At 54.3% G+C, this 124,921-nt stretch overlaps 2 protein-coding genes across 3 annotated transcripts in view; both read right to left on the bottom strand.

Annotated features, from left to right (window-relative positions):
- Positions 1-14,924: 14,924 nt before the first annotated feature.
- Positions 14,925-88,691, bottom strand: IPO9 (importin 9). 2 transcript variants are annotated; one of them, XM_078874068.1, is made up of 24 exons: positions 88,491-88,691; positions 85,921-85,982; positions 82,000-82,086; positions 81,221-81,422; positions 80,346-80,434; positions 79,807-79,893; positions 78,887-79,006; positions 71,505-71,605; positions 66,096-66,154; positions 65,091-65,242; positions 56,383-56,481; positions 54,865-54,971; positions 50,658-50,797; positions 48,938-49,097; positions 48,543-48,769; positions 47,718-47,866; positions 47,075-47,203; positions 46,472-46,747; positions 45,912-46,078; positions 44,642-44,775; positions 43,116-43,223; positions 35,677-35,820; positions 18,063-18,139; positions 14,925-15,786 (listed from the first exon to the last, which is right to left on the bottom strand). In XM_078874068.1, the coding sequence occupies exons 1-24, from the start codon at positions 88,621-88,623 to the stop codon at positions 15,670-15,672; spliced, it is 3,126 nt and encodes a 1,041-aa protein (XP_078730194.1). In that variant the 5' UTR covers positions 88,624-88,691; the 3' UTR covers positions 14,925-15,669. The 2 variants fall into 2 exon arrangements, with proteins under 2 accessions (XP_078730194.1, XP_078730195.1); XM_078874069.1 differs by having other exon boundaries at positions 35,677-35,817.
- A 12,618-nt stretch (positions 88,692-101,309) lies between these two features.
- The window catches only part of LOC144945682 (sodium- and chloride-dependent GABA transporter 3-like), a 45,807-nt gene continuing 22,195 nt past the window's right edge, over positions 101,310-124,921 (bottom strand). Inside the window, exons 3-10 of the mRNA XM_078874250.1 lie at positions 123,761-123,864; positions 122,573-122,697; positions 120,274-120,386; positions 119,623-119,760; positions 116,666-116,768; positions 114,593-114,693; positions 111,884-112,054; positions 101,310-110,018 (exon numbers count right to left, since the gene is read on the bottom strand). Of these exons, the coding sequence (XP_078730376.1) occupies positions 109,749-110,018; positions 111,884-112,054; positions 114,593-114,693; positions 116,666-116,768; positions 119,623-119,760; positions 120,274-120,386; positions 122,573-122,697; positions 123,761-123,864 (1,125 nt within the window). The 3' untranslated portion in view covers positions 101,310-109,748. The remainder of the gene's footprint in view (positions 110,019-111,883; positions 112,055-114,592; positions 114,694-116,665; positions 116,769-119,622; positions 119,761-120,273; positions 120,387-122,572; positions 122,698-123,760; positions 123,865-124,921) is intronic.

The raw sequence follows: 124,921 nt of genomic DNA, 5'->3' as shown, positions 1-124,921 counted from the left end.
TTTTTGTTTGCATTCCGACCGCGGGTATTGTGGTCAATGCAAACATGACTCCTCGTAAAAAAGATGTCAGTTTTGTCGCCAGATAAAAGGGTAAAAATCCAATTATCAAGTAAAAAGAAGTTAAGACGTTTAAAAATAACTAAAAGAGAAAGCCATTTAAGAACGGATGCGTTTTCAGTCGAGATTAGAATTGTTGTAAGTGTCCCGGAAGTCCCCTTGACCCCGAAAAGGGAGCAAGGCGTTCCAGAGTTTCGGTGCCGCAAACTGCAAAGGCGCCGTCACCACAACCTCCTCCAAGTTGTGACTGCGAGGGTCGCGAAGTGGGATCGTGGCAAACACGCCGCTGTCTCCATGGGCGGCAAACCGACGGGCAGCTCAGCTGCTCGGAGCACAACTCCCGTCCGTGTGGTTCTGCAATCCGTCTCCTTTTTAAATGCTTTATATTAAGTTCGCTTGCTTGCGCGCTTACGACCGTGCAAATCTTTCGGTCGTTTTTTAACCCACTTCCCGTGATCCAATCGAGCTCACATTTTGCACACAGACTCGTTGTCCGTGTAGCAACGCTCACGACTCGTTCACACCGGATAGTTGGAGGCACACTGGTTTATTAACACCATACGTTATGACATACACACTTGAGGGGGTATCGGCCCCCTCACCCGTCTATCTGAGGACACACCTCCTAGCTAACCCTAGCCTGCCTCAGAGTCCTCCTCTCGTGGACTAGGGGAGGATATCTTGGCCCGACACTGGTCAGTCGGGCCCGGTACTCAGAGTCCAGACCAGCACTGGCTCTGGCTCTGGTACCACGCCACTGGCTCGAGCCTGCGCGGTCCTGACAAGGACGGCGTACCAGGGGGAGACCAGGGCTCTATCTAGGACGTCTTCCGTCTTCTCTTCTTAGCTCACACATCACTCCCGAGCCCCCCGATACATTCCCCTTTTATACACCCCCCTCCCTGAGGGGTGGGGCCCCGGGGGATCGTAACGTCCGAAGCGCGGACGTCGTAGAGGCCACCTGCCCGTGCACTGACGTAGCCCCGCCCACTGTGCTTGTTTACCATAGGCTGCCATGCATAACGGGCTCTCTGTAACACCCCTACATCACTCCCCCCCACATAGCATGCAGCCGTCCCGGCTGCCAACATACAAAAATTTGACAATAAAGGTGCCTTCACCCCCTGACCGCGCGTGTGCCTCACTATTTTTGAACCATAACAGGAAACAGAACAAGACGCAACAACAAGATGAGAAACAATCCGTCGCACCCCCCCCCCGAATAAATACGAATTCCGTAAAAAAACAGCCTATATACAATCAGCAGGGAACCCACCACGCACACACAACAACGGTGAACCCAACATATGTACATCCGAGGAGCGGGAAACACACCATCCACACAACACCCAATAAACACAACAGCTATGTACACATTTTCCGGCCTCACAACAGTTTGCGCATTTTAGCGCGCGTCCTTGCAGCGGGCCCCTCACACGGGGTAACCGCGCGTGGCGGACCATCAGGTAGGGACTGTCCGTCTTGAGGTGAGCATTCATCTGACTCCGCGTGACCCTCGGTATCCGCAGGAGGGGTGATCGGGCGTGAGCCCGTCACTCCTGATGCTCCTGAAGGTGGCACAGCCGGCAAGGCATTAGGTGAGAGCGACGGAGACGGACCCAGCAAGTCGGCCGACCCCCCACATGTTTGGCCACGCGCGTGTGAAGTGGGGTTGTGTACCGCAGCGAAGGGTTTTAATCTGGAGGGGTGCACGAACCATCGCCGCTTCCCCCACTTGATGCGCACGCACTGCGGACGTAACACCTCCACCACTTCCACAGGGCCCCGCCACGGCCGCACCAGTTTAGAGGAGGTTGCCAGTGGCACCTGGGGGCAGTGCAACCATGCCTTGTCCCCCGGCTTCCACTGCAACATGTGCGCTCGACTCAATCTAAGGCGCTCATTCGCCTTCTGACGGAGGTCAGGGTTTTGCATTGCAGCATCCCGTGCCTCGGTCAATTTGTCCAGATTAAATTTAACGTGGTCAGCCAGATTAGTTTTTCCCTGCGGCACGGGGATCCGCAACTGGGCACGAACAGGCGGGTCTGGTTCTCGGCCGTACATGAGGTAAAAGGGAGAAAACCCCGTAGCCGCATGGGGTGCCATCCGGTACGCCGCCAAGACCCCCTGAATTTGTAGGTCCCAATCCGTTTGCGAGTCCGAAACTTGTTGTGATAACATGGACGAGATGGTGCGATGCAAACGTTCGACCATCCCGTCAGTTTGTGGGTGATATGGGGAGGTCCGAATTTTCTTTGTGCCCAGGAGATCACAGACTTGTCTGAGTAGTTTACCGGAAAAATTTCTGCCCTGGTCGGTCAGCAGCCTCTCCGGAGCACCTTTGTCCAGGACATAACCCTGAACAAAGGCCTCCACGATGGCTGCTGCCGACTGGTTGGCCAGAGGCCAGGCCATAGGCCAGCGTGTAAAATACTCGACACCCGTCAACAAATATCTATTTCCTCTGGGGGTGGCGGGGAATGGTCCCAAAATGTCGAGAGCGACCAGCTCGTTTATCCTGGACACTTTAATCGATTGCAAGGGCGGGTTAGACTCCCGTGCCGGCGGTTTGCGTTGTGCACATTGAGGGCATGATCCCAACAAATCCCCAACATCCCTCGTCATGCCGGGCCAGTAAAAATCAAGTTGCAGCAAGGCGAGAGTCTTTTGGGTCCCCTGGTGTAGGAGGCGCTCATGAGCGGCCCATACCACCCTACCCCGCAACCCAGTAGGGACCACCAGCCGATGTCGACGTGACTTCCCGTCCCAATGCATTAGCAGACCTTGGCACATTTCCCATGCGTCGGAACCACCTCTTTTTCCCCCCGCCGCACCGCCAACGCGACGTCGCCACCCGAGGAGGGAGACATCCTCCATCTGGAGGCGCCCCCATTCAATGACGGGCAACCCCAACAGGGAATCTTTGCCCTGTTGTTCGATCGAATTAGGAACCACTGCATCGTCGTCGTTGGCGGCCGCCAAGACAGGTACCGATGTGTCCCCTGGAGGCCGGCAATGTCCAGACCCCAGGAGGCATGCACACTCGGAGGTGGTTGGCAAGCGTGACAGAGCGTCCGCGTTGGTGTGGCGAACGCCCTTACGGTATGTGGTTTGGAAATCGTAATCCTGGAGGACCTCCAACCATCGGGACAATTGTCCCGATGGCTGTTGAACCCTCAGGGCGTACTGCAGTGCCGCATGATCTGTGCGGACGGTGAAATGCCGACCGTACAGATATGGGCGATACTGTTGGACGAAATGGACAATTGCCAACAGTTCCCTACGGGTGACACAATATCGTTGCTCCGCTGGAGACAACACCCGACTGCCGTACGCAACCACACGTTCCACGCCGTCAACCACCTGGGAGAGCACGCCCCCAATACCCGTGTTGCTCGCATCGGTGTCGAGCAAGAATGGTTTAGAAAAATCAGGGTAAATCAGGGGAGGAGCGTTTACCAAAGCGTCCCGAAGGGAGCAAAAAGCAGCTTCCTCCTCCTGACCCCAGCAGAACCGAACCCCTTTAGATGTTAAAGCATGTAGGGGTTTGGCGATAGTCGCAAAATTAGCGACGAAGCGTCTATAATACGACGCAAACCCAATAAAACTCCTAACCTCTCCCACTGAGGTGGGAGTCGGCCAGGAGCTGACACACTGCGTTTTGGCGGGATCGGTAGAAATACCTGAGCGCCCCACGATGTGCCCCAAATAACGCACCGACTGCGTAACAAATGGCATTTTTGGGGCTTAAATTTCAAATTAGCAGCCCGCATCTTTAGGAAAACCGCCCGCAACCTCTGGAGATGTTCATCAAAAGTTTTGCCAAAGACAATGACGTCATCCAAATAAATCAGGCACGGCTCCCATTGCAAACCAGCCAAAACCAATTCCATCAACCGCTGGAAAGTTGCCGGCGCTGAGTGTAAGCCCATCGGCAACCGGTTGAATTGAAACAGGCCGTGCGGAGTACGGAAAGCAGTTTTAGGCTTTGAATCATCGTCCAGAGGAAGCTGCCAGAATCCCGAAAGTAAGTCCAATGTGGAGAAGAATCGCGCTCCCGCCAAGGCGTCAAGCGATTCGTCCATCCGTGGGAGCGGGTATGCGTCGGCAACCGTAATTTTATTAAGGCGCCGAAAGTCAACGCAAAACCGCAACGAACCGTCCTGCTTCTTAACCAGGACGATCGGCGCTCCCCAAGGGCTGTTGGAGGGAGAAATGATGTCGGCGGCTAGCATGTCATCAACAGCCGATTTGACATGGTCCTTTTCAGCGGGACTCAACCGAAAAGGATTCTGGCGTATTGGCGCGCTGTCACCCGTATCAATGTGGTGACGCAGCAGATGAGTGCAGCCCAAATCGTATTTATCCCGACTGAAAACGTCGGAAAATTCCCGCAGTAGTGTCTTAAGACGTTGGCGCTCTAAATTTGAGAGGTCCGTCGATCCCGCGCAAAGCGCCTCGAGCCACCCTTCATCGCTGTCCGAATGTGGCCGCGGTGCAGGGACAGCGCCGACATGACTCGCGACGGGTTCCTCACAGGGCACCGGCGTTGCGTGAGCAAGCACGGTCCCCTGTGGGACCACCACCGTCTGCGAGCCCACATTGAGGACCGCGATGAAGGGTTCTCCTTCCCCTCTCACTATGGTCTGGGCCGGGAGTAAATTAGGTCCACTGACCCCGGCCCTAGACGGTCCCAACAGAACCCCTTGAGCCCCAATGCCCTTAGCGAAGGGCCGCCGAAGTTTCAAGGGGATCAACATTTGCGCCCCCGGAGGAACGCGCACCGTTCTATCTACGAACGCCGGCACCGTCGCGAACGCCGTCCGGCTCGTAGCGGGGGATGGCAGAAACGCCATGCGTCGGCCCGATGGGAGCTCAATGCATCCCTGGTCGATTAATATTCTAATCGGCATTTTGGCCAGGAAGTCCGTCCCCAGCAGGCACGGAACCGCCAGCGAGGAGGAAACAAAAATCGGCCCAGATAATTTAATATCCCCGACACAAATCTGGGCTCGAATTTGTCCGATGATGCCAAGTGAACCCCCGTTAGCAGCAAAGAATGGTACATTAACAGGCATCAAAGGACGGCTCTGGGCAGGGAGAATGTTATAAATCAACTCCGAAATAATGGTCGCCGATGCCCCTGTATCGACCAGGATGCGCACCTCGACCCCATCGATGTGACCCACAACGGCCGACGACCCCGACGACGCGGCTACAACCCGATGGGCCAACACGGACCACTGGCTGGGTTCAATGTGAGTACCCAGAGCGGTGCGTGTTGGTGCCATGGTACGCGGTGTTTGAGTGTGTGACGGGCGTGTGCGTGGGCCAAACATGAGGGGTGCCGCGACTCGCCGGATTATGATGGTGGAGCTTGTGACGAGGGCCGGCGTCCCGTTGAGGTGTCGTCCCGCGCTGCCGAGGAGAGCGGCACCCCGAGGCGACGTGGCCCCGGATGCCGCAGTTATAACAGCGTGGAAGCGCTGGTGGCGACGATGGATGTTGTAGACGGCTTGAACCGGCCCGGTCCTCCCGCACTCCCGCTCCGTGCTGCCGTCGATGGTCGATGGAGCAAACCGCTTCCACCGGGAGGGTGGCTGCAGTGACGGCACGCCCGCTCGCTGCCTTGCTGGCCTTCCGTCGTTGAGAGGACAGGTTTGCGTGGAGAAGACGGGCCGCTTGGAGGGAGCACATCTCTGCATCGTCCTGTGCGACAATGACGATGTCTAAGTCGTCCGCCAGCAAAAGTATCTTCTCTGTCACCATGGCGTCGACACCCTCGTCATCCATTCGTGGGAAGGCCTCCTTCGCCAGTGCCAGGAGGCTTGTGCGGTACGCCAGGGGCGACTCCTTCGTCCCCCGCTGGCGATCGTAAAAGAGTTGGCGACAGTCCGATGGTGGACCATATACTGCAGATAGCACCTGCATCGCCTTCCGCAGCGTCGAGCGCCTCTCCTTCGGAGCCGACGTTAGAGTGGCGAGGGCGTCGCTGTCGAGGAGTGCTGGCAGCGCGCGGAGAGCCTCGGCGTCTGTCCACTGTGCCATCTCCTGGTGAGCGAGGAAGCGCCGCTGGAAGCCGCCCCAGTCGCCATCCTCGCCCACAAATTCCTTGAGCGGGGGCAGACGCTGATGTAAGGCAGCGGCTGCAGAGGACGATCGCGCTCCCTCGTCACCCTCACTTGACTCAGCGTCGGCCCGAAGCAGCGATGGCATCGCCGGTCGCACCCGTGAAGACGTTCCGCCCGTGGGTGGTGACGCGGCAGATACTGTACTCTCGCCGTTGGACGCGATGCTTAGAGCGGCCACGCCCTCAACAGCAGCTGCGGCGATGGCGGGAGTTTCAAAATGTTGCCCCGTTGAAATGGCGGGAAGGCGCTGTGGTCGTTGGCTGCTGTCGCCCCGTGGCGGTTCCGCAGCCCCCAGCCGCGTGATGTTGTCGAGCATGGCGGCTGCGGCGTACAGGAGCTCGGCCAGCTTCGCGTGCGCCTGCCTCAGCCCCTCCGTCGACGGCTCCCCTTCCTCCAGCTGCTGTGGCGCGGACGCGCCCAACCCCGGCTGGTCGATGGCATCTTCAGCCGTGTCGGGCCCTCCGACTGCAGAGGTGTCTTCTGCCTCTGGTACCCCGACTCGAGTCGTCCGGCGTGTATCCATGTTCGTACTTTGTTTCACTTCTGACGCCAGATGTAGCAACGCTCACGACTCGTTCACACCGGATAGTTGGAGGCACACTGGTTTATTAACACCATACGTTATGACATACACACTTGAGGGGGTATCGGCCCCCTCACCCGTCTATCTGAGGACACACCTCCTAGCTAACCCTAGCCTGCCTCAGAGTCCTCCTCTCGTGGACTAGGGGAGGCTATCTTGGCCCGACACTGGTCAGTCGGGCCCGGTACTCAGAGTCCAGACCAGCACTGGCTCTGGTACCACGCCACTGGCTCGAGCCTGCGCGGTCCTGACAAGGACGGCGTACCAGGGGGAGACCAGGGCTCTATCTAGGACGTCTTCCGTCTTCTCTTCTTAGCTCACACATCACTCCCGAGCCCCCCGATACATTCCCCTTTTATACACCCCCCTCCCTGAGGGGTGGGGCCCCGGGGGATCGTAACGTCCGAAGCGCGGACGTCGTAGAGGCCACCTGCCCGTGCACTGACGTAGCCCCGCCCACTGTGCTTGTTTACCATAGGCTGCCATGTATAACGGGCTCTCTGTAACACCCCTACATGCGTGACAATAAATTTTCGTGAAAAATTTTTTTCCCAAATTTTTACACTTTTTAGGAAAAAAAAAATTCTATTTAATTACCAATTGCTTAATGATGGCAGGCAATCATCTGACCCATATGTGGCAGCCATCTCAAGCCAGAGGACGAGAGGACTCTAGCCGCTACGCATATAAAGGATTTATAGTGAAAAACTTTGTTTTTACGGGTAAATTTTTTGTTTGTTTCCCCCACTTTGGGTTGACGTCTTAAATTCTGACCACCCCCCCCCACTACCCCCACCTCCACCCCTCTGATCGACGTGACCGCAATGTCTCAGCCGGGCGAGTGCCCCAGCAGCAGCAGCAGCACGACTCCAAACGTGAATTCCATTCAAATCTGAACGTCCTTTACGGGGCGTTATCCGTTGCCCCCTCCCCCCCGTCACTGACCCAATTCATTAATGATGTCATTGTGGCCTGGAAGGCGTTAACACAAACTGGGGGGGGGTCCGGGGGGGGGGCTGAGCGTGGGTATGGGGGGGGGTGAACACGAGGTGCCTTTTGGAAAGCTCTCTTCTCTCCTCTCTCTCGGGAGCCGATTTGATTTTTGTTCGGCCGTAATTTTGGATTCCCGATAACAAATCTGGTCCGGCAGAGGCAGGAGGCGGCTGATAAGGACCCCGCGTGTCCTCAAGATAACGGGGGGGGGGGGACGCAGCCCCTGCACCGCCCCCCACCATCACGTTTCCTAATCCCCCCACCCCCATCTCTCCCTCCTCTCTCTACACCTCCCCCATCTCTCTTCCTCCCCTCCATCTTCCTCTTCTCCTCTCTTTTTCCTCTTCCTCCCACCACCTCATCTGCGAACGACCCTCGTCGACACAGTCGTCCTTCCCCCGCGCCTCCGACGAGCACGGCCGGCTACGTACGGCGCAAAAGAAGTTCGCCGTACATGCTGCATTCTCGTCCCTTGGCAGCAGCGAAGATTGCACGGAAATCCACGTGGCGGTCATCCCCAGACCAGCCACGGACAGCGCCGTCTGGTCAATTCCAACTCTGGCTAGAACGTCTCCCTTATGCCACGCAGATTGTCCGGCGGCTATTTGGACCATACTTCACCACGGTTGGTCAACGCAGATTGAGGACCAGGGAGCACGTCGCAAATCCCACTCGCCCGTGCAATTGCACCGCCTGCACACTCGATAGCCAAGTCACCGATCGATGCCCGGAGCCTTGACACTGGCTCACACCACTACAAACCTTCACCAAACCACACAACCACACCAGCCGGCGGCCACCTCATCACACCCAACACCGTTACAAAGACACAGATCCCCCGTATAGACTGTAGGGGGGCAAGTGCTGTTAGCGAGCACCTATGAAGGCCGGAACGGTACACAAGGGGGTGGGTTGCCAGCACCACACCCGACCGTCTTTGTCTCCCCAGTGGCCAGTGGCGATGTTTACTACACACCGCACCGGGTACTCATTTTAGGGGAGGCCCAGGACCGGTTCACAATCGTCACTGGTATTGGCCGTGAGCGGGAGTCGAACCCCAGTCGCCGGGTTCACAGCGCAGGGCGCTAACCGCTACACCACCGCTCCCCACATCACACCCAACACCGTTACAAACCCTCTGCGCAAGACGCACCACACACCAACAGGCAGGCAGCCACACCACCCAACTACCCCTACACAACAACCTCCCCCCTTCAGGACCAAACCACCTCGGGACACCAACGCACAGAGAACCACACCTGACACCACCTCCACCAACCACGCCATCGCACCACCCACCATTCCCTCGCGAATTTCTGCCCAGCAGTCCACGGACACCACGCGGCGATTTACAAAAGCACGACTTTATTTTGTTTATTCATGGATCACGTTCATTCGCAGGGCACCCACACCCCCTTCCCTGGGGGTGGAGGGGGGGCGCGGGAGTTCGCAAACGCTCGCAAAAGGGACGTACAAAAATACGCGTAAACTTACGTAGGGGGGGGGGGGTGCTCGCCGGTCGATCTCCCTTTGCATCCGTGCGTCGGCCACACCACCGCGGGGGGCCTTCCCCCCCCCCCCATCATCCGCCGAGAAGGCGACTTGGCACTCGGCGCCAGCCGCGAGTGACTTTGCCCGACCGACCAAACGCACCCCCCGTCCACCCCCCCAACGCTCCGGGCTCGCACCCCTGGCCGCGGGGGGGGGGGGTGAACTGGCGGTGGAGTCCCGGGAAGGGGGGGGGGGCTTGCACCCACGCCGGGGTTTGGCGCGGGTGGTTGGGACGAGGAGGAGCCGGCGAGAGGGTCCCGCCGGCGATCTCCCGAGATGCAGCAGAGAGGCTTCGCCTTCCCACTCGAGTCGTTCGCTCCCACGCTCTCGGATCCGTACGCTCGCTCGCACAGGTGTGTGAAGTCAGCTCACTCACACAGGTGTGTGAAGTCAGCTCACTCACACAGGTGTGTGAAGTCAGCTCACTCACACAGGTGTGTGAAGTCAGCTCACTCACACAGGTGAATGAAGTCAGCTCACTCGCACAGGTGTGTGAAGTCAGCTCACTCACACAGGTGTGTGAAGTCAGCTCACTCACACAGGTGTGTGAAGTCAGCTCACTCACACAGGTGAGTGAAGTTAGCTCACTCGCACAGGTGAGTGAAGTCAGCTCACTCGCACAGGTGCGTGAAGTCAGCTCACTCACACAGGTGTGTGAAGTCAGCTCACTCACACAGGTGAGTGAAGTCAGCTCACTCACACAGGTGTGTGAAGTCAGCTCACTCGCACAGGTGAGTGAAGTCAGCTCACTCACACAGGTGAGTGAAGTTAGCTCACTCACACAGGTGAGTGAAGTCAGCTCACTCGCACAGGTGCGTGAAGTCAGCTCACTCACACAGGTGTGTGAAGTCAGCTGACTTACACAGGTGAGTGAAGTCAGCACACTCACACAGGTGAGTGAAGTCAGCTCACTCACACAGGTGAGTGAATTTAGCTCACTCACACAGGTGAGTGAAGTCAGCTCACTCACACAGGTGTGTGAAGTCAGCTCACTCACACAGGTGAGTGAAGTCAGCTCACTCACACAGGTGAAGTCAGATCACTCACACAGGTGAGTGAAGTCAGCTCACTCACACAGGTGAGTGAAGTCAGCTAACTCACACAGGTGAGTGAAGTCAGCTCACTCACACAGGTGAGTGAAGTCAACTGACTCACACAGGTGAGTGAAGTCAGCTGACTCACACAGGTGAGTGAAGTCAGCTCACTCACACAGGTGAGTGAAGTCGGCTCACTCACACAGGTGAGTGAAGTCAGCTCGCTCACACAGGTGAGTGAAGTCAGCTCGCTCACACAGGTGTGAAGTCAGCTCGCTCACACAGGTGTGTGAAGTCAGCTCACTCACACAGGTGAGTGAAGTCAGCTCGCTCACACAGGTGTGTGAAGTCAGATCGCTCACACAGGTGAGTGAAGTCAGCTCACTCACACAGGTGAGTGAAGTCAGATCACTCACACAGGTGAGTGAAGTCAGCGCGCTCACACAGGTGTGTGAAGTCAGCTCGCTCACACAGGTGTGTGAAGTCAGCTCACTCACACAGGTGAGTGAAGTCAGCTCGCTCACACAGGTGTGTGAAGTCAGATCGCTCACACAGGTGAGTGAAGTCAGCTCACTCACACAGGTGAGTGAAGTCAGATCACTCACACAGGTGAGTGAAGTCAGCTCGCTCACACAGGTGTGTGAAGTCAGCTCGCTCACACAGGTGTGTGAAGTCAGCTCACTCACACAGGTGAGTGAAGTCAGCTCGCTCACACACGTGTGTGAAGTCAGATCGCTCACACAGGTGAGTGAAGTCAGCTCACTCACACAGGTGAGTGAAGTCAGATCACTCACACAGGTGAGTGAAGTCAGCTCGCTCACACAGGTGTGTGAAGTCAGCTCGCTCACACAGGTGAGTGAAGTCAGCTCACTCACACAGGTGAGTGAAGTCAGCTCACTCACACAGGTGAGTAAAGTCAGCTCACTCACACAGGTGAGTGAAGTGAGCTCACTCACACAGGTGAGTGAAGTCAGCTCACTCACACAGGTGAGTGAAGTCAGCTCACTCACACAGGTGAGTGAAGTGAGCTCACTCACACAGGTGAGTGAAGTCAGCTCACTCACACAGGTGAGTGAAGTCAGCTCACTCACACAGGTGAGTGAAGTCAGCTCACACACACAGGTGAGTGAAGTCAGCTCACTCACACAGGTGAGTGAAGTCAGCTCACTCACACAGGTGAGTGAAGTCAGCTCACTCACACAGGTGAGTGAAGTCAGCTCACTCACACAGGTGAGTGAAGTGAGCTGACTCACACAGGTGAGTGAAGTCAGCTCACACACACAGGTGAGTGAAGTCAGCTCACCTCACACAGGTGTGTGAAGTCAGCTCACTCACACAGGTGAGTGAAGTCAGCTCACTCACACAGGTGTGTGAAGTCAGCTCACTCACACAGGTGAGTGAAGTCAGCTCACTCACACAGGTGTGTGAAGTCAGCTCACTCACACAGGTGAGTGGAGTCAGCTCACTCACACAGGTGAGTGAAGTCAGCTCACTCACACAGGTGAGTGAAGTCAGCTCACACACACAGGTGAGTGAAGTCAGCTGACTCACACAGGTGAGGGAAGTCAGCTGACTCACACAGGTGAAGTCAGCTGACTCACACAGGTGAGTGAAGTCAGCCCACACACACAGGTGAGTGAAGTGATCTCACTCACACAGGTGAGTGAAGTCAGCTCACTCACACAGGTGAGTGAAGTCACCTCACTCACACAGGTGAGTGAAGTCAGCTCACTCACACAGGTGAGTGAAGTCAGCTCACTCACACAGGTGAGTGAAGTCAGCTCACTCACACAGGTGAGTGAAGTCAGCTCACTCACACAGGTGAGTGAAGTCAGCTCACTCACACAGGTGAGTGAAGTCAGCTCACCTCACACAGGTGTGTGAAGTCAGCTCACTCACACAGGTGAGTGAAGTCAGCTCACTCACACAGGTGTGTGAAGTCAGCTCACTCACACAGGTGAGTGAAGTCAGCTCACTCACACAGGTGTGTGAAGTCAGCTCACTCACACAGGTGAGTGAAGTCAGTTCACTCACACAGGTGAAGTCAGATCACTCACACAGGTGAGTGAAGTCAGCTCACTCGCACAGGTGAGTGAAGTCAGCTCACTCGCACAGGTGAGTGAAGTCAACTCACTCGCACAGGTGTGTGAAGTCAGCTCACTCACACAGGTGAGTGAAGTCAGCTCACTCACACAGGTGAGTGAAGTCAGCTCACTCACACAGGTGAGTGAAGTCAGCTGACTCACACAAGTGAGTGAAGTGAGCTCACTCACACAGGTGAGTGAAGTCAGCTCACTCACACAGGTGAGTGAAGTCAGCTCACTCACACAGGTGAGTGAAGTCAGCTCACACACACAGGTGAGTGAAGTCAGCTCACTCACACAGGTGAGTGAAGTCAGCTCACTCACACAGGTGAGTGAAGTGAGCTGACTCACACAGGTGAGTGAAGTCAGCTCACACACACAGGTGAGTGAAGTCAGCTCACCTCACACAGGTGTGTGAAGTCAGCTCACTCACACAGGTGAGTGAAGTCAGCTCACTCACACAGGTGTGTGAAGTCAGCTCACTCACACAGGTGAGTGAAGTCAGCTCACTCACACAGGTGTGTGAAGTCAGCTCACTCACACAGGTGAGTGAAGTCAGCTCACTCACACAGGTGAGTGAAGTCAGTTCACTCACACAGGTGAAGTCAGATCACTCACACAGGTGAGTGAAGTCAGCTCACTCGCACAGGTGAGTGAAGTCAGCTCACTCGCACAGGTGAGTGAAGTCAGCTCACTCACACAGGTGAGTGAAGTCAACTCACTCACACAGGTGTGTGAAGTCAGCTCACTCACACAGGTGAGTGAAGTCAGCTCACTCACACAGGTGTGTGAAGTCAGCTCACTCACACAGGTGAGTGAAGTCAGCTCACTCACACAGGTGAGTGAAGTCAGCTCACTCACACAGGTGAGTGAAGTCAGCTCACACACACAGGTGAGTGAAGTCAGCTGACTCACACAGGTGAGTGAAGTCAGCTGACTCACACAGGTGAAGTCAGCTGACTCACACAGGTGAGTGAAGTCAGCCCACACACACAGGTGAGTGAAGTGATCTCACTCACACAGGTGAGTGAAGTCAGCTCACTCACACAGGTGAGTGAAGTCAGCTCACTCACACAGGTGAGTGAAGTCAGCTCACTCACACAGGTGAGTGAAGTCAGCTCACTCACACAGGTGAGTGAAGTCAGCTCACTCACACAGGTGAGTGAAGTCAGCTCACTCACACAGGTGAGTGAAGTCAGCTCACTCACACAGGTGAGTGAAGTCAGCTCACTCACACAGGTGAGTGAAGTCAGCTCACCTCACACAGGTGTGTGAAGTCAGCTCACTCACACAGGTGAGTGAAGTCAGCTCACTCACACAGGTGAGTGAAGTCAGCTCACTCACACAGGTGTGTGAAGTCAGCTCACTCACACAGGTGAGTGAAGTCAGTTCACTCACACAGGTGAAGTCAGATCACTCACACAGGTGAGTGAAGTCAGCTCACTCGCACAGGTGAGTGAAGTCAGCTCACTCGCACAGGTGAGTGAAGTCAACTCACTCGCACAGGTGTGTGAAGTCAGCTCACTCACACAGGTGAGTGAAGTCAGCTCACTCACACAGGTGTGTGAAGTCAGCTCACTCACACAGGTGAGTGGAGTCAGCTCACTCACACAGGTGAGTGAAGTCAGCTCACTCACACAGGTGTGTGAAGTCAGCTCACTCACACAGGTGAGTAAAGTCAGCTCACTCACACAGGTGAGTAAAGTCAGCTCACTCACACAGGTGAGTGAAGTCAGCTGACTCACACAGGTGAGTGAAGTCAGCTCACACACACAGGTGAGTGAAGTCAGCTGACTCACACAGGTGAGTGAAGTCAGCTGACTCACACAGGTGAAGTCAGCTGACTCACACAGGTGAGTGAAGTCAGCTCACACACACAGGTGAGTGAAGTGATCTCACTCACACAGGTGAGTGAAGTCAGCTCACTCACACAGGTGAGTGAAGTCAGCTCACTCACACAGGTGAGTGAAGTCAGCTCACTCACACAGGTGAGTGAAGTCAGCTCACTCACACAGGTGAGTGAAGTCAGCTCACTCACACAGGTGAGTGAAGTCAGCTCACTCACACAGGTGAGTGAAGTCAGCTCACTCACACAGGTGAGTGAAGTCAGCTCACTCACACAGGTGAGTGAAGTCAGCTCACTCACACAGGTGAGTGAAGTCAGCTGACTCACACAGGTGCGTGAAGTCAGCTCACTCACACAGGTGAGTGAAGTCAGCTGACTCACACAGGTGCGTGAAGTCAGCTCACTCACACAGGTGAGTGAAGTCAGCTCACACACACAGGTGTGTGAAGTCAGCTCACTCACACAGGTGAGTGAAGTCAGCTCACACACACAGGTGAGTGAAGTCAGCTCACTCACACAGGTGAGTGAAGTCAGCTGACTCACACAGGTGCGTGAAGTCAGCTCACTCACACAGGTGAGTGAAGTCAGCTCACTCACACAGGTGTGTGAAGTCAGCTCACTCACACAGGTGAGTGAAGTCAGCTCACTCACACAGGTGTGTGAAGTCAGCTCACTCACACAGGTGAGTGAAGTCAGTTCACTCACACAGGTGAAGTCAGATCACTTACACAGGTGAGTGAAGTCAGCTCACTCGCACAGGTGCGTGAAGTCAGCTCACTCACACAGGTGAGTGAAGTCAGCTGACTCACACAGGTGAGTGAAGTCAGCTCACTCACACAGGTGTGTGAAGTCAGCTGACTCACACAGGTGAGTGAAGTTAGCTCACTCACACAGGTGTGTGAAGTCAGCTCACTCACACAGGTGAGTGAAGTTAGCTCACACAGGTGTGTCAGCCAAGTTATACAGGTGTTTCAGTCAGCCCACTCACAGAGGTGTGTCCAGTCAGCTCACAGACACACACACACACAGGGGGGGGGGGGGGGGAGGGCAGGCCCCATTCACTCGGTCGCCAGTCGTTCTCTACGACTTGCGACCGAGTGGTCTGACAGAGCACCGGTGCGGTTCAACGCAAACCGGTCCAAACCAGTCCAAACCGGGCCCAACACAGGCCAAGCCGGTGAGCGTACGACTTGACCGGGGGAAGCCAGCCTGGAATTTTGACGAGCTCAGCCCAACCCAATGTGGGATGACCTGAGCTGACCCGACCCGTCCCGACCCGACCCGTTCTGGACCAGCGTGGCCCAGCGACAGGCCCCGGCGGTGGGGGGGGGGGGTGGGGCCCGGTGGTGGAGGGAGGTGGGGGGGGGGCGGCCCGGCGAGGTTGTGGCCGTCACATTGCAATGCCGGACGACTGGAGGACGCGTCTCTCCACCTCGCTCAGGTGATCGCGGAACACAGGGAAGCACGGCTGCTGCGAGAAGTGCTGCAGGAACTCGGTGAGGTAGGCCTGTGTGGGACCGACAGCAGCAGCACAGTTCCGATAACAACGTTAGATCGATGCCAAGATCGAGGTCAAGTTGCCATCGTGGCGGCGATGCTGTCTCCGCCGCATCGCAGCTGCTGCACGGGAGACGCGCGGCGACCTCCAAGATTCTGAGCTGGCAGTCTCATCCCACCGTCTGTTCTTAGACTCACACAGAGACCCGTACACGAACGCAGAGACCTATAGACTCATACAGAGACCCATAGACTCACAGAGACCTATAGACTCACAGAGACCCATACACTAACGCAGAGACCCATAGACTCACACAGAGACCCACAGACTAACATAGAGACTCAGACTCACACCCACACCCGCACAAAGACCCACAGACTCACACAGAGGCCCATAGACTCAGTCTCCCGCCATCTGCTCTTGGGTTTTCTCTGAATTAAATCGGTGACGAAAATATTCGTGAAGGAGATTATTTCTCACTCCTCCGGGATCGGCCGGCGTCAGATGGCCGGTGGCGCGGCTGGAGCTACGTGCCCAGCAGTACGGCCGGCGCTTGACTGGTGCTGGTGGTTGCGCCTTTAGCACAACGACTCGGCATGCGGCAAGCGGACGGCCAGGTCGGCCCCCCACCCCCGCTCGCTAGCCGGCAGAACGTGCGCGCACGAAGCCGGCGCGGCATCTGCGAGGCCCCGCGTGGGGTTTGAAAGGCGGCTGCAGTTGGGCCCGCGCGGGGACAAAGCCGCGGTCGTGCGGTTGAGCGGCGCACCCTGGCACCGGCACACGGCACCCACGCAGGCCAGCGGCAGACACGCGGTTCGACGTGAACCATGCACCGCGCACACCAAGCACAAAGGTCACCAGCGTAGCCTTTAACAGGCTGTTGGGGCAAGCGCTGTTAGCGAGTGGCATCTATTAGGGGCCCGCATGGCGCACGAGGGGTGGCTGGCCAATGCCACACCTGGCTGCCTTTGTCTGCCCAGTGCTGATGTTTACACACTGCACTCGGTACTCATTTAAGGCTCAGTTAATCTAGGCGAGGTCCAGGACCGGTTTCAATAATCACCACTGCAATTGGTTGTGAGTGGGAACTGGGTTCGTAGCGCGGTGTGCTAACCACTGCGCCACTGCTCACCACGAACGTGTAAACAAGCACGCACACACACACGAGTATACACGTACCCACACGCACACATGTATACACACGTGCGCACACAAATGTATATACGCACGCAAGACACGTGTATACACGCACGTATACACGCACGCACACACACCGTACACACACACACGTGTACATACACACGTGTATACAAACGCGTATACACGCACACACGTGTATACACGCTTGCACACACACACACGTGTATACACGCTTGCACACACACACACGTGTATACACGCTTGCACACACACACACGTGTATACACGCTTGGACACACACACACACGTGTATACACGCTTGCACACACACACACGTGTATACACGCTTGCACACACACACACACACAGGAGGCGATGTGGTGACATAGCGGGAGCTGGAGGCTGTGTTGCAGAGTGCGGGCGGCGCAGTGGGAAGCGGCGCCGTTTGTAAAATTAGTCGAGAGCCCCCCCCCCCACTCCCCCCCCACACCCTTCTCCTGGATGCCGTCTCCCCCCCATCAACGCAACACGCTCTTTACCCCCCCCCACCACTACCCACCCACCCCCCCCCAAGCCACCCTACGCCCCCCCCCCCCCCGCAAACGCCCCGGGATGCAATCAGCGCTAACGGCCGTCGAGGCCGTTCACGAGCGAAGCGCACATTACGGGCGCCTGACACCGCCATCATCGCCATCATCATCGCCGCCATCATCACCATCAGCGCCATCGTCGCTCTCACTCCCTCCCCGCCCTATCTCACTGCTCGCACATTTGCATATTCTGAAATGCAGCCCAAAGTGTCTCACACCCCCCCCCGCCCGGCGAATCAGAGGCATGAACAGATCTACTCCCTGTCTATCCCTGCACCAACATCCACTCCCTGCCCCTACCTGCACCAACATCCACTCCCTGCATCAGGACATCCACTTCCTCCCCCCACCTGCCCCACCCTCCCTCCCTGCACTCCCTGCCACCTTGTCTCCCTGGTGCCCTCCCTCCCTCTCTCAACAAGATCCGCTCTCCCCATCTCACTCCCTGCACAATGAGCTCCTCTTTCGTTGCCTCCTGTCCCCTATGTCTCCTTGGTCCTCCTCACTCACCCCCCCCGCCCACTTCCTCCCTCCCCCCCTTCCCGTGCATCTCACCTGCAGGTCCACCTGGTAGAGTGGATCCATCACCGCGTCCGGGTCCTCCTCCTCGTCGTCTTCGTAGAAATCGTCGTCTGTTGAGAGGGGGGAGGAGGTGGGTTGAGAGGTTAATGGGTGGATGACGATGATGACGACGGCGATGACGATGATGACGATGACCTTGGTGACCTCCCTCGCTCGGCATTAGCAGCCTCCGCGATTGGGGCGTCACGATTCGATTAATTAATGAAACCAACCAATCACCTGCATACTGCTTGGCTCATCTGTATATGCCTGATTGTTTGTGTTGCTGTGTATATTTGTGTGTATGTGTATGCTTGTGTGTATATGTATATGCGTGTGTGTATATGTGTATGCTTGTTTGTGTGTGTGTATATATGTTTGTGTTCGTGCTTGTTTGTATCTAGCATGGAGCAAGCGCGCTGTGGTTACATCACCGCCACTTACTGGCGAACGATGGCGGTTGTATATCTCTGCATGTTTGTTTGTGCGTGTGTGTGTTTGTTTATGTGTGTTTGTTTATGATGGGAGCGGTCACGCAGTGGTTAGCGCACCGCACTACGAATCCGGTAAATACGAGTTCGATTCCCGCTCGTGGCCACTAACGCCAGTGACGATTATCTGAACCGGTCCTGGGCCTCTCCTAAGGTCGACTCAGCCATAAATGAGTACCTGGTGCGGTGTGTAAACATCGCCACTGGGGAGACAAAGGCGGCCAGGCGTGGTGCTGGCCACCCACCCCCTCGTGTGCCGTTCCGGTCTTCATAGGTGCTCGCTAACAGCACTTGCTCCTCCAGTCTGTTAAGGCTATATGGAGGATCTTTGTGTGTGATGAGTGTAGTGTGTGCGGTGAGTGGTGTGTGTGGCGAGTGTAGTATTGAGTCTTGGTGAGTGTAGTGTGAGTGTCGTACTGGCTCTGTGAGTGGTGAGTGTAGTGGGAGTGGTGAGGGTAGTGTTGAGCCTGTTACAGGCTATACGGGGGATCTTTATATTTGTATATAGCATGGTGCAAGCGCAGTGGTGACGTCACCGCCACTTAGTGGAAAACGCGATTGAATGTCTTTGTATGTGTTTGTGCATGTGTGTGTGTGTTTGTGCATGTGTGTGTGTGTTTGTGCATGTGTGTGTGTGTTTGTGCATGTGTGTGTGTGTTTGTGCATGTGTGTGTGTGTTTGTGCATGTGTGTGTGTGTTTGTGCATGTGTGTGTGTGTGCATGCGTGACTTTGTTTACGTCTTGTGTGTATATCTGTTCGCTCCACTAATCTCAGCGAACGCGGCTTCATTTGAGAGCTTGTGATACGCAGTTTGTGTGCACACGTAGACCAACATCTCCCAAACAATTGACCTTTCACCACCCGATGATTCTGCCGACTGCCCCCAGCCACAGCTTATCCGCTTCACCATTTACAGTTCACCTCACAACACAAAGCTAGCACCGTTTCAAAATCGTACAACGGACAGACGTGCACCGTTCGGGGCAGGAGGAAGGGAGGGCTGCGAGCTTCCCACTGCATCGTGACAGGTGAGTGACAGGTGAGCGGTGAATGTCAGATAGGGAGCAGATGTCACGTCACCCCGTGCGTCCCGTAGGACACTCCCAATGCAGTGCCCCCCTAACCACTGACCCACCCACCCTCCCCCCCTGCCCGTGACAATGGTTTTCAGGAAGGACCTAAAAAGAACAAAGCTATGCACCGAAACAGAATCCACCATCCATCCGCGTCCGCTCCACGTTTCGGCGAAACGTTGCGCGGTTCGACGCCAATTTATATTTCGAGCGGCGTGCGGTGAAATGAGCCGAGGCGGGGAGGGGGGGAGCGGTGTGGTGTGGGACGGGACACCTGCAGAATACGATCGGCGCGCACGGGACACTGAGAAACGGCGGAACAAAAGAACAGCAGAGCTAGCCGGAGCGCGCTCTCCATGGCAACGGGGCGGCACTCGGCCCGCCCGCCCGCCCTCACCGCACCGCCCCCGGCACGGCACCGTTGGCCCCGCTCTCAGCCACCGCCATTATCGGGCAACGCGAGCCCAGGCTCGGAGAGACGGCGGCTGTGGAGAGGGAGGGAGGAAGGAGTGGGGGGGGGGGCGCGCGAGTGATTGAGCGGGGAATTGTGACCCACTAGCACACCACCACCACACAGAGTGCGCGCGCACCACACGCACGCGTACGCACGTTGAACTTCTTTCGTACCTTACGTGGCCAACCGTGCTAATCGGAGGTGCGGGTGAAGGACAACAAACTGAACACGAAAAGCGGTTCTACAGAAATGAGTTTGTCAATCTGGATGATTTAAAATCGCAAAGCTCCAGTGGCTTCTTGATATCGGAAGGGAGAGCCGCGTTCCAGACGGCCGCAGAAGCGCATCCAAAAGCGCGCGATGCGGTGACAACCGTCTCTGTTCCATGTGTGTGCGTGTGTGCACGTACGCGCCGTGCACACACACACACACTACGTACATACGCCCCGCGTACACACGTGCGCACGCACACCCCATGACCCCACACACCCTCGGCTCTCACTCCACATCGACCTCTCCCAATCGCCCCGGGCCGACGCGGCTTTAATCTGACAAATAAATAGGCAGTGCAGAGATGGCTGGGGGTGCTGGGGTGGGGGAGCAGCCGTCACAGCCAGAGAGGGGAGGGGGGGGGAGAGGGAATATTGCGAGGAGGGATCAGGATAATTGATCGAGCCCAAGATGATTGGTTTCTGCTCGCCGGGCAGAGGTGTCCGACGGCGACAGGGAGGGCCGGAGATGGAGAGGAAGATAGAGGGAGGGAGGGAGAGGGAAGCTCATACAGGGACACAGATACAGGGAGATGGAGAGAGCTAGAGGGAGGGAGGGAAGTAGTTAAGAGTGAGAGGAAGGAAGGTGAGAGAAGCAGATACAGGGAGACGCAGGGAGAGGGAGACACAGGGAGACACGGGGAGAGGGAGACAGGGAGACACGGGGAGAGGGAGACAAGGGGAGAGGGAGACACGGGGAGAGGGAGTTGCTGGAGAGGGAGACGCGGGGAGAGGGAGACACAGGGAGACACGGGGAGAGGGAGACAGGGAGACACGGGGAGAGGGAGACACGGGGAGAGGGAGACACGGGGAGAGGGAGACACGGGGAGAGGGAGTTGCTGGAGAGGGAGCGCAGCATGTGCGCGACTGTAACTTTAAAGAGTAAATTTTTCCAATTAACCAAGTTACAAACTCGTGCCCGTCACCGCAGGTCGCCCACCCGCACACGTGCCAGAATGAGAGGGGAGGGTGGGCGGGCGACATCCCCCGCCGCGATCCCAACAAGGGAACCCATCGCGCTCGACTTTTAACAATAAATACAGTGGTGAATGTGGCGGCCTCTGGTGGCTGGAGGAGGCCACGTGATCCCGTGACCCGCGTCGGAAACGAACGTGAAATGAAGAGGCAAGCGCGCGCTCCCACACGACCGGGGACGCCGCTCCCACCTCATCAGAATATTTCTCCTGGAGGAATCCGATGAGCTATCAAGCTCTTTTTCACAAGATGAGCGGCGGCGGTGTGGATCCAAGGGAGCGGGGCCGGTGGGTGATGGAGGCAATTGGCTCTCCCGCTTCCCTTCCCGTGAGACCCAGAATAGTCTTTTTTTATTGATATTTACCAGAGAGAATACATTGCAATGTGTTTTTCGTTGCTATTAATTTAGGGTCCTATTTAAAAACCGTTACCCATCTTCTTGGTTCTTTCGGTAAAGTCACGTAGAAGGGAAGTAATAAAATAATAAAAAGAAAACATAATAAAATCGTGAGAATTATTTTATTATGTTTTCTTTTTATTATTTTATTACTTCCCTACTTTTGGGGCCAGTACTGTTAGCGAGCACCTATAACAACCGGCACGGCACACGAGGGGGCGTGTGGCCAGGCTGAGTCGACCTAGGGGGAGCCCAGGACCGGTTCAGATATTCGTAAATATAGTTGGCCGTGAGCGGGATTCGAACTCGGGTCGCCGATTTCGAATCCCGCTACCGCTCCCCACACGCAGAGTGCGCACACAAACGTGAACAGGCACCACACACACACCACACACACGTACGCACCACGCAGACACGTATACACGTACACACACCGCACGTACACACGTGAGCAGCGCATGCGGTGTACGGGAGTATAGCAAGGCGGGTCGCAGACCTCTCTGTCTGCATTGATGATCATTCATCAACGTCGCCGTCGTTTCCGACGGAGACTTCGGACCGCGACCACCCAGCCCAACTCCACAGCCCCCACAGGGGTGGAGGGCCACTAAGGGAACGGGGCTCGGCAGGATCGCCGAGCGACAAGATGCCTCGTCAACTACACCGGACACTGTCCTCGACGCCTGCCGCAAGAGCCCACAGCCACGAGCGGTGATGAAGCGAAGGAGGGTTTAGCCGAGAGGAAGACGACAATCAGCAGCAGCAGCAGCCAAGGTCAATCCACTGCTGGACGAAGGCTTCCCTTCCAAACCGCCGCAGCCACTTTCAATGTAAACGATCCACCCAGATCTTGCGCGCAGACCGAGAGCAGAGCGTCATCAGCGCTCCATCTGTGGGCGGCGATGATGATGGTGGTGATGAAGCTTGCGGCCATACAGGCCTCTCAAAGCACCCAAGGGGGCCTCAGGACAGTGCCAAACGTCTCCACGCGTAGGGTGGGGAACCGGGCGGGGAGCGGGCTGGGACCGGGAGGGAACCAGACCATGACCAGGTGGGGTCCGGGCAGGGACCAGGCCGGGCCCAGGCGGGGAGCAGGCCGGGAACCCGAGAGAAGACGGAGAGCCCCGAGGGCTCAGCAAAGGCCTTACCCGGATAGATAAATAAATAACTCACGGTAAATGACAGCGCCATTAACTCTACCGCCGCCACCTGCGACGCGGGGAATTTACTAAATCCATTACGAACGCGTTATAATTTGAGCACCCCCCCGGTTTCATTAGGGCACCTTTCATAAATCAATTGCAATCTGCCAAGCCACTGCAATAATCGAGCCGCCGTTCCTGTCAAAGAGTTCCATGCGGAAAAAAAGCGACGAGTGCAATCGAAAGCACGGAGGGCGGCCGCCTGGATCGGAGACGTTTAGAGCCAGCGCCGCGAGAGCGAGAGCCAGGGGAGCGAGAGCCAGCGCCGCGACAGCCGGCACCGCGGGAGCGAGCGCTGCTGATATCCTGGGTTCCAGTCCCCGGACTTAAAGCCACCCAACCCGCTGTGTTGGCTAAGCCGGGTTCTCAAGCGTATCGGCCAAGTAACCACTGACTTACATAGCGACCCATCGACGACTCACACAGACCCACAGACATACGTAGAGACCCCATAGACTCCCACAGACAGCCACGGACTGACGTCGTCACCCATGTATTGAGTTGTGATGTAGTCGGCTGACAACCTCAAGACGGACTAACGGACACAGGGACGAATGAACACTCGTGGACGGATGCAGTGACACGTGGATGGACAGATTGGCCAGAATGACGACAGGCACACGTATGGACAGGCGGATGGACACGTAGACGGACAAATGGACAGACGGACACACAGATGGGCATGCGGCCAGACACATGGACACACAGAAGGACATACGGACAGAAGGATGGACGGAGCAGTAAGTCATCATACGGCTCCCTAAACACCGCGATGGTTGGCCAGTGACACAATAGACCAAAGACAAAGATCCCCCCCCCGTAGAGCCTCAACAGACTATTGGAGCAAGTGCTGTTAGCGAGCACTTATAAAGGTCAGCACGGCATTTGAGGGGGTGGGTGGCCAGCACCACGCCCGGCCGAATATGTCCCCCCAATAGTGATGCTTAAACTCTGCAGCAGGTACTCATGTGAGGCTGAGTCGACCTAGAGGAGGCCCATGACCGGTTCAGATAATCGTCGCCGTTGTTGGCCGTGAGCGGGAATCGAACTCGGTCCGCCAGGTTCGTAGCGCATCGCGTTAACTCGCTACACTACCGCTCCCCACACACGTATACACGCGCGCACGCGCGCACGCACGCACGCACTGGCAGTGCATCAGTGGGCGCCCGCTTGGCCATGTTTCACCCGCGACAGACGTGACCAATTATAAGTCTGCCTTAAAAAAAACGTCGTTTACACTGAGCCTTAACTGCCTCAATTAGCCCGAGTGACACAGGGCGACGTTTAAACCCGGCCACCTCCTGAAACGATCGCTACGACGGAGGTCGGCGGAGGGATGCGACGTGACGGGGGGGGGGGGTCAACTCGCCCTGCCCTGTGCTGCCCCCCTGCCCTGCCACCCCCACGCCCGCCCACACCCATGCCCCCCCCCCCACCCCGCCCATCAAAGGGAGACGTTCGTGAATTTAGTGTCGCGCCGAAGCGGGCGACGATTTGAATGCAGCCGGGAAAACGGCTTTTATCGCCATAATCGCCGTCATCAATCACTCGCCTGCCAGTGGCAATTTTGTCCTGGGTTGGGATGCGGGTGTGGGGGGTCTCTGGAGGGGGGTGGTGGGTGGGGCATTGTCACCCACGTTCTGCTCCACACTACACGGCGACTGCTAACTCACAGCAGGAGAGAGAGAGTGGCGGTGGACAGCACCACCATCAAAGACAAAGGTTCCCCCCGTATAGCCTTAACAAACAGCCCGGGCAAGTGCTGTTAGCGAGAACCTCTGAACACCAACAATTGCGCACGAGGGGGTGGGTGGCCACCACCACGCCCGGCCGCCGTTGTCTCCCCAGTAGTGATGTTTATACATCGCACCAGGTACTCATTTGAGGCTGAGTCGACCTAGGGGAGGCCCAGGACCAGTTCAGATAATCGTCACCGGTGTTGGCCGTGACTGGGAATCGAACTCGGGTCGCCAGGTGTGTCGCGCAGCCAGCGCGCTAACTGCTACACCACCGCTCTCCACCAGCATCACCACCAGCACCACCACCAGCACCACCACCAGCACCACCACCAGCACCACCACCACCACCACCCACCCGCCCCCTGGCAAAAAGCAAAAAAAAAACTAAATGAAATCTGCCCTAAAAATAAAATGTAGCTATAAAATTCCGCCGCAGGCTCCAGACCCCCAGCGAGTCGGCGTGGCAGATGGGGCGGAATGAAGCGGCACTGTGGGGGTAGCGCGTGGAGGAGGCGGGGGGGAGAGAGGGGCTGTCGAGTGAGGAGATTGTGTAGTCGTAGTAGTGAGGGGGGGTGCGGGCGGTGTGCGGGGCGGTGTGCGGGAGTCAAGGGGGGAGAAGAGGCGGCGCTGTGGGCGACAGTGCCGCCAGGTTCCCCGGTAGCGCCTTTCACGGCCCGCCCAGGGTCTTTGCCGTTTATCTTGGACCGCCTGTGCTCCTTTCTCACCGCTTGCGCGCGAGGCGCCCTGGTTATGTTTTTTTTCACCACCACCGTAATCATTTTTCGCTTCTCCCCACGCGGCCACGGCTTCTGTCTCACGAGGCGATGGGAGAGTGGCGAGGGTGGGGGGTTTGGGGGCGGGGGGGGGGCGGCCGCCCGGAGACGCAGGATCGCTCGGGGCCTCGCGTCCCCGTTGTGTCCACGCGTTGGGGGTCGTGCCGCGCTGTTAACCCTGCGGAAACGCTCGCCCGCCGGGAAACGCCCTCTCGGCAGCTCCTATACAAGTTCCGCCGTCTAGCAGCGGACAAAGAACGCCGCCCGCATCGACTACGGAAGTGGCCGTGTGGCATCATCATCACCAGCATCATCATCATCGTCGTCGTCTCCCGAAGCCATTCATTATCCAAAGCAAGGTGGGGTGCCCCCTGGCTCGTTGCAAGGCTGTCCAAACGGCAATTTATTCAACCTCGCAAACAACAAACACTGAAGCCCTCCGGTCACTACTGGACCGTCATCTGGAGAGATCCACAAAAAAAACCACAACGGTGACGCGGCTTGCGAATCGTCGCCGGCGCTCGCTCTCACCGTCGCTTCACCAACGCCGCTTTACCAACCGAGCGGCGCCACGGTGGCCCGGGCCCAGTCGTGGCTCGGTCGCCGTTTCGGTTGCACAGAGAAGTTCGCGGTACGGATTGCCGTGGCCACCCCCCCCCCGCCCTCCGGTTAATACCGCCGGCGCATTTCGTCATAAACACGCGTCGGAAGTCCCGTGACGCGATTCGAAGACGAGCAGGGCCTTTGCGTGCCTGGGCGTCACGGCACAACTTTGCCAGATTTGGAAAAATAACCGGCAAGCGAGCCGATTTGGTCCGATGGCAGAGCAAGTCGCCCCAACTGTGAAACGACCGCAGTTCTGCAGAGCACTCGCCTGTGAAACGGTGAGCCCACGCGGATGTCCCCTGCGCGATGAGAATGGCGCGAACACCAAATTAACCAATCAAGCATTGTTTACGGTGCAATAACCTGCACTCCAAACACTCCTCCACTGCCAATAAAGCACACCAATCCAATACCCATACCCGCCATTTGCCACAAAGTGACCTGGACAGGCCAGGTGCACTTTGAGGCCACGTGACGTATCGAAGGCTCGCTGACAGGTCACGGGACAGACCCGGGTGCCATGGGTTGGCTGACTGAGATGACTGGTAGATGCACACCAGCTGTACCCCCCCTAATATGCTAACTTGCTGAATTTTAGCCGCCCGGCGCTCCGCTCGTTGTTGTGAGCGTCGCTCCTCTGCCCTCCCTTGTTTTTGGAGGGCGACTGCCTCCAACTGTCCAGGAGCAGCGTCCCTCATGTGCCTCCTCCACGCACACACGAACCGCGCGCGTAAATTGCTCATTCATTTACGCAACGGGTACACCAATATCGCACGCCAATTATTATTATTCTAACAATTGACCATGGCTGATGATGATGACGATCAGTCGAGCAATCGATTAGTTCCTCGGATGACGGTCGCGGCTCTCGACGCGGCCGCTTGCCACGTTCGCTCCGGAGTCGTGCGGAGGAAAGTTTCGAGCGCTTCGGGGTGGGGGGGGGGTGGAAGGGAAGTCAACGAAAGGACGAGAAACGTCACGTGCTAATTAGGCCGCTCGTGCATCGCACGCCGGCTCGGTCGGGCAGCGCATCGGCGATGTCACACCGCCCACGCGGACCACAGCCAGGGGCAGCACGGGGGTACGATAGCTGCCCTCCACGCAGTTGATTCGAACGCCTTCGTCGCCCCGTGCATCTTTGCAAGCTTTGCCGACGTTGAACTGGACGACATATGAGGTCCGTCCGCTTGAACGCGCGACTCAACCTTCAGGAATCGGGACATCTAGACAGAGAACACTGACTCGAGCCGAACCCAAACGCCCTCATGCTACAAGGGACAACAAAAATCCATTCGAAACAACTTGCGACGCTGTCGCCGCTGCTGCTGCTGCTGCTCGTGAGAAACAGACCAATCTCCAGTGTTCAATTGTGCTCACTCTACAGATCCTTCATCGCGCACTGCCAAACAGATCGGCTTAACCGCTGAGACAAGGATGTCTGTCTAGAGGTTTAACCGCTGAGACAGGGCTGTCTGTCGAAGAGCTCTCTTTGGACAGGGCGTCACAGGCCGTTAAAAGTTTCTTTGGACGGAGGAACGCGGCACCGATCCAGCGGACAAGAGCGTCCGCATCAGCTGGTGGGAATCTGCGGGAGGGAGAGACGTAGGGGGCTCTGGCCAAACCGAGGGGGCCCCCCCACACCCCCCAACCCGCACCCCCCCCCACCCCTGTCCACTCACACTAATTGGCACTACCACCACGTCCTTGCGCCACGCTTGCAGAGCGACTGCCCCCCCCGCCCCCGCCGTGCGCTCGCGCGATGGCATTTGTTTACTTGGCCGGGCACAGCGCACGGCTCCACGCGGTGGCGGCGGCAACTGCGGCAGCAGTAGCACCAATAGCAGCAGGAGCAGTAGCAGCAGATGTAGCACCAGCAGCAGATGTAGAAGCAGTAGTAGCAGCAGTAGCATCAATAGCACCAGCAGTAGCAGCAGATGTAGCACCAACGCAGATGTAGCAACAGCAATAGTACCAGCAGCAATAGCAGCAGTAGCATCAATAGTAGCAGCAGTAGCAGCAGACGCAGATGTAGCAGCAGTTGTAGCAACAGCAGCAATAGCAGCAGCAGAAGCATCAAAAAGCAGTAGCACCAGCAGCAGTTGTAGCAACAGCAGCAGCGGCGGTTGCAGCAGTAGTAGCAAGCAGCAATAGCTGCAGCAGAAGTAGCAGCAACACCAGTACCAGCTGTTGCAATAACAACAGTTGTAACAACCGTAGCAGCAGCAGCAGGAGCAGCACGGATGTCACATTCACACAGGCCGGGACTCGCCTCGGGGGAGAAGAAAACCGGGATGACATGCACACGCGCGAACGTGCACACATGCATGCACACACAAGCAAGCACACAAGCAAGCACACAAGCAAGCACACAAGCAAGCACATGTATATATGTGAAATACACACACCCGCTTGTACATGCAGGCATAGACATCCCGATACCCACAAGCGCAGGCACGCAGACACATGCATACGTGCAAACACATGCATACGCACACACATGCAAGCATGCACACACGAACATGCAACACGGGGGTATACATATACACGCATGCAAACACGTGCACACATGCAAACACGTACACAATGCAAAGACAAAGATCCCATACAGCCTTTACCAGACTGTTGAGGCAAGTGGTGTTAACGAGCACCTATGAAGGTTGGCCCGGCAAACAAGGGGGTGGGTGGCCAGCACCACACCCGACCGCCTTTGTTTCCCCAGTGCCGATGTTCACACACTGCACCAAGTACTAATTTTAAGGCTGAGTCGACCTAATAGAGGCCCAGGACCGGTTCAGATCTTTTTTTATCCAAATCAGAATCCTTATTTAGACTGCAAGAATCCATGCCCCACTCGGATGCACATGCACGCAAGGGCACACGCGCACATAATCAACCGTGCACACACACACTCACGCGAGTACACACACGCACTCACGTGGCCACAAACCAGAACCAGCAGCAGCATAAACAGGCAAATGAACACAGGGCACGCACGCATACAACACACGAAACAAAGACAAAGATCACCCGTATAGCCTTAACAGACTGTTGGGGCAAGTGCTGTTTACAAGCACCTATGAAGGCCGGAACGACACACGCGGGGGTGGGTGGCCAGCACCACACCCGGCAGATTTTGTCTCCCCAGTGGTGATGTTTACACACTGCACCAGGTATTCATTGAAGGCTGAGTCGACCTAGGGGAGGCCCGGGACCAGTTCAGATAATCGTCACCGGTGTTGGCCGTGAGCGGGAATCTAACTCGGGTTTGCGGGTTCGTAGCACAGCGCGCTAACCGCTGCACCACCGCTCGCCACGGACACGAAACACGGACACGTGCGCGCGGTGCACTCCTTATAGAAATTATTATTTGTTGACGTTACTCCTAATGCCACCGACTCGCTCATTAGAAACCGCTTGCGTTTTTATTGTCCGGCTCAGCGTCGCGTTTATTGTTGTCATTACCAGCCTGTGGTTATTATGTCACAGCGAGCGATGGGAGGAAGGTGGGGGGGGGGGGAGAGTGGGGGGCAGGAGGCGGGGGGCACGGGAGCGGAAAGGGGGTGGGGGGGCGATGGCACCGACCGACTCCGTTCTGCCGTGCCGCCCCGGTGGTACCGGACCCAGGACGTGTCCATCACTCCGCCGGAATTTTGATAACAAAGGGGAATTTATATTTACTCTTTCGCTGCATTCGGCCGAGGGAGGGAGTGAAGGGGCAGTGGCAGTGGAGAGAGGGGGGGGGGTGTGGAGGTTGGGGGGGGGGCGAGCGGCAGCTTCTGAAAATAAAATTTATCTCGCTCTCTCGTGCTGGAGCCGAGGCCAGGAGGCTCTGACATGTCCGATTTGGGGGGTCTGTGCAGATGTGTGAAGCCGAGAACGGCAAAATGACTGCTCCTGTTTGTGTCATCCTCCTCCTCATCCTCGAATCCACAGCCCTGCGGCGCATGGGACACTTCGTCATGTTCAGCTCTCCGCACCCCAACGAGGCATTGTTAGGATGCGGTGGCGAGATGTTAACTGCTTCGCCTGGTATACAAGAGGTTCGTGGGTTCGATCCCGACCCTGATGCCTGCAGTGTATGTGGAGTTAGCGTGCCTCTCTCCCCGTGGCCGCGTGGATTTTTCTCCGGGTACTGTGGTCTTTCCCTCCACATTCAACATCACGCGTTTAGAGCATCTGGCTGCTATACATTTCCACGCGATAAGCCACTTCGTTGAGCTATCGTTTGCGGCCAGGTCGCTTCTGAAAGAGCTACATAGCTCTGTGGGCCTTACCTGGTAAAATAAAAAAAAGTGTTTAGTTTAGTTTTTTTTATATGTTGGGTATGGGGGGCTGCTCGCTAAGGCCAGCGCAGTCAACGTCCCCGTCCCCCACCGCCAGTCTGTTGCCTGCGCAGTAGGATTCGAACATGAGCTTCCTCTCTCTTTCTGCGCTCGCTCCCTCTTTGCTTGGCTCGAGGGCTCACTTGCGAGGCGGCCGTATGGTCGGCAGCGATCGGAGCGTGCGAGCTCATTAAAATACCACCCCCCCCCCTCTGTGCCCGCGCCCCCCTCATCCCCCGCCCCTCGAAACGGGACGAGCGGAGCGGGAGGAGGGACGGCTGCAAACCGTGTCCGCGGGCACCGCTGTGCATTGTCCGCATCTTCATCGTCAACGTTCCGACCGCCGCCACCACCGCCATGTGCATCGTCGCGTGAATCGTCGTCGTCGTCATCATCGTCATTATCTGCGCCATCACTATCCGCATCGCCTCCACCATGCTAATCGCACCTCCAATTAGCACGGTTGGCTACGTACGGTTCAGAAGAAGTTCAACGTACATACGTACATTCCCATCATCATCATCACCTGCAGTACCATCATCACACTCATTATCATTTTGACCACCAACAACCACACTGCCTTGCATGCATTAGCCTCAGTAGTTATCATTATTAACACCATCGTTTCTGCGTAACTATGACTATCACGTCATCATTATCTGCAGTATCATTATCTGTATTATCACCATCATCATCACCACTTGAATCACTATCAACATTACTACCAGCAGCACCATCTGAATCGTCATCTGTACCATGGCGACTTGTTTATGCCGGTAAAAAAGCACACGCGCGCACCAACACACACGCGCTCCTCACACACCAACACACACGCGCGTGCACAAAGACAAAAGCACGGCACACGAGGGGGTGCGTGCCCAACACTACGGCCGACCGCTTTGTCTCCCCAGTGGCGATGTTACACAATGCACTGGGTACTCATTTGAGGCCGAGTCGACCTAGAGGAGGCCCAGGACCAGTTCAGATAATGGTCATTGGCATTGGCTGTAAGCGGGAATCCAACTCAGGTCGCCCGGTTCGCAGCGCAGCACGCTAACCGCTACACTACACGCGCACTCACACATGCGCACTCACACACGCGCACTCACACACGTGCACGAGAATTGCGTAACGGCATGTGCACGTGCCCACACACATGCAAAACAACAGCCTCGCCTACAGCCTTCAATAGGCTGGTGAGGACAAGTGTTGTTAGTGAGCAGGAGTGGGGGGTTGGCCAGGACTACACCCCCAGGACCACCTTTATCTCCGCCCCCCCCCCCCACCTCGTGCCGAATGTCTATACAGCGCCACACCGGGTGCTCGGCGAGGGCGCAGCGCCGGTTCAGATATTCGTCAAGGATGTTAGCCGTGGCCCGGTATCAAACTCGCGTCGACGGGTTCGTGGCCACCACCGTTGCTACACCGCTGCGGCCGAATCGATTTAGCTGGAAAGCACGAACGTACACACGCGCACGCGCCCACGCATGCCCTTCCATCTCTCCGGTTCAAGGTTACGCTTCCAGGAGACACCTACCCCGACTGGCGGCAAGGGGGGGCCAGTGAGATCCCCATCTCTATCTGCTCGGGCTGTGCAAGATCCTTTTGTCAGGCTCCGCCAAGGGAAAACCTATACGGACTGCCGCTCCCTCCCTCCCTCCCTCTCTCGCTCTCCTCCCCCACCCACCACCTCCTCTAACCCCCCCCCCTCTCTCTCCTCCAATCCTCACCCCCACACCCTCCCCGACAACGGCCACGCTAAATTGAAGCCTCAAGCAACAGGGTCTGAAATTGCATTCGGAGGAGGAGGAGGCGGGCGGGCGATGCTCGGTTGCCACATTGCCGAGACGTAACGCGGGCGACGTGGAGGTCTCGCTAAACGCCCATTTGCCTTCCGCAGGTTAATTTTTTTGTGTTTGTGTTTTTTTCGTTCTTCTCTTTCAGCGAATGGCTCCGAGCGATCCAATTAAACAAATTCTCTACACGGCTTAAATGTCTTCGGCGAGGTTTCCATTTCCCCCCCCCCCCCATCTGTCGCCCGGTGACGATCGGCCTCCCGAATAAATGTGTACACACGGCTAAAACAAAGACCCCCCCCCTCCCCCCCGCTACTCACCGTATAGCCTTAACGGACTGCTGGGGCACGTGCTGTGAGCGAGCGCCTACAAAGGCCGGCAAGGCAGCACATGAGGGGGTGGTGTGGTTACGACACCACGCCCTCGGACGTCTTTGTCTCCCCGCTGCTGATGTCTACACAGTGCGCTCGTTTTTAAGGTTGAGTCGACCTAGGGGAGGCTCAGGAACCGACTGGAATATTCGCCGAACGTTGTCGATCATGCGCAGGACTCGAACTCGAGTCGCAGAGTTCGTAGCGCAGTGAGCAAACCCGCTGCACTACCGCTCCCGCCCGACACACACACAACAATTATACACGCACCTACACACAAAACAAAGATCCCCGTATAGTATTCACAAACTGTTGGGGCAAGTGCTGTTAATAACCAACACCATGTCCGGCCGCCTTTGTCTCCCCAGTAGCGATGTTTACACACCGTACCAGGTACTCATTTGAGGCTGAGTCAATCTAGCGGAAGCCCAGGACCGGTTCAGATAATCGTCACCAGTGTTGGCCGTGAGCGGGATTTGAACTCGAGTCGCCGGGTTCATAGCGCAGCGGAGCGCTAACCGCTGCGCCACCGCTCCTGCCTGCCACACACACGCACACAACTATACACCCACACACACACACACAACTATACACACACACACACACAACTATACACACACACACACACAACTATACACCCACCCACACACAAAACAACGAGATACACGCACGTACAGTTACACACAGACACATCAGCTGCCTCCCCCTCCCCACACCAATCACAAACTGGGCAACAACCTCTGCACGCAACCACGAGCCACGATCGCTTGCAGTCTTTCATGTCTCGTGTGAGACCTGACGCAAATGCATGCGGGGCTCAGCCGTCAACCGCACTCATACAAGCCATGGCAGCAGCAAATGAAACTATTAAAATAAATAATAGAGTACGACGTTTCGATTGCAACACAAGCAACCGTCATCAGGTGTGAATGCAAGCTCGGAGATAGACACACATAGAGAGAGAGAGACAAACACAGACACGGAGAGAAACACATACACAGAGAGAGACACAGAGAGAGAGACACACAGAGAGAGACACACAGAGAGAGAGACACACACAGAGAGACAGACACGCAGAGAAAGTGTGTGTGCTGTTTGCCTTTTGGCGTCCTCTGGTCTAACACCGTTTTGAGACTAGGCTTAAAAGAAAGCTGTCTCTGGCATGGACCGATCAGTTTCAAATACAATGCATTTACTATCAGAGTATGTTTTTGTTTGCATTCTGACCACAAGCATTGTGGTTTAATGCAGATATGACTGCTTGTAAAAGGTTTCAGTTTGGTGTTTTAACATCTTAACACCTGTTTTGTTGCCAAAAAAAAGGGGAAAACCTATTCTCATAAACGATGATTATTTTGCCAGGCAAGGCCCACTGAGCTGTATATCTCATTTTCAGAAGAGACATGGCCACAAATGAGTGCTCAACGAAGTGGCTTATCACCACCTGGAAATTTATAGCAGCCAAATACTCTAAACGCGTGATGTTTATTCTAAAATTTGGATGGGAAAACCGGGAGGACCCGGAGAAAAAAATGCACGCGACCACGGGGAGAGAGGCACGCAAACTCCAAATATACAAGCGTCAGGGTCGGGATCGAACCCACGACTTCCTGCATACCAGGCGAGCTAGTTAACATCTCGCCACCGCACCCTAACGATGTCTCGCCACCATGACGCAGACGATTGCGCGTACTTGCTGACGCACAAATGAAAATCTAAAAAATCTATCTGGCAGCGTGCAAAGATTGTGATCACTGCCCAGAAGAGAACCAAGGCCCACGTACAGACCCCTTGCCCGCTTCACACACACAAAGGAGCAATCATCAGAGCGATACTCCACTCCGCAACTCCTGACGCAATCTGGCTCAACCACTCCCGATGTAAAATTGCAGTTGTTGCTTTACATCAACGTCAGCCACTGGACGCTCGCTCCGCAAGACCCGTCCTCGATCTAACACGGCCTCCGCTACGGTGCAACGCGTGCCGACTCACAGAGTACCGGGCGCCACGCTGGCTCGGAGATGTTAACTACCTCGCCTGGTACACAGGAGGTCGTCGATTCGATCCCGGCCCTGACGCCTGCTGTATATGTGGAGTTTGCGTGTCTCTCTCTCTTATCATCACCACGGTGGCTATGAGATATTAACGACCTCGCCTGGTACACAGGAGGTCGTCGATTCGATCCCAACCCTGACGCCTGCTGTATATGTGGAGTTTGCGTGTCTCTCTCTCTTATCATCACCACGGTGGCTATGAGATGTTAACTACCTCGCCTGGTATACAGGAGGTCGTGGGTTCGATCCCGACCCTGACGCCGCTGTATATGTGGAGTTTGCGTGTCTCTCTCTCTTATCATCACCACGGTGGCTATGAGATGTTAACTACCTCGCCTGGTATACAGGAGGTCGTCGATTCGATCCCGACCCTGACGCCTGCTGTATATGTGGAGTTTGCGGGTCTCTCTTTCTCCCCGCGGTCGCGTGGATTTTTCTCCGATCCTCAGGTTTTTCCTTCCACATTTAGAATCAACGTGCATTTCGAGCATTTGGCCGCTACACATTCCCACGTGCTAAGCCACTTCCGTTGAGCTATCATTTGTGGCCAGGTCGCTTCTGAAAAAGAGCTGCATTGCTCAGTGGAGCCTTACCTGCTTAAAAAAAAAATTTGTTTAGTTTAGTTTGACTGGTGGCGTATGGTGGAGCCGGGGTGGTGGGAGCGGTATGGTGGGACCAGCGTGGTGGGACTAACGTGGTGGGAGTGGCGTGGTGGGAGTGGCGTGGTGGGAGCGGCGTGGTAGGAGTGGTGTAGTGGGACCGACGTGGTGGGACCGGCGTGGTGGGAGTGGCGTGGTGGGACCGGCGTGGTGGGACTAATGTGGTGGGAGCGGCGTGGTGGCACCGGCGTGGTGGGACCGACATGGTGGCACCGGCGTGGTGGGACTAACGTGGTGGGACCGGCGTGGTGGGATCGGCGTGGTTGGAGCGGCGTGGTGGGACCGGCGTGGTGGGACCGGCTTGGTGGGAGTGGTGTAGTGGGACTGGCGTGGTGGGACTGGCGTGGTGGGACCGGCGTGGTGGCACCGGCGTGGTGGGACCGGCAGGATGCGACCGGCGTGGTGGGACCGGTGTCATCGTCTTACCGTATCGGGCGCCGGCGCCCATCCCCAGCAGCTCCGACAGCGTTTGGCCTCCCGCGTCCTCATCCTCGTCATCGTCGTCCACGTTATTCTCATCATCGTCGTCGTCCAACTCGTCCCACGTGTCGTCCAGCTCCTCCCCGCCTGCTGCCAGTGACCACACGCACGGAGACATTCAAACGGCCGTGGTCCGTGCCCTCGTCACGCTCGCCATCTTCGTCAACGTCATCATCGTCATCATCATCTTCATCACTGGCATCACCATTGTCGTCATCGTCGCCTGGATTACCACCAGCTGAATCATCATCATTATAACCTGGATTGTCATCATGTACATTGTCATAACCCAAATCATCATCATAACCTGCACCACCATCGTCATCATAATTACCACCAATACCGATACCCGCCATTCGTCACGAAGTGACGGTGATGTCACCACGGCGCCTGTGCCAGGCCAGGTGCACTTTAAGGCCACGTGAAGTGTCGAAGGCTCGCTGACAGGTCACGGGACAGACCCAGGTGCCATGGGTTGGCTGACTGAAATGACTGGTAGATGCACCAGCTGTACCCTCCACTGTGCTTACCACCAACCACACCACCACACACAAATTATCATTAGAATTATCACCAATTCAATCATTATTCTTTTCTGGACCATCATAACCTGCATCATTATCGTCACCATGTGCAGCATCACCTGAATAATCATCATGGACTTCATCCACCACATTTACCAGTTGCAAACAGGACCCTGCGGGGTGGGCTGGTAGGAATAATACTAATACCGGTACAGGGATATCGACCGGGTATAGAGGAGTTAAAAAGAAAATGATTTGTGCATGGGGGGTGAGCGATGACGTCCACACCCCCCTCCCCACTGACTCGCGCGCCCACAGAGCAAGGATTGCAACAGGCGATGTCATTGGCTGCGCCGGATGCGACGGCCATCTTGTTTAGTTCATTTAGTTCACGGATCGCAGGGGGAGCGGGCGGCCATCTTGTCGGACAGACGGACAGTCGGTCGGACGGACGGACACATGAATCTATTGGTGGTCTGGTCCACTTCGTTCCTACCAGTATAATTGACCCTTATCTGCAGCATCACGCAGCATGTTACGAAGCACCGATTTACATCTATTGTACGCTAACAATACAAATGCATTAATTGTTGGCGTGAAGATAACTTGTGTTTGTACGTGTGTTACGTTTTGTGTGATTGGACTACGTGCCTCCTGCAGCCACTAGAGGTGTTATATTCCAAGTAGTTTGCAAACAAAATGTTTAAAATCAAATCACAACCCTGAATTGTAACAATGTATTGAATGATGAGGAACGAAAATTGTAATAATCATCATCATTATAGTCGCCTCTAGTCATCATCAATATCTTCACGATAATTAACTGCAACAGCAATACATTATCTAAATCACCTACAACATCCTCCTCATTATCATCATCGTGACGACCAACACCTTCACAATCAGAACCACAACTTACCGCCATCACCACCAATACCACCACCACAATCTCCCCCATCATCACCTCCATCAACATAATCACTATCATCATCATCAACAACAACCACCATTCGTCACAGCACTTGTGCCAGGAAAGATGCGTGTTGAGGCCACGTGAAGTGAGGAAGGGTCACTGATGGCAGGAGGTCACGGGACAGACCCACGTGTTATGGGTTAACCAATAACACCATCACCACCACCAAAGATCCAACGTGTAGTCTTTAACAGACTGTTGGGGCAAGTGCTATGAAGGCTGGCACAGCACACGAGGGGGTGGGTGGCCAGCATCACGCTCGACCGCCTTTGTCTCCCAAGTGGCGATGTTTCCAGAACACAACGGGTACTCATTTGAGGCTGAGTCGACCCAGGGGAGGCCCAGAAGCCGAATCAGATAATCGTTACTGGTGTTGGCCGTGAGCGGGAATCAACTTGCGTCCAATGGGTTCGTAGCGCAGCGCGTACCACTACCCTACCGCTCCCCACATCACAACCACAATCACCATCGCCACGAACTACATTGTCGTCAACACCACCCGCATCATCACCACCGTCGCCGACGTATCCACCACGACGCTCACACGCCACACAGCCGCGTCTCACAACTGCCAGCGCACGGCGACAAGAGCACGGAGGCATCACGGCTAAACCAAATAAATTAGCCACCACAAACTGCTTCTCCCTCCCACCTCCCGCCGACCTCCCCCCCCCCACTATCCTCTATTTCGTAATCAGACCCGAGACATGACCTAAAACTAGCAACGGAACACTTTTATACATGGATTACTTTTATTTACAGGCCCTCCGGTTTTTCCCTCCACATTATTTAGAAACAAGCGTTTAGATTTCTTTCGATTAAGCGGCTGCTATACATTGCCACATGATAAGCCACTTCGTTGAGCTATCATTGTGGCTGAGTCGCTTCTGAAAAATAAGCTTACATCTTAAACGAGGGCTTTGCCTGGTAAAATAAAATAGTTTAGCTTTATTTGTATATATTTTTTTCAGTCATTTGCTTACCTTTACTATACTTAGCAACTGCTATCGTGATTTAAAGCTTTAGTGACTGCAGGGATTCCTATTCTTGCTTCTTTCGGTAAAGTCACGTAGAAGGGAAATAATAAAATAATATGAATATAAAACAATACAAATTCTCACGTTTCGACTGCAACACAAGCAATCATCATCAGGTGTGAAATCCACAGCAAGAAAATTTGAAAAAATAATTCTTGGTGATGATTGCTTGTGTTGCAGTCGAAACGTTGTGATAATTTTTAATTTATATTTATATTATTTTATTATTTCCCTTCTATGTGACTTTACTGAAAGAACCAAGAATAAAACTGCTATGTGTTTTTGCAATGTTTGTTGTTGTAACATTCTGACCCCGTGCCCCAACTGCAAATCTGTGAGAGAGCAAAAAAGAGATTTATAGCTCAATCAGATTCCTCCTGTATAAATTACATCCTGATATTTTTTATTATTCGTAAAATTCTCCTCCTGCAGGAAACCCGCGAGGTGGCGGGGGGAGGGAGCGACAAGCACGGCGGAGAGGACGACGCAGCGGCGAGTCTCCCGAAGTCGCGATCTCGGCGAGGGAGAAGGGCGGTGGTGGGCCAGTCGTACGGTGGCGGGGGTGCTGATTGATGAGCCCTGACAGGGCACGGACTCCCCCCTCCTCTTGCCCCTTTGCTCAGTCACGGCTCTAACGTGCCTGTCGCTCGGCTCGCCTGTCCAATCACCCGCTCATTAGGGCAGATTAATCCTCGTCACGCGGGCGGCCGTTACGTCACCGGCGCCGATAGTCGTCCGAAAGCGAGGACGCGCATTAATACCATGCAGTCGTCGTCGTAGTCATCGTCAGCCACCGTCTGTCAATTCATATGATGAAGGCGTCCCGCAAGCCGTCGCCACCTCTCACGGTTCTGCGGTGCATTCGCGCTCAGCTAGTGGCCGCTCGCGAGTTGATTTCACCGCTCCATCTCACTGGCGGACGTCCCCTCCACTGGCCACCGGCTCCGTCGTTATTCTCGCAGGCCGGACATCGTCCCCTTCCGTCCCCGTGTCCTGCCCAAGCCCGCTCGCTCGCTCGTCTTAGCAGCCAACGTGATGTCCGCAACCTGTGCGTGTTCTCTAACCCCAGTGTGCGAACATCTCGCCGCGGTGGCGAGATGATAACTACCTCGCCTGGTACACAGGAGTTCGTGGGTTCGATCCCGACCCTCACGACGCCTGCTGTATATTTGGAGTTTGCGTGTCTCTCATCGTTATCATCATCAGTGGCTAGGAGATGTTAACTACCTCGCCTGGTATAGAGGAGGTTATAGGATCGATCCCAACCCTGACGCCTGCTGTGTATTTGGAGTTTGCGCCTTTCTCCCCGTGGTCGTGTGGATTTTTTCTCCGGGTCCTCCGGTTTTTCCGTCCACATTGAGAATCATGCGTTTCGAGTATTTGGCTGCTATAACTTTCCGCATGATAAGCATTGGGGCTATGATTTGTGATAGCTTCTGAAAGAGAGCCATGTAGCTCAGTGGGGCCTCATATAATAAAATAAAATAGTGTTCCCTCTTTCCGTCTCCCCACGCAATTGCAAGCAACGTCGTGAAGCCGCCGTCCATGCACAGAATTAAGTCTTAAAGATGTAAAATGATAAGAGCTTTTAATGAAGAAATACAATTATCTAATTCAAATCATAATACAATTCAAAGATGTTTCATTTTAAAACTTCAAAACGGAGCATCGGGTGCTTGCGTGAATGCGTCGTTCGTGTGCGATTTTTTTGGCGAATTTCCTGGCCGAAGGCCGTAAAAGGATTATAATAATCAACTCAAGGTCCCAAGCTCTTTCCCCAAAACATTAAAAAATCATTTGTTTCACCCCCGGTGCACGTTTACCGCCCGCGAAACTTCTCTCTCTCTCCCTCTCCCTTCCTCTTCATCCTTTCCTCCCCCCTTTCACTTCTCACACTTTTCCATTTCGTAGGTAACAGCCAGGGGATCTCCTCTACGGCTCCCGTTCGTCGTGATGCCCGTGGTTACTCCAGCCCTGCGCTTCACCAGGATACGTCGTCATCCTTGTTGAGAAGAGATATATATATAGTTCTAATTAAGGTTTTGGGTTTAGATCGCGTAAGTGTCAATCAGTAAGGGATTTGTCGCGTAAACAAAACGTCAATTAGTGACTACTTCAGCCCACTGGTGCGTTGGAGAGTAAATTAACGATATTTACAAATTTGAGTAGTACGACGTTTCGCTGGTAAATACATCCAGCATCTTAATTGCGTTTTGATTACGTGACAATTCCCTTACTAATTGGCTGTGTCGGGTGGTGGAGGGTTACGACACAACATTTATACTTACGCGATCTAACCCAAAAACCTTGATTATGAATATTGGTTGCGAAATCCTACGTGTTAAACTGATATATATAGTTCTTTAAAGATGATTCCCGTTTATCGGTTTTCTCTGTCTGACGCCTTGCAAGGCTGCGATAAGGGGAGCAAAATGGGTGAAGTATGGGTTGTGTGCGGGACAGAGTCTGTTTGAAAATTATCCACAAAACGACGGAGTTAGACGGAACGCCAGCCGCTCGTTGCTCCCTTCATCTCTCTCGCGGGCCGGAGCCGCTAATCGGGAACGGGTCGAAGGAAACGGGAGTTTTTTTCCTTCTTTCTAACGCATCTAACGCGCTGTGGGTTTCAGGACGATGTAGAATAACGATAACAATAAAAACGCAAGAAGAAAGACTGCACGGCGACGGGAGGATGCGGAGCGCAGAAGGCGCGTGCGTGCGCATACTCACACGCACAAAGACAACACAGACAAAGATCCCCCGTATAGCCTTAACAGACTGTCGGGGCAAGTGATGTTAGCGAGCACCTACGAAAACCAGAACAGCATGAGGGGGTAGGTGGCCAGCACCACGCCTGGCCGCCTTTGTCTCCCGAGTGACGATGTTTTTACGCACAGCACCAGGTACTCAATTGAGGCTGAGTCGACCTAGGGGAGGCCCAGGACCTGTTCAGATAATCATCACTGATATTGTCCGTGAGCGGGAATAGAACTCGGGTCGCCGGGTTCGTAGCGCAGCGCTCTAGCCGCTGCGCTAACCGATCCCCACACACGTGCACACACATGCACCCCACAGCTTGTGCGAGCTCATACGCAGAAATACAAATCTTGCCGAAGATCCCCCCCGTGTGGCGTTTATAGGCTGTTTGGGGCAAGTGCTTTTAATGAGCAGCTATTAAGGACGGCACGGCGCACGAGGGGGCCGTGCGGCACGCTTAATGCCCGACTGATAACCTCCTGTCGCCACGGCGCCGAGGTGTTATAACGCCGCACCAAAAACGTACGGACGAGTTGACGTAGGAGAGGTCCAGGGCTGGTTGAAATATCCCCCGCCACTTATGTACGAGCCGTGGCCAGGAATCGAACTGAGGTCCGTCGGGTTGATGGTGTCGTACGCTAAACACTGCCCCACCACTCCTCATACAACGACAAAGATTTTCCCACCATCACCCGTATAGCCTTTAAGCAATCTGTTGGGGCAAGTGCTGTTCGCTCGTAGAGCCTACGAAGGCCGACACGACACACGAGGGGGTGGGTGGCCAGCAGCAACCGCGGCCGGCGGCGCTCGTATATACACACAGACACACACGCAGCACACACGTGTGCACGCGCACACACGATTGTTCACACGCGTGCAAAAAAAAGGCACGCGACGGCGTCTTTGAGTTATCAGCGCCGCACAGCCGCTCGCCCCCCCCCGCCCCCCCGAGACCCAGGCTCCATCAAAGCCGCGGCCGCAGCATCATCCGCTAAGCCGCGCGTTAACCCCTTCCCTGCGAGATCTCCCTCCCCCAAAGCCGCCGCGGAGACGGGAGGTGCGAAAACTCCGGCATTCCGCGACATACCACAGGGGGAGCAGCCTGGCCGCGTCTGCCGGTCTTGCCCGTTGTTTAAAAGATTACGATTGTAGCCGTGACATGCCGTGCGAGCCTGATGATTGGTCCACGCGTCGCACAGGATACGGGCACACACACACACACACGCGCATACACACACACACGTGTGCAAGAGATCTCCATCTGAATTTGATGAGTGTTTTTTTGAGGGTGTACTATAAAACCTGTGTTGCGAATTTCTTCAATTTATGATAACGATAATGATGTTGTTGATAATGCACTTAAGGACGATGATGATGATCATGCAGGAAATGATGACAACGGTTATGATAACACTGATGATGACATTGGTCATGATGATAATGATGATGACACTGGTCATGATGATTCTGAAAGTAATGATGATGAAGTTAGTAATAATTATGATGATCATTTAACCCTGGTTAACACCGCGGATTGTATGCACCACAACAATACTACACGCTGTCTGCTTCACTCACGGCGGACGTTCAAGATACCGTGACGTCATTCGCAAGAGAGGAGGAGGCCATCGTGTGCAAGTGCAGTGGCGGCCCTAAAGAGGCACAGCGTGCGGTGTAACGACATCGCGGACACCACGATGGTGTGGGTGTAGTATCGGACCTCGCTCGCTCACACCTCTCACTCACCCCATAGGCATTAGCTCGTTCATTCTTCCACTTGGTTACTCACTCACTTGCTCACACACTCACTCGGCCACCAATTCACCCACACACTCACCCAAACACCCGCTCACTCACCCACACACTTGCTCACTCACCCAAACACTCACTCACTAATTCCACTCATTCAGCCACTGACTTGGCCACCCACTCACTCACAAATTCGTTCACCAAAACATTCGCTCAGCCACTCACCCACCCACTTCACTTGTTCGCTCAATCACACAATCAATCTCGCTCGTTCGCGAGTGATGATAAATTCCTGCCGTCGATCGCGCGTCGCAACATCGGCGAAGCAGTGAGGGCGTGCATTACCGGCTGACGCCTGTCGCGAAGCATTGCTCTCCATGATGACCGACAGGTCGTTGATAATTAGCTTGTAAATCTTGACGAGCAGGGGGATCACCGTCCATCGCTCCGGCGCTGCACCACACACGCGCACAAAGACAGAGGGTCACCGTACACTGTTGGGGAGAAATGGTGTGAGCGGTGAACAGCTAAGGCCGGCAGGGTGAATGAACAGGTGGCGTGGCTAACACCACACCCAGCTGCCTTTGTCTCACCAGGAACTAATTTAAAGCCGAGTCAACCTAGGGGAAGCCCAGCACCGGTTCGGTTTGGAAAACCACTCGCCGCTGGTGTTAGCCATGCTTGTGAATCAAACTCGGGGCGCCGGGTTCGCAGCAGAAGTATAATGCTAACCAACGGTGCCGCGGCATTTGTGCCAAGTTAGGTGCACGAAAGCTTGGTGGTTGGCAGGAGGTTATGGACAGGCCCAAGAATTATGTGTTGACGGATGTGCCAGGCTTGCTGGCAGATGACGAGACAGACCCAGTTGTTACAAGTTGACTGGTATAGATGACTGGCAGATGGCCCCACCTGTGCTCCCCACTATGCCATACACGGCACACCACGAACACGCGCGCAGACGCACGTCACACACGCACGCACGCACAAATAACACAACCAAACTCCGAACCCGGCCTGGAACCCCCCCAACACTTTGGCTCATCAGCACGCCCGAGAGCCCGTCGCTTATTCCAAGGGCAAACAAAGACACATTTGTTAGCCTCTTTTTTTTGACACTGCATTTTCCATATTGATTTTTATATTTGAAAGTCATAAATAAAATCAATTTAACAATATATATGATAATTAAATGGAGGGGGGGGGATATTTAGGGAAGAGAAATATCGTCCGTAAATGGCCACAATCGTGACCACTAGATCGGTCCCTCCCATGATGCCTTGCACGTCACGTGGACATCATCATCATACTTCGTGTAAGCCGCACCGCACACACAAACACGCTTACACCGACATCATCACTTCTAGCCACCACGGTGACCTTGCTATCACAGACACTTCTCCAGCTAAAATACTCTGAGAAAATCACCGTTAGCGTCTGCCATCCCGGGTGGTACCAGATGACACATTTATGGAGGAAACGGCTACTTATTTTAGAAACTAAAGAAGAAACTAAAACAATTTTGATGTTTCCATGTAGGGCCCCCACTGAGCTGCATAGATTTTTTTCAGAAGCGACCTGGCGATCACAAATGATAGATCAACGAAGTGGCTTATCTTGTGGAAATGTATAGCAGCCAAATACTCTAAACGCATCAATCTATATTGTGGAGGGAAAAACCGGTGGACCCGGAGAAAAATCCACGCGACCACTGGGAGAGAGAGAGAGGGAGACACGCAAACTCCAAATATACAACAGGTGTCAGGGTCGGGATCGAACCCACGACGTCCTGTATACGACCAGGTGAGGTAGTTAACATCTCTGAGCCACCGTGGCGCCCAGAGAGCCCGAACGGTGGCCGCCGTCATGCCTACTCTGGGCGGTCTTGCTGCGAGTCTGCACGGCGTTGGATGTCGAGAAGATCTGCTCTCCGCGCACCGTCAGGTCCTGCAGCCGCGTGTCGTGCGTTGCCACGCCGTGCTGCAGCAGCTTGCAGAGCGCCATCGCGCTGTCGGGGGGGGGGCCAGTGGGCGAAGGTGAGCGGCGAACGAGCGGGGGGACACGGGCGCGCACGACGACGCGTACACACCGATGTGGTAACACCAGAGGTCGCAAACGGGTTTTGATTCCTTACCCGTACCCGGCCGCACCAGGGTCGCAAATGGGTACCTGTACCCGTACCTAGCCGGGTACGGGTACCCGTTCCCTACCCGTACCCTACCCGAAATGAGTGACAAACGGTTACTCACCAGTGACTCAGGGCCTACCCGTACCCATACCCGGCCGCACCAGGGTCGCAAACGGCTACCCGTACCCGTACCCGGCCGGGTATGGGTAGCCGGGTATCGGGTAGGGTACGGGTATCGGGTACCCGGTTGTGACCTCTGGGTAACACCGACGCTAACAATGACACCGAGCCTAACTTAACCTACTAACTCTGGTACACTCATATGGGTGTGAACACAATGATGCAGACCCATTGACACTGAGCCTAACTTACTAACACTGGTACACACAGATGCTAACAAGATTGGTACACACTCATATGGACATGAACACAATGACTTAACAAAACGTACCAACCCTGCTACACACTCACACGGATGTGAACACAATTACAATTAACTTACTCACATGGGTACACACTCACATGGATGCTACCACAATCACAATGACATTACAGATGTGCTGGTACGGCACATCTGTAATGGCGTGCGTGACCGTCACAGCACCTGGCTGTCTCCCCAATGCTGATGTTTACAGGGGAGGCCCAGGACTGGTTGAAATATCCGTCACTGATGTTGGCTGTGAGACAGAGTCGAACTGAGGTCGCCGGGTGGGGAGCGCAGCGCGCCAACCACCGCGCGCCAGTGCTCCCCACCACCACAACTAACCAATGTACTAACACTGATACGCACTCACACTGACGCTAACTCAGTGACACTTCCACGCTTAAACTCTCGTCACGGCGCACACCGGTGCACAAACACAATGACACAATGGCACACTAACACCTGACACACTGTCTACGGGTCTCTGTGAATATTTTCCAGGCCACTGACAAACCGGCGTATGTGGCACGCGGCTAGACGTGGCCACGGCCACGGGGGAGTGAAGTCTACTGGACGTGGTGTGCCGGCGCACCTGACTTTGCCCTCGTACTGGCCGTAGAAGAGGTGCTGGCGGCTGGTCCACTCGCTCATGACAAACTCGAGCGCGGGTTTCCCCGTGGGGCCCGGCAGGCTGGAGAGGAACTCGAGCAGCGCGTCCAACTGCGAGTGCACCAGGTGCGCAAACACCATGATGAGAGACTGCGGGGGGGGAGGGGCGGTGATGGAGAGAGGGGGGGGGCACGCAGACATATGACACAGTGAGCGAGCGGGTGGGTGATCGAGGGACTGGTCGGCCGAGCGAGTGGTTCATCGTGTGAGTTGGCGATCGAGCAGGCGATTGGTCAAGACAGTAAGTATTATATGATTATAAGTGAGTGGTCCATCGAACAGGTGGGTGTTCAAGCGAACGAGTGGTCGAGCGAGTGGTCGAGCGAGTGGTCTAGTGAGTGGTCGAGCGAGTGGCCGAGCGAGTGGCCGAGCAAGTGGTCGAGCGAGTGGTCGAGCGAGTGGTCGAGCGAGTGAGTGAGCGAACCATCCACTGGGCAAATGGTCGTTCGAGCGAGTGATCTGACGATCGAGCGGGCGACCCACCTGCATGACACTGAGCGTCTCAGCCTGCTGCATCTTGCTCAGCACAGCGCGCAGCATGAGGTCGAGGCTGTCGCCCAGCTGCGTGCCGAGGCGCCCCACCAGGGTGGACACGAGGCGCCCCACGAAGGTGGCGGTGAATTCGGAGGAGCGCGGGTCGAGCAGGCGCGTCACGGCCTGCAGCACGTACCACAGGCCCGAGCGGCCCGCGTCGTCACGCCAGCCGCCCACTTGCTCCAGCGCCACGCTCACGTAGGCCCGCAGGCACTCGCCGCCGCTCTGCGACGGTGACAGGGAGGGGGGCGGCGCACGGGGTCAGGGTCCCCGCAGGATGACGGTTTCGCGGGACGGGTCGCGTGGCCGGCTCGCTCTTGCGGCTTCGCTGCGGGGTTTTGAATGCAAGAAATCTGTGCAGGAGCACCCGGGGAGTGCTCGCTCGCGTCTGGCTCCACGGGCCAACGTAAAGGAACACGGCAGCCAACGTGGGGGAGAAACAACCGGCTCGTTGCATGTGGAATGATAGTGCACGTTGGGTTGGGTGTTGCGGTCATAGGATGTAGTTGCGGTTGTGGGTTGTGATTGTGGTTGGTCGGGGGGGGGCGGCACCTGCATGACGGCGTTGTCCTCGGTGCGCAGGGTGCACTGTGCCACGGCCGGGAACGCCTGGCACATGAGCAGATCGGAGAGCGGCGGCTTGGTGTTGCGCACCACCCCGCTCAGGATGTCCAGCGCCACCTGGGCCCAAGCGACGCCGCGACGCGTGGAAACGCAATGAGAGACACCGGCGCGGAACTCGACGCGAAACAAACCGCACGGAACTCCACGCTATGAACTCACCGCCAGCGCAACCTGGGGTCGCGCGGCGCCACACGGGGAAGCTGAATGCGAACGACTGGGCGAGTGCGAATGTGCACGTGTGCGCGTGTGACAGAGTTATCGAGACAAGCGTAAAAATGAGCATTTGGAGGTGTGTCTTTGACAACGAGTGCGTCGACTAACCCATAACACCTGGGTCTGTGCCACAAGCATTTTACACTTCACATGCCCTCAAAGTGCACCGATCCTGGCACAAGCGATGCCGCCGACCTGCTATCAGCACCACGCTCACGTAGGCCCGCAGGCAGCGAATGAAAGTCGCTACTGCGGCTGCTGTTTCTGCTGCACAGGCTGCACAAAGGCTGCACAAGGGCATCTTAGGCTTCGTATGTGTGCGTGCGTGTGCTCGTGCATGCATAAGTGTGTTTCGTACGGAGCATAGCCCTTGGGGAACTTTGTCAGGTGGCGCTTGCATGATGCTGACGAGCGTGGGGATGAGGCGCATCTGCAGCGGGGCCTGGCACGCCTCGATACGAGACAGCCCCTTGAACATGTCCTCTGCCAGCGACGCCACTACGGGGTCTACGGGGAAAACACCGCCGCTGCCATCACATTCCTCATCCACGCGTACCCACAAACACCATGATCCCCCGTGCAGCCTTTACCAGGCTGTTGGGGAAAGTGCCGTTAACGAGCATCTATGAAGGCCGGCACCGGCGCACGAGAGTGTGGTATGCCCAGGACCACGCCCGGCCGCCTATGCCTCCTGGTGGCTGATATGTATATACCCTATCAGATATTCATTTGAGGCTGAGTCGACTTAGGGGACGCCCTGAGCAGGAATCAAACTCGGGTAATGGAGCGTCCTAACCACTGCACTACGGCTCCCCACTCGTTCTTTCACACTCTCCCACACACTATCATGCACTCCGATTGATCACACGAACACATTCGTCCACTCTCAAAGACAAAGATCCCAATGTAGCTTTAATAGACTATTGGGACAAGTGCAGTTAGCGAGCACCTATGAAGTCTGGCACAGCACACGAGGGGGTGGGTGACCAGCACCGCCAATGTCTACCCATTGGCGATGTTCACACCATCACCAGATAATCGTCACTGGTGTTGGCCGTAAGCGACAATGAAACTCGGGTAGCCGGGTTCGTAGCCCGGCGCACGCTAACCGCTACTACACCACCGCTCCTCGCTCTCTGCACACACGCACTCACCCTCTCCCACATGTCACGCACGCACGCACCATTGCTGTACTTGAGGAAGAGCGCGATGGTGAGCGGGCAGACCTTGGCCTCCACGCTGCTCGTGAAGTCGGCGTCGACGGAGCACACCACGCACAGCGTCTCCATCACCAGCGTGAGCACGTCCGACGTGAAGTGCGTCGCCAGCTGCACCAGCGCCTCCACCACCGCCGGCAGGAACGGGCGAAGCACCTGCACGCTGCCCGCCTGCTTCAGCTGGTCGCAGTAGCTGCAGCAGTAGCAGCAGCGGGAAGTGGTGGCAGCAGGGAACGGGGCGAAAGGTTTCCCATGAGTAAGGAATTCTCACGGGGGGGGGGGGGGGGCGGGGGTCTACAATCTATGGGGTCAAGACACGGCGCCGCATTGGTGGCGCGCGTCCCTGCAGCGCAAGTCTCACCCCCAGACGGCGCGCACGGCCGAGATGCGCACGGAGGGCGGCTGCGCGTCGTGCAGGCCGCTCACGGTCGCCTGGAGGAAGCGCTGCACCAGCTCCGGCGTCATGAGGCTGGCGAAGCGCGACGCCGACCAGAGCGCTCGGCCCAGCAGGAACGGGGAGGCTGCGGCGGTACCCGGGTGGTGGTGGTGGTGGTAGTTGAGGTGGTCGTGGTATAATGGTGAAGGTATTATAGCAGTGGTGAATATTAGTAATGATTGGAATCGTGAGAGGAGTTATAGTGATGGTGGAGATAGTGAGGGCAGTCATTGTGGTGGTGGTGGTGTTGGTAGGTCGGTGGCAGTACAGTGGTGGTGGCGGAGGTGGCGGTGCGTGGAGGGGGTGGGAGACAGACGCGCACAGAGGGACGTTACAGACAAACGTCGCCATTGCCGTTTAACAACGTTGCGCGCAGGGCCGGCACGTCTGTGACCGGAGACACGTTGACTCAATACAGACCTTGTTGGTCACCCCGTGCCCTTATAAATGTCAACGTTCATCCTACAAAGTCCCACACCGTATGGATCTAAAAACTAAATTTCCCAGTATAAGAATACGGGTAAACCTTATGGGTTGACAGGTATGCTAACTACACGTGTCAATCACATCCTCACACTAGCTCCACCCCTAATCCTGACTAGACGAGCCAATCGTATCCTCACACTAGCTATACCCCTAACCCTAACTACACTAGCGAATCACATCCTCACGTGAGGTCTACCCCTAACCCTAACTACACTAACGAATCACATCCTCACGTGAGGTCTACCCCTAACCCTGACTACACTAGCCAATCACATCCTCACACGAGGTCTACCCCTAACCCAACTACATGAGCCAATCACACCCTGACACTGGGAACTCAAAAGTCCTGGCAAGGGGCCCCTACACGATAAGCCACTTCGTTGCTGTATATTTGGAGGGGTCTCGTGGATTTTTCTCAGGGTCCTCTGGTTTTCCCTCCACATTTAGAATCAACAAAAACGTGTTTAGAGCATTTGGCTGCTATAATTTTCGACGTGATGATAAGCTACTTCGTTAGGCTATCATTTGTGGCAAGGTTGCTTCTGAAAACGAGATGTATAAGCACAGCGGGCCTTACCTGCTAAAAAATGTGTTAATAGTTTAAAATAGTTTTAGTTTGTCATTTGTGCGTATCGACTCGTTCGCTGCCTGCAAGGTTAGCGGCACGGCTCGGGTTGTGCGGTGGAAAAACAACCCGGCGCCTCCCGTGCCATGCAGGCCAGGCCGGGCCGGGCCACCTCGGTTGGCAGTGGAGTGAAAGTGAAAAGAAACAAGAAATAAATATAACCCGTAAAAACAAAGTTTTTCACTATAAATCCTTTATATGCGTGGCGGCTAGAGTCCTCTCGTCCTCTGGCTTGAGATGGCTGCCACCTATGGGTCAGATGATTGCATTGTACCATTAAGCAATTGGTAATTAAATATAATATTTTTGTCCTAAAAAATGTAAAATTTTGGAAAAAAATTTTCACGAACATTAATTGTCACGCACAACGAGTCTGTGTGGAAAATGTCAGCTCGATTGGATCACGGGAAGTGAGTTAAAAAACGACCGAAAATTTGCACGGTCCTAAGCAAGCAAGCGAACTTAATATAAAGGATTTAAAAAAGAGAGAGAAGTGCCACAGCAATCGACACCACCGGAGGGACGGCTGCTCACCGGACGAGCTGAGGTCGGCGAGCACCACGTTGGTGAGGAAGCCGTCCATGTCGAACTGCACCTTGCCGCTGCGGACCGCGTCGATCACGGCGTCCTTCACGGAGCCCAGGGCCAACATGCACGCCTCGTGCAGCTTCCACCTGCGCACACGACCACCCGCTCACGTCGCATCGCCTACAGCGCGTGTCCACCAGCACGTGTCCACCAACACAGGCGATCGCCTACAGCGCAACATCCACCAGGACATGTCCACCAGCACAGGTCGTCATCGCCTACAGCGCAACATCCACCAGGACATGTCCACCAGCACAGGTCGTCATCGCCTACAGCGTGTATCCACCAGCATGTGTCCACCAACACAGGCGATCGCCTACACCACAACATCCACCAGGACATGTCCACCAGTACATTTATTCCAAATTAAGTGAAAATACACAAATGTAACTTGACGAGTCTGATGCTTTTTGCGCAGCCACCCACTCTTCAAGGGTGAGGGGGGGGCAGGTGGCGGTGGTGGTGACTGAAAGCGCGAGGGGGAAGAGGCATTCACGGCACGACATTAGGAGCTTGCAAGCGACAGATTTTCGCTGGCGATGAGACGGATTTCGGATCTGGCCGGCCAGCCAGGGGAGGGAGAACCACAAGGCGAGCGAGGGACAACAAAAGCCAAGCTGTGGGGGGTAAGGGGAGGGGTGGTTCGGAGACGGCGGCGATCTGAAGGCATGGCCACGCAATGCCGGCCTCGGCACTAAATAATCAAAACGAGCCACCCGACCGTGCACAATAGCGGCCGAGAGGCGAACGCATCCAGCCAATGATTTCACATTCTGCGTTTGTTACAGAACGTGAAAAAAAAGTATATATTTATAAATACGTGCTTTATATATATAGTTGGAATGAGCAAGTTGGGTCAGAACAAGGCATGTCTCTTGTTCGAGAAATCCAGAGTGACAGGTCCAGTGACGGGTCGTCCGAGCAGGGCTGTCAGCTCGACTCGACAGTGTACACACTCACGCACACACTCATTTGCTCACTCACACACACACGCGTAAAAGACAAAGATCCACCGTAAGGAGTTAGTGCTGTTCACGAGCAGCGATGAAGGCCGGCACGACACACAAGGGGGTGGGTGGCCAGCACCACACCCGGCCGCCTTCGTCTCCCCAGTGGCGATGTTTACACACCACACACCAGGTACTTATTTGAGGCCGAGTCGACCTAGGGGAGGCCCGGGACCAGTTCAGATAATCGTCACTGGTGTTGGCCGTGAGCGGGAATCGAACTCGGGTCACGGGGGTTCATAGCGCAGCGTGCTAACCGCGACACTATCGCTCCTCACACTGGCACACACACACACACACGCACTCAGAAAAGGCATGCACGCACACTCGCTCACTCACTCACCCACAAAGGCATGCACTCACACACTCGCGTCTTGGTACGCACACAGATACACATGCAAACGAACACTCTCAGATGCACATGTCCTCACCCCAGGCCACATACTAGCAGACGTACGTTCAAGCACGCCTACTCAGACTATGCGCACACACACACTGGGTTCACACGCTCCACATTACCGCACACCCCCACAAACAATGACAAAATATTTCCAATACAGCCATTTTCAGGCTGATAGGGCGAGTGCCATTAGCGAGCCCATATGAAGGCCAGCACGGCACACAAGGGGGTGGTTGGGTTGGCCAGCACCACGCTCAACCGTTTTTGTTTCCCGAGTGGCGATTTTTACACTCCGCACAAGGTACTCATTTGAGGCTGAGTCGACCTAAGGGAGATACAAAACCGCTTCAGATAATCCTCACTGGTGTTGGCCGTGAGCAGGAATCGAACTAGGGTCGCCAGGTTCGTAGCGCAGCGCACACATACACACACGCGTGTGAGTGTGTGTGCGTGAGCAAGCAAAACTCCAAGCGCGTAGCCACGTCTCAAGGGGTCAGACTCAACGGGGGTGACAGCGAGGAGGCGCCTGCGGCTCGCTCGTTCGCTCGCGGCCCACGACCCCCAGCGATCGGCGGCGCGAGTTCAGCAGCGTACCCGTGAGCCCACGTGCGTGCGTCAACACAAAGACCCCCGTATTGCCTTAACAGATTGCTGGGGAAAGTGCTGTTTTAACGAGTAGCACCTAAGCGGGAAATGAACTCGGGTCGTCGGGTTCGTAGTGGGAGTTTTGATTGTAGTGTGCTGATCTTTAAAGGTGAATTGAAAAATGTTGATACTGCTACTGATACTCCTGCTGTTATGGAGTGACTCATGCAGCTAGCTATGGCTGCAAAGTTTGGTCGTACATGTCATGTATATCGTTCATTGTTCAAATTTAATCACAGTTCCTATGATCACTGTTACATTGTTTTTATAGCTTTATTTTGGTGATTTTGAAAACGTTTTGGTTTAGCCATGTTTGTTTGTTGCAGTACAGAGTTAGCCTGATAACTTTAATCTAAATTGTCTCATGGTTGTTATTGTTTGACTTGCATCCCACTGGGAATTTTGCACACAGCGTTGAAATGCGGTGTTCTTTCTGGAAGACTTTGCTGTTTTTCCCTGGATTTTTCTGTTGCGTGTAGTCACTTTAAGATGTTTCTTGTTCATGTTTTTGTTTGTTGCGGTTGCACCCGAGTCAAAAGCCGCACGGCTCACAGGGTTATACCTAATAAATGAAACTGAAAACTGAAATGAAAAATGAAATGAAGGGCTGGCACAACACACGAGGGGGTGGAGTCGACCTAAGGGAGGTCCAGGACCGGTTCAGATAATCGTCACCGGTGGTGGTGGCCGTAAGCGGGAAACGAACTCGGGTCGACGGGTTCGTAGCGTGACACGCTAACCGCTACACTCTCACGCACTCACATGCGTTCAAGCATGCCGACGAACAACTGCACACGCGTCGCCCGCGCAATCAATACACGCGTGAACACACACTCTCAAACAAAATCACGCAATAACACGCGCGTGTGCGGTGCGTGCATGTATTCCCTTGCATAACCACAAGCCAAACGGAATCTCACACAGACAAAATAAGGCAAAGACCTCCGATGAAGCCTTTCATAGACTGTGAGGGCAAGCGCTGTTAGCGAGCAGCAGCGGCACCAATGAAAGCGGCACGGCACACGAGAGGGCATCGTGGCCAACACCACTACCCAGCCGCCCTTGTCTCCCCACCGCTGATGTTTCCACACCGCACCATGAATTTATTTAAGGTTGAGCCGAACTAGGGGAGGCTCAGGACCAGTTCAGATATTCGCCGCTGTTATTGCTCGGGAGTGGGAATCCAACGAGGTGGGGCCTTTAAGAAAGAGGTGGGGCCTTTATGTGTCTCTTAAAATAAAATAAATCACGATGTTTCAGGTGCAACACAAGCGTCCATCACCAGGTGGGAAAGCATGGTCTGCTGCTGAGGCAGACTGTTTAAAAAGGTTTGAAATGGGTGTAACCTTTTAAAACAGTCTGCCTCAGCAGCAGACCATGCTTTCCCACCTGATGACGAACGCTTGCGTTGCGCCCGAAACGTCGTGATTTATTTTATTTTATCCCTACGTGACTTTACCGAAAAAAACAAAGAGTATAGATTCCTGCAGTCACGAAAGCCTCAAATCAAGATTGTCTCTTAAAAGGTGTAGATTCAAAGCTGCTGCTGCGAATGCGCAATAGGGGTGACATTCCCGATGGCCTGGTAATGACGGTCTTGGTATAGAGAGGAAGAGGAGGTTGTGAAACGCGCTGCTGCTTAGGAGAGTTCTACCGTGAGCTGTACGTAATCATGCGGAACTTCTTTCGCACCGTACGTAGCCAACCGCGACAATCGGAGGTGCGGGGGAAGGACAACAAAACAAACACCAAAAGCAGTTCTAAAGAAATTCGTTTTCAATCTAGGAGTGCACGGTGGAGCGAAGAGCGTTACGGTGGGTGGGGCCGCAAAGATGAAACGACAGCCCTGGTCCTTGGTATAGAGAGCAGGAGGTTGCGAGTCACTACTACAGCGGGGAGTTTCTACCGCGAGCTGTAGTTCAGGCTGACAGCAGCGAAGAGGTAACGGGGAAATGATGCCTGACAGTCACGGGCCCTTGTTCGTCGTACAGAGGGGGAAGGTTGCGAATCACGCTGCTTGCTGCTGCTGCTGCGGAGAGTTGCTACCGTGCACTGTGGCTAAAGTAACAGAGCTCCCGCCACCGAACGGACGCGATCGTACCAGTAGGAGCTGCCGGCGTTCCGCGCCTGCTCCGCCTCCTGCAGGTGCCGCGTGGCCGCTGCCGCCAGCGCCGCTGCGCTGTCCCCCTGAAACTCCGCCATGATCGCCTGAAGCACAGGCAGGCAACACACGCACGCACGCACAAACGCAAGCACAAACACGCACCAACAACAGCCGCCATTCGCCATGGTGGAGAGATGTTAACTACCTCACCTGGTAGACAGGAGGTCGTGAGTTGGATCCCAACCCTGATGCCTGCTGTATATTTCGAGTGGTCTCGTGGATTTTTCTCAAGGTCCTCTGGTTTTCCCTCCACATTTAGAATCAATAACAACGTGTTTAGAGCATTTGGCTGCTATAAATTTCGACGTGATGATAATCTACTTCGTTGGGCTACCATTTGTGGCCAGATTGTTTCTGAAAAAGAGCTACATAGCTCAGTGGGTCTTACCTGGTAAAATATGCTAAATTCCTCTTGATATGCAAATTGTTGTCAAGGCACCCTTCCCCCCTTCCAACCCAGCTTAAATATACGCTCCAATTGTGGTGGTGTTTCATTCAGACGCTGTCTCCCCGACAGACCTGGACTTCACCTGAGGACGGGTGCTTGCGTTGTGGCCGAAACGTCGTGAGAATTATTTTATTATGTTTTATTTTTATTATTTTATTACTTCCCTTCTACGTGACTTTACCGAAAGAACCAAGAAGAAAAATAAAGGTAGTTCCGTTGTTCTTAAAGTGACGTACGTCACTACAACGCTTGGGCCAGGCTAGGTGCGCTTTGAAGTCGTCTCGTGAAGTGCGGAAGGCTCTCGCTGCTGGCTGGAGGTCACGGGACAGACTCAGGTGCTGTGAGTTGGACTTACTGAGGTGACTGACAGATGCACCACCTGTGCTCCTAACTGCGCCAACTCACAACGGCATACACAAATAAAACATTTGTGCACATTCGTACACGCACATACGGACATGCACACAAATAAACACGGACGTACGCATGCACGCACACATGCATGCATACTCAAAAGACACACGCACACACAAAGATCCCCTGAATTGCCTTGAACAGACTGTTGGGGCGATGCTGTTAATGGCACCTATGAAGGCCGGCACAGCACACAAATGGGTGGGTGACCAACACCACGCCCGGCCGCCTTTGTCTTCCCAGTGCTGATGCTTTATATGCCGCACCAGGTGCTCACTGAAGGCCGAGTCGACCTAGGGGATGTCCACGACCAGTTAAAGTATTCGCCGCTGGAATTGGTCTTGAGCGTGAATCAAATCGGGGTCATAGCAAAGTGCACCAACCACTGCACCCCACTCCCTACGCAGGCACGCGCGGACAGCCATGCGCACACAAACCCACACACACATGCATACAGAGAGTCACATGACGCACAAGCGTCTTCTCCGTGTCCTTATCACCCCCGAAACACCGACTGCCGTAACCCTTTCCATTAGCCCCACCAGGGCCACCGGCTTGCCTCACCCCCCCACGCCCACCACTGCCCCCCTCACCAGCAGCATGTCCTGAGCAGAGATGCGCACGGAGTAGGAGAGCGTGTCGTCGTCCTCGTCCTCCACAAACTGCTCCGGGTTCGCCGTCCACACCTTCACCTGCACCGCACGGCAGGCGTCACGGAACGGTGGGCGTCACGGAACGGTGAGCGTCACGGAACGGCGAGCGTCATGGTGAGTGGCACGGTGAGCGTCACGGAACGGCGAGCGCCACAGAACGGCGGGCGTCACGGTGAGCGTCACGGTGAGCGCCAAGGCCCGGCGAGCATCACGGCACAGCGAGCATCACGGCACGGCGAGCGTCCTGGCATGGCGAGGGTAACGGCGAGCGCCACAGAACGGCGGGCGTCACGGTGAGCGGCACGGTGAGCATCACGGCACAGTGAGCATCACGGCACGGCGAGCGTCCTGGCATGGCGAGGGTAACGGCGAGCGTCACGACACGCTCAGGGGGCTCGCTGAGCTTGCCAGACGGTCCCTCACCGAGGCTCCTGCGGAGTGCTACGAACACTCCCGCGGAGTCGATCGCTCCCCGTCTGTGGGACAGCTCGGCCTCCACTAGGAATGAGTCGCCCTCCCTCTGCATCACAGTACCACCTCACCCACCCACAGTCACAGTACCACCTCACTCACTCACAGTCACAGTACCACCTCACTCACTCACAGTACCACCTCACCCACAGTCACAGTACCACCTCACTCACTCACTCACAGTACCACCTCACTCACTCACTCACAGTACCACCTCACTCACTCACAGTACCACCTCACTCACAGTCACAGTACCACCTCACTCACAGTCACAGTACCACCTCACTCACAGTCACAGTACCACCTCACCCACAGTCACAGTACCACCTCACTCACTCACAGTACCACCTCACCCACAGTCACAGTACCACCTCACTCACTCACAGTCACAGTACCACCTCACTCACTCACAGTACCACCTCACTCACAGTCACAGTACCACCTCACCCACAGTCACAGTACCACCTCACCCACAGTCACAGTACCACCTCACCCACAGTCACAATCACAGTACCACCTCACCCACAGTCACAGTACCACCTCACCCACAGTCACAGTACCACCTCACCCACCGTCCCAAAACGTGACCCCGACACCCCCCACGAACCCGTTCACGCGGATAGAAGCAAAAAATCAGCCGACCACCGCACGTCTCCTCGTTCCATCTCCCTTCTCCCCGTAGCATCGCGTCGATCCTTCGCGAGAGGGCTTACAGGCAGCCGCATCCGTCTCGAAAATATTACGGACAAAGTCAAACCCCCCCCCATTCCCACCAAAGCAGAAGTTGAACTCGAAACCTGCCGACTGTGATCCGGTCGCTCTACAGCTGAGCCACCTGGCCAGCGTACGTACACACGATACACAAGACACAGACTGCCCAGATAGCCTTCACGGACTCTTGGGGCAAGTGCTGTTAGCGAGCGCCTCTGAAGGCCGGCAGCGGCGCACAAGAGGGTGAGTGGCCAACACCAAGCCCGGCCGCCATTGTCTCCCTAGTGGCGATGTTTACGCATCGCACCAGATACTCATTTGAGGCCGAGTCAACCTCGGGGAGGCCTAGAACTCATTCAGATAATCGTCACTGGTGTTGGCGATGAGCGGGAATAGAACTCGGGTCACCGGGTTTGTAGCGCAGCGCGCCAACCGCTACACTACCGCTGCCCATACGACACGATAGACACACGCGTGCGTACGTGCGCACGGTACACACGCACACACGTGCGCACGCTCGCGCTCAACTCCGCCAGCGAGGCGTTCGCTCCGTGGGGAGAGCTGGAGACACGCGCTGGTCACCACACGGGTTACACGTTGCGGGAGAGACCGCCCAGGGGAGTGCACATTACTCCCATTAATCATTCATCGGAGCCCCAGGTGCAGACGCGAGCGAACGTGTGCGCCTCTGATATCGCACGACGGACGCCGGCGTTCGGCTTTGCGTTTGAATCCATGGATCCTACAGCTGCGGGAATAACAAGACCTCACGCAGTCCTAAAGATGACAATGATTTGGTTTTGGACGAGCATGGCTGGGGCAGAGGGTGGGTGGGGGGGAGGGCGAGGAGTGACATCAGCACGACTCACGAACCCGGCGCAACGCTGTGGGGATGCGGGTGACGTTACCACTGAGCACTTGCCTGCCCGCGTGCCAGCCGTCCAGCGAGCGAAACTTTTTTTAGAAAACAGTATGTTAGATCCGCCCACGTATACGCCGGGACATCTCACAGTGCTTCGCGTCGCGTTTCATCTCAACACATTTTGAAAGGGGACCCACGGAACACGAGTGTTAGCATCAGCCAGGTCTGCCTGCGACAGAAAACCGGACAACATTGCCGCACGCGACAGACCAGGAGAAACCTCTCGCTGTAACCGTGGCTTCTAGTCACCTACTTCTGTCTACCAGGGTGCCAGAAAATATTTGTACATAAAGACAAAGATCCCCCCTCATGGCCTGAACAGATTTTTGGGGGCAAGTGCTGTTCGCGAGCACCTATGAAGGCTGGCACGGCACATAAGGAGGAGGTGGGTGGCCAATAACATGCCCGGCTGCCTTTACCTCCCCAAATTGCTGGTGTTTACACACTGCACAAGGAACTCGTTTAAGGCTGAGTTGACCTAGGGGAGGCCCAGAACCGGTGCATTTATTTATTTCATTTATTTGGTTTTACCCTGTGAGCCATTCAGCTCTTGATTTGGGTGCAACCGCAACAAACGATAAAATTACAAAATACGTTTAAAATTTACTGCACGCAAATTTAAACATCCTCTATAAAAACAATTAAATCTTCCAGAAAAAGCACCATACGTTTATGCTGCGTACAAAAAATTTGCAAAAATCCCAGTTTGATGTTAGATCACAATAACAATACAATCTATATTAAAATTTTAAGAATAACTCTAAACTGCAACATATATTCACCACTGTTATTGGACCGTGAGAACGGGAATTCAACTTGGGTCGCCGGGTTCAAAGCGCAGGGCACTAAATTCTGCACTACCTACCGTTCCCCACGTATATACAAAACAAGTTCAACATACGTACCCACACATTCAACAAAAAAACACCGTATTCCGTATTATTATCGAGAGGCACCCCAATCTTGTGCCCAGCGCCAACGCGGTTACATAAACCTTGTCTTACACAGGCACACATCACCCCTTCGACTCACGCATTAAAGCGCAGGGAAATCAAACCGTTTCATGGCAGCGTAAACTACTTACATTCATACGGAGTAGTACATTCTAAAGATTCACACCAATACGGATTCTACCAATTCACTGCACTCTGATATCCGATTAGATTTAAACCGCTTCGGATTCTACAGGATTACACCGCTGTAGATACATGTATATCATGCAACAATCGCTGTAGCAAACAAAAATTAAATAAACAATCCGCCCGCGGGTTGAATTGTGACCCCTGGAATTGAGGCAATTCATCAAATGTGGCGACACGGGTGGCATCGTTACAACTTCTATTTTCTGCGTTTATTTTGTTATTTCATTTCATTCTTGGGGGGGGGGGGCAGAACAAGACCGCCTCGTATCTGCCGGAAAGAGGCCATCCTGCCCACTCTTGTGTTCTGCTCTCGCAGGTCGATATATCCGAATCACTCGACCGCCTGATTGCCACATCATCGAGTTCAATCAGCCCGTTCGTCCGAGCCCGTAGCCACCGCCCTCAAGGTGAACGGGTGAACGGGTGGGTGAGTGGGTGAGTGCATGAGATAACTCGTGGGTGAGCTGCTGAGTGGACGAGCGAGTGATTAGGTGGGTGAGCGAGTGACTAAACGAGTAGGTGAATATTCTTAGCTAAGAATATGATTCCTTGCAGTCACGAAAGCTTCAAATCTAGAATGAAGGAGTAGGTGAATCTAAATTGAGTGACCTCTCGTGTTTGCTAACACCTCCGATTAGCACGGTTGACTATGTATGTTGCGAAAGAAGTACAACATACATAATGATGTAGAGGTGTAATTGTGTAGATGTATGGGTACGGATGGGAAACAAACACAAGGGGCGGGGTTAGGGCTGTACACGAAGGAGGTGCTCGCACCGACGTCCGCACCTACATCCCCCACGGGCCCCTCCCGGGGGCCGAGTGCTATAAAAGGTGGTGAGCCGGAGGGCTCGAGGTCGAGTATTAGCTTTAACCAGCGAAGAGCGAAGACCAGCTAGAATAGGCCCCGGAGCTCCCCTGGCTCGCTGTCCTTGTCAGGGCCGACCAGGGTAAGCCGGTGGCGTGGCCCCGAGAGCCCAGACTGACGTTCTTATAAGAGCCGGTCTGGAGACTCAGGGTGCCGGGATCCCAGCTTGACCAGGGCTGGGATAGGTAGCCTCCCCTAGCTCCGTAGTGGAGGACTCGGGCGTAGGTTAGTGGGGTTAGATGTTGCGTCTCACTGTTAGACGAGTGAAGGGGACGATACCCCTCTAAGTGCTGTGTGTACCGTTACTGTGCACAAGTTGGTGTTAATAAATAAGTGTCCCTCCGACTCCGTCGTCAAAGCCTCCTGAATACTTACTACCATACACAGATCAGCATCCATATCAGTAATCCCATCGAGTTCAATCAAGCTCCTCGCTCCATGTTCGAGCCACCACCGTGTGAGGGGCAGTTCTCAACGATGTGCACGGCCGTTTGCTGGGTGGCTCCAAGCACACGCAGTGGGGAGTGGCGCACAAACCCAAACTGTGAAGAGCTGCCACAATGAGACCTAGAAACGGAAGTTGATTAAAAAGTGTAATTGACTACATTTCCTGTGGTGGATTACTCGGCCGCTCTGATATGAGCCCGCACTTTGCCGTACCGCGTTCTCCTGTCGAGCCAGCGTACGGCAACCTCCTCGACGCCCACGGTAACGCGAGTTTCGCAACATTCGTGCAGTGATCCACCAGCCCTCGCTGCTGGCAGCGCAGCACTGAGTCAGCCACGTGCCGCCACCACCGCCGCCGCCGCCGCCACCCGGCTGTTTAAAGCGAGCGGCGATCGCGGCAAGCGCAACGGCACGGGCCGCATCCCCGTCACCTCCCGACGGCGCAGGAACCACGCGGCGGCGCTCGGAGCTCACGCCGTGGTCGGTCGGCGGGCGGGGCCGAGCGTCGCGACTTAACGAGGCGTGCGCAATTACCGCGCTGGCGCCGACGTGAATTTATTAAGGCGCGGCCGCCATCGCGCAACACGGCACGGGAGTTCGGGGCGGGTGGTGGGGGTGTTGGAGGGACACACGCTGGGGGAGGGGGAGAGGGAGGCGATGATCAATTGGGGGGAGGGAGGACAAGATAGCTCTGGCCGTATGATGCAATGCACAGACTTCAAATCTGCATAATAAGCAGCTGCTCTGTACGTGTGTGTGGGGGGAGGGGTCGCTGTAGCGCAGGCCAAAGGGCCCAGAACACCAAAGTGGCCAGCAACACACAGGGACCACCTCTCCGGCCTCCTCTGTGTGTGCTGTGAAAAAGGGCCATGGCCTGAAACGTCGCCTAATTAAGCTCAACATTTTCTCTTCAAGGGCACTGCAGCATTATTGCCGAAAGCGTTTAATTTTGCTGTTATTGTTAAAGTTGCAGGAGGCAAGAGTGTGTAACCAATTTCCTGAATTTATTACAAGAGCTTGAAGCGTACGGGAACAGACGATGGCAGGCAATTCCCAAGTGGAGTAGCGTAGGGAAGAAGCAGAAAGAGAAGAGTTGTATGCGACCTGCGGTGCGGTAATCGAGCGGGCGAGTGTGTAGGTGGGTGGGCGAGTAGGCGGGTGAATGAGTCCACCAACATCGCTCGTTCGCTCAATTCTCAGACAAGTATCACTTGGGAATTGCCTGCCATCGTTGTATCTCTATTTTGTTTTGTTATTTTCGTGTGCGGTGGAAAAGTTTGGCTACGGTGAGCATCAGTGTGGCAAGTTGTACAGGAGTCGTTCCTGGCCGGGCCTGCCAACTTCACCGACCTCTGCTTCGCAACAAATCACCGTCAGCTGCGTCCTCTCCCTGTTCGCAGCAACGGGGCCCGAGGCTCCATCCCCTCCATCCATCGCTGACATAAATTCTTATTCCGCTCGCGTTAGAGCGGGGGAGCAAGCATCAGAGTGAGCGAGAAAGAGAGAGAGAAGCGAGTGTCAGAGTGAGCGTTGAGTGAGCAAGAGAGCGAGCGTTTAGAGACGAGCGACAGCGCGAGCGAGCGACAGGGCGAGCGAGCGAACGAGCGACAGGGCGAACGAGACAGCGGGAGAGCGAGCGCTAGAGAGAGCGAGAGAGAGGAAAGCGAGAAAGAGAGCGTGACCATTGTTGACTGAGAGGCAAGAGAGAGAGACATTCGCTGGAAGGGTTAAAGCAGCCAAAGGAACATTTCCCCGGGAGCGAAGGCACGGGGCGGACCCCCCGCGCGGCGCACACTCGGTATGCAAAGCGGCAGCCGCAGACTTCATTAGCACACTTAATGGCGCGCCGAGCGTGAGCTGAATTGCCAACGGCATGCGGGGACCGCCAAAGCCACAAATTAACATTTAGATAAAAGCATGGGGAGTGAGGGGGGGGGGTGGAGGGGGGGGGGCGCACGCACGCAGAATGTAAAAATCATAAGCGAGCGTGAGGAGCTCGCTCGCAAACTCAAGTCCTCCCAATCCTCGTTTGCTCACCGCCTTATCAGCCCCCACCGTCAAATCGCTCCCCAATTTCCTCCCCAGACCGTCGCGGCTTCGGAATTTGCCTGCGTGCGATCTCGCGATCGTTAGCCCCCGCCGGCGGGCGGCGCCTCAAGCCGGGCGTGTAACGGCGCATCGACTCCCCGATCAGCGCCGACGACGCGAGCGCTCGCGACGTGCACGTGCGCATCAATCCACGGCCGGAAGAGGTGCCGCACCCCCACCCTTTCTCCCCCTCCCCCCCCAACAACGCCCATTCAGGTCGCGAGGGGTTATGTGACCGTTACTTCACCAGTTCGGAGAAGGCGGGGGAGGGAGCTTTGATGCTGGCATCATGGATAGTACAGCACAACAACGGACTTGTTGCACTGCAACCACTCCCTGCAGACACCTTGGCCATAATGATGTGGGCAAGTGGCTGCAGATGCCCTTAAAGCATTCAGCAGTGCCCTGACAAAAAGCTGCAGAGTGCACTTTGCTCCTTGTCCTGAGAGGTACCCTTCACTCTTAGCCCCTAGGGCAGCCCCACCACACAGCGCCCATGGATCCCAGGGCCTGCCCACACCACGCTAGCCCTCACGGCAGCAACTGCTCCTCCGTGATTTGTGTCGAAAATGAGGTAGACCCCAAGGTTGGCCCACACCTCACGGATATTCGCTCGCACATAGCTCCCCAGGGGCTAGTCCACAAAGATAAAGATCCCCCATATAGCCTTAACAGACTGTAGGGGCAAGTGCTGTTAACGAGCACCTATGAAGGCCAGAACGATACACGAGGGGGTGGGTGGCCAGCACCACGCCCGACCGCCTTTGTCTCCCTAGTGGCGATGTTTACACACTGCACCAGGTACTCATTTGAGGCTGAGTCGACCTAGGGGAGGCCCGGGACCGGTTCAGATAATCGTCACCGGTGTTGGCCGTGAGCGGGAATCGAACCCGTGTTACCGGGTTCATAGCGCAGCGCGCTAAACGCTACACTATCGCTCCACACACACACGCACACACACACATGGCAAAACCCTCTGGGCTGCTCACACATAGCCCCCAGAGCTAGTCCTCACTGCTGTAGCCTGCAGGGCTAGCCGCACACACACGTAGCCCCGCAGGGCTAACCACACACACAGGCTCCTCAGGGCAGCCACACACGAACACACATAGCCCATTAATATAAAAATATATATTAATTTACTTACTCTTTGGTTCGTTCGGTAAAGTCACGTAGGTAGAAAAATAATAGATCAGCAGGATAACTGCTGTATCTGTTGCACCTGATGACAGTCGCTTGTGTTGCGATCGAAACGTCGTGATCTATTATTATTTTTCTACCTACGTGACTTTACCGAAAGAACCCGAGTATGGATTCCTGCAGTCACGAAAGCTTCAAATCTAGATTAATTGACTTATTTATCCAGGAGAGACACACTTATGTCCTCGGACTCATTTTAAGCAGGGTCCTGCATTGGTTGTTTTTATGCGGGAGAAAATCGGAGCGCCCGGAGGAAACCCACGCCTTGTGTGAGGCAGCAACACAGATGGAAAAAGATGGCAATTAGTGCATTTGCTGTACTGCCTTCTCCTGGCGAGTCAGGGCATAGCACCTTCACGACAACCCACCAACCCTCGCCTCCAGAGTGGTGGATTACAGGCGTGCATAGCCACCGCTGCCCATCTAACACCCAGAGATGCCCCCCGTGTTGGGGCACGTGCTATTCGCGAGCACCTATGAAGACCGGCATGACACACGAGAGGGTGGGTGTCCAACACCACGCACGGCCGCCTTTGTCTTCCTAGCGCCGATGTTTGCTCACCACACCAGGCACTAATTCGTGGCTGAGTCGACCTAGGGGGGGGGGCCCAAGACCGATTCAGATAATCATCACTGGTGTTGGCCATGAGCGAAAATTGAACTCGGTTCACCGTGCACGCACGCACGCACGCACACAAACCCTACCGCAGCTCTGTACACAATCATAGCAGCCAGGATCCCCCCACGAACAAAGCCGCTGGAGGAGCCCCCTTATACACAAATAGCCCCCCGTGCTCACCTGCTCCTCGGTGATCTGAGCGTAGAGAATGAGGTAGTAGATGAGGTCGGGCAGGGCCTTGCGCAGGGTCCCGCGGAACCGCGGCGCCTCCAGCAGAGCGTGCACAAACTCAAAGATGCTGAACACCAGGTTCTCAAAGCCCAGCACCTCGCCTGCGTGGCCAGAGAGCGGGGGGGGGGGGGGCGCGAAGGGTCAGGGTCAGGCCAGAGATGTCACACTTCACCGAGTCACAGGCGGCGTGGTAGTGGGATGTTAACGCCCTCGCTTGGTACGCGGGAGGTCGTGGGTTCGATCCCGACCCCCCCCCCCCCCGACACTTTTATATCTAGAGTTTGTGTGTCTATCTCCCCGTGGTTTTTCTTAAACATGCATTTAAGAGTATTTGGCTGCTATAAATTTCCACGTGATGAGCCACTTTGTTGAGCTATCATTTGTGGCCAGGTCGCTTCTAAATAAGAGCAATGTAGTTCAGTGGACCTTGCCTGGTAAAATAAAAATATTTTATAGTTGTTTAGTTTACTGGGAAGGCCACAGATCACTGAGAAGGTCAAAGGTCATCCAGAAAGCAACAGGTGACAAGGAAAGTGACAGGTAACTGTGAAAGTCATTCGGATGCATCGTGTGAGCAATAACACATTTTCTTCTACAGCCCTTTGCCAATCCACTGCTTGGTGATAAAATTCCGAGTTAAAATGGAAACAAGTCTAGCGAATTGCAAACACAAGTGAGAGGCGTAGATGGCCTATCCACGTCGTGTAGCTCGTGAGGGTCGTTTGACCATCCTCCACCTTGCTGAACTTGAACTTCCTTCGCACCATACGTAGACAACCGTGATAATTGGAGGTAGGAGAGGGGTAGCGGCGGCGGTAATGGTTCAGATATCACTGATGCTAGCCATCGCTGGGAGTTTAACTCGGATTATCGGGTTCGCGGTGTTAACCACTGCACCACCACTCCCCCTTCTCCCCCCCCCCACTGCCCGTGAGTAGAGTTGAGGACACGCACCGTCTGAATCGACGGGGTCGGACGCCTCCTCCATGAAGTTCACCTCCGTGCGGACGTATGTACAGCGTGGTCAAGGGGGGAAACCTCACCGTGGCGGCGTCAACAACTCAACAACGACACGCACGCACGTACACACACACACGCACACACGCGCACGCAACCATCGAGCTCGGGGCCGCCAATCGAACGTTTGTTACGTTTCCATTGCCGATCAACCGCGCCTGTGCCGGCCGTTAGCTTCAATCGGCGTCGCCAGCCGGCGAAGCCAGCGACGTCACCTTCGTTACCATAATCGCGGCGGTCAGCGTCATACTTGGCGGCCGCCATTGCCGATCCCGTGCCGCGTTTCGGCGAAAGCCGCGAGGATGAAGCCACGCTGGGGATCAGAACGAGGGTGGTGGTGTGGGGGGGGTGACGTGGCAGCTTTAACCCTCGCGGAGAGCGAGTGGGTGCGGACGTCATGCGTTCAAAGCGTGCAGTGCACACGCAGGCACCGAGCCTAGCAGGGAAAAAAATATATAAAACTATAAACACTTTTTTCGTTTACCAGGTAAAGGCCCCACTGAGCTATGTAGCTCTTTTTCAAAAGAGATTTGGCCACAAATGATCGCCCACTGAAGTAGCTTATCATCACGTGGAAACGTATAGCAGCACAAATACTCTACTCGCTTGATGTTGATTATAAATGGGGAAATCCGGAGGAGAAAAATACACACGACCACAGGGATACACACGCAAACTCCAAAAATACAGCAGGCATGAGGATCGGGATCAAACCCACGATATCCTGTATACCAGGCGAAGGAATCAACATCTCGCCACCATGGTGCCTATATATATAAATCCTTGCAGTCACGAAAGCTTCAAATCTAGAATATATAAAAGCCTTGGGGGGCTGTGACGACAGAGGACAAGGGCAGCCCGCTGGAAACATGTTGTCTAAATCACGGCGGGCGAGCGAACGCACGAGGGCGCCGACCCAGGCGGTCGTGCGGGCGCTATTAGCAGGTGACGTGGAGGTGCGCGCCGAATTTCCCCTCGAGAATGGAGAGGCGAGCGCCGGGGAGGGGGGCGGGGGAAACGAGCGCGACGCGGAGCGCGAGCGGGGAATGTGGCGGCATGCGCGCATGCATACACGCGGGAGTGATCGCGCGCGCACACACGCGCGCACGTAAGCATATGCTTGCACACTTACACACCAGCACAAAGATCCCCCCTCCCCGTAGCTGGTGGGGCGAGTGTTGTTCACGAGCGACTTTGACGGACGTCAAGGCGCACGAGGAGGTGGGTGGCCAGTACCACGCCCGGCCGCCTTTGTCTCCCCAGTGGCGATGGTTTACACATCGCACCAGATACTAATCTGAGTCTACGTCGACCTAGGGGAGGCCCAGTACCGGTTCAGATGAACGTCACTGGCGCTAGCAGTGAGCGGAAATGGAACTCGGGTGTCCAGGTTCATAACACTAACCACTGCACTACCACTCCCCACACACACACACACACGCGCAATCGCACACACGCCTAAACATACGCACGCACGCGTGCTCACGCAAGCGACCAGATTGCACCTGAAATTTCAATAATTAGCTGTCAAATTTTCTGTTCTATTTTCGGTGGCGAGGCATCGATTCTGCACGCAGAGACCAACAGCAAGCAAAAAAAAACAGCCATCTAAATTCACCCCCCCCCCCCATCGCAGTGGCAAAAACCATCGAAAGCTTTTAGCGGAATCGGTGCTCGCCGCTCGCACGTCTGACATCTCTCAGCCATGGCCGACACAAGTGCTCGCCCGCCCGCCTGCCCGCCCGCCCGCCCGCTCGCACCCTGTGATTTCCGCGGACCTGTTGTGCGCCCCATGACAAGATTACTATCATCGGCGCTCTTCCCACGGCGCACGATTCACTCAGCGGGAGAGAGAGCGGCCTGGGGAGAATCGGGGCTTCGAGCGACGCCGCCGTCAGGCGGGCCGGCGCCCACCGCTCGACGGGCAGCTGTCCCCCGCGGAGCCGGGAAAATGACATCGGGCAACCAGAAAGGAGCGAACCCTGCCCCCCACCAGGGGTGTCCGCGGCGGTAGTGCAGCGCAACCACGACCGCCACCAACGTCGCCATCGCCCCCCGTCCTATCCCCCCCCTAGGTATTCCCTTCGTATGCTCGTTATCTTCCCCCCCCCCTCTTCCACCACCACCACCCAAATCTTCACTCTTCCCCCTACACGGTGTCCCAACTTGGTTAGGGCAGCAGGCATTATTTCACCTCTTCTAAAACCGTCCTCGACGCGCCGCTCAAAAATTCCCGTGGTTTTCTTTCGCCCCTCGCCGACTGGGCAGCGACGCATTGTACCGGGCCCGCAATTGTTGTTGCAATAAAAAGATAAAAAAAACATCCGCCGCCACCACCTCCTCCACTATCACGATCACCGCCACCAACACTATCATTTCCACCATCGCCGCCACCACCATCGCTCGCTTCCATCACCAGTTTCATCACGGGTGGCTAAAACCCGGACTGGAACCCAGGCTCGCAGCGGCTCAACGTCTCCAGAGCCTCTGATCAACCTCACACAGTCTCGCCCCTCTCTTATGTTCCGTCTCATCTGTTCCGTCTCGTTTGTTCCGTCTCATTCGCTCCATTACCCTACGTGCAGTAATTCCATTTCATTAACATGCACCGTGCGTAAATCATATCCTGCTCTCCCACACACACACACAAATTCCACGTGTGTGTCCCGACCGCAACGATCAATTTTCATCGCCGATCCGTTACGCGCATAATTCCGATTTGCTCATTGCACGTGGGCAGAGAGCTCTTGGATTCCGAGGTGGGTTGCAGCCGCCGGTGACGTAACTGAGTTCTCAAACACAGAAAAGAGTTCCATGTGTGTCAACGTGCCGAATCGTTCACCTTCTGGTTAACGTCGAGGAAACTGCTAAACACAAAAGACGCTACGGTCTGTTCTCCTCCAATTCCGTGTGTTGTTTTCATAAAGCGAATTTGATATGACGCGATGAAGAATGTAGTAGGGAACATTTTTTATCACGCGGACGCGAATTGGATGTAACGCGCTCGAGTGACCGAAACTACGTTACAGCCCGAGCAGGAATAAGCAGCCGTACGGCTGCCTCGGCGTAGCAGCGTCGCACAAGGCGGGATGTTGCTGGATGCTTCTAGATGCTACCCAAGCGCCTCGGTCTTTCTTCGGCCTGCGTGCGCATCTCACGTGTTATCACGGACTGTGCTTTACTCTATATTACATTTGATTTATTATGACGCAATTTTTCCATAACGCGCAGTTCTTCAGGAACGCAGCAACTACGACCGTGTTACAGGAGGAAAGACTGTACTTCTTATGACTGCACAATAAAAAAATCAAAAAAATCATCCATCACGTAAAATCTGCTTAAAAAATTTGTGGGATTGCCGAACAATCTGTGAGCTTTCCAAGCGGATTCATCATCTCCTTGACAGTGCGCCGATCGCACGTTTGCAATAAATCATTTATGGAGGAATGAAAGCGACCGATTATATACATCTATACAGTACACCCTAATATATATAAACCTATCGGGGGGTTAAACGATGTTGAATTTAGGACCACCCAATGTTCTGGAGTGGCGTTGTAAACGGCGGCCCCCTGAGATGCAACGCCACCAAGGAAGGTGACCCGCAATTCCATTTTCCTTTTCTCTCACCCTTCTGCTTCGCAAAGGAATAACAACAAAAAAACCCAACCCACTTTGTGGAATAACGACCTCAATTAAGCGAGCCCCGTTTCCCACGGCGACGCACAAACATCAAAGGTTTGGTAGAGATGCGGTGTGGGGAGGGGTGGTGATTGGTGGTAGAGGAGGAGGGGGAGGAGGGGAAGGAGGAGCGGGAGGAGTATACTCAGCCGCATCTCACAGCAGCCGCATCTCACACCCTCATCTCACAAAAGACAAAGATCCTCCATATAGCCTGCACAGACTGTTGGGGCAAGCGCTGTTAACGAGCACTTATGAAGGCCGGCACCGACACACGAGGGGGCGAGTGGCCAATGCCACACCCGGCAGCCTTGGTCTCCCCAGTGGCGATGTTTACACATCACAACCAGGTACTCACTTGAGGCTGAGTCGACCTAGGGGAGGCCCAGGACCGGTTCAGATAATCGTCACCGGTGTTGACCGTGAGCGGGAATCGAACCCGGGTCGCCAGGTTCGTAGCGCAGCGTAGCGCTAACCGCTTACCCTACCGCTCCCCCCTCATCTCACGCCTACGCGAGCACAAACACCCGCGTCTCACACCCTCGTCGCGTGCGTGTCAATATTGTCATCACACACCAACACCTCATCAAAATGCGCAACTCACACCAACACCATGACCACAGACCAGAGAGCCACAACACACCAGTGGCCCCACATCTCACACCTCCGCTCCCCAGGTGTGAATCATTTCCGCACAAACTCGTGCAGGGACTCAAAAATGTAAATATATATATTTTTTAAGACTTAAAACGTGATGAGCGAGCGTTGCGTGCGCGCAAAATAATTTAATAACCGTGCAAATTACAGGAGCGGAGGGGGGGGTGGTGTAGGGGTGGCGCTCCTGGCTGTCGTGACCCAAAAAGGCAACAATTATTATCATTTACGCTTTCACTAAAAGCGGTGGTTAACCATCCTGACTGCACGATGGCAAATTACTTTAATTGCACGACAAAAGCCACGAAAACCGGGGAGGAATCGCTCGACTCGAGGTTCGTGCCGGGGGTTTTTTTTGGTTTTTAAAGACTATCGTACGCTCGCGGCTTGCGGCAACGGAACGCACCGATCACAAGCGGCGACCGCGTTTGCTCCGCTGGGGTGGGGGGGGCAGGCGAGCACGGCGGGCGGAGAGGGCTAGGGGCGGTGATGGTGCGACGCAAATCACGCAAGGCGCATCGGTCCGCACATCCCATCAAGCGAGCCGCTTTGTTGCTGCTGCTGCTGCCGCTGATAGAGAGACAATGGGTTGAGGCGGGAGGGGGCCGGCCTGGCAAAACGTGAAATATTTTTTTTTTGCTTTTCTGGAATAAAATCCATACTCGCACGCACGGGTGCACACGCACAAGAGGGGCGGCGGTGGCAGCGGAGGGTGCCCTGTCATCAACGCAAAAATCCATACCGATACCGGCGACACGGCCGCAATATCGCAATATTATTACCGCGTCGAGCCGTCGAACAGGGGCGACAGCAGTGGCGGGCGTCACATGACCGTCACGGGCAGAGAGATGGGGGTCGCGACCTCACAGGCAATGAGGTTACAACCAAACCCCTGCCCCCCAGTTCTATACAAACCGCTGCCCCAATCCCTTTGCGTATCACCCAGCGCACGCGGATGCGGAGGACGGAGGAGGAGGCACACGGAGGCGATGCTGGCGCCATGAAGGATATATGGTGGCGCTTTGGGTGAGCGTGTTCCACACGATGGGCAGGATTTGCTGCATGGAGGGAGACATCTGCTTGGGGAAGCTCTTGACCAGCGCTGTGACGGCCTGCGTGTGGACACAAGGACACGCGGACAGATCATGGGTACACGCTGGGACAAACGGGTACACACGGAGGCAAGGATGGACACGTGCACATGGATACAGACACGTGCAGGTATAAAGGCACAGGCGCACATGGTCATGCACAGACGCATAGAGGTATGGATGGATAGACAGTCATACATGGACAAGCAGAGGACACACAGTCACACATGAACAAAGCAAGATACACATGGACAAACACAGACTCACATGGACACAGATATATTTAGCCACTGATGGGCATAGCCATTAGACTCTGGGGCAAGTGCTGTTAGCGAGCACCTATTAAAGCCGGCACAGTACACAGGGGGGTGGGTGGCCAGCACAATGCACAACCGCCTTTGTCTCCCCAGTGGCGATGTTTACATACACCACACAAGTACTCGTTTGAGGCTGAGTTTAACAAACGGGAGGCCCAGGACCGGTTCATAAAATCGTCACTGGTGTTGGTCGTGAGCGGGAATCGAACTTGAGTCTCCGGGTTCGTTCCGCAGCGCGCTAACTGCTGCGCCACCGCTGCCCAGTGATGGCCACACACATACACACGAGGTTATCATTAAGGACGGCTGAGGATGGAGAAATGCAAATAAGTTTACAAAGTTGCGCATCCTGTAGAGGAGTGTGCTGTAAAAAGATGGGAACCCACACGAAAATGGTTTCAACTAATTATTTGGTGATATGACTGTGTTGGCAGTGGTGCACAAGTACAATTAACCACAACAGAGTTGTTTTGGGGTTAGATCGCGTAAATATAAATGTGCCGTTAAACCTGTCGAGGCTGGTTGTAATTACTGGCGAAACGTCACTGCACTCAAATAATAAATGTTGTGGGTTTACTCTCCAACACACGACCGGTGTGCTGTTCTAGTAACTAATTGGCATGTTTTATTTACGTCACAAACCTTACTAATTGGCTGTGTCGGGTGTTGGCGGGTTTAACGACGCATTTATATTTACGCGATCTAACCCAACAAACCTCGACAATGGATAATATTGGTCGCAAATGCCTCCTGCTACGTGTTATTCACCAAAATCTCAACACATTCGTCAATAGACTGTAGAGCCATAAAAGAAAAAAATATACATGTAAGGGACGACGTTTCGGGCAACGGTACTTCTTCGTAGGACATGTGATTTAAAGGTATCACGCACGAGCTCTACTGGAACACTTTACACTTCACTCCTGAATGTTTTTTTTGCTTGCATCACCTCCCGACGAATGACTGCAAAAAAACTAAGGTAATAATTCACGAACATCTTCTTGTGGCCGAAACGTCGTGAGAATAATTTTATTATGTTTTATTTTTATTATTTTATTACTTCCCTTCTACGTGACTTTACCGAAAGAACCAAGAAGATGAATCCCTGCAGTCACGAAAGCTTTAAATCGAAATTCACGAACACTCATTCCGTCCACTTAATCCACCGACTCTCAACACAAAGCTATTTTCGTAACGATGGGCGACTGCGGATTCGCCAGCCACGTTCTTTTGGGTGCGGGACACGCCTCGGAATCTCGCGAATGACGTCTCGCCATTGCACACGCTAGCGGAGGAGTTCGTGGGAGCCGGGAATCGATGTAGGCCCGACACAGCACGCTGCGGGGAATATTCTGGAAGTTTTTTGACGCGGCCGGGTGGCTCGGAGGTCAGAACGCCGAGCCAGCACCGTCAGGAACCTCGGTTCAAACTGGGGCGGCCACCAGTGATTTGATTCTTTTTCTGCGCTTGCTGTACACAAGAACGAAGGCCCGCAGCAGAACGCTGGGTGACAAAAAAACAGCACGCCGGCATCCGCCAGACCCATGTACCTGACGGGGGGGGGGGGGGGGGGGAGCTACCAGTAATTTCAACCAGGTTCCCAAGCGTAGTGAGTCGATGGCCGGTCACTAATGTGCCAAAAAAAAACATTCTATTATTTTGGTTTTATCACTTAATTTGTCCCAAAATCTCCAAATCTGAGATAATGTTTTTTATGTTCGGTTCGATCGACATGTCATGAAACATCTCGACCAGATCACCCGCTGTGGCGAGATGTTATCTCCCTTGCCTGGTATACAGGAGGTCGTAAGTTCGATCCCGACCCTGACGCCTGCTCTATATTTAGAGTTTGCATGTTTTCCCTGTGGTCGCGTGGATTTTTATGTGGGTTCTCTGTTACTTAACTCCACATTTAGAATCGACGTGCGTTTAGAGTATTTGGTTGCTATACATTTCCACATGATGATAAGCCACTTCGTTGAGCTATCATTTGTGAGAGCCAGGTCGCTTCTGAAAAAAGAGCAACATAAGCTCAGTGGGCCTTACCTGATAAAAATGTTAATAATTTATAGTTATTAAGTTTACTCGAAAGGCCACAGATCACTGCAGGGCACGTGTGAAAGATAAGACGTCACTTTGAAGGGAACTAAGAAGCAGTTCTGTGACATCTCCTTCAGCGGGACGCAGATTTCTCACGTAAGGATCTACGTACGTACGTACGTACGATGTTGAACTCCTTTCGCACTGCACGTAGCCGACCGTGCTAATCGGAGGTGCGGGGGGGGGAAAGAGGGCGGGAAGGCAAAGTGCCCTTCCAGATTTCCAGCAAGACGAACAACTCCGTTTCGTAACGCGACGCCCTCGGCAACCATCGCTGTGCGTTTCCGGAACGTGGCGACGCGCACTCCCACGTATATTTGTATTTCACAATAAACAAATATATATATATAACCCAATAAAAATAGCCCTGCTTAAAGGGCAGCGACTCGGGTCCCTCCGGCCGCATCACAGCGGGTTGTGGCATTGGGGCCACAAACGAGAGGGGGGAGCGGGCGGTAGGGGCCAGCGCACTCACGGCTACCTGCGGCAGCGCCAATCCACCGCGAAATGTAAAGCTAAATCTGGCGCAGTGAGCGGTCGTGCCGGCCCCGCGGGGCTTCCGTGTTCCCGCGCGGCACCCGAGGCCACGGCAACGTTTAGATGGCGCGCCCCTGTGCCGAGCGCGAGCGGGGAGTGAGGGCACCCACCCCCCACCTCAATCCACCTCCAACCACAGCCCCCCCCCCCCGTCCCCCCACCTCCCCCCACCACAACACGCACCCTCCCACCTTCCCCCACCACAGCCTCCTCACTACCACAGCCCCCCCACAACCTCCCCCGAGCGCAACACGCCCCCCCCCCCACCTCTCCCCACCACAGCCCCCCCCACCTCCCCCCCATCACAACGTGGCCCCCACCCACAACTCCCCCCACCACCGGGCGGCAGGGGCTCAATACAAATAATAAAATGTTCCGAAATTCACGACCCCCCCCCCCCCCCTTTGTCAATATCCACCATGGCTGGCGGGATCGGGGGTCGGCGGTGTGAAGGCCTCCACATTGCCGTGCGAGTCGTGGGGGGTGGGGGTAGCTTGACCATGCTTCACCATCGCTGGCCAGTGCTCGTGGGTAACTACGGCCAGCAGAGACGACGGGACCTCATGAGTACAGCACAACACATTTTGCTGTGCCGCCCTCTGCTACCCGCCATGCATCTCCACAGCAGCCTCTAGAACCTGTTGTATGCACGGTGGTCACCCATCCAAGCACTATCAAGGCTCGAGCATGCTTAGCGTCCGAGGTCTGTAAAAATAATAAAAATAATAATCTGTATTTTTATAAAAGGCGCCTTTTATCATTGAAGTACGTAAAAAATTTAAACTGCACTCACAATAATAGATTAAATCTAAGCGTCGTAGAAAGCTGATAATAACGATGTCAATGACTACCCCAGAAATTCCAATAAAATTAATAATTATTACAGAGTAATCTTAAGGTAAGAAAAAAGCCTGTACAAATAGGCGAGTCCGAAGGTGTGATTTAAAAAGTTAAATAGACTCAGAATCCCCCATGGACCAAGGAAGGGGATTCCAAATTCGCGGCCTGAAGAGATTCGCTGCATCCTCTGGGATATGGTCATTGCTGATGACTTCGATTTTTTTTAATGTGGTAAATAGTTCAATACATGCACAGTATGGTCGACTTGTTCCTGCACTAAGCCACATTTTCTGAATATTAATGATATTACCTTCAAAATAACACCCCGTACGTATTATCGTAATTTTGTTTTACTGTGCAGTGAACGGATTAACGCAGCGTGCGATATGACGCACGCACAGGTCGCACGCAGGCCTGATAGGAATTGATTTTGATCGACGTGTCGTCAGACACCTAGGCTGGCGCAAACACACACACACATGTACAACATACGCGAGCACAGGGCCGCGTATACGACCAGCCTGGCGCAATTTCGGAGGCATCATCGGCCAAGCTCACACGGCACAGCGCCAGCCAGTCAAGCCAGTCCGCCAGCCGGCCGGCCAACCAGCCAATCGGCCGGCCGGCCAGCCAGCCAGCCAGCCAGTAAGTCATCCACCCAGCCGGTCAGCTGGCCAGCAAGCCAGCCAGTCAATCATCCAGCCAGCTGGTCAGCCAGGCAGCAAGGCAGCCAGTCAGCCAGTCAGCCAATCATTCAGCCAGTCAGCCAGTCATCCAGCCAGCAAGCCAATCAGACGACAACCCCACCAGGCAGTAAGTACGATAGCCCGCTAGCGCCGCCCGCCAAATCCAACCACGCCGCCATTTGCACGACGTTATCTCCGTCGCCTCCCGTGAGAGGCGAGCCCCTCCGTGCCGCCAAACAATTACGGTTTCAATTTCATGACCATTTAACGCAAATTTAGCGCCGTCTTTTTTTTCTCCCCCCACACTCGCTCTCTCTCTCTTCTCCACCGCCACCCCCGTACCGTGCGCAGGCAGGAATTCACGACACAAGAGTGGCCCCACGGTCACCACCCCCCCCCCCACCCCCCAAGGGGGACGCGAGTGGCAATCGCGAAAAACACAGAAGGGAAAACCGGAGCAGCTAGCGCCGCCAAGCCCAACGGCCCCCAGCAGCGGGAGAGCGCGGCGTTTTCCCATGGAGCATTGCGGCAGCATTCACCAAAAGAATACAGTAGACTCTCGATTATCCGCGTGCAGTTTATCAGATTTGCGGATTAACCGCGCACCTGAGATTTTGGATTTTCCCTTAAGCCCAAATGAATAATCTAAAAACAGTTACACATTGTTATTCTTGGAAATGTTTATTACAAGTCACATGCTTAAACCGAACAAATATGTTGCTCCGGTTAATCCGAAATCCACGTGATCGCCGCGACAGTAATGGGCGGAGTTTGATTGACGTTGATTGGCGTGGCTCTGCTGCTTAATCGGCCGAGTCTCCTGCTGCGCGGGAGCAGGAAAGTGTCATCATTGAGCACGCGCATCGATCCGTCGATTCGTTACTATACATTTTTGTTTTCTTCATTAACAAACAAATTTTTCTTAATTTAAACTTAATTTATACCTACAGTGTTTTTTTTGGCATAGAGATCCGCAGAAAATGAAATTTTTGGATTATCCGCGATTTTGAATAATGGGCGGCCATCCTTTCCGTCATTAGCGTGGATAATCGAGAGTCGACTGTATAAGTAAAAACGGTAAACGGCGATGATTCCCGGTTTTTACTCCCAATTTCGCGCGATGAAGAAGTTGCCGTGGAACAATTGAGAGAGTTGACCGTATTTGTGACGCGGAGTTTAGACTCGCTGCGACTGTGACCACGAGTCCCAGACCACGGAGCGTATCGCATCAACCCACCCGCTAAGATCTGCTGCGGGAGGCGCTACATTTCCCCAATTAGCATCTCAGGAAGCCACCGAGCGGATCGCCAAATGAGACGTCCCATTACAAGCTTCTACCATCGTATGAAAGAAGACGTGAGACACACTGAACTTCAATTGAAAAGCAATGTAACCATCTGCCTATAGAAGAGAAGGTATTACTGGTAGGAACCACCTAGTGTAACCACAGGGGATTATTGTGTCCGTCCGTTGTGCATCAAAAAATGGGAGAGTGGGGCTGGGTGGAGAGGGGAGGGTGGGGAGGGGCTGGGTGGGGAGGGTGGGGAGGGGCTGGGTGGGGAGGGTGGGGAGGAGCTGGGTGGGGAGGGTGGGGCTGGGTGGGAGGTGGGAGGGGTGGGGCTGGGTGGGGAGGGGCTGGTCACCCCGTGGTGCTCTTATAAAACTCAACGTTTAACCTACTCACGCCGGCTTGTGCCCGCCCTCACAGTCGGCCATATTTGCGGAATACACCAAGCCGCTGTTGACCCTGGCCATTGACCGAGCAACCCAAAGTTCCTACCAGCTCCCTCCGCAGGAATGTGCTAACCCTGCTGTGACACCCAGTTCAAAAACAAGGGCACTGAACAAATAAAAAATGGAACAAAACCTGAAAAGTGCGCAAAGAAGCGCAGAGAGGTGGATGCTGGAACAACACTGGAGAGACAGGCAGAGGAAGACGTGGATCAGAGAACGCAAGCAGGTTGGGCACACCAATGGGCTTGGGCAGGACGCGTCAAGGCTATAAAGGACGACGGCCAGCGGTCGAGACTAACCACGGAGAGGCAGCCAAAGGAGAGGACATGCCCAAGGGCGTCCGCAGTGGAGATGGAACCATGGAATCGGTTGGCGAGACGATGCCTGATGGACTGTGGTATCGCAAGACTGTGCAAGCAACGATGAAGACTTAGGGAGGTCTTCGCCCAGCAGTGGAGAGATCATGGCTGACCAATTCACATTTGTACGACTAAATACCTTGAAGTGCATGGACGGCAGCCGACGGATATGGACCGCGAGTAACGTCGTGGGATAGAAGCAATTCAATTCGGAACACTCACCCGTGAGCAGTGCACTACCCTGTGCTGGAAGGCAGCTCTACAAGTTAACATCACAGTACTACTACTTGGAGACAGTTAACAAACAAAAAACCCCAACGCATTAACGCTATCCCCCTTGTGCAAGGCCAGTGTAACTATCTTCTTTATTTGTTTTCATTTTAATTTATTTTATATTTTTAACCTACGTGACTTTACCGAAAAAACCCAAGCGTATAGTGTAACTATCATCAAAACATTAGTCAACGACACTCTAAGGTCAGCGTTACTGATTGATGTTTTTAGTTTGTGTTGCGAAAACGCAGGCGGCAGCAGCGGCGGCAGCATCACCAATATAATATGTTTGCAACTTAACTTAAAAGAGTTTCTCAAATTGCTCCACTCAAGGGGGGTAAAGCGCGAACCTTTTACATTCCTCGCCGAGAGCGTTCGTCGCACGTCAAAAAAACATGTTTTTTAATCGCCCCCTCACCCCCCCCCCCCCCGCAAAGGTGACGAGGTCAACAATACCTTGAGGACCTCCATCTTGAGGCCGCTGTCTGACGAGGGTCCGTCGGGGATCTGCATGGCCTGGATGAACGCCTCCAGGAACTGCTGCAGCACGGGGAAGAGCAGCGTCTTGCTGGCGCCCTGGACGCACGTGCCAGCACGCAGGTCAAGGGTCACCGCCGGGACTGGAAGGTTCCTTGTACGTACATTGAACTTCTTTCACGCCGAACGTAGCCAGCCGTGCTAATCGGAGGTGCGGCGGAACGACGACAAACTAAACACAAAAAAGCAGTTCTAAAGAAATTCGTTTTCGATTTGGATTTTTAAGTGTGAAGCCCCGTCGCTTCCTAATGTCGGAAGGGAGAGCGTTCCAGACGGCTACAGAAGCGCATCTGAAAGCGCGTGATGTGGTGACCACCGTCTTTGTTCGATGGCAGGCCACAAACACTACACTCGCCACACACAAAGATCCCCCGTATAGCCTTAACAGACTATAGGAGCAAGTGCTGTTAGCGAGCACCTATTAAGGTTGACAAGGCACGTGAGGGGGAAGGTGGGAATCGAACTCAGGTTGCTGGGTTCCTAAGGCAGCGCGCTAACCGTTGCACTCCCGCTCTCCAAAGACAAAGACACAGAAAGACAAAGACACCTAGACAGACACACAAACTTGAAGGGCCACCGCTTAGACAAGCAGGTTCTTTGTGAACCAACGTAGAGACAAATATGCCACCGATCAATGCACAGACCCGCAGCAGTGTGTGCTGTTAGCGAGCACCTCTTGACACACGTAACAACAGCCGCCATTCACCACTAAGCGACGGTGACGTCAAGACAAGCGCGCGTGCCGGGGCAGGACGTGGCAATCATCATTTTACGTAGGTCGTTTCCTCAAACGCGAGGAGGTGCACCGCTCGCAAGCTCGGGCTGCCCACGCTTCTCACCTTCTCCACCTCGTCGATGGCGTGGATGAGGCTCGCGCAAACCGTGAAGATCTCCACGGCTCGCGCCCGCGTGCGTATGCTGTAAACCTGAAACACCGACGCGCGTGAGCGACATCACCGACTGAAACTCGGGCTTCGGCGCGTCAGAAAAACGGCGACAGATACGGCGATGGGCCCCTTTAATATTGTTTACGTTTTGTGTCATTCGGTTCCATTTATTCGATTTGCTCGTGGTTGGTAATACGGAGCTGTATAAAATCAAGTTTGTAAGTTAGTGGTAAGCCTATGTGTTGCACGAGCTTAACGGCGCAAGCACATCCGTACAAACGGGGGCAGGAAGCCCAACGCGAAAAATAACGCAACGATCCGGTGGTGAGCCCGACGGTTTGGTGAAACCGAGACAACAGAGACAGAAATATTTCATGACCCGAATCGCGACACGGAATCACGATACTCGATGAAAACTCTAGGGGGGGGTGCTGATTCGGCACAGGCCCGCAGTGGTAATGGTAAACTGCTGACGCCACGGGGAGCCTCACCTCTGCCATGGTGAAGATGCGGTACATCTCCGGCAGGATCACCGGGGCCACCAGTGGCATCTGTGTGTCCGTCACCTCCCTGGTGAACTCTAGAAACACACGACGGGCGATTCTCCATACAACAACACATCTACAAAGACAACGGTCGCCGTATAACAGACTGCTGAGTGCAATTAGCCAGCGCCTATTAAAACCGCCAGTGCGGATGTTTACACGCCGCACCAGATGTTCTCAGGCCCAGTTGACCTAGGAGATATCCAGAATGGGTTCCCATAATCGTCACTGCATATTGGTCGTAAAGCGGGAATTGATCTAGGTTAGCCGGTTTCGTAGTGCAGCGCACTAACCACTATACTAATGCTCACACTGACACACAACCTCACAACCCTGTATTCACACCCACACCCACCCTCACTCACCCATCCTCACACACTTACCCACCCACCCTCTTGCACTTACCCATCTACCTTCTCACTCTCACTCACCCACCCTCTAACATTCTCACGCCACCCTCTTAAACTCTCACTCATCCACCATCTCACATTCACACTCTCACCCACCCTCTCACATTCACACTCACCCACCCACCCTCACATTCACACTCACCAACCCACCCTCTCACATTCACACTCACCCACCCTCTCACACTCACCCACCCACCCTGTCACGTTCACTCACCCACCCACCCTCTCACATTCACACTCACCCACCCTCTCACACTCTCACCCACCCACCCTCTCACACTCTCACCCACCCACCCTGTCACGTTCACTCACCCTCTCACATTCACACTCACCCACCCACCCTCTCACACTCTCACCCACCCACCCTCTCCTTCACCCCGGGACCCACAGCGGCGCCCCCTCGTCTCTCACCGGTGAGGACGCGCATGGCCCCGTGCACGGCGCTCACGTCGCCGCCCGTCAGCATCTCCATGAGGAGGCCGAAGAGCTGCGGCCACGCGTCCGGCCAGTCCCAGTGAGCGATGGCCGACACGGCGTACGCCACCGTGGAGCGCACCTTGCTCAGCGACTCACGCAGGCCCGCGGGCAGCAGCTGCCTGATGGCCGCCTTGGCCTGGTGGTGGGGGGCGAGGGGAGGGGTGGGGGCGTGACGGGGGGGGGGGGGGTCACGAGGCAACACGCGTGACGTCGCAGCAATCGAGCACCGAGGTTGGTAAATGTGAATGGGGATTGATTGATGACGATGAATGTCCGGGCAATTTCATGAGCGATGCACTGCAGGCATCCACGCTCCCATCAGCCGGACACTCTCCTCAGATGCACGCTCGAAAATAAACAATAAATTCAACGATGTTTTATTTTACCAGGTAAGGCCCCACTGAGTTATGACGCTTTTTTTCAGAAGCGACCTGGCCACAAATGATAGCTCAAGGAAGTGGCTTGTCATCACATGGAAATATAGAGCAGCCAAATACTCTCATGAAATACCCACTCACTCCCATCACACAAACACACACCAGACACACACACACACTCTAATCAGACACGTTTACACACTCCTATCAGCATCACACGCTCTCTCTGTCCCATCTGCCCCACACGTAAACACACACTCGAGGCAGTGATAGGGACGCCCACAGCCGCCGTGTCACCGTGCCAGAGGTGCGGGACCGGCGGCGAGTCAAACTCACGCTCTCGGGAGCCTCGGGTGGACGGAACTTCTCCGAGTGCGCTGACCAGTGCGTCTCCACGTACTGCTTCAGCACTACAGACGCCAGCTGCGCGCAAACACACACACGATCAGATCAGGATCAACATCAAGTTGTCATCGTGACCATGGCCGCCGCACCTCCTCGTTACCGGCGGTTGCACCCCTCTGCCAGATCCCGCAGCTGCTGCACAGGAGACACGCGGCGACCTCCAAGATTGTGCCCTCACAGCCTCATCCCACCGTCTGCTCTTAAGACTCACACAGAGACCCATACACTAAAGCAGAAACATATCGCCTCATACAGACCCATACACTAACGCAGAGAGCAATAGACTCATAGGACCATAGACTCATATAGAGACGCATAGACTCACACAGGCACCAACACTCACACAGCAACCCATAGATTCACAGAGACGCATAGAGCTTCCCCAACAGTATCCCAAAATCTGCTCCGAGGCCTTCTCTTCCCCTTGGTCAGTGGACAACATTGGAGATCGTTCTGACGTCGTCTCAGCAATCGGCCCTCCTCCATCCTGCAGACGGGGCCCACCAATCGCAACAGTTTTTTGCCGCGTCCCATCTCCACCACTCACCCGCCACGTTCTCCTGCAGAAGCCTTCATTGCCTTTGCATGTCCTGCCACAACTTTCTCAGCGTCCGTCTCGGACACCCACGCTCGAATGCCGACAGCTTTTACTTTTTCGGTTGCTTAGTTATAGGGTCCGGCGCTCTCAGATCCGCGCAGGAATCAATACATACTCGAAGCACTCCTGCTTCGAATAGCCTTCCTTTGCTACACTCAAGACCTGTGGCCTGCTAAAAGCAATGCACCCCTTGGCCACCGACAGCCTCCCCTGTGTGGGCCTGCATAGACTGCCGGGGAAAGGTGCTGTTAGTAAACTTTGCAATTATGCAACAGAATATGAAAGCTTCTTATCCTGGTAGGGGTACGCGGAGAGTTGACGGGGCCGCTAGGGAGTGCACGACAAAGCCAACCGCTGGGATCCACGTACACGGACAATGTTTGTATCTATCTTTGGTAGGTTGCACCTTTCTTTAATAGCAACGTGCGAGTTACTTATGTAATAATCATAATAGTTTATAATCATATTAATCAACTTAATTATCCAGGAGGGGTACACCGAGTCTTATGATTCATTGTCAGCCAACTAATAATGAGTGTTTATACACGCGAGAGGAAACCGCAGCACCCGGGAGAAAATCCACACGCGCGAGGGGGAAACACTCTATCCCAGTACGGATGAAAACAAATGCTGATTAGTCCACCTGATTGACTGCCTTCTCCTGGCGAGCCAGGGCATGACTCCACGACGCCCACGGGAAGTGAGCTTCACAACAATTCTGTGTATGTGGTGATCCACCAACCCTCGCTGCTGCCTCCACAATGCTGGGGACAGAGGCGTGCGCGCCACCACCGCCGAGCTTACACAAAAATTGAGGGCAACTGCGAAGTTGCACGGAATCACAGGGACGACGTCAACATCGTACGTGGCGTAGATCGATGTCGTAAATTCCTGAGACGCGAGGCAGTTCCCTTCAACGTGAAGGCAATAACTCCAGTGCTTAAGGGAGCTGGCCAGGGCTGCTTACTGCCATACCCGGGAAATATTACGTTATGTCCACGCTAGGGTGCCATTGAAAATGTCATTTTATTACTTTCAAGGTCGCGCCTCCTGGTTTTATTCGTATATATGCCTGTTAAGCGGGAGGGCCGCGATGTTAATGACAACCCCTCAACATTTTGCCCAACGGAATTGTGACAGAAAAAGCATCGTAGCCAACACGCGCACAGAGGCACAGCGCAGAGGTAGACATTCAGAGAAGAGGATGGGATCGTGAGCAACCTGTAAACACGATCAGACTGGAAAGGCATCGTCAACAAACTGACTCGCACACCAAAAGGAACACTGAGAGGGGGGTGTGTGATCCCACAAAAGGAACACACCGAGAGGAGGGTCTGCGATCCCACTAAAGGAACACACCGAGAGGGGGGTCTGCAATCCAACTAAAAGGAACACACCGACAGGAGGGTGTGCGATCCCACTAAAGGAACACACCAAGAGGAGGGTGCCCGATCCCACAAGACGGAAACTTCACTTTTCCACACACCTATCGAGCGGCGCCCGAGTCCGTCCATCACCCTTCACGTGTTTTTTACACAAACCTCAAAAACCGCCAGGCCAGAACGGGAATCGGAATCTTTACCTATCCTGGAGACATCCGATGAGCTACAAACAGTCTTCACATGCCGGACACCAACGCCCGTGCCGGCATAGTTTTTCGAGCGAGATTGGCAAGAAGGGATATATAAAAGGCAACGGTCTTTCTTCATAGTATATATAATAATGTACATGATATATAAGTATATGATAATTCAATAAGGTAAGTCCCTTGACACTAACGTTTCATTAATATTGCATCACTTTTACATAAGTTATCATGACCCCCCCGCCCCGTTGCCAACACATGAACAGAACTAGTGCAGTAACACTTTGATCAATGTGACTGGTTTTCAACAAGGCGAGGCCCAAATAGCTACGCAACTTTATACTCAAGTTTCATTCACGTTGGACCATCCGTACGTGTTACCGTGGTCCCCCCCTGGTTACAGAGAGACGGACGAACGGACAGAGATAATGCAATAAAACTGTAACATGATGATGCTGCTGCGTAGCAGCAAGAGTAGGACACGCGTGCGTGAGAACGCAGACGTGCTTTATAAACCAAGCGTGTGGATGGTGTTCGAGCGTTGTGTGGACATTCACACGCCGCCGTCCGTCCGTGCGTTCCGTGTGTTTCCGTGCAAACTACTTCATCGCACAAAGGCTCGATGAGTGGACTGGCCTTGGCAGCCTGGTATGTTTACGCCGGCGGCACAATGCGCGACAGTGGCACGGAAAGCCCTCGGATCGGAAACGCGCAAACCCCCGCCCGTGTTTGAGTGCGAGGGGGGCACGCGACGTCCCATCGACTCAGAAGTCCACATTTGCCAAATTAAAAAATGACACCCAAAAATGACACACACGCGCAAAGATCCCCCGTATAGCCTTAACAGACTGTTGGGGCAAGTGCTGTTAGCGCCTATGAAGGCCGGAATGGAACACGAGGGGGTGGGTGGTCAGCACCACGCCCGGCCGCCTTTATTCAAATAATGGTCACTGGTGTTGGGCATGAGCAGGAATCGAACTCGGGTTGCCAGGCCTGTAGCGCAGCGCGCTGACCGTTGTACTACTGCTCCCCACTCGCGGACAAACACACATACATCCATCCGCTTTGGATCATCATCATCATCGGAAAGTACAGTATTTATTTAGTATTTATGCTTCTATTCATTATCTAGGAATGTTTTTTTGTCTGGGGTTTTTACATGTTCATTTCAATTATTTTGTCTCCAGGTAATTTGGCATTTACACCAGTACTTATTTCATTGTGATGTTGTCTATTTCTGGTTGCCGTGTACCTAACCCCATTGTTTAAGTAAGACTTTAAGGGGTCAATATCTATGGTTTTGCCTTTCGCGGCACTTTACAAGACCGTAACCCCCGCGATATTCAAGTATCTCCTGTATAATAAGCTAGGTTTCGGGAAAATGTCATTCTTCATAGAACGTTGAAAAAATAATTGTAGTAGACAGATATTACGGACGAGACAATGCTAACGTGATGGATCGGGACCGTACAAGCTAGAAAATTCAAACGAGACAAAAAAAATGAAATTCTTTAATCAAATCACACGCCTGAATCGTGACAATTCCCCGAATCGCCGGGACAGCGAGTCCTTGCACGCTTTAAGCGCGAGGGTGACCACTAAGCCCCGTGCTCTGGCCCCGCACGCGAAGCCCTGGCATATGTGAGACCCGTCCCATCGCTTAGCTCACCTGGCGGATGGCCAGCGCTCCATGAGGGTCGACAGTGAGCTCGGCGAGATGAACCCCGAACTCTGCACACGCAGAATCGCAGAAGCAAATCATCCCTCCACGACGTACGGCACGTCAACCCAGCACGACGGTCTTACACAAAGAGATGAGACATATATAGAGAGCACTCTCACGGTTGTAGACATACACAGAGACAACACACTGTGCAGACATATACACAGATAGACATCACTCTTGTGTAGACATATACACAGAGACAGCGCCTTCACTGCGTAGACAAACACAGGGACAACGCTCTCACTGAGTAGACATATACACAGAGATAGCAAGGATTACCCCCGCGAAGCCTTTTCAGACTGTTGGGGCAAGTGCTGTCAGCGAGGCTGGCAAGGTGCACGAGGTAGTCGTGTGGATGGCACAACCGCCCGGCCACCTTTGTCAGCTATTGATGCTTATGTTTTACACACTGCACCGGGGCACTCATTTGAGGCCGAGTCGACCTAGGGGAGGCCCCAGGACTGCTTCCGTGAGCAGGATATCGAACTCGGGTCACCGGATTTGTGACGTAGTGAGCCAACCACTGCACTTACCGCTCCACCACACCAGTGTAGACAACAAGGCTGTAGCCATGCAGTCAACATTGGGGGGGACCAAATCTTCCAGGGGGTCGAGGGTTCCCCTCCAGAAAAAAAATCCAAATTTGAAAACACTCATTTCCTGCCATTTATTGCCTAAAATATTTAAAAAATGCACTAACACATAGGATGGACTTTTATTTTATTTTTACAATGTCTAATACATGTATTGTATTCCATTGCTCTGTTGTTTTTTCTTCTTTACCTTTTCTTGTTTCATTGTATGTAATGGCAGAGATTAGGGATTAATAAAGTACAACCATAACCACAATCATATAAACAGAAATCTATTTTATAGCAATATATTGGGGGGGGGGACAATATTTATAATAATTACGGCCTTGGTAAACAGACACGCACAACCGGCACCAGCTCTCACCGTTGTACTGCACGTAGAAAAAAAGACTCCCACTTTCACAAGTATGTACATACACAGACAACCACCCTCACCAGTGTAGAGACAAAGACACACACACAGAGGCACCACTTCCACAAGTGTACAAGAGAGCGTTCAATTGCCTGGCGGTTGCAGACTTCATCACTCGGCCACGACTCTCTGCACGTGGGCAGTGCGGCATGTGGCCGACTACGTCGAGGACATCGTAGACAAGGGGGGTGGTGATAAAGTTGTACGGTGGCAAGTGAGGCTGTGAAAAGGTTGTCACTCTGTAGTGTGTAGTGAGAGGCCCTTGATGTCCACTGTGGTTGCCCCCCACCCTTCCAGGTCTCCTTTGCAAAGGGATAGTGTGTGCGCTTATAAGCGGCTGTGTGGGAAGAGTGGGCTTCACGTATTGCCACACACCGCGAGTTACGCATTCAATTCAATGTGCGCATTATGCAGCAGTAGCAGCAGCTGAATGAACTGCAGAATCATCAATATCGGTGCCAGACATCACGACCATCATCATCACGGTCTCCGTTCATACCTCCACCATCACCACGACGTCCATCCACAACCGCCATTGCGTGGCGGTGGCGTCACCACGGCGCTTGTGCCAGGCTACGTGCACTTTAAGGTCACGTGAAATGGCGCGAAGGTTTGCTGGCGGGAGGTCACGGGACTGATTGAGGTGCCGTGGGTTGAATGACTCAGATGACCGGCAGATGCACCAGCTGTTGCCCCCCCCCCATTACTACTCTGATCACCACAACCTCATCAACCTCATCTTCAACAACCTCCTCCTCCACATCACCACTACCATCACCTAAATCACCACCACCGCCTCAATCGTCACCACCATCACCACCAAACCCACCACCATCGCCACCACCACAATGACCATCAACCACCATCACCACCACAATGAACACAACCACTACCACCACCACAATGACCACCACCATCACCACCACAATGACCACCACCATCACCACAAGGATCATCAACCACCATCACCACCACCACAATGACCACAACCATCACCACCACAAGGACCATCAACCACCATCACCACCACCACAATGACCACAACCATCACCGCCACAAGGACCATCAACCACCATCACCACCACCACAACAACCACCACAATGATCACCACCATCACCACCACAAGGACCATCAACCACCATCACCACCACAACAATGACCACAACTATCACCACCACAATGACCATCAACCACCATCACCACCACCACAATAACCACAACCACCACCACCACAAGGACCATCAACCACCATCACCACCACAATGACCACAACGACCACCACCACAAGGACCATCAACCACCACCACAATGACCACCACCACAAGGACCATCAACCACCATCACCACCACTGCCCTCTCACGCTGACCCAAGGGGGTCGCGGGTCACGTCTCGGGGTCACGGGTCACGGACCCGGCGCGTGACGTCACCACGCGATTCCCGCGCTCTGCACCGTCACCCCTCCTCGCTCTCCCTCCCCACGCTCTCCCTCTCTCTCTCCCTCCTCACCTTCCGTCACCTCCAGCACCTTAATCTGCGCCTCGCCCGCGGCGCGCACCTCCTGCACGGGCGACAGGATGGCGGTGAGCGCCTCCATGAGCGCCTCCCTCAGGCCCTGTTGCACAGGCGCCGAGGCAGCCATAGCCCCCCTTACTCCTCCTCCTGAGCCTCAGCGGCTGCGACCGCACTGCGCATGCGTGGTGGAGGGGGCGGGGCTCCCCCGGAAGTGGTGGTGGGGGGTCCGGAGTGGGGGTTGGGTTTCGTTCAGAATCGGGAGTGCGGGCGGGAGGCGAGGACTCCTCCACTTACGAACATTCGACTTACGAACTTTTATGGAATGCGAACCTGGGTCCCGTATGTCCCAGTTTGCCTGTTCGGACCCGAGAGTCGTGAGTTCAACCGCCGCGCAAAAGATGGCGGCGGTGGTATCTACATCTGCAGAACGTGAAGAACCAGTGACATCTACATCTGCAGAACGTGAAAAACCAGTGGCATCTACATCTGCAGAACGTGAAAAACCAGTGGCATCTACATCTGCAGAACGTGAAGAACCAGTGGCATGTACATTTGCAGAACGTGAAGGACCAGTGGCATCTACATCTGCAGAACGTGAAGAACCAGTGGCATCTACATCTGCAGAACGTGAAAAACCAGTGGCATCTACATCTGCAGAACGTGAAAAACCAGTGGCATCTACATCTGCAGAACGTGAAGAACCAGTGACATGTACATTTGCAGAACGTGAAGGACCAGTGGCATCTACATCTGCAGAACGTGAAGAACCAGTGGCATCTACATCTGCAGAACGTGAAGAACCAGTGGCATCTACATCTGCAGAACGTGAGGAACCAGTGGCATCTACATCTGCAGAACGTGAAGAACCAGTGGAATCTACATCTGCAGAACGTGAAGAACCAGTGGCATCTACATCTGCAGAACGTGAAGAACCAGTGGCATCTACATCTGCAGAACGTGAAGAACCAGTGGCATCTACATTTGCAGAACGTGAAGGACCAGTGGCATCTACATCTACAGAACGTGAAGAACCAGTGGCATCTACATCTGCAGAACGTGAAGAACCAGTGGCATCTACATCTGCAGTACGCGAAGAACCAGTGGCATCTACATCTGCAGAACGCGAAGAACCAGTGGCATCTACATCTGCAGAACGTGAAGAACCAGTGGCATCTACATCTGCAGAACGTGAAGAACCAGTGGCATCTACATCTGCAGAACGTGAAGAACCAGTGGCATCTACATCTGCAGAACGTGAAGAACCAGTGGCATCTACATCTGCAGAACGTGAAGAACCAGTGGCATCTACATTTGCAGAACGTGAAGGACCAGTGGCATCTACATCTGCAGAACGTGAAGAACCAGTGGCATCTACATCTGCAGAACGTGAAGAACCAGTGGCATCTACATCTGTAGTACGTGAAGAACCAGTGGCATCTACATCTGCAGAACGTGAAGAACCAGTGGCATCTACATCTGCAGAACGTGAAGAACCAGTGGCATCTGCATCTGCAGTACGTGAAGAACCAGTGGCATCTACATCTGCAGAACGTGAAGAACCAGTGGCATCTACATCTGCAGAACGTGAAGAACCAGTGGCATCTACATCTGCAGAACGTGAAGAACCAGTGGCATCTACATCTGCTGAACGTGAAGAACTAGTGGCATCTACATCTGCAGAACGTGAAGAACCAGTGGCATCTACATCTGCAGAACGTGAAAAACCAGCGGCATCTACATCTGCAGAACGTGAAGAACCAGTGGCATCTACATCTGAAGAACGTGATGAACGAGTGGCAACTACATCTGCAGAACGTGAAGAACCAACGGCATCTACATCTGCAGAACGTGAAGAACCAGTGGCATCTACATTTGCAGAACGTGAAGAACCAGTGGCATCTACATTTGCAGAACGTGAAGAACCAGTGGCATCTACATCTGCAGAACATGAAGAACCAGTGGCATCAACATCTGCAGAACGTGAAGAACCAGTGGCATCTACATTTGCAGAACGTGAAGAACCAGTGGCATCTACATCTGCAGAACATGAAGAACCAGTGGCATCAACATCTGCAGAACGTGAAGAACCAGTGGCATCTACATTTGCAGAACGTGAAGAACCAGTGGCATCTACATTTGCAGAACATGAAGAACCAGTGGCATCAACATCTGCAGAACGTGAAGAACCAGTGGCATCAACATCTGCAGAACATGAAGAACCAGTGGCATTAACATCTGCAGAACATGAAGAACCAATGGCATCTACATCTGCAGAACATGAAGAACCAGTGGCATCTACATGTGCAGAACGTGAAGAACCAGTGGCATCAACATCTGCAGAACATGAAGAACCAATGGCATCTACATCTGCAGAACATGAAGAACCCAGTGGCATCTACATCTGCAGAACGTGAAGAACCAGTGGCATCTTCATCTGCAGAACGTGAAGAACCAGTGGCATCTACAGGAGATTATACAACGTTTAAAGCCATTCCCCGTGTTTAGTGTACATACCGTACAACATGTTTGGAATCGACAGGAAGAAAGATGGACTTACAAACAGTAACTCTGGAACCGAACTTGTTTGTACTGTATTCCTGGAGGAAAACAAATTAGTTCTAAATAAAAACGTTTTTACCGATGTCCAGTAGGGGCACGGGGTAAGAACGTTACAACAAACAGTACAAAAACACGATAGTCGTGCAAAGTACAGGAAATACAAACAAATCACCCACACACATACAAATGAAACTAAACCATCCCCATCCTACAAGGCAAAGCCCACTGAGGTATTAACTTATTTTTCAGAAGCGATCTTGCCACAAATGATAGCTCAACAACGTGGCTTATCATGTGGACACGTATAAGCAGCAAAATAATATAAAAGCGTATTTCTAAATGTGGAGGGAAAAAGCGGAGGACCCGGAGAAAAATTCCACGCGACCACGGGGATAGAGACATGCAAACCTCAAATATAATACAGATGTCAGGGTCGAGATTGAACCCACGACTTCCTGTATAGCAGACAGGAGAGCTTAACCCTGCTGATGAGACACTGTCGAAACCAGTCGTTGACAATAAGCATCTGGTAGAAAAGCTTGCCCCTTCTGATGAAAAACTGAATGTCGAACCCAGTCGTTGCCTATAAACATTTGGCAATTCGGTAAAGTCACGTAGAATGGAAATAATAAAATAATAAAAATTAAACATAATCAAATCTCACGACGTTTCGGCCACAACGCAAGCAACCGTCCTCAGGTGGAGAACAGGTCTATCGAGAAGACAGAGTCTGAATGACGTCTGTTTTAATGACGTCTGTCTTCTCGACAGACCTGGTCTTCACCTGAGGACGGCTGCTTGCGTTGTGGCCGAAACGTCGTGAGAATTATTTTATTTTGTTTTATTTTTATTATTTTATTATTTCCATTCTACGTGACTTTACCGAAAGAACCAAGAAGATGAATCCCTGCAGTCACGAAAGCTTTAAATCGAAATTTGGCAATTCATCAGCATTGATTCATGCAGTGACGTGCGGTGAGGTCAATGACTGGAGAGGCACTGGCTCGTGTCAGAGCCAGATTCACACACTGAGGGGGGCGTGGCCTCGCTGAGGGGGACGTGTTCTTACGGAGGGGGGCGTGTTAGACACGTCCCCCTCAGTGAGTCAGATGTGATAGCTGTCTCCCCTGGAGCTTTTTCATTGCAGTTTCATGACGAGACCAGCGAGCCTAAATATCTACATACAAATACGTGAAATAAGTTACCTGGAGAATGGAAGGCGAGGACATGAAATGAAGGGGTCTACAAACATTACATTGGTGACATACTGAGATAGTTACAGGCACGCGCTTATTGCCCGCGCTCCATCCAGTTACTGAGGGGTTGCGCAATCAGAGGGGAGGCTGAGCTCGTCGCTGCCTCACCTCTCGTCTCTTCCTGTATTCGCAGTGGAGCTCCACAAATTTGGCGATTTTGACTATGAAAGTGATTGGAATCGTACAGAAATGACATTTTTAACACAGATCAATGGAAAAATCTGAATATTTATTTTATTTGATTATTCTTTGTTTTTACTTTTCGTAACAGCTATTTTCATTGGAGTATGACAGGTGAGCTCTGTCTCCCCTGCCTCCCCTGACCGCACGTCCCTGGATTCATGCAAGCCTGACCCTGCTGATGAGACATTGAAAGTCGAAACCAGTCCTTGCCAATAATATTTGGCAGGAAAGCGTGATTGATCCAGAGACACGTAATGTCAGAATCAGTCCCATTTAAACTTTAATCAATTTTCCAGCATCTGGGCATGCAAGCCTGACCCTGCTGATGAGACATTGAAAGTCAAAACCAGTCCTTGCCAATAATATTTGGCAGGAAAGCGTGATTGATCCAGAGACACGTAATGTCAGAATCAGTCCCATTTAAACGTTAATCAATTTTCCAGCATCTGGGCATGCAAGCCTGACCCTGCTGATGAGACATTGAAAGTCGAAACCAGTCCTTGCCAATAATATTTGGCAGGAAAGCGTGATTGATCCAGAGACACGTAATGTCAGAATCAGTCCCATTTAAACGTTAATCCATTTTCCAGCATCTGGGCATGCAAGCCTGGCCCTGCTGATGAAACATTGAAAGTCGAAACCAGTCCTTGCCAATAATATTTGGCAGGAAAGGGTGATTGATCCAGAGACACGTAATGTCAGAATCAGTCCTATTTAAACTTTAATCCATTTTCCAGCATCTGGGCATGCAAGCCTGACCCTGCTGATGAGACATTGAAAGTCGAAACCAGTCCTTGCCAATAATATTTGGCAAGAAAGCGTGATTGATCCAGAGACACGTAATGTCAGAATCAGTCTCATTTAAACGTTAATCCATTTTCCAGCATCTGGGCATGCAAGCCTGACCCTGCTGATGAGACATTGAAAGTTGAAACCAGTCCTCGCCAATAATATTTGGCAGGAAAGCGTGATTGATCCAAAGACACGTAATGTCAGAATCAGTCCCATTTAAACGTTAATCCATTTTCCAGCATCTGGGCATGCAAGCCTGGCCCTGCTGATGAAACTCTGAATGGCAAACGCATTCCTTGTCGATAAACATCTGGCAGTTCGTCAGCGTGGGCTCATACAAGCCTCACTGCTGATGAGACAGTGAATGTTGAAATCAGTCCTTGACAATAAATATCTTGCAGTTCAACAGAATGTGTTCGTGCAAGCCTGACCTTGCTGATGTAAATGTTGTGGATGTACTCTCCAACACACCGGTGGGCTGCAGTAGTCGCTAATTGTCGCGTTTTGTTTACGTGACAAAACCCTCACTGTGTCGGGTGGTGGAGGGTTACGACACAACATTTATACTTACGCGATCTAACCCAAAAACCTTTATTATGAATATTTGTCGCAAAAGCCTACTACGTGTTAAACTTCGTGCTAATTACCTACACCGTGGGAAGTTATGCTGTGGATAGACTTGCCACCGTCACAGGAATGTGGAGTTGTCACTATTGGCTCAGGGTCGTCAGTGGAGTTGAACATCGCCTCACACTCAATTGAGCATAAAGGCATGATCACCACCGTCACCACGACAACCGCCATCATCAGCAGAAGCATCGCCTTCATCTCATCCAATCACTAAAATCATCATTATCAGCAGCTGCTTCCATCATCACCAACATCGTATTAGCAGCAGCAGCAACATCATCATTATCAGCAACATCTCCTTACCAAAACATCATCAGCATTCGCAGCAGCATTCATCATGACCACTGTTAGAATAATAATCATCAGCAGCAGCAACAACAGCAGCAACAGCAGCGCAACCATCACCACTATCATCAACGTGGGCCCACATCTGAACGGTCAGTTGTGCAACATGGTTGCATGCAACATGGTTGCATGCAACTGATTATAACCAGACACGTCCACACTTATACTGGTAGGAACCTCCTAGTTACACCAGCCCACAAGGGATTATTGTGTCCGTCGTGCAGGGAGGGGCTGGGTGGGGAGGGAGGGGCTGGATGGGGAGGGTGGGGAGGGAGGGGAGGGGCGGGGCTGGGTGGGGAGGGTGGGGCTGGGTGGGGAGGGGCTGGGTGGGGAGGGTGGGGCTGGGTGGGGGGTGGGAGGAGTGGGGTTGGGTGGGAATGGGCTGGTCACCCCGTGGTGCCCTTATAAAACTCAACGTTTAACCTACTAACGCCGGCTTGTGCCCGCCCTCACGGTCGGCCATATTTGCGGAATACACCACGCCGCCGTTGACCCTGGCCATTGACCGAGCAACCCAACGTTCCTACCAGCTCCCTCCGCAGGAATGTGTTATCAGCAGGGAATTAAGTTGTGCGATTTCGACAGCGACATGGTTGCGCAACTGATGGCTCGGATTGCCCCAGATCACTCAAGATTGCAACTGGTCGCTTAACTTGCAAACGATTGCGACTGCTCACTCAATCTGCAACCGGTCGCTAAGATTGCAACCAGTCGCTTGACTTGCAACCGATTGCCCAAAAAGTGCACCCGATTGCTCAGATTTGCACCCCATGGCTTAAATTGCACCCGATGGCTCAGATTCCACGTGATTACAGGTGATTGCAGGTGATTGCACCCGATCGCAGGTGATTGCTCTTGAGAGCAGCAGCAGCAGCAGGAGCAGAGGTCGCAAACGGGTTTTGATTCCTTACCCCCCCCCGTACCCGGCCGCACCAAGGTCGCAAACGGGTACCCGTACCCGGCCGTACCCGTACCCTACCCGTACCCGGCTGGGTACCTGATTGCGACCTCTGGGATGAAGCCATGTTGCAGGCGCGGGTGGGTTGATTCTAGGAACTTGAATTGTGAGAAGAGACAAGACGTTGGGAAATGAGTGATAAACGGTTACTCACCAATCTTAATTTGGAGCTTAATTTGGAGCTTTCGTGACTGCAGGAATTACTCTTTGGTTCTTTCGGTAAAGTCACGTATAAAGATAAAATAATAAATTAAATAATAGCATACGACGTTTCGATTGCAACACAAGCAATCATCATCAGGTATACTCACCAGTGACTCACGGCCTACCCGTACCCGGCCGCACCAGGGTCGCAAACGGGTACCCGTACCCGGCTGGGTACGGGTAGCCTGGTATCGTGTAGGGTACGGGTATCGGGTACCCGATTGCGACCTCTGAGCAGAAGCAGCAGCGTGGGTAGTGAACCCGTGAAGAGACGAGGCGAGGAGCGGGAGTCGTGGGCGGACTCGCTTTATTGAGTTCAGTGCGGACACGGGGAGAAGTCGCCTCGGCGGGGCGAGGACATTCGGTCATTCCACGGACGGGATTCAGTGTTCCGCGCTCGTGGTTGGGTTGGTTGTTGTTGTTGTGTTTGTTGCTGGTGGTTGCTGCTGTGGTGGTTGTTGTTGTTATTGTTGTTGTTGTTGTGGTTTTTGTTAGGGGGGATTCACAACACGAAGTCACCGCGGTTCGGTCGTGCGCGCGCGCACTTCATTCACAACGACGCACGTGACGAAACGAACACCAACCACGACCTCCACCACGTGGTCAACAAGCTCCTCCACCACCAACCTCGTCAACAATCTCGTCCTCCACCTCCTCAACCACTTCCTCCTCCACAACCACTTTGCCCTACTCCTCCAACCACCACCACAACCACCACAACCACCTATTCCTCCTTCCCTACCACCTCCTCAACCACAAACACCTCTTCAATTGCGACCTCTTCCTTCTCCAACCACACTCAACCAACGTTTCCATCATCGCCACATCATTCCTCCACCACACCATCACTACGCGTTTAAAACATTTCAATATAATATACTATTCGTTATTTAACATCTACGATTATACTTTATAATATGTAGTTTTTGTATTTCAATGTATAGGACACAGAACGGTTATAATATATACTGTATGTCGAATATAATATACTATGCACTAGACTTAAGTGTTGTCCACGTATCGGTCGCCTCGGGCTGTGAGGACACTGGGAGGCACGCGGGCTGCGTTTCACCTTCGGGCTGCGTTTGACCTTCGGGCTGCGTTTGACCCCTTGGGCTGCGTTTGACCCCTCGGGCAGCGTTTGACCCCTTGGGCTGCGTTTGACCCCTTGGGCTGCGTTTGACCCCTTGGGCAGCGTTTGACCCCTTGGGCAGCGTTTGACCCCTTGGGCAGCGTTTGACCCCTTGGGCTGCGTTTGACCTTCGTGCTGCAAGAACAGAACCGGGGCAGCAACAACGCCCCGACCACTCGAAACCCCGACACGTTCGTCAATAACGCAGCGCGTTGTGTGCGCGGCCTTGAAAAGGGCAATGGACCTCCCTGGTAGCCAAGTGATTAATTATTTGAACCTTATGGCGGTACCATAGTACCCCGGCTCTCGCATAATGTCCGCGATACAGTCATCTTTAGTCTGTTGACGGTCGACCATGCTGCATTCGACTCATCTCGACGAGCTGTACACGATGCACCACTACGGTGCATTACGAGCGTTCAGGGTTTCAGCGCAATCATGCTGGCTGCGTTTCAACATCGCGGAGTAGCACTGATTTCGGATTGATTGGTACCCCAGTCGCGGAGTGAAGTACATCCCTGGAAAAAAATTGTGTCCCAGAAATAAAATATTTGCCACGACCATTTTGTATTATTTGGTACCCCGGGGTACCGCCATAAGGATCATTTATGCAAGAAATCCACACCGATTCGTTGGATTCATTTTCAGGAGAGTCCTGTTGCTGCTACTACGTTGAGTTTTTGTTGTTGTTGAAGATTAGTTAATTATTATACGTGTGGGAGGAAAGCGGAGCACCCGGATAAACCCCACGCCTTGCGCGAGGGGGCAACGCTCGATCCCCGTACAGATGGAAACGGACGGAGATTCGTCCACTTGCGGGAAGGCAGTTGTGTGATCCACCAACCCGGCCGCTGCCTCCACAGTGCTGGATTATTTACGACATGCACTTAAAGAAGGCCCATTTCCTCTTACGACCACAGTGTTATTGACATAGTGTGTTGAGATGTGTGTTCCAGAGGCAAAGGCAGCAGCAGCAAATCATTCGTTGAATTGCGAGGCAAGTCCAGGGAACACGGGAGCCGGCACAATCTTTTCTCGACGTGGCCAATACCGCACCGGTGAATTTACGTGGCGACCCCTTTGGGTTTTTATCAAGCAATTTCACTGGCGCTGATCGTGTAAATAAATCGGCGCAAATCAAGAGGATTGCCCCTCCCGCTCAGGTGGTGCAAGTTTCCGCTCTGGCCCATGGGACGACACACCCAAGTCATCACTTTGCCCACCGCGGCTCCGGCGTCCCATTGTTTACCAAGGTTCACAGTTCAAATGCGCGCGCGATGATTGGTAAACAGGTTCCGCACGTGCGCGCACGCGCGTGTGTGTGGTGCGTGGGACACAGATCCCTTTGGTTGGTCAACACCACGCTCGGCCGCCTTTGTCTCCCCAGTGGCGCGGTTTACACACCGCGCCAGGTACTCGTTTTACGGATGAGACTACCTAGGGGAGGTTCAGGACCGGTTCAGATAATCGTCACTGGTGTTCGCCGTGAGCGGGAATCGAACTTCGGTGGCCGGGTTCCATAGCGCAGCGCGCTACACACACGTAGTTAGAAATAGAATAAAATAAATCACGACGTTTCGATCGCAACACACGCGATCGAAACGTGTTTTATTTCTAACTACGTGACTTTACCGAAAGAACCAAAGAGTATCATTCCATGTGTGTGTCTCCAGCGTGAAGTGCTGCATTCAAAAACAATAATACGGGCCCCGTACGCTTGCAGCAAGGAATCTGTCTTCCAACCGCAAATACAGGTCGTTTGCCTCCCAGTGTTCCCAAACCTTGAGCCAAGGAATTGGACCGGCTCCCTTCAATGAGGGTGGGAGGGCGTGGTGTGAAGGGGGGGGTGGTCAGGCGAGCGAGTGTGGATGCGAGGTCAGAGGTGGGGGGGCTAATGCAGTGAGCGCGGGGAGCGGTGGCGCAATGGTTAGCGCACCCACTGTCGCGCCTAGTTTAAATTAGCGATTTATCGGGGCCACGGCTAACGAATGATATCCGATCTGGGTGGAGGGACTCATCTTCACCAAACCCGCACTGACCGGCGTGGTGAAGTATGGTCGAACCACCCATATGACCGACACGTCACAGGGAAGCGGAGACCCTCGTTTCTCACCGGCTGTAAATGATGATCATCATTATTATTATAATTGTATTAATTCGGTGAATGTATCTTTAGTGGGATCTTGGGTAGATGGTTGAGATAATGTCGCATTATCGATTAATCGATTAATGTCGCCAATTAAGATCACGACGCACGCATTTCCGCAAAGTAGCAATGCTGTGGGGGGGTTTGTTTTCCGATTGGCGTACGCTGCGTAATCGTGGATTTTACGTGACCCCCCCCCCACCAGCCACTAGAGGCAATGTTCCAAAAAATATATATCTTACAATCGACTGTTGAATAGATCACGGGAATTGGGGGGGGGCGGAGACCCATCAACACTCGCTCCATCACCATCACCACCGTCACGTGACTCCACCGTCATAATCATCCATCACCCGTCATTGTACATGTAAACCCGGCCCATATAGTCTGCAATAATCATATAACCCCCCCCCCGACCCCGTCTTAGAAGCTTTTACTCAGAAAAAAATAACATTAATCGCATTAACAAAAACAAAAAGTTATACTTGCTATGAAATTATTTTCTTTTCTTTTATATATAAAATCGGAAGATAATCGGAAACAAACTAAAACTGATAGAACATTATACAAATTCCTGCATATATGTGTTATGTTGTGTTACACGTAGCAAAACACGTCTCGCTGTGTTTCCCCCATATATAATTTTCTTATATCATCATTATCATCCTCATCATCAATAGCATCATCACAATCAATATCATCATCAATATAATTATAGTAGTACAGGTCTATGGTTATTAGTTATTACTGTCAATACAAATATATCCAATTGCTTAAAACACTTCTACAAGTAAATACAATAGTAACGTTGCTTCAACAACACCACGAGGTTTCACGCACGCGCACGTGGGGAGTGCGGGGGGGGTCGGGAACATCGCTCTGGGGGCAGGGAGGGTAAGGGGCATGTGCACGGCTGAACGAATCGATGAATGAACGAGTGGGATTCACAACCTCACGGACCACGACGACCATAAAATAACATCGACCAACATCGACGAGTTGTACGAACGGCATAAGAATCACGGGGGTACAGGGGGGGGGGCTAGGTGGAGGGGGGGGGGCGAGGCATGAGACGCAGTGACACAGCTGGGTGTGGGATAGGGTCAGGGTAGGGAGGGAAAGGGTCGTGACTCTCACCTGTGTCTCACATCATCTCACCTGTGTGATGTCTCACCTCTCATCTGTCTGGTTTCAACTGTCTCACCACTCACCTGTGTATCATTCCTCAGCTGTTTGGTTTATCTAACCTGCCTCTCACTTCTCACCTTGTCAAATATCACCCGTGTGATTTCTCACCTGTGGCACCTGATTGCTCACACCTGTGCTCTCGTATCTGTGCTTTCGCGAATTTGTGCTTTCACGTCTCACCTGTGCTTTAACCTGTGTGCTCAGCAAGTGAACTCAGCTGTGCAAACCTCACCTATGTCAAACCTGTGTGCTTTCACCTGTGCTCGCGCACCAACCTATCCCACCCGTGTCTCCCACCTGCGCACTCTCCCGTCTCATCCCCCGCACGCCCCCCCCTCCCATCCAGCATCCCACGATCCAGGGTCCGGCATCGAACTGGATCGGACCCCTGACAGGGGTACATCGAGGGGACTCACAGCTCGCCCACCGAGGGGGTCGTTACTCGTACAAATATTCACATGGGTCAGCAAAGACACGGCCACTCGGAGTGCGCGTGGGAATGGATAAAGGCAATGGTCTCGCGTACAACCTGCACAGGCTCTCGGTGCAATTGCTGTTGTTATTGGGCACCTATGGAGGCCATGCACGGCGCACTTATGAGTGGGTTGGGTGTGGCAAGATCCATTATCCAGCCGTCTTTGTATCCCCAGAGCTGATGTTATACACACCGTATCAGGTACTGATTTAAGGCTGAGTTGACCTAGAGGAGGATCAGGACAGGTGCAGATATTACTCGCCGATTATTGTTCATTTTTGCTGAGAATCAAACTCAGATTCATAGCGCAGTGACCTAACCACTGCGCCACCGCCCTATTGTGCATGAACGCACACAAGTGTGCGTCAAGCAGCAATAGATGGGGTCTCCGCTAGGCAGACTCAGCCTTAAATAAATCTGGTCCCGTGTGTGAACACGAGCGCTGGGGAGACAAAGGCACCCAGACGTGGGTTTAGAGCCACACCAGCCCCTCGTGTATCACAGTCCCGGCTTTAACAGGTGCTCGCTGACAGCACCTTGCCCCAGCAGCATGTTAAAGGCGACACGGAGGGGTGTTTGCGTTTGTCAGACTGCACCGGTTCACCGATTCCAACCGGTTATTTTTTACCTTCGCGATACATTCATAGATCTGTGCGAGTGTAAGCGTAGATTATATCCGATTTGAAAGGTTTTCACTCGCCGGGCTCCCATGATTAAAAAAAAACTCTGTTCTAAACGGGCTGTTACGTTATCATTAACAACGATATACCGAAGAATCACGGGCCTTGGTTAATCTACTGCTGGACGAATGCCTCCCGATGCCATGTCGATCACGAGGGTCGTTCGATCATACTTCACATCGCGCTTTTCAGTGCACGGGTTTGGCGAAGGTGGGTGCTGGTGGTGGTGGTGGTGCTGGTGGTGTTGGTGGTGGTGGTGGTGCTGGTGGTGGTGGTGGTGGTGCTGGTGGTGGTGGTGCTGGTGGTGGTGGTGCTGGTGGTGGTGGTGCTGGTGGTGGTGGTGGTGCTGGTGGTGGTGGTGGTGGGTGGGATGCCCAGGACCGGTTCGATTATCACTCGACACTGATGTTAGTCGTGGCCGGGTATCGAACTCTGTGGTGTTAGCGAGCACCCATTAAGGTCGACAAGTCAGCCCCTATATACAGCCCCCTTATACAAGCGCCTAGTGAACACGAGGCATAAGCTTATGTTCACAAACCGCATTATCGGGTACTTATTGTAGGCTGAGTCGACCTAGGGGAAGCCCACGATTGGTTCAGATAATCGCCACTGGTGTTGGCCGTGAGCGGGAATTGAACTCGGGCCGCCGTGATCATAGTGCAGTGCACTAGCCACTGCTGCGCGCTCTTGGTGGTGATTAAACATCGGTATCGAAATCTTCGTCCCGCTACATGTTATTAATATTCATATGGTTACAGATACTATGGCCTGGTGGGGGAGCGGTGGTGCAGCGGTTAGCGCGCTGCGCGGGGAACCCAGCCGCCCCGAATAACAATTCAAGGCCATGGCGAGTGATAACTGAACCGGTCTTGAGCCGACCCCCACCCTTCTGTAACCCGCACTGACCAGCGTGGTGAAGTATGGCCTTCATCCAGTAGTGGACTCACGCTGGGCTGTCAATGATCAACGTTATAATTTATCGTCACGGAGCCTATCCAGTCGCACCAATGTGGGGTTCCGTATATAGTTACCGCCAGAAGAGACTCCGCGTGTAATCAACCAGCAATGACAATGATCGTAATAATGATAACAATGCCCTCGAGTTAACCCAGGAAAGCCTCGTCGAGTCTCAAGGTCTCTTTTTTTCTTCAGGAGGGCCCTGGCACGTGAGAAACGCGGCCCGTTCCCACCAGCTCGCTCGCTCGCACCGATTCAACAACGGCTCCGATTCACGTCGATCCCAATCGAAACCATATAATTGAATGCAGGCATCGGGGGGGGGGGGGGGTCCGCGTGTGGCCGCGCTGACGCTCGCCGCGAACCAATTCGACGATTGGCAAAGGGGAAAGAGATGCGTTGAGCTCAAAGCTCCGCCACCTCGTTTACTCAACTCCGCCGTTACAGCTCCTCTACGGCGTTGCTCTCGGGGTCGGAGGAGAGGCTTCAGGATGAGTGGAGCGAGGCGGAGGAGGTGGGGGTGGAACCAGCAAGCAAAAACATCCGGAACAAGCACGGGGAAAACCTACGGCCCACGGGGCCAGACACGGCCCACAACTTCATGTCACACGGCCCGCGAATTAATTTCCACATAGCCTCACTAATCGGGTGCTAGAGGGCGGGGGGAGAATACTGTCAAAGCTGGCATGAACACTGCGTTTCTAATTTTATACGCCCAGCTACAACTTTTGAAACACGCACACGACATTTTTAACCGTCACCGCAAAGCATCTTCGCTGCACTTAATGGGGGCCCTAGAGGGCGGTCGGGGTAATACTTGACCACCTGGGTTTCTAATACTTTTGCTCTGCACTCGGGTCACTGCCGTCCGTGCCCGCGATGTCTCTGTGCACTGGGCAGAGCCGCGCTGCCCGTCGAATCTTGGCCGCGAGAGTTCCTCTTGGAACCTCGGTCAGCAAGAAGGTGCCTCACCCACCACACCCACTGCCGCTCCTGAGCTGTGCCCACTGGCGTGACAATGCCCCCAGCCCAGCCCCCCACGTAATACTGTCAGCCGAGATGCCACCCCATCCCCGACGATCATCACGATCACACGCAGCGCCCTTTTGCTCCCCAGACGTATCGTGCGGCCAGCGTCTGTGATGATTATTTGGCGCCCGCCGCATCGGACGATGCGTTTTACTGGCGTGTCCTCCACTCGTCTCTTGGCACATCGGTACGACCGTCACCACCCCCGCCTCCCCGCCTCTTACATCTGTTGAAATGTTTCCGTAACTTCATTGTGTTATTGCTCTGCTATCGGTCTCAATATAATTGTGGCCGAGCCCACGCGCGCTAAAGATAACAATTAATGTTTTTTTTCGTGGAGGATTTTGTTTGTTTTTGCAATAGTCTCGACATGTCACGCGATGACGCGCGGCTGCTATTTGCTCTGATTTCTCATCGCTTCACTGCTGTAGAGTACTTTATTTATATTTAGGTGGACCCAGGTCACTCACTCGTGTCGATGAGACGTTATCCTGCTCACCCGCTTGAACATAAACCTGACCGGGGCTTTTGCTAAACGTTTATTTGGGTTATCTTGAGGCTAGAATTCAATATTTGTCAAATATTAACCGGAGATTTGAACCACACAGGGGCTCTGCCATGCATCCTGCACTCATAGTTCACCATGGCAAACACCTTGTTTCCCACTCACTAAACTCTCTTATAATTAGTTTGTATTTATCCTTGTAATATTGAACAGTGAGCAGTTAGTCTAAGAAGTTTGGGAGTATTCAGTTATTCAGGCTCAAATACCCACTTCCCATTCCCTTGTCCGAAAATCTGTCTGGGTGTCGCGGTGGTTCAAGCACTCGGGAGTTTGGATCTTCCAACCCGGAGGCCTCGGGCTCGCATCCCAACCAGGGTTCACTCACGTCGCGTTATTTTACCGTCCGTTGTGGAACTCCGCGGGAAATGCGATCGGCGTTAACGGAGATTCTCCCCGCGTGATGCCCTTCCCTTGTCCGGTTAAAAAAAAACTGCACTGAGTCCCAAGGCTCTCTTTTCATGCAGGCTGCTGCACGGGGATGTTTGGCCAATGCGATTTTAAATAACGGGCGTCGATTTTCGGGGCGGGAGGAAAGTTGTAAAACCTCGCCACGCACACGAGGAGACGACGCTCGAAGGTCTGCTCTGCTCACGGGCCCACGGACCGACTTGCTCTACTGCCCCATTCTCATGGGCACCTCGCGGCCTTCGCAAGTTTGGGAGACTCACGCTAGATCCCTACGTGATCCACCAATCCTTTCCTTCAAAGAGCCCGTAACAATTTTATGGGGAATTAAACAATGGTTGTTCTACGGACAGACTTGCCCCCTGCCATAGAGACGTGGAGTTATTACCACTGGCTTGTGGCTGTAAACAACTGGTGCCGTGCCCTCTTAGTTGCCATGGTCACGTCTCAATTGACCTCTTCTCGTGGGGGTCACCTCACTGCCACCACCCCCCACCCCCACTTCGTGTCACCTGATTGCAGGACATGTGACCGAGGTATCGCGTGTGATTGGTTGTGGAGCTGCTACGATCGTGCCCGGGCGATTTGTTTGAGCAACCCGAAACCGCTCCCAACATCACCGCCACGCAACTACACCACCGTTGCACCCGTCGCGTGGCCGCTTTGTCCATCGCATCCGAGCGAGTGGGTTGCGCAAGGAGGAAACTGACCGGTTTCGGGATCGGTGGGACCGATCGTCGCGGGTTTGAACAAAATGCGCCGCGCTTAAGCGATGGCGGAAACGCGTCGCTAAGAAATCTCCGAGCGGATCGTCGCTCGAAAGCCGAGGAGGCGGTCCCCACTGCTTGCAATCGTCGACGAACCGCTCGCAACCGGTTGCAGAAACGTCCGGACGTAAGCGACTGCATTGGCGCAACTGATCGCTCAGGCGTCGGCCCGGCTTCTCAAGGCCGCCGCTACACTAGGGGCAATTTTACGGCAATCGCCGGAGGCAATCGTCAGTTGCAACAGTTGCCGCTGCAGATTCTATGGCAAACAATTCTAGTTGCCCACACGTGGAACGAATCTGATCGCCGCTGCTGTTCCTGCCCCCTCTGGGATGGACAACTGGGATGATGGCAGCGTCCAATCGGATCACGGGTGGCAACGGTTGCTCTAAAATTGCCCACAATGTGGTCCCGGCCTTCAGAGCAGCGGCTCCCGATGGGTTCACAAAAAGCACTGGCATCATCGCGTCACGCCACGTGGCGTTGCACCGAGTGGCGTCACACCGAGCAGCGTCACACTGCCTGGCATCACACCACGTGACATCACACAGCCTGGCGTCACACCGAGTGGCGTCATGGTGGGAATGTTTTCAGTTAGGAATGTTCAGGAGTCTAACGCATCTACCGCACGTCGTCGTCGTCATCATCATCATCAATATTACGACAGGAGCTATTCGACATCGACTACTATATATATAATGCATATATAAAAACAATCATGAATAACAACGATCACTTAAAAAACGGCGGACGGACACGCCGCGGGGAAAGGTCTCACTCGCGGGGTCTCCGATCGGATCTCTCTCTCTTTCTCGCCGGCATGCACGCGTGCGCGGACCGGCGCCGCTGATTTCAGAGACAGGGTTCCACCCGTAGTCATCTCATGAACCCGCCATGAACAGCGCCACCTGCTCCCAGAAGAAACGTCGCCTCCTGCAGCATCCCTCGGCCGCTCGCGGGTGCGAGGCCGAGCGTCTGGGCCCCTGCCCCCCCGACGGCGGGCGGCGGTCGCGAGATGTCAAGATGTTTGATATGAACAGGGCCCTACATTAATGGCAATAATAATAATACTCATACCCGAACGGGCGATAAATGTATTGTCGCTGGTCAATATCAATAGAATACCAATTTTCTGGGTGGGGGTGGGCTGGGGGGCTGGCGGTTATTGCCACGATCACCCCCCCCCCCCTCGCGCCCTTCCCCTCCCACTTGGATATGCCCAGAGCGGAAGCTGAGAATTCAATTCTTCTCAGGGGGCATTGCTGGCGAGACCAGGAGAACTAGGATCCCACTTTTTTCTTTGCGTCTCAAATGTGGGTAAAACGAACGTACCGAGGGAGGGAGGGGGGGGCTACGCCGATGGTAACTTATGGAGGCATCTACAGGGTGCGAGCGCGCTGTTTTCAATCCGTACAATCGCCAAGGGGCAGCTGCGGCAGTGAGGAAATGTCGTCTCCCTCGCCTGGGTTCTATCCCGGATCCTGACAATGCCTGTACCGTGTCAGTGTTTGCAGTCCCCGCGTTCTCTCTCTCTCTCTCCGGTCGCGTGAATTGTTCGGCGTTGCCCCCCCCCCCCCGCTCCCAACCCCAACCATCCACATTGAGAATCAACGCGCGCTCAGATTATTAGGCTGCCGCTATAAATTATTCCCGTGCCGCACGATGACGATACCCGCCCCTTCGGCGATTGGTGACTACGACGAGGAGCCGTCATCGCGCGTGGCGAGGTCGTCTCTGAACGGCGGCTCACGGGCTCATTGGGCTTTACGTGGTTAAGAAGCCGAGCACTCCATTTGTATTTTCTCCGCGTGAATTCGATCGGAAACCCAGCGAATGGGAAGAGGAGGGGGAGGAATTGGGAGGGGGGGATGGAGGGGGGCTCAAGCCCCTCCCAGCCTCCCCCCCCGACTAAACCTCCCCACCCCCTCCTTCCACCCACACCGCGAGCTGTCGTGTTCTTCTACGTTTGGTCCCTAAACAGGGGTCTTATATCCCCACACTGGGGGGAAGGGGAGAGGGGGGATCTAAGGGAGAAGAGTTTAAAGGTTAGGACCAGTAGAAGGGGGTCAGGGTGACATCGTAAAAGGGGTGAAAGAACGGCGCGTGGCGGCGACAGGTGTTCACGGTCACCTGAGACGTGCACACACCTGCACAGGTGTATCGCACACCTGTAGGGCACCTGTACAGGTGCATCATGCACCTGTAGGGCACCTGCACAGGTGCATCGCACACCTGCAGGGCACCTGTACAGGTGCATCATACACCTGCAGGGCACCTGTACAGGTGCATCATGCACCTGTAGGGCACCTGTACAGGTGCATCGTACATCTGTAGGGCACCTACACAGGTGCATCATGCACCTGTAGGGCACCTGTGCACACACTTCGACACACGTGGGCATCTGTGTGTGCACAGAAACGAGAAACGATACGTACACCTGCACAGGCACACATACACTGACCTGTGCATGCACCCATATGCACACCTGCACAGGTACACATACACGCGCCTGTACGCACAGCTGCACGTACACCTGCACAGGTACCCATACACGCGCCTGTACGCACAGGTACACATACGCCTGCACAGGTACCCATACACGCGCCTGTACGCACAGGTACACATACACCTGCACAGGTACACATACACTGACCTGTGCGTGTACCCATATGCACACCTGCACAGGTACACATACACCTGCACAGGTACACATACACCTGCACAGGTAGACATACACTGACCTGTGCGTGTACCCATATTCACACCTGTACAGGTACACATACACCTGTACAGGTACACATACACCTGCACAGGTACACATACACCTGCGCAGGTACATACACGCGCCTGTGTGTGCGACTTGCACGTGCCCGTATGTACACCTGTATTTACACCTACACCGACCCCACTCGGCTCACCGCTAACCCTCGCTCGATCGTCATGAAGTGCAACCTCACCGTTAGCCCCCTGCTCTCGTTACCGATCAGCAAGGGAATACGCAACGGGCCAAGGGGGTCCCCTCCCCCTGTTCGTCAAGGGGGTCCCCTGCGCGAGGTTCCCATCGCTAAAACCGCTGGGGTTTCCAAACCGAGCGGTATTTGTTGTTGTTGTTGTTTTTTCATTTTACTGGAATAAGCCTCTTTGTAATTAAACACAAGTTTCGGAGAGATCCTGCATATGCACCCATGGATTGTGTATCTGCTTTCCAAACGTGTGTTTGCCTTACTCGAACGTTGATGTGATTGATCATCTCCACTCGTAACGTTTCGCCGCCACCACTGCCACCGCATGGTGTTCGCTCTTCGCTCTCGTAGAGAGAAGGGGTGGCGGGGGGAGACTCAGATACGCCAGGAGGAGGAACCACAGCCGAGGAGCGGGGAGGCTGCAGCAGCAGTAACCACGGTGGCTAGGAGATGCTAACTACCTCGCCTGGTATACAGGAGGTCGTGGGTTCAATCCCGACCCTGACACCTGCTGTATATTTGGAGTTTGCGTGTCTCTCTCTCTCTCATCATCGTCACGATGGCTAGGAGATGTTAACTACCTCGCCTGGTATCCAGGAAGTCGTGGGTTCAATCCCAACCGTGACGCCTGCTGCTGTATATTTGGAGTTTGCGTGTCTCTCTCTCTCCCCGTGGTCGCGTGGATTTTTCTCCGGGTCCTCCGGTTTTTCCCTCCACATTTATACTCGACATGACGCGTTTAGAGTATTTGGCTGCGATACATTCTCACGCGATGATGATAAGCCACTTCGTTGAGCTATTATATTTTGAGAGCCGGGTCGCTTCTGAAAAAGAGCTATAGAGCTTACTTGAGCCTTAAATAAATAAAGTTTAGAAGAGTAGTTTAGCAGCCACGCGGGAGGAGCCAGCGCTACCAACAATTGCCGAATCCCTGCCGGTCCTCCACATACGAAGGTGTCATCGGCCAATGTATCAGTTGTTTATTATACACCACGTGGGAGGAGCACCCAGAGGTCAATCCACGCGTGCAAGGGGGCAACGCTCTATTCCACACAGATGAAACAGGCAGAGTCCATACTGTGCTGTACCGCCTTCTCCTGGCGAGCCATGATACGGCAACCTCCTCCACGACCACGGGAAAGTGGAGTTTCGCAACAACGTCAGTGTGTGTGTGTATGTGCGGCGATGCCCCAGCATCGGCTGCTGCTGCTGCCTCCCCGCACCGCTGGGTCACTACAGGCGGCCACGTGCAGCGACGTGGCCACCGTCACCGCCCGGCTAATTTAATCGGAAGCCGGTGGTTCGCCGGCAGGGCGAAGCGCACATGAACATTAGCAAATTGTCCTTTTATCCCTGGCTCTTTTTGCTCGTGTCTCTCCCAAGTGTGCGCGCGCGTGTTGGGGCAATAACGCATTGCACAATGCGAGCCCGGCTTCCTTTAGGGTGAGGGCACCGCCCCCCCACCCCGCCGCCCCGTCGTTACGGATGGATGGACGGAGGAGCCGGAGAACGCGCGAACCCCTTCCAACTCTCAGCCGGAGAGAGAGAAAGAGAGCGCCGGGAGCGTGGAGTGGCCCGCCTTGCCCCTGCCATCCCATTGGAAACCCCAGCGACTTCCCGCCGCTGCCTCCAATCTTTTAAACGGTGAAGGACAAAACACGAGCACACAAATACAGCTTGGGACGGGCGGTCTGGGCGGGGGCGGGGTCGACTGCTCACCGTGCCAAACAATCACCAAGGTGGGGGACGCAGGGACGCGGTTGGGTGGGAGGGGGGGGCTACAGTTCAGGGGGGCTAAGAGAGGCGAGGGAGTCACGGACAGAGGTTATAGGGGCTTCAGGCTGGAGGCAGCCTGCTCGGGGCCTACACCTAGGAGCTAGGACTATCACTAGGGGCTACATCTGGGGGCCAGCCGCCCCCAGAATTAAAACAGACCTTGCGCCATTCCAGCCGCTGACCCCGGGGGGGGACCGGAGTCGGGCCCCGCCACCCTGGGCCCCCGCCGGGGCCCCCGCCGCTCACAGCGGGCTCTCCGTGTCGGCGCAGGCACCGCCGCCGACGCCGCCGCCGACGGCCACGGCCGCGGCCACGGCGGCGCCAGCGGCACCAGCGGCGTTGGCGGCGGCGTTGGCGGCGGGGGCGGCTGCCGCGGCGCCGTCCTCCCCGTTGCAGCGCCCGTTGGCGTCGCAGTCGCTGGCCGAGCGGCTCAGCTGCACTTGCACGGCGCCGGCCCTGGAGGCGCCCGGCACCGGCAGGTCCGGGCTGGGGGTCACCAGCTTCTGCAGCCGCTGCGGGCGCACGAGAGGGGCGGGTTAGTGGGGGGCGCCTGGACGGGGGTAGTGAGTGGGGTGGTGGTGGTGGTGGGGGTGGTAGTGGGGGTATTGGCTGATTAGATGATGGTAGTGGTGGTGGAATTGGGTGGGTAGATGGTAGTGCTGGTGGTAGTATTGGATATGATGATTATGGTGGTGGTTTTGAATGGGTTGATGATGGTGGGGGTGATGGTGGACGTGGAGGATGGGTCACCAGCTTCTGGGGGGGGGGGGCAACACAACGGGTGACTGTGCAGCATTGTCGGTTGTAATGGCGGTTGTGATCGTGGTGGCGATGAGTGAGTGTGATGATTTTGTGTAATGAGTGTGATGATTGTAAAGAGTGTGATGGTTGTAGTAAGCGTTTAATGAGTGAGTGCGTTGTGAGTGATTGCGCTGTGAGTGAGTCGTGAGTGTAGTGTGATAATTGTAGTGAATGCGTTGTGAGTAGTGAGTGTATAAGTAGTGTGATAAATGCAATGAGTGTGTTGTGAGTGAGTGCGTAGTGTTTGAATGTGTAGTGAGGTAGTCGTGAGTGAATAACTAGTGTGATGATTGTAGTGAGTGCGTTGTGAGTCCGTGGTGAGTGAGTAGTGAGCGAATAGTGGGTGTGTTACTAGTGTGATGATTGTTGTGAGTGTGTATTGAGTGAGTAGCGAGTGCATAAGTGAGTGTGATGATTGCAGTGAGTGAGTAGTGAGTGAATGCGTAGTGAGTGAGTAGTGAGTGTATACCTCGTGTGATGATTGTTGTGAGTGTGTATTGAGTGAGTAGCGAGTGCATAAGTGAGTGTGATGATTGCAGTGAGTGAGTAGTGAGTTTTTAAGTAGTGTGATGATCGTAGTGAATGCGTAGTGAGTGAGTAACGAGCGGATACAACGCGTGTGACGATTGGAATGCGCGGGTTGCGAGTGCGTGTATCGAACGTATGCGACACAGTGGCAACGCGCATTCACGTCGTAACGCCGCTCGCCACGTGCACCACGAGAGCATTACGCGACAACTTCCACGTCGCGTTCGATCGTGTCGGCGACTCGCGCACCGATTTCGGTGTCGAGACGTCACCGGGGCAACGATCCGGCGATCCGCCTCGGTTCGCTACCCGAGGACGCCACCATCGCGTCGTCTGCCTCCGCGCGTGCGGAGAGCGCGCCCCTCTCCAGCGCTACCGCCGTGCTAACTTCTACGTAAATTGGTCTATGGGTCTCCCCGCGAGTCTACGGGAGAGAGAGAGAGGCAGAGGCAGGGCAGTTGTAGCCAGAGAAGCAGAGGGAGTATGATTGGGGGGGGGGGGGGGGGTGGGGGGAGAGCACGGGCTGACTGCACCGCCTCATCCCTCCCGTGTCCACATCGCTGGCTCGGGCTGCCTCCACACAGCAGCAGCAGCAGCTGCAGCAGCAGCAGCTGCAGCAGCAACAGAGCGGCCGCACTGCACCGAGGAGCGTCTGCACTGCGCAGTCCGCAGCACCGTCGGGGGGGATCGATGTCGGAGGCGGAGACGCAACCGGCACCCACACGGCTACGACGTTCGCCTTGTCTCGCTCCTCCGCAACGCAACCGGTCGCCCACCACTCCCCCCCCCTGCTCCCCCCTGCCCCCCCCCCTTGCCCCCCCCCCGTGCCCCCCCCCATCGTGCCCCCCCCCCCCATCGTACCCCCCCCACCACCCCCACTCTCAACTCCCTTTCCCTTCCGCCGACCGTCCCAGCGCCGTCGCCCCGTTGCCAGGGGCGGCCCGGTTGCCACGACAACCGCTGCCCGGTCGCCACGGCGACCGCTGCCCGGTTGCCGGGGTGATGGTGGAGGGGGGAGGAGGAGGGAGGAGGTTGTGGGTTCATCTACCTCCCTGAAGGTGCCTGTGGTGGTGAGCAGCTTGTATCCGCCGCCGATTGGAATGCAGATCATGGAGGACAGCGCCAGCATCCAGCCGATGCCGTAGCCCCAGTCGGGGTAGGTGTAGGTCTTGTTGTACGTCAGCGGTTGGTACTTGATGAGAGAGAAGAGGAAGATGCTCTGTGGGAGATACGGCCGGTAGCGGGAGGGAGGGGCACGTCATCATTATTATTATTTAGTTGTTATTATTTATTATTTAAATATTTAGTCGGGGGCGACCAGGGTGCGCGAAGTGAAACATACGTGTCGATCGCATGACAATGCGTGTACCGCCATACAAAGACAAAGATCCCCCGTATAGCCTTTGACAGGCTGTCGGGGCAAGTGCTATTAGCGAGTAGCACCTGTAAGGGCCGGCACGGCGCACCAGGGGGTGGTGTGGCCGACACCAGGCAGCCAATACGTGCACGCATACGTAGAGACAAAGATCCCCCGTATAGTATTTTACAGGCTGTCGGGGCAAGTGTTGCTAGCTAATAGGTGACCTTTCGGGCAATGGCTCTTGTTCAGAACACAGATAGGCCAAGGAGGTATCACCAAACGATGTATTCGTATGGACATATGTTGAACTTCTTTCGCACCGTACGTAGCCAACAGCGTTAATCGGAGGTGCAGGGGAAGGACAACAAACTAAATGCAAACATCAGTTGTAAAGCAATGAGCTTCCAATCTATATTTTTAAAATGCATAGCTCCAGTGGCTTCCTAATATCAGAAGGAAGAGCATTCCAGACGGCCGCAGAAGCGCGTCTGAAAGCACGCGATGCAGTTACCAGCCCCCTACTGAGCATCTGTGAATAAAATGAAATCACCAAAATTAAAACTGGCACGGCGCACGAAGGTGTGGTGCGGACGGGACACCGTCCCCCTGCCTTTGTCTCCCCCATTGCTGATTTTTTTCACACCGCACCAGGTGCTCATTTATGGCTGAGTCGACCTAGGTGAGGTTACAACACTGGTTCAGATAATCGCCACTGGCGCTGGCCATGAGCGGGAATCCATTGCGGGTCAACGGGTTCGTGGCGCAGCGCCCTGACTGCTGCGCTACCACTCCCCCAACACTTGCATGCTCAAACATACACACATAGACAAAGATCCCCCGTATAGCCTTAACAGAATATTGGGGCAAGTCCGATGAAAGCTGACACGGCACACAACTGGGTGAGTGGACAACACCATGTCCGGTGATCTTTGTCTCCTTCATGGCGATGTATACACACCGCACCAGGCACTCATTTGAGGCTGAGACGACCCAGGGGAGGTGCAGGATCGATTCAGAGAATCAACACTGGTGTTGGCTGTGAGAAGGAATCAAACTCGGGTCGCTGGGTTCGTAGTGCTGCGCACTAACCGCTACACTACCACTCCCCCAACCATCACTACCACCAACAACAACAACCGACATTCGCTACTAAGTGGCGGTGACATCACCACGGTGCTTGCGCCAGGCTATGTGCACGTTGAGGCCACGTGAAGTGTCGAACGCTCGCTGGCAGGAGGTCATGGGGCAGACCCAGGTGCCACGGGTCGACTGACTGGCCGATGCACCACCTGTGCCTCCTACTCTGCCAACTCGCTGTGCTTTAGCCATCCCGCACTCCGCTCGTTGTTGTGAGCGTTGCTCCTCCGCCCTCCGTTGTTGTTGGAGGGCGACTGCCTCCAACTGCCCAGTAGCAGCGTCCTTCACGAGCCTCCTCCACAGAGGCCGATCTTGGCACCTCTAGTACAGTCATCGGCAAGTCCACTCAGCTCCACATCCTGCTGTACCACATCACTCCATCTCTTCTCTAGCCCGTGTCGCACCCATTTAGCCCCGTCTATCCGGCCGAACAAAAGCTGTTTAGGCATGCGGTGGCTGGGCATGCGGGCTACATGACCCAGCCAATACCCCCACGACCACCACCATCATCTACCCATCCAATACCCCCATCACCACCATCATCACAACCATCTACCCACTCAATAACCCCACCACTACCATCTACCCACCCAATAACCCCACCACCACCATCACCACCACCATCTACCCACCCGCTCAATGTAGTGTCCGCTGTTAATTGGACGGTGCGTAGTATCTGCACGGTTAATCCGCACCACCGCCGACACTTTCGCCACCGCCGCAGTAATTACCAGGGCGGCCACGAGATACGAAACCGTGAACGTCTGCAAGAAGCGGCGAACGCGCAAATATGATTCGTGGGTCATGAGTACGCACCTCCGATTAGCACGGTTTTACTAAGTACGGCGCGAAAGACGTTCAGCATACGAACATCCGTGAGGAATTTGAGTTAAGCCTCGTGATAGCCAACACCATCACCACACTGTGCTGTGCCATCACGACACCTTCACCAATCCATCACTGGACCATCACCAATCCATCGCCATGCCATCACCAATCCATCACTCACTGGACCATCACCACACCATAAAACGGTTGTCTAAATTGAAAACGAATTTCTTTAGAACTGCTTTCTGTGTTCAGTTTTGTTGTCCTTCCCCCGCACCTTCGATGAGTACGGTTGGCTACGTACGGCGCGAAAGAAGTTCAGCATACATGCAGACACCAATCAATCGCCACTCTGCCAACACCATCAGCACGCCTTCACACATCGATCACCGGACCATCACCACGACGTTTAACCCTGGCCCTTAATCTCACCGCGCAGATGCCAGGGGTCACGTACATCCAGCACCACTTAATGAGAGGGAACGGCCGGTATCCAATCATATCCTCGATGTTGTCGTAGAATCTGTCCCCTCCTGCACTCGCACACAAAGACAAAGGTAGCCCCTGTAGCCCACGCATGTTGCTGGGGCAAGTGCTGATTCAAAGTAGCACCCTATGAAGGCGTGGGTGGCCAGAACCACGCCCGACCGCCTTTGTCTCCCCAGTGTTGATGTTTACACACCGCACCACACGCACACAAAGATTCCCCCGTATAGACTTTAACAGGCTGTAGGGGCAAGCGCGGTGAGCGAGCACTTCTCTCCACTCTTCTCTGTTCAGCACACCCAGACACAGCACACAGATACAGCACACACACAGCACACACACACAGCACACACACACAGCACACACACAGCACACACACAGCACACACACAGCACACACACAGCACACACAGCACACAGCACACACACAGACACAGCACACACAAACACAGCACACACACATCACTTACATTTAACTTAGCCACTTATTGACATAACCACTTCTTAACTCAGCCACTTATTAACTTAGCCACGTAATAGCTTAGACACTTCATAACTTAGCCACTTCATAACATAATCACTTCTTAACTTTGCCACGTCCTAACGCAGCCACTTAATTGTCATCGATGTGAAACGCTGTAAGATTCGATGCCAGGCGACATGCGAGCTGTAATTAGTGCCATTTGTATTATTCGCTTCGGTTTCTGTCGTATCCACTGCTGCTGCTGCTGCGCTTGGCACTGCTGACGCCGCGAGAAAGAACGATCCTAGGGGGACCCCCCACCCCCCACGAAATATTGCTGACCATCACAAAAAGGGAGTCCCCTAAGTCATTGCTCCCCCCCCCAACTCCCCACCAGCCTCCCTCCCCATTCATTAATCACGCACACATTGTGAGTGAATCAGGTAGCAGAGAGGGATGGGAGGTTGGGGGGGGCATTGGTGGCTGGTGGGAATTGGGGGGGCATTGGTGGTTGGTGGGAATGGGGGGGGGGGGGCAATGGTGGCTGGTGGGAATTGGGGGGGGCATTGGTGGCTGGTGGGAATTGGGGGGGGGGGGCATTGGTGGCTGGTGGGAATTGGGGGGGGCATTGGTGGCTGGTGGGAATTGGGGGGGGGGGGGGCATTGGTGGTTGGTGGAAATTGGGGGGGGCATTGGTGGCTGATGGGAATTGGGGGGGGGGCATTGGTGGCTGGTGGGAATTGGGGGGGGCATTGGTGGCTGGTGGGAATTGGGGGGGGCATTGGTGGCTGGTGGGAATTGGGGGAGGGGGCATTGGTGGCTGGTGGGAATTGGGGGGGGGCATTGGTGGCTGGTGGAAATTGGGGGGGAGGGCATTGGTGGCTGGTGGAAATTGGGGGGGGGCATTGGTGGCTGGTGGGAATTGGGGGGGGGGCATTGGTGGCTGGTGGGAATTGGGGGGGGGCAATGGTGGCTGGTGGGAATTGGGGGGGGGCAATGGTGGGTGGTGGAAATTAGGGGTCAAAGCCAAGGGGGGAGGGGGGCTGTAGCAGGGAGCAGTGCTGGGCTCTGACCCCTCCCCTTTCTCCCCTGTGGGTGGGTAGGTGAGTGGGTAGGAGAATTCGCGAATGGGTGAGTGGTTGAGTGAGTGGTTGAGTGAGTGGTTGAGTGGGTGAGAGCGTGGTTGTGTGGGTGGGTGGGTGAGTGAGTGAGTGAGCGGGTGGGTGAGTGGTTGAGTGGGTAGGTAAATTAGTGGTTGAGTGAGTGAGTGCTTGGGTGAGTGAGTTGGTGAGTGGGTGAGTGAGTGGTTGAGTGAGTGAGTATATGAGTGAGTGAGTGGTTGAGTGAGTGAGTGGTTGAGTGAGTGAGTGGTTGAGTGAGTGAGTGGTTGAGTGAGTGAGTGGATGAATGGGTGAGTGGATGAGTGAGTGGGTGAGTGAGTGGGTGAGTGAGTGAGTTGGTGAGTGAGCAGGTGAGTAAGCGGGTGAGTGAGTTGGTGAGTGAGCAGGTGAGTAAGCGGGTGAGTGAGTGGGTGAGTGAGTGGGCAAGTGCCTTCACCGTATATCCATCCGATGCAGATGGACTCAAAGACAGCAACGAAGAGCAGACACATGCCACTGGCCGCGTAGTAGTCGAACAGCTGGAAGATGTACATCCCTCCCTACAACGTCACCAACGTCAACAACAACATCAACAACATCACCATCAACAACGTCATCAACAGCATCAACCAGTGCCGGCCCGAGCCTCTTGGGGGCCCTAAGCAGAATTTGATTTGGGGGCCCCCCTCCCACCACGCAGACTCATCTGTGCTAGAAGGTGGCCAGGGGGCCCCAAGCAGCCGCTTAGTTCGCTTATGCCTCGGGCCGGCCCTGGCATCAACTTCACCACAACCATCAACGTCATCAACATTAACAACATATAAATGTTGTCCTTCCCCCACACCTCCGATTAGCATGGTTGACTAGGCACAATGCGAAAGATGTTCAACATTCTTACATACATCACCATAACCATCAATATCACCATCAACATCACCATCAACGTCATCAATATCACCATCAACATCACCGTCAACAACATCACCGCCATCAACTCAACATAAACATCAACAATATCACCACCATTAATACACGTGCACACACATAGACGTAGAGATGTGTGTACACACAAAGACAAAGATCCCCCGTATAGCCTTAACAGACTGTTGGGGCAAGTGCTCCTACAGTCACACGTACATTACTTTGTATTATTAACATTATTACCCTTACACTATGAGACCTCCTTTACCAGTGGCAAAATATAATAATAGGTTTTTACCCTTTCATCTGGCGTCATCTGGTCCAACACCAATGGAGACTAGGCTCTAAGAAAAGCTGTCTCGGGTGTGGACCAATCAACTTCAAGGACAGTGCATATCATTATCATCACCAGAGTTGCTTCTTTTTGTTTGCATTTTGACTGCTTGTGTTGTGGTTATTGCAAACATGATGCCTTGTATAAAGGTGTCAGTTTTTGTACCAGTTGAAAGGGTAAAAACATATTACTAATATTACCCTTGTTCACACACTCACCGAGTCTCCAGACCCGTTTTCAGGACGGTCCTGCCAAGATTGTCGCAGTAGGGGGATCTATGATGTTGTTGCTGTGTGAAGCCAATTGAGTGATTTGCGGGCAATTTTTCAGCATTGAGACGTTTGGCCAATATTAGTTCCACTGTGGGTTTGGCTATGAGAGGAAACCGGTGAACCTGGAGGAAACCCATGCAGAACAGGGGGAGAATATACACACTCCAAAGATCCATTAAGGGGCCGTCCATATATGACGTCACACGATTTTGGACGATTTTTGACCCCCCCCCCCTCGTCACACGGCGTCACAAAAAGTCAGAACCCCCCTCAAATATGATGTCACAAAGCTCTACCCCCCCTCAAAAAAATAAAACATGCTTCAAATCGCTTTCAACTATTGTCATTGTAGTGCATACTTAATGTGGCGCTGCACTCTGATGTTGTAGGAGAAAACATTTATTAAAAAGTATATTTAATTAAGTAGAACGTGTTGTCTATATTTATTTAAAGTTGCGCATTTTGATGTGACGTCATATTTCTCAACCCCCCCCCCCCCTCGTCACACATCGTCACAAATGTCTGACCCCCCCCCCCCTTCCCTAGGTGCGTGACGTCTTTTATGGACGGCCCCTAACAGACTGTTGAGGCAAAGTGCTGTTAGCGAGCACCTATGAAGGCCGGCACGGCACACGAGGGGGTGGGTGACGACCACAATGCTCGGCCGCCTTTGTCTCCCCAGTGGCGATTTTCACACCGCACCAGGTACTCATTGGAGGCTGAGTCGACCTAGGGGAGGCCCTGAACCGATTCAGATAATCGTCACCGGTGTTGGCCGTGAGCGGGAACCGAACGCGGGTCGCCGGGTTCATAGAGCAGCATAGCGCTAACCACTGCGCCACCGCTCCCCACTCCACATACTCCGTAGGCCAGGTATTGTCACGATGCCACCCTGGCTGCTATAAAGATGCAAGTCTACGCACGTGTGCATATATGTAGATCTAGACCAAGATCCCCACTGTAGTCTCAACAGCCTCTTGAGGAAAGTGCTGCTGGTGAAGATTGTGGTATGGGCAGAACCATGTCTGTCAGCCTTTGTCTCCCCAATGCCCATGTTTATTTTGCACACCGGGCACTCATTTGAGGGCCGAGTCGACCTAGGGGAGGCCCAGGACCGGTTCAGGTAATCGTCACCGGTGTATTGGCTGCGAGCGAAAATCGAACTCGGGTCGCCGGCTTCGTAGCGCAGGGCGCTAACCGTTGCGCCACCACTCCCCACGATGCACACGTGCACACAAACCAACACACGGACAACGTGCACGCGTCCAGCATTGGCGGTCAGTCGCCTCCTCGTCGCTCTTCTATCGCTACTACAACCACGGTGACGACCATTCCCGTGAACTTAACACGTTGAGTCCTCGACCACAACCACCACCACACTGCAGGTCACAACAACGCACTCGCCCACTCGTTCAATCGCACACTCACTCACTTGCCCACTCACTCTCTAACAAAGACAAAGAGCACCATTGGAACCTCATTTTCCATTAATGCTTACCCCGAGCTCTCATACTCTGATGGTGCATTGTCTTTGAGTTGTGCGCCTTTTGGCATCATCTGGTCCAACCCATGTGAGACTAGGCTCTAAGGAAATCTGTCTCGGGTGTGGACCAATCAACTTCAAGGACAGTGCATACATTATCAGATTTATGTTTTTTGTTTGCATTATGGTTGCAGGTATTGTGGTCTATGCAAACATGACTCCTTGTAAAAGAGGTGTCAGTTTTGTTGCCAGATAGAAGGGTAAAAAAACAATTATCAAAGACAAAGAGATCCCCCGTATGTGCGACGTGCCGGCCTTCGTAGGCGCCGCTTGCTTCACGGCGCTTGCCCCAACAAGCGCGTTGAGGCTGCGCGGGGGATCTTTGTCTGGGTGCGCGTGCGTACCTCCGTGAGCATGATGAGGCCGAGGAAGAAGGAGATGATGGACACGCACAGGATGAGCAGCTCGCGTCTGCGGCCGAAGCGGAACGTCTTGGGGTACATGTCCACCATGGCCGTCACCAGGCTCTCCACGCACACGAACTGGGGGGGGGGAGGGGCACGGGGGAACGCACGGATGTAGAGGAGACACGTGGACACGGGAGGGGGGCGAGACGTGGAGTTGGAGGGGACACGGGAAAAGGGTGACAGGGTGAGACACGTGGGGGGGGGGGGGGGGGGTGGAGCAGGGGGTTAGAGGGGACAGGGTGAGGCACGGGGATAGAGGGGTAGAGGCATGGGGGGGTTGGACTGGGTGCAGGAGAGAAGGAGGCACGGGGATAGAGGGGTAGAGGCATGGGGGGGTTGGACTGGGTGCAGGAGAGAAGGAGGCACGGGGACAAGAGGGGCAGCAGGGAGGATAGAGAGAGGGACAGGCCGGGCGCGTGTGACGTCTGGGTGGTGCACGACGTGACGCGCGCGGGGCGGTGATGTCGGCGGCAAATTTTCTCTCATTCCTTTATTTTGTTTGCTCACTCGAATAATTCCACCTGGGCGAATATTCACCACGGCGACGCCCCTAGCTCACCACGGCGGGCCGGCACGCCGCTTACCCACCTGGCTGTCGAGGCCCAGGAATATGAGCATGAGGAAGAAGAGTGACGCCCAGAGCGGGGCGAGGGGCATCATGGAGACAGCACGCGGGTAGGCGATGAACGCCAGGCCGGGACCTGGGGAGACACGCGGCCAGGGAGACACCGAGCGTGGCGAGTTTACGTTTGTTGTGTGGTCGCTTGTTTGTCTCCTGTGATACGCGCCGCGTCCCTCCGAAGGTCAGGCGTCTGTTGTACGTACGTACGTTGAACTTCTTTCGCGCCGTACGTAGCCAACCACGATAATCGGAGGTGTGGGGGAAGGACAACAAACTAAACACAAACGTCAGTTCTCAAGAAATTAGTCTTCAATCGAGATGATTTAAAAGTGCATAGCACCCCGGTGGGCTTCCTAATATCGGAAAGGAAGAGCGTTCCAGACGGCCGCAGAAGCCCGTCTGAAAGTGCCACGCGATGCGGTGACCATCTTTGTTCGATGGCTTAGCCGAAAGCTGCTGCTGCGAGGATTACCGGAGTTCGCGTGACGATGGTTTATGCTCCTTGACAAAATCAGCGTTGTGTGTAATGAGTGCGACCTGTTCCTGGACTGATCGGACTGTTGCCGCCGTGCAGCACCCAAGCTTTGGGACAACGCTTTTCCTTTGCTAATTATCAGACGCTCAGAGTCGATGGAGCTATTTAAGTCCCATCTTCTAAACTCACCTCTTTAAACTGGCCTCTACCCCCTCCCCAGCCTAGGTCTGGCCATACATCCTGGTTCTGAGCGAGTGGGTGAGTGGATGAGTGAGGGGGTGAGTGGGTGACCCGGAGAAAAATCCACGCAACCCACGGGCAGAATATGCAAACTCCAAATATAGAAGCGTAAGGGTCGGGATCTAACCCACGACCTCCTGTATGCCAGGCGAGGTAGTTAACATCTCCTAGCCACCGTGGCACCCTTTAATATTGTTGGTTCCCTCGAATGCGATCGCTATTCAGTATCCTCAATGTTGTTATTCGCCGCTGTAACTTCCTATTTCTTGTCACCAAGCGTCTCCGCTGCTTTACGACATTCTTTCATAAAGCAGCTGACGGCTAAATGCTTCTTACCCACATCAACAAATACAATCAATGAGACGCCGTGGGTGGGAGACACGCGGAAGCAGGGGACACTGAGAATGGGAGACATGGTGATGGGAGATACGGGGAGTGGGAGACACAGGAGGCAGGAGACAGAGGAGGTGGGAGACACAGGAAGTGGAAAATACAGAGATGGGAGACACGGGAGCTGGGAGACATGGGAGGAGAGAGACACGGGAGCTGAGAGACACGGGAGGAGGGAGACACGGGAGCTGAGAGACACGGGAGAAGGGAGACACGGGAGGAGGGAGACACGGGAGGTGGGAGACATGAAAGGAGAGAGACACGGGAGCTGAGAGACACGGGAGGAGGGAGACACGGGAGGAGGGAGACACGGGAGGTGGGAGACACGGGAGGTGGGAGACACGGCAGGAGGGACACACGGGAGGAGGGAGACACGGGGAGGAGGTAGACACGGGAGGAGGGAGACACGGGAGCTGGGAGACACGGGAGGAGGGAGACACGGGGAGGAGGGAGACACGGGAGCTGGGAGACACGAGAGGAGGGAGACACGGGAGGAGGGAGACACGGGAGGAGGGAGACACGGGAGGAGGGAGACACGGGAGGAGGGAGACACGGGAGGAGGGAGACACGGGAGACACGGGAGGAGGGAGACACGGGAGCTGGGGGACGCGGGAGGAGGGAGACACAGGAGGAGGGAGACGTGGCAGGAGGGAGATGCGGGAGGAGGGAGACACGGGAGGAGGGAGACACGGGAGACACGGGAGAAGGGAGACACGGGAGGTGGGGGACGCGGGAGGAGGGAGACGCGGGAGGAGGGAGACGCGGCAGGAGGGAGATGCGGGAGGAGGGAGACACGGGAGGAGGGAGACACGGGAGGTGGGAGACACGGGAGGTGGGAGACACGGGAGGAGGGAGACACGGGGAGGAGGGAGACACGGGGAGGAGGGAGACACGGGGAGGAGGGAGACACGGGGAGGAGGGAGACACGGGGAGGAGGGAGACACGGGGAGGTGGGAGACATGGGAGGAGGGAGACACGGGAGGAGGGAGACACGGGAGCTGGGAGACACGGGAGCTGGGAAACTCCAGCACCATTTCATCTCCTCAAAGCCGTCAGGGACCGAGCGCTTGGTTGACAATAACTTCCGTCACAAATGTAGTCAGCAAAGTGCTAACGCTGCTGCCCCCTTAACCCGCACCCCCCCCCCACCCTGAACCCACCTGACTCTGCGACCTCGGCGATGTTGACCCCCTGCTCGAGTGCCATGAAGCCGAGCACGGAGAAGATGGCGAAGCCAGCGATGAAGCTCGTGCCGCTATTCAGGCAGCACAGCATCACGCAGTCCCTGCAGGGGGGGGGGGGGGTCACGGGTCAGAGGTCAAAATCCACGACGATGAAAGGGGGGGGGGGTCAAGGGTCAGTACCACGAGGATTCAGGGGTCAGAAGCACGAGGAGTCAAGAGGACACAGCCACTCGAATCAGAGGTCAGGGGTCATTAACAAGGAGTCAGCTGTCAGTACCATAAGCGGTCAGGGGTCAGTATCAAACAAGCCAGGGTCGTGTGTCAAGGGAATGTCTTTCTGTGCGTATGATTGTGTTGTCCAAGTGTGTGTACGTGTGTGGGGAACGGTAGCGTGGTGGTTAGCGCAGCGCAGTGCACAGTGCGCTGACCCAACCAGGGGGCCCAAGTTTGATTCCCGCTCACGGCCGACACCAGTGAAGATTATCTAATACTGTCCTGGGCATCCCCTAGGTCGACTCGGCCTAAAATGAGTGCCCGGTGTGGTTTGTAAACAGCACCGCTCGGTAAATAAAGATGCTGCCCACGTCACACGCTCGTGTACTGTGCCACCCTTAATAGTCTGTTGAAGCTATACGGGGGATCTTTGTCTTTTTCTAGCCGTGTGAGATAAATGGGGAAACGTGGCGTGGTGGTGAGCACACTGCGCTTCGAACTCGGCAGACCTGAGTTCGATGCCCGTCCAGGGCTGAGATCTTATCGGCAGCAAGCGATATCTGAACCGGCCCTGAAGCCTACCTCTAGGTCAACCCAGCCTTAAAATGAGTACCTGGTGTAAAGCATCAGCACTGGAGAGACAAAGGCGTCTGGGCATGTCACTGACCACACCACCCCCTCGTGTGCCGTGCCAGCCTACATAGGTGCTCTCTGACAGAACTTCCCCCAACAGTCCTGTAAGGCTACACGGGGGGATGTTTGTCTTTGAGTGTCCCGTGACCTCTTGACGAAGAGTCACTCACACTCCACGTGACGGCCTCAAGGTGCAACTAGCCTGGCACAAGCGCCGTGGTGACGTCACCGCCACTCGGTGGCGAAACTGAGCCGCGCCGTTTCTGCTGTTGTACAGGCGTGCCTCTAGGCCGACTCAGCCTGAAATTCATCGCGCACCTGTAGCAGTTGTTGTTGTAGTTGTTGTAGCTCCCCAAGGCGGTGAGGCATCCCAGGCAGATGGCGTAGGAGAAGAAGATTTGAGTCCCTGCGTCAACCCACACCTGCGAGAGACACGCGGATAAAGAGAAAGGTCACCCGTATAGCCTACACAGACCGTTGGGACAAGTGCTGTTATTGAGTCCTTGTTTAAGGCTGCAGTGCCAGGCGAGGGAGTGGGTGGCTGGTACCACGCCCGGCCGCCTTTGTCTGCGAGTTGTTCCACCTAGGGGAGGTCCAGGACCGGTTCAAATAATCGCCACCGATGTTGGCCCGTGAGCGGGAATCCAACTCGGATCGTCGGGTTCGACGTGCAGCACGCCAACCACTGCACCACCGCTCTCCGTAGCAGACAGACACGGTAGCACGCAAAGCGACACACACGCGCAGCGTAATGCCACGCTTGCGTCTCTCTCGTTGCTGTGGCCAATTATTCAGTGAAGAACGGAGACGATTAGAATTATCGACAAGCGGCGACGGGGTGGCGAGATATGGACCTCCGCTGTTAGCGACCGACAGCCCAGACACCCGGGGGGTCGATAGCAGATGTGGCGCGTGAACATGGGGAGCTGAGGAGGTCCGTGGCTTGAGGAGTGGCTGGGTGGGTCGGTGGGTGACTGGGTGGGTGGGTAGGTGGCTGGGTGGGTGGGTGGCTGGGTGGGTGGGTGGCTGGGTGGGTAGGTGGCTGGGTAGCTGGGTGGGTAGGTGGCTGGGTGGGTAGGTGGCTGGGTGCGTAGGTGGCTGGGTGGGTGGGTGGGAAGGTGGCTGGGTGGGTGGGTGGCTGAGTGGGTGGGTGGGTGGCTGGGTGGGTGGGTGACTGGGTGGGTAGCTGCCCGGGTGGATGGCTGGGTGGGTGGGTGGCTGAGTGGGTGTGCGGGTGGTTGGCTGGGCGACTGGGTAGTTGGCTGGATGGCTGGCTGGGTAGCTGGGTGACTGGTGGCTTGGTGACTGCGTGACGAGGACGCTGCGTGTTTGGGTGGGAGGCTATCAGTCATCACACCTGAAGACTTTTTCAGAGTTAGTCAACAAAATTATGGCCGAGAGTCGCAAAATCATAGTGAAGTGCGTGATGGGAAGTGGGTTGAATTGATGGAGGAAGCAATGGCAATTATTATTCCACGT

Source organism: Lampetra fluviatilis, chromosome 38 (assembly GCF_964198595.1).
Source record: "Lampetra fluviatilis chromosome 38, kcLamFluv1.1, whole genome shotgun sequence".
NCBI lineage: Eukaryota > Metazoa > Chordata > Hyperoartia > Petromyzontiformes > Petromyzontidae > Lampetra > Lampetra fluviatilis.
Note: the sequence above shows the minus strand (reverse complement) of the source record. Positions and strands in the feature narration are given on the sequence as shown.

Coding starts and splice junctions, on each gene's coding strand:
- IPO9 (XM_078874068.1), bottom strand. CDS start 88,623: ATGGCTGCCTCGGCGCCTGTGCAACAGGGCCTGAGGGAGGCGCTCATG. Junction 65,243..66,095: donor CGACCCCGTCGATTCAGACG/GTGCGTGTCCTC, acceptor CTGGCCACGCAG/GCGAGGTGCTGGGCTTTGAG. Junction 48,770..48,937: donor GCCGTGCGCGCCGTCTGGGG/GTGAGACTTGCG, acceptor CTACTGCTGCAG/CTACTGCGACCAGCTGAAGC.